Source organism: Enhydra lutris, unplaced genomic scaffold (genome assembly GCF_002288905.1).
Source record: "Enhydra lutris kenyoni isolate GAN:26980312 unplaced genomic scaffold, ASM228890v2 scaffoldscaffold1, whole genome shotgun sequence".
Classification (NCBI taxonomy): Eukaryota; Metazoa; Chordata; class Mammalia; order Carnivora; family Mustelidae; genus Enhydra; species Enhydra lutris.
In genome coordinates this window covers 49,955,150-50,099,328 of record NW_019154085.1, presented here as the reverse complement: position 1 = coordinate 50,099,328, position 144,179 = coordinate 49,955,150, and the positions used below count along the sequence as shown (strand labels likewise).

Genomic DNA, 144,179 nt, shown 5'->3' with positions numbered 1-144,179 from the left:
TAAGTTGGTGTTTGTCCTCTTGTGGTTAAGTTCATGCCTTGCTTTCCAAGCTATTAGGAGTCCTCCAAGGACACCTGTTTTGACCCTTGATCTCACCTGCTTGCAGGTTTTCGTGTCTGGCGTACTGATCCTGGCTCAGTGTTTGACTATGATCCAGCAGAAGACAACATTCAATCACGAAGCTTACACATGATTAATGGTATGTTATAGCATACAACATGAAGGTCACCATTTAATGGGCTAGTGTCAATGACCTCTAGGGAACTAGAGTTATCAGTGTTCTGATTTGTCCTTCAGCATAAAAACACTGCTGACTAGTGGGACGGTATCATTTTCCAGACAAATTTAAGTCAGGGAAAGGACTGTCTTACTGTCTCTGTGTAAATCTTCTTCAGGCCCCATTATTACCATTCTGTTTCTAAAGAAGAAAAAGTAGTACATCTTTCTTTCGAGAAATGGGAAAAAAACAAAAGGGAAGAGAATGAATTTGACCTCTGGCAACCTTCCGAAGACTCATGTCATCAAGGAAGACTGTTAATTCAACAAAATAAGCCATGCCTTTATGTCTTCTTTTCATGTTAAAAATGTAGAGTAGTAAGTAATGCCTGTCCTTAAAGGATTTATACTCTAGTCTGCTGATGGAGAGAAGTCAATCAGTAGTTACACCCTGACATGCAGTTTTAAAAGGTCAGCACACAAATTGTGGGAACTCAGGTAAAAGGCATCTGAATTCATTTGGGGAAGTGAAGGAGGACATTATGGAGAAGTTGAAGGTGGAGTGTGAATGTGAGTTTTTGTGAGCCAGGAAAATGGGCAGGGTGGAGGGAAGGAGTTGTGGTCCAACACAGCCTCTGGGATTTGAACCTGGCTGTACAATTCAGCAGTTATGTGACCTTTGGTAAGGTACTTACACTGTCACGTGGAAATGAGGATGGCAACCATACATAGGGTTTCGAGGGTTTAATTCATGGGAATCTACTGGAAATCATGCCTAGCAATGAACCCACCTGACTCGTGCCAATTTCATGCCTGTCGGCCCCCCTTCCCACCAGCGCAAGCGCAGCGCCGGAGCCGGGAGCATTCCCGGTCGGCCAGTGCACTGAGCATCAGTGGAGGCGAGGACAAGTCTGAGCACTCGGAAGCCGCCGACCAGCGCCTCTCTACCTACAGTGATGGCGGCGGGGTCTTCTTCTCTGCAACCTCCTCAGGTAAAAGTGGGCAGCCTGCCCGCTTGCCCGGTTACCAGCACAGATGCTTTGAGTTAAAAAACTAAAACCAAACAAAACCGGATCATTTTTTCTGATGAGGTAAGACTAGAATTGTGGAGAGGTACATGAAACCAGATGTTTTATTTTCATTAACTTTATTAGAGCCTCCTTTCTTGGAAATCACTCTTTTTAAGTTAGGGGACAAGAAGGCACTGCTCAGCTGTTTGACACAAATTAAGTGATGTCTAATCACCTTTTCTTCTTACAAACTACCTTCCTTCCACCTTTTAGCTTACAAACATGCAAAAACCACGGAGCTCCCACAACAGCGATCATCTTCAGTTGCCACTCAACAGACAACAGTATCCTCCATCCCATCTCACCCATCTACTGCTGGGGTAGGTAACCAATCAAGAGCTTACTCCAGTCATTCTTACCTTCCAAATGTGCAGTAATGATTAATAGTATTCTGGGTGGGGTTTTGTTCTTTCTTTTTCAGCCAAACCTATTTTATGAAATGCTCTTTTAATACATCTCATGTTACCAAAAATACCAGAAACCCTTTGTTACCAAACTCAAACTGACTAAAATGATCATTTTGGGGCTCACTGGTCCTACTACATTAAAGTATCTGCTGCTTGTAATCATTCTTCAAGAATATGTACGTGTGTGCATGTGTCACACATATAAATGTGTCATTACCTTAGATCTCCCTTAGATCTCTCTATATTGAAGAGATAAATCAATCATGCTTACAGTTCACCAGACTACTTTAAAAACTTAGTTTAAAACCCTGGATTCATCCACAATGCCACAAAAACATAATTCTTCAGGGTTGAAGTATAAGTGTTTATATGAAAAAAATATTTGCATGAAGAAAACTCTCTTTACTAAAAGACAAAGATCTCAAGTATTGAGACCCATTATATTTCAGGAACAGAATCTTATAAAATTGTCATCTCTCCTGAAATCATAAATGCAAGGCAACTCTAGTCAAAATCCTAGAAGCATTTTATATATTAATCCTAAAATCTATTTTAAAGAATGATCTAATTTGAAAAAGACAATAGAAAATTATTAACTGGGGGAGCCTGGGTGGCTCAGTCAGTTAAGCATCTGCCTTTGGCTTAGGTCATGATCCCAGTGTCCTGGGATCGAGCCCCATGTCAGGCTCCCTGCTCAGCTAGGAGCCTGCTTCTCCTTCTCCCTCTGCTGCTCTCCCTGCTCATTCTCTCTCTTTCTCAAATAAATAAATAAAATATTTTTATAAAAAAAAGAAAATTATTAACTGGATAAGAGCAAAACATACTATAAAGCTATTATTAGGGGCACCTGGGTGGCTCAGTGGGTTAAAGCCTCTGCCTTCGGCTCAGGTCATGGTCCCAGGTTTCTGGGATCGAGCCCCGCATCAGGCTCTCTGCTCAGCAGGGAGCCTGCTTCTCCCTCTCTCTCTCTGCCTGCCTCTCTGCCTACTTGTGATCTCTGTCTGTCAAATAAATAAATAAAATCTTAAAAAAAAAAGCTATTATTAAATATGGATTTAGCAGGGGAATAGATATGAAAATAGATGAGGTCCAGAAATGGACCCTAAAAGAATTACAAATCAACAGGGGGAAAAAAATCAGACTTGTAAAATACTTGAGAAAACTAGATACTAATTTTATAGTATTGAGGACAGGAAAGGCCTTCCTCAACAGGTTCTAGAACCTAGGAATGTGAAAAGAAATGACTGCATATTTGACCATAAAATTTTACATTTTTTATAACAAAAACATGTCAAACCGGGGGAAAATAGTCACAGCATACATAAAAAGATTTATAGCTAAAGAGCCTAACACTCAAAAATTCATTGGCAAATTATTCTCCTTCTGGTCAAAATAAGAAAGACATGGAAACAAATGAATCTACAACTTACAGCAAAAGAAACAGAACTAGCCAACAAAAAAGATGTCCACCATAACTGCAAACCAGGAATATGAAAATTAAAACAATAAGCATTAGATTATTATGGTAGCAAATTTTTAAAAAAATTAAAATGCACATACCGCTTGACTTACTCCTTTCACCTTTAAAAGTTTTTTCTAAAATACTTGCCTAAAGGCAAACATTAGGGGATTAGTGTAAGAAAAAATGGCTAACAATTAAATGTCTAGAAATATGGAAATGGCTAATTTGTGATCTTACTAAAATACAGAATTCTCTGTAGCAGTAAAAAGTATATCAATCTGGGGCACCTGGGTGGCTCAGTGGGTTGGAGCCTCTGCCTTTGGCTCGGGTCATGATCCCGGGGTCCTGAGATCGAGCCCCACGTCGGGATCTCTGCTCGGCGGGGAGCCTGCTTCTTCTTCTCTCTCTCCCTCTGCCTGCCTCTCTGCCTGCTTGTGATCTCTGTGTGCCAAGTAAATAAATAAAATCTTTAAAAAAAAAAAAAGTATATCAATATTTATACGGAAAAGCCCTGAAGCTATATTAAATGGAAAGAATAGGTTAGAGTATTAATCAGAGTAATCGTTTTATATATGTAGGCGGGAAGGGGAAACCTATCCTCGAATATGACTATATGTGTGTATATTTGGGATGCTAGGAAAAAATATGCAAGTTACATACCAAATTACTAACCAGTACCTGCATCTACGAAGGAAACTTGGGCACTTTCAATTTTTGTTATTTTTGTCTACAAATTGTTAGAATTTTAAAAATTTTACTTTGCAGTTGTAAACACACTTGAGAGCTATGTTCTTACCACATTTTTAATGTATCTATAAAGCTGTTATCATTAAATATGGATTTAGCAGGGGAATAGATATGAAAATAGATGAGGTCCAGAAATGGACCCTAAAAGAATTACAAATCAACAGGGGGACAAAAATCAGAATTTTTTATTTTGATACATTCAAATTACTTTTTACATTCTTGTTCACTGCAGATTCAAGCTTACATACACATCTCTAGAGATCTCCAGAACAGTAGGTCTCTAGACCTTATTCAGATTGCTTAACTGAAACTTTATGCTTAATCATTGGTAATTCCCCATTTTCCCTATCATGTTACAGATTTTTGTGTTTTTTTGGACATGTGGAGGATAGCTTTTAGAAACTTTTACTACTAGTCTGCTCCCAAATTCCCAGGGTGAAAGATACGTGCAGTACTGCTTTCTCAAAAGGGAAGAAAATGCCATATGCAAAATAAACTCATTCTTTTTCCAAACAGTTTTATGAATATATTATTAATATACTATTCCAGTCATATTGAAGTGTACAGGTCCACTGATTTTGTCATTTACAGTTATTCAACCACTACTACAATCTAATTTTTTAACATTTCATCACCCTAACAAAACCCTTGTACTCATCAAGTCACTCTCCTTCCTGAGCATCTCCCTCCCCCACCATCCGATCCAAGGGATCCACTAATGTACTTCTTTCTTCACCTTTGCAAGACATTTCATATAAACGAAATACTTGATGCTCTGAGGTTCATCTAATTCTGTCATACAAAGTAACTCATTGCTTTTTGTTACCAAATACTCCACTGTATGGAATGACCACCCTTTTTCCTTCATCATCAGCTGGCAGGCATTTGGGTTGTTTCCATTTCTTGGCTGCTATAAATGGTAACTGCTGTGAATGTAGATGTACAAGTTATTGTGCAGACCTGTTTTCATTCTTGGGTTTATACATAGGACTGCAATTTGGTAACTCTGTGTTTACCATGGGAAGAACTTGCAAAAAAAATTTTCTTTTTTAAAGATTTTTATTTATTTGACAGACAGAGAGGCAGGCAGGGAGAGAGAGAGGTGGAAGTAGGCTCCCTGCTAAGCAGGGAGCCTGATGTGGGGCTCAATTCCAGGACCCTGGGATGATGACCTGAGCCGAAGGCAGAGGCTTTAACCCACTGAGCCAGCCAGGCACCCCCAAAAATCTCTTTTCAACATGGCTGCACCATTTTATATTCCCATCTGCAGTTTATAAAATTTCTCCACATCCTCCTCAATACCTGCTATTGTTTCTTTTTATCACCATTCTAATGTGTCATGTGGTATTTTATTGTGGTTTTCCCGGAGACTAGTAATGCCAAATATTTTTTTCATGAGCTTATGGGCTATTTGTACATCTCCATTGGAGAATGTAGATCCTTTGCCTCCCACCTCCCCTCCCACTTTTTCCCAGTATTGAATGGTTGGGAGTTCTTTGTATTTTCTGGATGGTAACCCCTTACCAGATGAATGATTTCCAAATACTTACTTTCCTGGTGGTAGCTGCACATTCTCGTTTGTGCAACTTAAATTTGTGGAGTAAGTCATAAGAGATCTTAAAATTAGGCATTCAGGTTGGTTGATGCAAATCTAATACAAAATTTTTTTTTTTTTTACCTTTTTTCATCGTATAAACAGAAAATCTTCCGTGCCATGTACGACTATATGGCTGCTGATGCAGATGAGGTGTCCTTCAGAGATGGAGATGCTATTGTAAATGTCCAAGCGATTGATGAAGGTTGGATGTACGGCACTGTGCAGAGGACGGGCAGGACCGGCATGCTGCCCGCCAACTACGTGGAGGCTATTTAATAAGCATGTCAGAGTGTCTGTCGCACCTGTCTGGGACCTGCACGACCTGCAGTCAGTATTTCAGTTCAGACTCTCCACTATTACCTAAGTCCTCAAGCTGCCTAATGGTTTTTCTGTGTCAGTATGATTAATAGTTGTACCATCCCTTAATCTGTTTCTACATGAACCTCAGTAATTCTCCACTAAAACAAATGTTAATCAGATTTACTACATTATTTTCTGGACGTGGACATAAAACTTAAGAGACAACATTAAACCCATCGGTTCATTTTTAAAATTGCCATTATTAAATTTCCATAGTGTTTTAAAGGAAGTTTAATTATAGAATAGACATTTTAAAAGTTTATGCACTGTTATTGCTGTATCAGCCCAGAGTCTGTCTCCATTATGAAAACGTTTGACTTTTTAAACAAGGATTCTGAACATGTTAAACACATTAAAGAAAAATGGCAGAAATACTCACCTTTTCCTTGTTTACTGAATGCTGATGCTTTTAATTCTAGTCCAGTTCTGAAGTTATAAAGGTGATAGTCAATATAAACAGTGGATAAGCTAGTAATAAAGTCTGTCATTCTGCAATAAACACCACTGATCTAATGACTGTTAACTTATTTTTAATAGTTTTATTATCGACAAATTTCAGTAAAGCAAATCCATTACCTTAGAGTTCACTAAAAAAAATTAAGTACCATTACAAATCCACAAATGTAGGCTTTCTCGGAACTAAAGTGTGTTCAGCAAGCTTCCCTTATGGCTAGCTGCTAACATTTTAGAAACAACTGTGGGATCAGCATGCACAGCTGGATGGATGGCACTGCATTCCCCATTCCTACTATTTCCTACAGAGCTGCCCCCTGCAATATGCCCTTGGCCAGAGCCCATCCAAAGTGGTGTCACAAGCCTGGCAGTGTGCAAGCAGCCCTGACAGGCTCCAGCACTGCTCCACAGTGACTCTTGCCCTCAGGAGAGGGGAAGACAACCACATACGCCGGCCCAGCCACAGCTCCAGCAGTGGACTGGGGGCAGACATCAGGCCTGACTGTAGGCCCCACCCACCAATGAAAGTATCTCAGAGGACAACACAGGAAAAGCAACAGCCAGTTCCATAACTGCTGCATCTCTAGTGAACACCTGGTCTGACTCAAGCCCAAGGTGGCCCCCAGACTGGCCCATTAACACCATGAGGACAAAACCCTGTCCACAAGTGGCAAAGAGAGCCATTGCAGATGACTGGATTGAAGGCAAACATGACTCAACCACAAAGAAGAGTGCACACAACACACGTAGGAGATATCCCTGAAGAGTCAGGTTCTGGTGAACAGAGCATATTGTGCAGGAAGACACCACAGCACCTCTTCTTCTTATGGCCACTACTCGCAAGAGCAGAAGAGTAGCAGACTTTCCTAACACACTGAAATAGAGTTAGATAAAATGAAGAGTCCGAGGATCGTGTCCCAAATGAAAGACCAGGACAAATCACAGCAAGAGACTTAAAAACAACAGAGCTAAGTAAATCATGAAGATACTCAGTAGATGTGAGCAAAGACTTGACCTTGGTGAGGTGCTTAACAAAGAAATAGAAACCGAAAACCAGAGAAACTCAGTGACCGAAATTGAAAACATAATGGAATAAATAGATGAGAGGAAGCAGAACAAATCAGTGCCCTGGAGGAAAGAGTAATGGAAAGCAATCAAGCTGAATAGAAGAGAAGAAAAAATTAAAAAAAAAAAAAAAAAAAGACCAAAGAAATTAGGTTTTAAGCATAGTAACATTCATATTACAGGTATCTCAAAGGAGGAGAAAAAAGGGGACAGGAAATTTATTTCAAGAAATAATGGCTGAAAACTTCCCAGATCTAAGAAAGGGAACAAATTTAAGATCCAGGAGCCACCAGAAAGTTCTCAACAAAACCCAAGGAACTCCATACTAAGAAACACTATAATTAGGGGGCGCCTGGGTGGCTGAGTCGTTAAGCATCTGCCTTCAGCTCAGGTCATGATCCCAGGGTCCTGGGATCGAGCCCCACATCAGGCTCCCTGCTCAGCAGGAAGCCTGCTTCTCCGTCTCCCACTCCCCCTGCTTGTGTTCCCTCTCTCACTGTGTATCCCTCTGTCAAATAAATAAGTAAAATCTTAAAAAAAAAAAAACACTATAATTAGGATGGCAAAAGTACTGATAAAGAGTTTTAAAAACAGCAGAAGAGTTACATACAAGGGAAACCCCAAATGCCTTATCAGTGGATTTTTAAGCTTAAACTATAGGCCAGAGAGGAGTGACATGACAAAGTGCTGAAAAGAAAACAAAGTGCTAAAAGAAAAAAACACCTGTTACCTAAAATCTCTGTCCAGCAAAACTGTCGTTCAGAATGGAAGAAGAAATAGTTCCAGGACAAACAAAAAGTTAAAGGAATTCATGACCACTAAACCAATCCTACAAGAAATGTTAAAGGGGACTCTGGAAAGACAAGTAGTAATAAGAAAAGTAGGAAGCACAAAAGCAGTAAAACTAAGTATCTATAAAAATAAGGAATCCACAAAATAAAAGAATGTAAAGTATGGGGCGCCTGGGTGGCTCAGTGGGTTAAGCCTCTGCCTTCGGCTCAGGTCATGATCCCAGGGTCCTGGGATCGAGCCCCGCATCGGGCTCTCTGCTCAGCAGGGAGCCTGCTTTCCCCTCTGTCTGTCTGCCTGCCTCTCTGCCTGCTTGTGATCTCTCTGTCAAATAAATAAATTCTTTAAAAAAAAAAAAATCATTTAAAAAAAAATGTAAAGTATGACACCATATACTCAAAACATTCAGGGGAGAGAAGACTGGGTTAAAACCTGACCCACTATCAGTTTAATACAGACTACTATATGCTATATGCAAAAGATGTTATATATAAACCTAATGGAATCACAAAATAATATATACACAAAAAAATAAAAAGAAGGATCCCAACTACATCACTACAGAAAGCCAGCAAACCATGACAGAAAATGAGAAGACACAGAGAAGAACAAGAACATCCATAAGACAAGTAGCAAAGTAAGTACATACCTATCAATAATTACTTTGCATGTAAATGGAGTAAATGCTCCAATCAAAAGATAGAAGGTGATGGAAGAGTTAAAAGGTAAGACCTGGGGGCACCTGGGTGGCTCAGTGGGTTAAGCCGCTGCCTTCGGCTCAGGTCATGATCTCAGGGTCCTGGGATCGAGCCCCGCATCGGGCTCTCTGCTCAGCAGGAAGCCTGCTTCCCTTCCTCTCTCTCTGCCTGCCTCTCTGCCTACTTGTGATTTCTCTCTGTCAAATAAGTAAATAAAATCTTTAAAAAAAATAAAAAAATAAAAAAATAAAAAATAAAAGGTAAGACCTGTCTACACAATGCCTACAGAGACTCATTTCAGACCTAAAGACACACACAGATTGCAACTGAAGGGAAGGAAAACCATTTACATGCAAATTAAAGTAAAAAGCGGAGATAGCAACACTTATATCAGACAAAAGAGACTAAAAGATAGTATCAAGAGACAAAGGACACTATATAATTATAAAGGAAAAATCCAACAAGCTCTTGATCTCAGGATTGTGAGTTCGAGCTCTACACTGGGTACAGAGATTACTTAAACTTCAAAAAAAAGATATAATTGTAAATTGGGAAGCATCCAAATACAGAAAGCAGCTAATAACAAACATAAAGGAGGTAACTGATGTAATACAATAGTAGGGGACTTAAAACGCCCCACGCATCAGTGGACAGATCATCCAAACAAAATCAACAAGGAAACAGTGGCTCTGAATGACACAATGGACCAGATGGATCTAACAGATATATTTAGAACTCTCCATCCTAAAACAGCAAAACACACATTCTTTTCAAGTGCACATGGAACATTCCCCGGAATAGATCACACATTAGGCCACAAACCAAGTCTCAACAAATTAAAATTAAAACCATACCATGTGTCTTTCCCTCCACAACACTATGAAACTAGAAAACAACCACTAGAAAAAATCTGGAAAAAACACAAATACATGGAGGTTAAAAACATGCTACTAAACAATGAATGGGTCAACCAGGAAATCAAAGAGAAAACTAAAAAATACATGAAGACAAAATGAAAACATAAGTGTCCAAAATCTTTGGGACACTGCAAAATCTATTGTTAAGAGGGAAGTTTACAGCAATACAGGCTTACCTCAAGGATCAAGAAAAATCCCAAACAACCTAACCTTATTATACCTGAAGGAGCTAAAAAAGGAAGAACAAATAAAACCCAAAACTAGAAAAAAAGAATAAAGATTGGAGCAGAAATAAGCAAAACATTAGTACAGATTATTGAAGCCACGAGCTGGTTCTTTGAAAAGATTCCTCAATAAAAAAAGAGGACTCAAAGAAAATCAGAAATCAAAGAAAACCAACACCACAGAAATATAAAGGATTACAATATTATTAAAAAAATTATATGCCAACAAATTGGACAACCTACAAGATCTGAATCAATTACTAGAAACCTATACCCTCCCAACACTGAATCAGGAAGAAATAGACAACTTGAGAAGACTGATTAACAGCAATGCAATTGAATCAGTAATCTAAAAAAAAATCCCAACAAACAAAAGTCCAGGACCAGATGGCACCACATGTGAACACTACCAAACATTTAAAGAAGGGTTAATACCTAGTCTTCTTGGGGCGCTTAGGTGGCTCAGTCGGTTAAGCATCTGCCTCCAGCTCAGGCCATGAAACCTGTGTTGGGCTCCTCGTTTAGTGGCGAGTCTGCTTCTCCCTTTGCCTCTGCATCCCCTGCCCTATTCGTGGTCTGTCTCAAATAAATAAATAAAAATCTTAAAAAAGAAAAGTCTTCTCAAACTATTGCAAAAAATAAAAGAGGAAAAAAACTTCCAAAGTCATTCTATAAGGATAGCATTATCTACTGGTATCAAAACTGGATAAAGACACTACCAAAAAAAAGAGAACTATAGGCCAGCATCTCATCAACACAGACGCAAAAATCTTCAACAAAATATCAGCAAACTGAATCCAACAATACACTAAAAAAATCATTCACCACAATCAAGTGGGATTTATTCATGGGATAAAAGGGTGGTTCAAAATATTCACAAATCGAGGGAGGAGTCAAGATGGTGGAGAAGTAGCAGGCTGAGACTACTTCAGGTAGCGGGAGATCAGCTAGATAGCTTATCTAAAGATTGCAAACACCTACAAATCCAACAGGAGATTGAAGAGAAGAAGAACAGCAATTTTAGAAACAGAAAATCAACCACTTTCTGAAATGTAGGACTGGCGGAGAAGTGAATCCAAAGCGATGGAAAGATAGACCGCGGGGGGAGGGGCTGGCTGCCGGCAAGCAGCGGAGCAACGGAGCACAAAATCAGGACTTTTAAAAGTCTGTTCTGCTGAGGGACATTGCTCCAGAGGCTAAACCAGGGTGAAGCCCATGCGGGGTCAGCGTGGCCTCAGGTCCCGCAGGGTCACAGAAGGATCGGGGGTGTCTGAGTGTCGCAGAGCTCGCAGGTATTAGAACGGGGAAGCCGGCTACAGAGACAGAGCCGAGGAGTGAGCTCTCAGCTCGGGGTTACCTTGAACCGGTCGCAGGCTCGGTCAGCTCGGAGCGCGGCCGGAGGCCAGGGTGATGGGAGTAATTGGGCGCTGTTCTCTGAGGGCGCACTGAGGAGTGGGACTCCGAGCTCTCGGCTCCTCCAGGCCAGAGACCGGGAGGCCGCCATCTTCCTTCCCGTCCTCCGGAACTCTAGGAAAGCGCTCAGGGAACAAAAGCTCCCGAAAGCAAACCCGAGCGGATTACTCAGCCCGGCCCCGGGTAAGGTCGGTGCAACTCGGCCTGGAGCAAAGACACTTGAGAATCACTACAACAGGCCCCTCCCCCAGAAGATCAACAAGAAACCCAGCCAGGACCAAGTTCACCTACCAAGGAGTGCAGGTTCAATACCAAGGAGAGCAGCGGAATTCCAGAGGAGGAGAAAGCAAAGCACAGAACTCATGGCTTTCTCCCCATGATTCTTTAGTCTTGCAGTTAATTTTTTTTCTTTTTCATTTTTTTTCTTCTTAAGCTAAATTTTTTTAACTTTTACCCATTTCTTTTTAAACGTTTTTAAACTAGTTTATCTAATATATATATTAGAAAAAATATATAATATATATATAATATATATATAATATAATATATAATATTATATATAACATAATATATATTATATATAATATAAAAAAGAAATATATATATATTATATATATATATATATTTTTGTATTTTTTCTTTATTCGTTTTCTTTTTTTAATTGTTTCTTTCTTTTTTTTTTTTTTTTTCTGAACCTCTTTTTATCCCCTTTACCCCCCGCCCCATGACTTGGGATCTCTTCTGATTTGGTTAAAGCATATTTTCCTGGGGTTGTTGCCACCCTTTTAGTATTTTACTTGCTCCTTCATATACTCTTATCTGGACAAAATGACAAGGCGGAAAAATTCACCACAAAAAAAGAACAAGAGGCAGTACCGAAGGCTAGGGACCTAATCAATACAGACATTGGTAATATGTCAGATCTAGAGTTCAGAATGACGATTCTCAAGGTTCTAGCCGGGCTCGAAAAAGGCATGGAAGATATTAGAGAAACCCTCTCAGGAGATATAAAAGCCCTTTCTGGAGAAATAAAAGAACTAAAATCTAACCAAGTTGAAATCAAAAAAGCTATTAATGAGGTGCAATCAAAAATGGAGGCTCTCACTGCTAGGATAAATGAGGCAGAAGAAAGAATTAGCGATATAGAAGACCAAATGACATAGAATAAAGAAGCTGAGCAAAAGAGGGACAAACAGCTACTGGACCACGAGGGGAGAATTCGAGAGATAAGTGACACCATAAGACGAAACAACATTAGAATAATTGGGATTCCAGAAAAAGAAGAAAGAGAGAGGGGAGCAGAAGGTATATTGGAGAGAATTATTGGAGAGAATTTCCCTAATATGGCAAAGGGAACAAGCATCAAAATCCAGAAGGTACAGAGAACCCCCTTCAAAATCAATAAGAATAGGTCCACGCCCCCTCACCTAATAGTAAAATTTACAAGTCTTAGTGACAAAGAGAAAATCCTGAAAGCAGCCCAGGAAAAGAAGTCTGTAACATACAATGGTAAAAATATTAGATTGGCAGCGGACTTATCTACAGATACCTGGCAGGCCAGAAAGAGCTGGCATGATATATTCAGAGCACTAAACGAGAAAAACATGCAGCCAAGAATACTATATCCAGCTAGGCTATCATTGAAAATAGAAGGAGAGATAAAAAACTTCCAGGACAAACAAAAACTGAAAGAATTTGCAAACACCAAACCAGCTCTACAGGAAATATTGAAAGGGGTCCTCTAAGCAAAGAGAGACCCTAAAACTAGTAGATCAGAAAGGAACAGAGACAACACACAGTAATAGTCACCTTACAGGCAATACAATGGCACTAAATTCATATCTCTCAATAGTTACCCTGAATGTTAATGGGCTAAATGCCCCAATCAAAAGACACAGGGTATCAGAATGGATAAAAAAACAAAAACCATCTATATGTTGCCTACAAGAAACTCATTTTAAACCCAAAGATACCTCCAGATTTAAAGTGAGGGGGTGGAAAAGAATTTACCATGCTAATGGACATCAGAAGAAAGCAGGAGTGGCAATCCTTATATCAGATCAATTAGATTTTAAGCCAAAGACTAAAATAAGAGATGAGGAAGGACACTATATCATACTCAAAGGATCTGTCCAACAAGAAGATCTAACAATTTTAAATATCTATGCCCCTAACGTGGGAGCAGCCAACTATATAAACCAATTAATAACAAAATCAAAGAAACACATCAACAATAATACAATAATAGTAGGGGACTTTAACACTCCCCTCACTGAAATGGACAGATCATCCAAGCAAAAGATCAACAAGGAAATAAAGGCCTTAAATGACACACTGGACCAGATGGACATCACAGATATATTCAGAACATTTCATCCCAAAGCAATAGAATACACATTCTTCTCTAGTGCGCATGGAACATTCTCCAGAATAGATCACATCTTCGGTCCTAAATCCGGTCTCAACCGGTATCAAAAGATTGGGATCATTCCCTGCATATTTTCAGACCACAATGCTCTGAAGCTAGAACTGAATCACAAGAGGAAATTTGGAAAGAACCCAAATACATGGAGACTAAACAGCATCCTTCTAAAGAATGAATGGGTCAACCAGGAAATTAAAGAAGAGTTGAAAAAATTCATGGAAACAAATGATAATGAAAACACAACGGTTCAAAATCTGTGGGACAAAACAAAGGCAGTCCTGAGAGGAAAATATATAGTGGTACAAGCCTTTCTCAAGAAACAAGAAAGGTCTCAGGTACACAACCTAACCCTACTCCTAAAGGAGCTGGAGGAAGAACAAGAAAGAAAGCCTAAACCCAGCAGGAGAAGAGAAATCATAAAGATCAGAGCAGAAATCAATGAAATAGAAACCAAAAAAACAATAGAACAAATCAACGAAACTAGGAGCTGGTTCTTTGAAAGAATTAATAAGATTGATAAACCCCTGGCCAGACTTATCAAAAAGAAAAGAGAAAGGACCCAAATAAATAAAATCATGAATGAAAGAGGAGAGATCACAACGAACACCAAAGAAATACAGACAATTATAAGAACATACTATGAGCAACTCTACACCAACAAATTTGACAATCTGGAAGAAATGGATGCATTCCTAGAGACATATAAATTACCACAACTGAACCAGGAAGAAATAGAAAACCTGAACAGACCCATAACCAGTAAGGAGATTGAAAGAGTCATCAAAAATCTCAAAACAAACAAAAGCCCAGGGCCAGATGGCTTCCCAGGGGAATTCTACCAAACATTTAAAGAAGAACTAATTCCTATTCTCCTGAAACTGTTCCAAAAAATAGAAATGGAAGGAAAACTTCCAAACTCATTTTATGAGGCCAGCATCACCTTGATCCCAAAACCAGACAAGGATCCCATCAAAAAAGAGAACTACAGACCAATATCCTTAATGAACACAGATGCGAAAATTCTCACCAAAATACTAGCCAATAGGATTCAACAGTACATTAAAAGGATCATTCACCATGACCAAGTGGGATTTATTCCAGGGCTGCAAGTTTGGTTCAACATCCACAAATCAATCAATGTGATACAACACATTAATAAAATAAAGAACAAGAACCATATGATACTCTCAACAGATGCTGAAAAAGCATTTGACAAAGTACAGCATCCCTTCCCGATCAAAACTCTTCAAAGTGTAGGGATAGAGGGCACATACCTCAACATTATCAAAGCCATCTATGAAAAACCCACTGCAAATATCATTCTCAATGGAGAAAAACTGAAAGCTTTTCTGCTAAGGTCAGGAACACGGCAGGGATGTCCATTATCACCACTGCTATTCAACATAGTACTAGAAGTCCTAGCCTCAGCAATCAGACAACAAAAGGAAATTAAAGGCATCCAAATTGGCAAAGAAGAAGTCAAACTATCACTCTTCGCAGATGATATGATACTATATGTGGAAAACCCAAAAAACTCCACTCCAAAACTGCTAGAACTTGTACAGGAATTCAGTAAAGTGTCAGGATATAAAATCAATGCACAAAAATCAGTTGCATTTCTCTACACCAACAACAAGACAGAAGAAAGAGAAATTAAGGAGTCCATCCCATTTACAATTGCACCCAAAACTATAAGATACCTAGGAATAAACCTAACCAAAGAGACTAAGAATCTATACTCAGAAAACTATAAAGTACTCATGAAAGAAATTGAGGAAGACACAAAGAAATGGAAAAATGTTCCATGCTCCTGGATTGGAAGAATAAATATTGTGAAAATGTCTATGCTACCTAAAGCAATCTACACATTTAATGCAATTCCTATCAAAATACCATCCATTTTTTTTTTCAAAGAAATGGAACAAATAATCCTAAAATTTATATGGAACCAGAAAAGACCTCAAATAGCCAAAGGAATATTGAAAAAGAAAGCCAAAGTTGGTGGCATCACAATTCCGGACTTCAAGCTCTATTACAAAGCTGTCATCATCAAGACAGCATGGTACTGGCACAAAAGCAGACATATAGATCAATGGAAGAGAATAGAGAGCCCAGAAATAGACCCTCAACTCTATGGTCAACTAATCTTCGATAAAGCAGGAAAGAATGTCCAATGGAAAAAAGACAGCCTCTTCAATAAATGGTGTTGGGAAAATTGGACAGCCACATGCAGAAAAATGAAATTGGACCATTTCCTTATACCACACACGAAAATAGACTCAAAATGGATGAAGGACCTCAGTGTGAGAAAGGAATCCATCAAAATCCTTGAGAACACAGGCAGCAACCTCTTCAACCTCAGCCGCAGCAACATCTTCCTAGGAACATCGCCAAAGGCAACAGAAGCAAGGGCAAAAATGAACTATTGGGATTTTATCAAGATCAAAAGCTTTTGCACAGCAAAGGAAACAGTTAACAAAACCAAAAGTCAACTGACAGAATGGGAGAAGATATTTGCAAACGACATATCAGATAAAGGGCTAGTGTCCAAAATCTATAAAGAACTTAGCAAACTCAACACCCAAAGAACAAATAATCCAATCAAGAAATGGGCAGAAGACATGAACAGACAGTTCTGCAAAGAAGACATCCAGATGGCCAACAGAAACATGAAAAAGCGCTCCATATCACTCAGCATCAGGGAAATACAAATCAAAACCACAATGAGATATCACCTCACACCAGTCAGAATGGCTAAAATTAACAAGTCAGGAAATGACAGATGCTGGCGAGGATGCAGAGAAAGGGGAACCCTCCTACACTATTGGTGGGAATGCAAGCTGGTGCAACCACTCTGGAAAACAGCACGGAGGTTCCTCAAAATGTTGAAAATAGAACTACCCTGTGACCCAGCAATTGCACTACTGGGTATTTACCCTAAAGATACAAAGGTAGTGATCCGAAGGGGCACGTGCACCAGAATGTTTATAGCAGCAATGTCTACAATAGCCAAACTATGGAAAGAACCTAGATGTCCATCAACAGACGAATGGATAAAGAAGATGTGGTATATATACACAATGGAATACTATGCAGCCATCAAAAGAAATGAAATCTTGCCATTTGCGACGACATGGATGGAACTAGAGGGTATCATGCTTAGCGAAATAAGTCAATCAGAGAAAGAAAACTATCATATGATCTCCCTGAGATGAGGAAGTGGAGATGCAACATGGGGGGTTAAGGGGGTAGGAGAAGAGTAAATGAAACAAGATGGGATTGGGAGGGAGACAAACCATAAGTGACTCTTAATCTCACAAAACAAACTGAGGGTTGCTGGAGGGAGGGGGTTGGGAGAAGGGGGGGTGGGGTTATGGATATTGGGGAGGGTATGTGCTATGGTGAGTGCTGCGAAGTGTGTAAACCTGGCGATTCACAGACCTGTACCCCTAGGGATAAAAATATATGTTTATAAAAAATTAAAACAAAAACAAAAACCCCAAAATATATAAGGAACTTTACTCAATAGCTTAAAAAAAATCACATTACCCAATTAAAAAAAAATGGGCAAAGGACCTGAATAGAAATCTCTCAAAAGATTTCATACAAATGGCCAATAGAAATATGAAAAGGTGCTCAACATCATGAATCATTAGGGAAATGCAGATCAAAACCACAATGAAGTATTCTCCCTCATATCTGTTAGAATGGCTATTATCAAAAAAACAAAAACAAAAACAAAGAAACAAAAATGTTGGCAAGGATGTCAGAAAAAGGAATCCTTATAAATTGTTTTGGAAATGTAAATTCTTACAGCCATTATGGAAAACAGTATAAAGTTTCTTCACTAATTAAATATAGAACTACTTCATGATCCAGGAATCCTACTTCTGGATATATATCCTAAGGAAATAAAATCAGTATATTGAAGAGACATCTATATGTTCATGTTCATTGCAGCTTTATTCACAATAGCCAAGATGTGGAAATAACTTGTTTCTGTTGAATGGATAAAGATGTGCTATATTGTATGTATACACAATAAAATAGCATTCAGCCATGAGAAAGAAGCAAATTATGTTATTTGAGACAACATGCATGAACCTGAAGGACCTTATGCTAAGTGATATAAGCCAGACAGAGAAAGATAAATTCTGTGTGGTCTTGCTTATATGTGGATCTAAGAAAGAAAGAGGCAAACAAAAACACATCTAACTCTGGGGCGCCTGGGTGGCTCAGTAGGTTGAAGCCTCTGCCTTCGGCTCAGGTCATGGTCTCAGGGTCCTAGGATCGAGCCCCGCGTTGGGCTCCCTGCTCAGCAGGGCGCCTGCTTCCCTCTCTCTCTCTCTGCCTGCCTCTCTGCCTACTTGTGATCTCTCTCTGCATCAAATAAATAAATTAAAAAAAATCTTTTTAAAAAACACAAAAAAACCAAAACCAAAAACAAAAAAAAACCACATCTAAATCAAAGAAGCAGAGAATAGAATCGTGGTTACCAGAAGCTGGGTGGAGGTGCGTATGAGGAAATAATGGTTAAAATGTATAAATTTGAGCTATGTAGGATGAATAAGTCTAGAGATCTTTTTTTTAATAAGTCTAGAGATCTAATGAACAGACATGTTGACAATACTTAATTATATTTAACGTTTGAACTATACTGAGAGAGTAGACACCAAGTGCACTCTTCACACAAAATAATAACAATGTGAGGAAATATGTTAATTAGCTTGACTCTAGTACTAATTTCACAATGTGTATGTATATAAAGTCATTATATTTTACACCTCAAATGTGTATAATTTTTATTAAAAGTTTCTAAATTGAAAAGAAAAAAAATATTCACAAATCAGTCAACATGATATATTACATCAACAAGAGAAAGGATAAAAACCACATGACCATCTCAACAGATGCAGAAAAAGCATCTGACAAAGCAAAACATCTATTCATGATAAAAGCCCTCAACAAACTAAGTTTAGAAGAAGCCTATCTCAACATACTAAAGGCTGTATTTGGAAAACCTACAGCGAACATCATACTCAATGGCGAAAAACAGAGCTTTCCCCCTATGGTTGGGAACAAGACAAAGATGTTAATCTCACCACCTTCAGTTTGTTGAACAGTATCAGAAGTCCAAGCTACAGCAATCAGAGAAGAATTAAAAGGCATCCAAACTGGTAAGGTAGAATGAAAATTTTCACTATTTGTAGATAACATGATTCTATATTTAGAAAACCCTAAAGATGCCATCAAAAAATTACTAGAACTGATAAATGAATTCAGGATACAAAAGGTCACAGGATACAAAATAAATACACAGAAATCCATTGCATTTCTATACATTAATAATGAAGTAATGAAAGAGAAATTAAAGAAACAATCCCATTTACAATTGCACCAAAAATAATAAAACACCTAGGAATAAACTTCAAGGAGGTAAAAGATCTGCTATCTAAAAAGTGTAAAACACTGATGAAAGAAACCGAAGATGACATAAACAAATCTGGAGATATTCCATGCACATGGACTGGAAAAACAAATATTGTTAAAATGTTCTTACCATCCAAAGCAATCTACAGATTTAATGCAATCCTTATCAAAATCCCAATAGCATTTTTCAAAGAGCAGAATAATCTTAAAAATTGAATAGAACCACAGAGGACCCCAAAAAGCCAAAGCAATCTTGAGAAAGGCAAAACTGAGGTTATTACAATCCCCCAAAACAAGGAATAATACTTATCTGTAGTAATCAAAACAGTATGGTACTGGCACAAAACCAGACACATAGACCAATGGAGGACAGAAAGCCCAGAAACAAACCCATGATTATACAGTCAAATTAATCTTTGACAAGAGAGGCAAGACTATGCAAAGAGAAAATGTCTCTTCAACAGATAGTGTTTGGAAAACTAGACAGTTAAATGCAGAGGAATAAAAGTGGACCACTTTGTTACACCATACACAAAAATAAACCCAAAATGGATTAAAGACCTAAATGTGAGACCTGAAACTGTAACAATCCTCGAAGAAGAGTGCACACACAGTATCTCCGACACTGACTGTAGCAACTTTTTTTTTTTTTTGTAGCAGCATTTTTCTAGATATGTCTCCTAAGGCAAGGGAAATAAAAGCAAAATTAAACTATTGGGACTACATCAAAAAAGCTTCTGCACAGCAAAGGAAACACTCAACAAAACTAAAAGAATCTATTCAATAGGAGAAGATATTTGCAAATGACAAATCTTATAAAGGGTTCGTATCCAAAATATATAAATAACTTATATAATTCAACACCCAAAAAATCTGAATTAAAAATGGGCAGAAGACATGAACAGATATTTCTCTAAGACATCCAGATGGCCAACAGACACATGAGAAAATGCTCAACATCACAGATCATCAGGGAAATGCAAATCAAAACTACAGTGAAATGCCACCTCACACCTGTCAGAATGACTAAAATAAATAACACAAGAAACAACAAGCATTGGCAAGGAGGAAAAGAACCCTCACGGACTGCTGGAGGGAATACAAACTGGTGGTGCAGCCACTAGAGAACAGTATGGAGGTTCCTCAAAAAATTAGAAATGGAACTACCCTATGATCCAGTAATCACACTATTTACCCAAATATGAAAACACTAATTTGAAAATATATGTGCACTCCTAGTTAATGTAGCATTATTTACAATAGCTGAACTGTGGAAGCAGCCCAATCATCCTTCAACAGATAAATGGATAAAGATGTGGTATACATATAATGGAATGTTGCTTAGCCATAAAAAAGAATGAAATCTTGCCATTAGCAACACGGATGGATCGACAGGATAGAATGCTAAGTGAAGTAAGAGAAAGACAAATACCATCTGATTTTACTCATATGTAGAATTTAAGAAACAAAACAACGTAACAAAGATAGAAGACAAAAAACCAGACTCTTGAGAACTGATAGTTATCAGAATGGAAGTTGTTGGGGGGAGTTGGGGAGGAATTGGTGAAGTGAAGAGGACTAAGGGTACATTTATCATAGTAAGCATAGTGTAATGTACAGAACTGTTCAATCACTGTATTATACACCTGAAACTAACATTGTATGTTCATTATACTGGAATTAAAAGGAACAAAAGGGGAAAATTCTGCATGTATTTTCAATACGAATTTATTATTTATCTGCTTAATAATGCAATTTGCTTCCTTGTTTGTAATGCATAGTGTTGGGGGAGCCCATGGAAAATGAGGAAGCTTTAAAAATGAGCTGTCACTCTTGCTCCTCCACTCAGGGAAAATATGGCCTGAGGGGAGCTAAGTACAATGAAAAGAAGGTGGCAACTGGTCTCCCCAAATATACATCCTTAATTTAAGTGCTAATTTAAATTTAGAAATAGGTTATAAATTCACCACTGCAAAACTAAAAAATTAAACTTATGATTAAAAAAAAAAAGCTATGGGGGCACCTTGGTGGCTCAGTAGGTTAAGCCCTGCCTTCGGCTTGGGTCATGATCCCAAGGTCCTGGGATCGAGCCCTGCATAGGGCTCTCTGCTCAGCGGGGAGCCTGCTTCTCTCTCTTTCTGCCTGTCTCTCTGCCTACTTGTGATCTTTCTCTGTCAAATAAATAAATAAAATCTTAAAAAAAAATAGCTATAGGATCAAATCCTAATCTCAGGGGTTCTTTCTAATCTGCAGCCGGCAGGCTGACAGCACAAGGCAAAGAGCAAACCATCCTCAAGCTTTTTTTTTTTTTTACATTTTTTAATTTATTTATTTGGCAGACAGAGATTACAAGTAGGCAGAGAGGCAGGCAGAGAGAGAGGAGGAAGCAGGCTCCCCGCTGAGCAGAGAGCCCGATGAGAGGCTCAATCCCAGGACCCTGAGATCATGACCTGAGCCGAAGGCAGAGGCTTTAACCCACTGAGCCACCCAGATGCCCCACCGTCCTCAAGCTTAAGGTGTCTCTCCTCTCTCGAGGAGACTGTGCACACATGTCAATGCTCAGAGACCACATTTGCGTGCCAGGCACCACACTAGATGCTGGGGTTAGAGTGATGAGCCAGAAAACTGCTGTGTCCTTATGAAATTTAATAGTCCCATGAAAAAGGCAGGCCATGCTGAAGCATCTTAATGGTGGGAGAGACAGCCACTCTCCCATCTTCAATCTTCCTTTAAGCTGGGCTAAAAATCCAGGTTAAATGCACCAATACCATTGTGCGCTATGTTTCCAACCTTGGGAACAAAGTTTATGCTGTCTCAGTTATGATACAGGTTTTAAAATTTCCTCTTCACTTTTTTTTTTTTAATATTAATTTATTTGACAGAGAGAGTGAGAGAGCACAAGCAGGGGAAGCAGCAGGCAGAGGCAGAGAGAGAGGGAGAAGCAGGCTCCTCCTGAGCAGGGAGCCTGATGCGGGGCTCGATCCCAGGACCCTGGGATCATGATCTGAGCCGAAGGCAGAGGCTTAACCCACCAAGCCACCCAGGTGCCCTCCTCTTCACTTTTTAAAGCTGCCGAAGTATACTTTGCAGTTGCTGTTACAGATAAACAGACACAATTTTAATCTAATTCTATGGCTTTTAGTTAATAGCTTGAAAATTTTCATAAACAAAAATGGAGAATCCTACTATACCCATCTCCTGTAGCCTCACAAGTTTTCAATTCATGGCTAACACTGGTCTGTCTACTCTACCAGTGCTCTCCTCCCGTTACCTTAAAAGTGAATCCTATTATTCACATCTTAAAACAATCACAACTGACACACCTTAAAACACATTGACAATCCATGTCCAGGGAATTTTCCTGCTCATCCAATTTGCAAGACTTCTGCTTGGACCTCCATTCCGTGAATACAGTGATAACAGGGAAGTCCTTTGTACAAATAATCCACTACCACACACTTAAACGACCTACCGCTGCAAAATCCTCCGTGACTAGCTGTTCGTACCATCTGCAAAAGGTTATAAAAGAGATCAATTTGCAACTGAGTTATATTGGAGTCAGAGTCAGAACTTCAGCCCAGGTCCCTCCATGACTAGTCATGACTAGTGTTCATGGTACTATCCGATGCTACTTTTGGGAAATTCTTATTATTGGTTCTTCAGGTCCCCACAAGCCCTAACCACCATCCCACCACCATCCCACCACCCCGTGCCTCAGAATGTGACACTGCCTAAGTTATTAGTTAAAATGAGGTCATTAGGATGAGCCCAAAGCCAATACAACTAGTATCTATAAAAAGAAGTCTGGGGGCGCCTGGGTGGCTCAGTCATTAAGCGTCTGCCTTCGGCTTGGGTCATGATCTCAGGGTCCTGGGATCAAGCCCCACATCGAGCTCCCTGCTCAGCGGGAAGCCTGCTTCTCCCTCTCCCACCCCCCTGCTTGTGTTCCCTGTCAAATAAATAAAATCTTTACATAAATAAAATAAATAGAAGTCTGGACAAATACAGAGAACACCAGGAGAAGCTGAAAGCAGAGACTGGAGTGAAGCTTCTACATGCCAACAAAGTAAAAAATTGCTAGCAAAGCACCAGAAGCTAGGGGAGAAGCATGGATCTTCCTCACAGCCGTTTTAAAACACCGATCCTGTGAACAACTTGTCTCAGGCTTCCAGCCTCCAGAACTGTGGAACAATAAATTTCTGTTAACACTTGGTTTGTGGCTCTTTGCTGCAGTATTCTTCAACTTCATTAAGTCTATTTCATTTTTATTTTATTTTATTTTTTTTAAAGATTTTTTATTTATTTGACAGAGAGAGACCACAAGTAGACAGAGAGGCAGGCAGAGAGAGAGAGAGAGAGAGGGAAGCAGGCTCCCTGCTGAGCAGAGAGCCCGACGCGGGACTCGATCCCAGGACCCCGAGACCATGACCTGAGCCGAAGGCAGCGGCTCAACCCACTGAGCCACCCAGGCGCCCTCTATTTCATTTTTAATTCGGATGTATGGATCTACAAGCGTGTGGAACCCAGAAACTACGAATACAATAGAACCTCTTCTATAGCTAAAACGGGTGATAAACTAGGAATGGCTCATGTGTCTGTGGAGGGTCATGGTGTTCACTATGTTGGTATGTAGATTATGCTCATCTTACTCAACTCAAAGCCAAACCAAACAAACAAAAACAGTGCCAGAATTGTTTAGTTTTTATAGTTTTATTTAAGATTAAAGTGCATCTCTTTAAAAATGTTTCAATATCCAGTCTCAATTGGCAAGTGGTAACAGTTAACTCTCAATAGATCATGAAAGTTTTACTGTGGATCAGACAGATTCTCCCTCCCTCAACCCAATCACAATGAACCTAAAAATACACTTTTGGTATTGGTCTACCTGCTTAAATCACTGTATAAAGCATTACACACATACTGACCACATCCTTAGTTCTCAAAGGCTAGTGCAATTAACTAATGAACAGGTACTTCTGTGAAATTTCAACTTAAAACATTTGACTTATCAAATATAAACACTTTGAATGTACAACAAAGCTCTCAGAGTTCATCAAGTGGTGGGAACAAAAATATTGCAGGGCTAATAAATGACTGATTTGGCTTCTCTCAGCCTTTTCTAAGTGCATTTAGTCAAGTCTATCCACAGGAGGTAGTGTTAAGACAGATTGAAAGCAACGGATTCCCCACCAACACAGAAAGCAAACTCCGTCAACTCCCAACTGATTTCACAGGTCTGACAGAACCACCCAGTGCTAGATGCCTTTCCCTCACACATCAGTGTCCCTTAACATCCATAGTAAACACGTTACTGTCATTTGAGATTAAATAGGAGAAAAAAAGTGTACCTAAAAAGTACTAGTTTCTCCTAGTATATGTGTATTTGAGCAATACAGTTAAGATATAAATGCAATCATGGGAACACATTTTTGTAGAAGTAAAATCTAAGTAACAGCAATAGAAATTTAGGACTTAAGGAAGCAGGAGCCCCGTCTGCCATCTAGAAGCAAATGACCAACTGGATTTACAGGCCACATATGAACGAACCTACCCTTTGTAACAGGGATCAGCAAACTTTACACAAAGGGATCAAATAAATGTGAATGTTAGGTGTTAACAGGCCATACAGCCTGTCACACGATTCCAATCTGCTACTTCAACAGGAGAGCAGCCAAAGATACTACGTAAACACAGCTGTGTCCCAGTAAAATCTTATTACCTCCACTGGAATTTTAATTTCATCTTTCCATGTGTCACAAAATATTACTTCTGAATTTTTTCAACCTTTTAGAAAATGTAAAAACCATTCCTACCTCAGAGGATGGATAAAAAAACAGGTGGCAGGCTGTAGTTTTTCAACCTGTTCATAACAACATACTAGGTTAAGATTGCCATGCCATATTTCAGTTTCTATACTCAAAATTCATTGTTCTTCATTCCCTAGAAAATTCTCATTCTACAAAAATAAAAATGTATTTAGATACTTGCTAATTATTCAATTAAATATCAAAATAGCTATTACACTATATTTCATTCCATGACTTTATTTTGAAGGTGAACTTTCTAGTTATATGCAATTTATTCATGTAAGAAATAATTCCATTATTGGGAGTTATTTACTTTACTCCTCTTTGGGGGGCAGGATATTAAATAACGTGTTTTTTATTTTTTAAAAAGATTTTATTTTTAAGCAATTTCTACCCCCAACGTGGGGCTTGAACTCAAAATCCCAAAATTAAGAGTTGCATGCTCCACCAGCAACTGAGCCAGACAGGTGACCTGTAAATAACGTGTATTTTAAATAATTATTCAGGGTATTTATCAGTATCAGTTCTGGTACTTATCTACAGTACTTACATACAGGATAACTACCAGCTATTTTCAAAGTATATATGACTGTACCTATACTAAAAAGCTACCTTTTTAATTTTATTCCATGTGCTATCCATTTAAAATACTGCCTTCAATCTTATATTCTCAGGTAAAAGAAGAGATTATCTTTTCTTCTAAGGTATACTTCAGGAGAGTAAGCATTTACAGCTTGGCACTTCATGTTTGGTTTTCACTGTTTTTTGGCTTGGTATATAAAGAAAAAAATGGTTAAGACCACGATATAAAGTTTAACATTCTATTCCAAGAAATGAGTGAACATTCAATTCTGTTAGACTACTATTCTATTAAAAAGCTACAGATTTCAAACCCTAATGACTCAGATTTTAATACTTTCAAAAAGCAACAAACAAAGCCTGGTATATGATAAACATATCATGTTGGCCCATCACAAACCAAAGCCCAGATTTGTTTTATAAATCAAGCACTCAACAAATTTTGATAAATCAATTAAAAATCCCACTACTTAACTTCTGGCTACATTTTCTTAAGTGCTCTGAATGAGTACAATTCTTATGAAAAAAATACTTAAAATACACGAGGGAAATAGAACTGAATGCCAAGAAAAACTCACTTTTAGAAAAATTATTCAACTGTCTTTCAAACACCATTTTAGGATGTAATGGAAAATTTCAACAATGTAACAGCAAAGTAACCAGAAGTCTTTAACTAAAATGACAAGTCATATCTGTCAGGGCTTATTTTGGTACTGCTAACTTTACTGCCAAGTTAATCTTAGTTAGGTAGTCAGTTTTCAATGTTTATTAGTAAAATAGTGAAGCCCCATAACTCAGAAGGCAAGATTTATTTAGAGACTAAATGTATTTCTAAATCTGAAATTTACTTTTATATTTAAAAAAATGAGAACATAATCCACTTACACTACTCATGAGAAAAGGCTCACACTGTCCATTTGTTTAGTTAGGTTCTTTATAACATGAAATACATAACTGTCTGCCTATTTAAAAACATAAATCTTCCTCCCCAAACCATGAATTTTCCTATCTAAAAAAGGCTCCAAATGAGGCAAAATTCTACTTTTAATTCTTAAAAAACTTTTGAACTTTAATTTGAAGCCTTCAAGACCAGTCTGCACCCCCAATCATAAACCTGAAAAAAGCTGTTTAAAAAAAAAAAACAAACACTAAATCTTATCTTTTGTGGCAGTAATTCCTGAGGCTTAAAGCCACTTATGTTATCACCTAACTCACAGCCTGAAGCTTCCTGGCCTAACCACCACAAACGCAACCCACAGACATCAGCATTTGTACGGGTCATGTGGGAGCTTTTAGAGATAAACTAAACTATCAGGCCCTATTCCCAGACCTGCTGAATCAGAATCTGCATTCTTACATACAGACAAGTTTGAGAAGCACTGTGTTGAAAGTCAAAACTTAACTAACACTTGTAAATAATGTCTAAGACCTTCCTGATGGCTTAGGGATTAAATAGATAGGCACTGTGCTAATGAGCGAACAGCTCCCTCTTCCCGACCAAAGTCTTAGCCTAATACTGTCAGTAACTGCTATTTTATGGCCTTCTAGCCTAGCTGCAAATTATCTCCCTGAAAATCAGTAATGAAGAATATGAGATGGAAACTACACCCTTCTTACTGGATTATAAAGTTGGGAAGAATGACATTAAGGTTAAAATGTGAACGCTTTAATAAGCTCACATTTTCTGTTAAATTCCAACAAAGGTTTTTAATGGCACGTATTTTTAATTACTGTCATTCCTTTGTCTTAAAAAAAAAAAAACCTCTAATTGTGCATTTTACCCACACCCCTCCCATTTTCCCCTAATTTTGCTTCTTTCCCTGCCACTTTTATTTTAGGGAAGATATAATCCAATTTCCTTGACATTTTTATGATTCTTAATATATAACAGAATCCCTAACTATTTTCAGGCTATAAAGAATCCACGAGCAATGCCAGAAACTATCACATTCAGATTTAAATCTTATTTTTGACTATATTATCCGATAACATTATCACTAAACCTGATTCATCCTACACCATATGGAATTTGAGCAAAAGCTCCACACCATTCAACAATGGCTTTCAAACTTGTTCAAATGTAACACCTTTGACAATGGGCTCCGTGCAATACTGAAAATTTAAATCCACCACATGAAGTCCATTTTGGAACATGAGAAGTTATACCGTGCTGCTTTCTATAAGCAGCCAGATTCTTTTTATAAATGCCTAAAATAAGAAATCACATTTGAGTGTTATTAATATTTGCTATTTTTTAATTAACCCTTAGAAAATACTGAAAAACTGATTTAATTTTAATAAACAACATACTGAAACTGATCAAGGAGAATTAACAGTTTTTGCTATTTACGAATTATCCAGGTAAAAATTTAAGGCAAGCGTATTAAAAATAAGGTGCCTCAAATATACGCTTAACTGTATCAACAATGAAGATTTAGCAAACTGGTTTCTGCCTTCAAGTAACATTTTTAAACAGATCCTTGTTCAATCACAGTATCTGAAAATACATGCTTGTGCTTGTATCAAATTCAGTGATTTAAGTAAATGTTTATCACTTTTCTCCTATACTGTTCGAAGTTCTCAAGAACTTCCGTTTCACCACCTAGTTTACACAAACCTTAAGATGCAGTCATGAGATAAGCCAATTTTGACTCCATACAAACACATATACATACTCCTTCTTACACCTGTTAACTAAAAATTTATGTGCCTCTTTAGTATAAAATATAATTTGGGAAATGGGAGGCAATATAAACCACAATTATAAGTCTGTCAAAAAGTTTCTATTTTTACTTATTTTGTCAAGCTTACAATCCTCAGTTTTACAGTCCCAGAATTTCCTTTAAACCCAACCTTGGTGTAGGACTATGAAACTTCTACTCCCAAAGTATTTGTAATGATGGATTTATAATTACAAAAAAGACACCAACTTTTCTGGCTGGCAGGTGGTCCCCTTCTGAATATAGGAACTAACTAAGCACAAGAATTAAACTTTCTGTAACTTGCTAAAAGAATGTGTGCCTTTTCAAGCTGGTTAGTTCTGAATAAAGTATGAAACTGTGAAGGTCATTCACTCATTCTAATCAGAACAAAGGAAATATTCTCACTGTAAAGAGACAAAACAAATATGGGAAGTCAGGCACTAATACTAGTCGGTAAAATTTACAAATGTTTTAATTATATACACCTTTTTTTTTTTAAACTAGGCAAACATACATATTTCAAAAGAACAATTTCAATTTCAGATTTCTTCCAAGTTTGCTTTACGTGTAGGTGAAAAGAACAGATAAATCCTAGATATCATTTAGCCCAAGTTGTAACAAAAATAGTCACACTAACTCTCCACTTTAAAAAGAAATGTAATGAAGCTTTCTAGTGGCAGATACCCTCCTTGCAAACAAAAAAAAGGTGGGGGAGGGAGTGGTATGAATAGCGAAGTCTTCATATAATACTTTCTCATTTCTGAAAGTTTAACTCCTTCTGGTTACTTTAGAAAATAAAAACTCGTGTTTTTACTAAGTACAAAACTATCTGTTTCTGTAGATACAGAATCCTACAAACATCCGCAGCAAGCCCACACAGCACTTCCACGGTCCACACTGCTATCTCAGTGTTTAATATATACAAAATAGGTTTCTATTAAACAAAGGTATTCACAAGTAGCTGCAGAAAAATTCATGCCATTAACAAAGGCTGAAATTTATAAATTAAAAACACTGTAATCTATACATAATGTACAAATAGTCGTGCATTTTAAAATAAGTGTGTCTCATACGACTAAATTTTCACAAGCAAATGCTGCTGCATAAATATTTGCTAATGCAAGTGAACGGCATCTTAGTAAGTTCGGCTTATTTTAACCCCAGAAGTTGCAGCTTTTGGTATTTTTCTTGGAAGCTGTCCAAAGTTGACATCTGTGGAAAAAAAGGTTCCAATTCTTTTGCATCTCATTTAAGGTTTTCTACTGAGAACAAATTTCTTAAACCTCAGGCACAACAAATATAAATTAAAAAAAAAAAAAAAATCAAGTACAAACACCGTTATCAGTTCAGGAAAAAATTCAAATAGAAATGTTAAATTTTACTTACTTAAAATAAGGTATTTTTCATGAATGTTTCATCAGAATATGTAGGAGTTTAAGATGTGTGCAATAAACTGCTTTTGTTTCTAGTTTTTGCTTCCACATTTCAGTAAGATATTTAAAATTTTTGAAAAACTATGCATAGCAGCCAAGAAAATACTGTATGAACAAAAATCGTACACAATTAACCTACAAAATTGAACTTACATAAGTCACAGCCCTTCAGGGTTTGAAATGCTATCAACTTTGCAAACTTTCAGTCTGAAACTGTGCTATATTTCAGAACTTATTTTATAATCAACAAATCCAGTGATGTTGGGGGGAAAAAAAGTTCAATTTTCTCTTAAAATACTAAACAGAATTTTCATGGGTTGGTGACCTCCAACGTGACTGCAAATTTTTTATTATAGAGTTTGCCATGCTACCAAGTTTCTCATGCATTTCAAACAGCTGGCTTCCTGAATAATTATGGAGATCTTCTGAATCTAGTTGAAGAGCAAGTGCACTGATCTGTGCCACAAGATTTTTAGGTAATGGAGTTTCCAAAGCAACAGGATCAATTAAATCTGAAAGAAAAAAAGCACAATTAATTTATTCCAGATAAAACTTAAGTTGTACATATTTCCTTTTAAGTTAATAAAAAGTTTAAGTGCCTAAGATTTAAGTTGAGAGCGCAGGCTGAGGTACTGTTCTTCCTCAAGAGAACAAGGCAACAGAAGACTCCACACCATAACTTATTCAGTCCGACTGAAGAAAGAGCCAGTCTACTTCATTTTTATTAACAGCATAACTGAAACACACTATTTAGTTTATATCCTTGAGTAGCGGTTGACAGTTCGAGAAAAACAACTAGACATAGTTGGAATCAGTATCAGCTACTTTTTCATGCACTTGGCCACTGGCACCAAAAAACCCCCCAAAAACCAAAAACCTCGTCAAATTAACAGAGCATGGTCAAATTAAAACTAGAAGCATATATTCAAAGTCAACTGACGCTGTAAATAAAATTGTCCTGCTTTGCTAAAACATACCTGAGGCAAGTCTTTCTTCATCAGAAGGGAGAGATTTAGTTTGTATTCCATTTACTGGTTTTTCAGAAATATCAAAAACTGGAATCTCCTCTAGTCCCCGAGATTTTACCTGGATTACACACAGGCCAGTAAAACAAAAACAAAACGAAAAAACTGAAAGTTGCTTTTAAAAGGACCAACACCACCACCACTGGAAAAGAATCTGACATGTTTCCCAGCCCATCATACGACTATTAGCTTAGCAAATCTTGCTAAGAAACTATGTTGTACTAGTGACACAAAAAAATGGGATTATAAAGTGTTTTTCAGTTTTTTCAAAAAGCTGGTTAAGTATCTCTAATATTTAATGGGCTTCTCAAGAAATAGCCAGGTAGCCAAAAAAATTACACTGTATTTCCCAAGTTTAGCAGCATAAGAAAAGAAAATCCAAGGCAGATTATTCCCAAACTTAAAAAACATATGGACTTTTAAAAAAAGAATACAACTTTTGGGGTGCCTGGGTGGCTCAGTGGGTTAAACCTCTGCCTTCAGCTCAGGTCATGATCTCAGGGTCCTGGAATCAAGCTCTGCATTGGTCTCTCCCTGCTCAGCAGGGAGCCTGCTCCATCCCCCACCCCCACCTACGTGTGATCTCTGTCAAATAAATTAATAAAATCTTTAAATAAATAAATAAAAATAAAAGAACAATACAATTTTGAAAGGTGTCCCTAGGCATACAGATTAGTGACTGAGAAGATACTAGTTTCAGAATGTTATAGTTACCATATTGATGGGTCCATCAATTAGACTCCTGTGTAGACACCCAAGAGAAAGAGTAACACATCCACACAAAAATTTATGAGTGTACATAAGAGCAAAAGGTAAAAACAACCTAAATGTTAAGCAATTGATGGATGACCTATATGTTGTACATTCATGTAAGGGGTATTATTTAGCCATAAAGAGGAATGAAGTACTAATACACATGAACCTTGAAAACATTATGCTCAAAGAAGTCAATCACAAAAGACCACGGCTCATATAATCCCACTTTTATGAAAGGTCCACAGCAGACAATTCTATGAGACTGAAAATTACTAATATAATCTTTGGGTCTCTTAGAAGTTTTTAAGGATTACAAATACTTAATAATTTTTAAATCAAAGACTTTTAAGAAAACAGCAGAAGTCTTCAGTAGTTAGCTAACTCCAGTCTCAGAAATTCTAATGTAAACACTGGTTTTCAAGCTTTAACATAACCTGTTCTCATTTATTCACAATTTTGTGTAGTTTCAGTGAACACATAAAAGTTCTCTGCAGAGGTTTCAGAACAGTGCGACTCCTTCTGAAATAATGAGTTTTCCATCTGTATTTTTATTGAGGGTTAGGGAGTGGAGAATCTTGGCTTCTATCAGAATCTTGAAAAATGTCTATGGGCTAAAATATTTATGTGCAAAAAGTTGGTAAACAAGAAAAATTAGTTACAGTTGTGTTGGACATCAAAAGAGAAATACTGTTAAATACAATTTTGAAAGATTTTTATTAGAATGTTTAGATTTGAACCTCTAGGTTTTAGGAAAAGCAGCCATGGAACCAATCACCAATTTGGTGGAAATGAATGAGACAAGGGGATAGGAGAAGAGAACTCAAAGCATAAAGAGATGCATTACACAAAACCAGACAAAACCAAGAAGCAAACCTCTCTGTGAAATTATAAAGTGATGTTTTAAGTTAATCCTGACTGGGGCGGGGTGGGGGGGGAGGTGGAGGGGGCATAAAATGAGTTTTTAAGCAAGACTACCAACTTCTGTAATTGCTACTGAGGGATCATTTATCTACACATGATTTATAACATCTAAGTTTACCTGCTGCTCATGATAGATTCTAAGAGCCTTTTTTACATTGGACACTTTTGGAGAACGGATAGGAAGAGTTTTTATTTCAGATGCTGTAAGAGTACTCAAATCACCAATCGTTTTTATATTCTTAGCTCTAATGAGCTGTCCCAGTCCTCTTGCCCTGAAGAGATTAAGAAAAAAAGGAAAAATGTCATCAACTACTTTCACATTTGTTCTATTTGTGAGGGCCTATCCAGCTAGATTTCCTGATTTATGCTCAGTCATAACTGAATTTTATACAGGCTCACCTAGCCCACTCTGAGGGCAGGCACATATACCTTTAATTTAAAACAAAATTTGAATTTGATGTGTTTGTTTGGCTTAAGCAATAATGCTGGGAAGAGACAAAGCCCAATTTGTGTCTCAGACTTCACTTACATTATGACTTAATGGCCTCATGACTTTGGTGGAGTAATCTTTGTAAACTTCAACTGGTAAAGTAGAAATAATAATTATACTCCTTATGGGATCTGTGATTAGCATTAAATAAGAGAACATATGCAAAGAGTTCAGCACAGCATCTGACAAATATTACACATACATTTAATTATCTTAGCCATTACTGTATTATGGTAGATGTTTCTCTTATTGCCTTACCTGTCCCATCTTCCCACATTAATTTATATTTCTAAAACAAAATGTGTGAAAGTGCATGTATGGTCAATTCTAAATATAAGAATCTCGATCACTTAAATATTCCTCTTAAACAGCTGGCATCTTTAAGTATAAACCAGCACAAGTAACTACTTACCACATGTTTGAGGTAATCTGAGGTAAAATGATATCAACTGGAGCCACACAGTTCACCAAAGCTGGGTAAACACTTTCTGTTGGACCTGGCATAGATTCTTTAGCCATTTCTGTAATCTTAGAATAAATTTCAAAATCGTTACATAGAGGTCACCTGACTGAACATGAAAATATAAAGTTACATGAAAACTAAAGCACTTCTTACTAAACACTTCTTTGAGCTCTTAAACTTAGGGCTACGTGATCCTGGGGACAGAAATCCTTTGATTGAAGTGGCATTATGCTAGACAGAAGAAAGGAGAGAAAAAAAAAACTCAGAACCCTAGAAAACTATAATATTATAACTCTACTTTCATTACTTAGAGTGCGGTAATTTCCTAAAATTTTGAGAAAATGTAAAATGTAATAAACTATTACCTAACCAATTACTGGATTATCACTGACTCTTCCCACCTCTTCATGTTTGTTTACCATGTTGCAGACAAAACAATGTATCCAAACCAAAGACATCTTGTTCTTTATTAGTTTTAAGATAAACTACACTACGCAATTTGGTACCTGCATTCATGTATGTGTATTTTAAAGCTCACAGCTTACCTTAGATTGTGCAGTAGGTGAAGTTTTAACACTTTTTATTATGGGAGAATTATTTGAAGAATGGGACCTAACAATAGAGCATCGCCTATCAATGTCATCTGCCAATCCTGCTTGGTATATTGGATCTGCAAAGGAGACCCGGCGAACCTGAAAACACAGGCCATGCTTTTATTTACAAAGTTAAAGTTAAAAAACAAAAACAAAAACAAAAAACAAAAACCACACCATAAATTCTCACTATTAAGGTCCCCCAAAATAGAATGTAGGTTTAGAAGCTTAATTTACTTCATTAGAAGCCCAATGTACATAGCTGTATTTCTTCCTAATGGCTGCTTTCACAGGTAATACAGGTCATTCCAATTATTCCAATTATCCATGTTCTAAATGGTCTCTACATAATATACCAACAAAGACTGAAACAGGGACAGTGGCAGAAAAATGAAATTACACGTAGCAGCTGAAACTGTATCATCCAATTATACTAATCTTGTGGGCTTACTGCAGTGACTTAAAAATACAAGGTAAAGAGGCAGAAATAGTACTAACCGACTTCTGGTGTACCTTTCTAACCTCTGTTCTAAACTCTTTAGAGGGTCCCAGAGTCATAGCAACTGGGTGGCAATTTTTCATTTTAGCCTCTTCTAAAGTCTTACGATGCTTTCATTCATTCAGCTATTTGATATAATATGCAATAAATAAATATGCAATAAGGCATAACCACTAACCATGTATATAAATGCCTCCTGGTCTTGACTCCCAAGAGTGGGCAGATTCCGTACATATCTGCTATAGAAAACTATGTCTTACTGTTACCTAAATAAAAATTAAATCTGAGGTACTATCACACAAAACATGATTAGTTAACTTTTTAAAAATCTAAAATATACTGAAGGAAAATAAAATATACTGAAGACATCAATCCCAATGCATTCTATCTTCATACTTTTCAAAGACTTCACTTAAGTTACTTAAAAAAAAAAAAGAGCTTCAATATAAAAGCAAAGCAAAACAAAGCCAAAACCTCAATTCTCAGTGTAAGAATTTTTGGTATATCTTGAGGAAGTCTTCACAATGTGCTTGCCAAAGGCAAGATTAAGTCTACCTTCAATTTCTAATGTATGTCTGTATATATAAACACATGTATTCCACATTAAATGGCAGGTTCAATTTCATAGGTAGAGAATGCTCACATAACCTTTTCAGAACATCTCCTTTACTAAGTAGAGGACAAGCTGAGCTATGTAAGCATATGTAACTTTTACTTTTTTAACTTATTCATTCAACAAATTATGTCCAAGTTATAGGGTCAAGAGCTAAAGCAAATACAAACAAAAGGAGTCAGTTTAGTGAAGATGGGGAAATAAAATAATAAATGAAATCACATCCAGAAACTGATAAAGGCACAGCCTGAGATTTTTTTCATTAGATAAGGTCTGGAAGTAAGAATTTATATGAAAACTTAAATGGGAAACAGACTACATAATGTCCTAGCACAAAGTGAGTGCTAACTAAAGCTACTTTATCAGTTTCTAAATGTCTCCTTACATTATGAGCAAAAAAACCAAAACCTAAAAACCCACAAGAGATCCTCACCAATTCTGCAAAAGGTGAATAATGTATATGGTTGAACATCTTTAGTGTCCTAAAGTAAAGGAATATATACGGCCTTCAGTTTCCTTTTATCAACACTCTTTTTTCTACCTGCCCGTTTCCCTGGTCACTGTGGTTAATTATTCAAAATGAGTGGTCCTATCAGTCTAACATTCTGTCATTCACCAGGAACCACTGTACTGCCAAATACTCAATTAAACATGGGCTAAATAATATTCAGCCTCAAGTCCCCTACCTTGTGAACAGGTGACGATATCTCATCTTCCTGAGGTCTTTTTAGTCCTCTCTTTAAAATGCTGGTTGATGGAGAAGCCAAAGGAGACCAGACACAGCGTGTCTGCATGCCACTAGGACTGCCATTTGCTGATACAAGTAAAGGATCTAGTTCCCTTAATTTTTGAGGAGATGCATTATTGTCTTCTGTTATTAGTTCAGAGATGGCTGTTTCAGATGTCAGAGACTGTGATGTGTCCTCCACTTTCTCTGAAGTATGGTGAGCTTCCTGTAGAATTTCATCATTTCCCACCATTTGATTGTCAACTGATATTGTTTCTTCAGACTTACAAAGTTCATTTTTTGTTTCAGTTTCATTAGAGTCAACTTTTCCTTCTTCAGTGCTCATCCCAAGTGTGGTGAGAACAAAACTGCTGACTTCCATACTTGATGTCTCTGATTCAGCTTGTACAGGCTTGGTAGAGATTCTGGTAGTAGAGTCCTGGCCTTCTGTTTCATTGATTTGGTCAGCTTCAGCGCTCACCTCACCAATCATTGTCTCTTCACAAGTTTCCATTTCAGCATTCACTCCTTCAGATGAGCCTGGACCAGATTCGTGACTTCTTTCATCTAATTCTCCAACTGCTGTTTGTTCAGGTATCTCTACCAGAGCACTCATTTCTGTGGTATTATCATAATGATCAACAACAGAATTAAATTCTTCAGTTACTGCTTCTTCAGCCTTCAGTTTCTCAGCTGCCTCTGCATCAGATTCATCACTTCTGTCACTATTTATCTCCATTACTTCTTCTTCACTAATACCAGTTTCGGTACTCTTTTGTTCAGAAAAGCTAGCTTCAGATTTATCAATTTCTACACCCAATTCAATAGCTTCTATTTCTGGATTGAATTTTGCATTAGCTTTACATGCATCTGTTTCAACATTGACAATGTTCTCTATACTCAGTTCCTTTTCCAAGACAGCCTCTGACTTTTCTTCTTTGGGCTCCAAAGTAGAACATTCCAGTGAATTATTTTTAGAATCACCTAAACATGGGCTAACAGTTTTACATTTTTTATTGGATGGCTCTTGGCTCTCAAGAGGTGTTGCTTCTTCAGAATCCATATCACAAGTTTCTTCTTCAAAATTTACTACTCCAGAAGGAAGAGGGTTTTGTATAGTATTTTCTTTCAACTCACTTTCAGATATAATTAACGAATCATTAACAGCATCATTCTCCTCCTTGAGTCCCAAATGAAAATTCACACAACTATGTTCATCCAAAAGTTTTACCTCAGAGCACAGATTAGCTTTAGAAGTCTCTGATACAGTTACAGGTGTATGCACATCTATCTTTTTTGTTTCAATGACTTTTACATCATAATTTTCTGTACTCTTTAACCCAATGAACGACTTTTCCTGAGGTTGAGATTTTTCCCCACAGCAATCACAACCTTTAGATCTTCTTACCCTCCTACTTCTCTTATGTTGGCATTCAAGTATTTGGAAAGTTTTTTCAGAAAGCAAGGAAATGTCTGATGTCCCTATTTTTGAGGATTCTCCCATGTTGTTATTATCTATAGAATCTCGTTTTTGTAATCTCTTGCTGGCATTTCTAGTCCTTAGGTTTGAATCTGGCACAGAAGGGTCTGAAAAGGAATGTTCTGTACATTTGTTGGTTTTACTTTTTCCCTCATAAGCAGTTGACACATCATCAGAAACCTGTAATACATCTGAAGAAACTGTAGAATCTTTAGGAGTTACAATAGTATTCTCATCTTTTTGTTCACAAATCTGAGATTTTAGGTCTCTCCCCACTTCAGAATTTGCTTTGTAATCAAGTGTCTGGTTTTCAACATTTACACATTCCTGTTTTATCACTTTCTCCTCTTGGTCTTCAGTGTCAACGCTATCACTGCTTTTGCTTTTCCACTTTCCAGATCTCTTCTTTTTAGAACTTTCTTCTTTTGCCTCAGAACTATCAGATTCTGAGTTTTCAATGCTGGAAAGTAAACCCTGGGATGCTCTTCTTGTCTGATAGCGTGTTCGTCCACTTACTGGTTTTTCAGAGGACTTATCTACAATGTCCTGGGCACTGTCTCCCTCAGACTTAATATTCTCAAGGTCTAGCTTTTTTTTACTTTCATCAATTTCAGAAGTAGTGCTAGTTTCCCCAAAAGTCTTCTCGTGTAAATTATTCCCTTTATCAATTAAATTTTCTTGTAGAGTTTGTTCAGAAATCAGTTTTTGCTTAGGTAACACATCATCTTTTACATGCAATGGACTTTTCTGAAGGGTCTTTTCTTCTTCCTTACGTCTGTCTTTTTTTTGATGATTATTTTCTTTCTCTTGGCTCTCAGGGGTAGGCTCTGCTATTTCTGAACGTCGTCTTGAGGATCGTCTAAGCGTTTTCTGATTTGGAGTTATCTGAACAGGACTATCCTCATCTACCATTTGATCTGCTGGTATTATAGCTGGGGGTGTATTTTCTTTGGATTCCAAATTGATTCCTAATGTTTTCTCTTCTACAGCACTGTTTTCTAGTAATACCGCATTTTCTATTGTTGGTTTAAGCATTGTATCCTCATCCTCCATTGTAGATTCAGAGAGATGAGCCTGATTATCTAACACACATTCTGTTTGATTAAGCAAATCAGGTGGGTTATTTTCTAAGACTACTGTGCCATCAATAGATTCCTGAGTATTTTTCTCCAGATCAGATCTCATTAAGAGCTTAGACCTTTTGTTTCCTGTTTGTTCAGCTTTACTTGACCTTCGGCTTGATCTCTTAATTCCATGTGCTATTTTTTCAGCATCAGATTTTGCAAGAGCCATTTCTCTTTTCTTTGCTTTTGGTGGGTTATCTATTTTACCCATGACTTCCTGGTTATTTTTCACTGTAACAGTTGATGACATATTATTTAAGGCAGACGGACTAAAAGGTCTGTTTTCTGAACCATCAAACTTCTCCAAAGTAATAAAGGTTTGCCTCCGACTTGTAGGCTGTGGGAGAATTCCAGAAATGATGGCATTAGAAACTGAGCTAATGTTGACACCAGAAGTATTTTCTGCACTAGATGAATATTCAGTTGTTTTCTTTGATGAAATTAAAGCATTCTTTCTGGAGTCATTATTACTGCTCGGTACTTCTGGACTGGTTTCATCATTAGAACCACGCTCATTATCTGAAAGAGAAGCCTTTTCAAGATGTTCATCCATACCACGGTTTTCTGTGACATCCTGAGGAGTAACAATGTCCCTCTCCGTTTGTTCCTCCTGCATAGAAACGTACACATGTATATAGGTTAGGCAACAAACAAGTCCCAAACTTTTGGAATTCAAAAGGCACATCACTGACTTTCAGTATTTTTTTTTTAAAGATTTTATAAATTTGAGAGAGTGAGTGAAAGAGAGCATGAGAAGGGAGAAGGTCAAAGGGAGAAGCAGACTCCCCATGGAGCTGGGAGCCCAATGTGGGACTCGATCCTGGTACTCCGGGATCATGACCTGAGCCGAAGGCAGTTGCTCAACCAACTGAGCCACCCAGGCGCCCTGATTTTCAGTATTTTGTAAATATTCCAAAGGTGGTGACAGATGCCCATTAATTTGTGTTTCTAATTATAAATACTTAATAAAGCAAAAAACCATTTATTTTAAACACAGATACATTCACATACATCCACAAACACAATAACTACAATTTTGCTAAAGTGTATCAGTTAGAGTTATGAGATTATGCAATATATCTTAAAATTAACACAAGACACTTCATAATGGAATAATGTTCTAAAAACCCCCAAATATACCTTATATATCACCTTGGAATCTTCCGTTGATTTTTCAGTTAAAGGAGGAATTTCCCTGAAATAAAAATGTATAAATTAAAATACTGTTTTTAATTAAAAATTAGAAAGTCAGTTACTTCAACAGCTTCCATACTTACATGGACTCTTCCTGGGTATACTGAGAAAACAAAGTGTCTTGTGAAACATCCAGATTATTATACATGACAGGAATATCATATCTGAAAAAGAGCTTACATAAATAACTTCAAAATGTGATATTCCTATAATTAGAAATTAAACTTAGATTTGTACATCTACTTATCTTTTAAGAACAATGTAAAATTAAGGCTTAGATATTTATTTTCCTCAAAATCATTTTTGATTTTTTCCAACACTACCTCCATTAAGGAGTCAGCTATGAAGGCATAAACATGTAGTATGTTACTAAATAAACATTTTTATTATGAAATGCAGCCATGTACGGCATATCTTTTTGGCCTTAAAATATATATTAAAATATATATATACCTAGTATTTCAGTTCTAAACACAAAGTTACAGTTATACTGCATGAAATCTAAATGTGAGTACAGAACACCCAATTCACGATAAAAGGCTACAAACCTCTTTGTTTTGAGTACTTCTTTCTGATGTTCTGTTAGTATTCTTTCCTTTGCTTCTTTTCCTTCTGGAGGTATAAACACGAAATCAGTAGACTTTTCCTCTTCCAAAGGCATTTCACTCTTTGTTTTTGTAGAAGATGGTTCTAATTTCAACTGCAAATTTATAAAATGCAAATGTACATTTGAGTTTCCAAATTATTTTCCAATACTTCAATCAATCTCTACTCTAGCACTCTATAAACTTAGAGTATAAACTTATAATGACTTAGGAAGTTTGAAGTTCAAACCTATTGGATAAGTTAATAATTAGTACAATTATCCTTGGTTAATAGTACAATGCCCCTCACTTTCTGCTTCTAATCAACATTCGGAAAATAAAAACTATTATGCCTCTTTAAAAAGTAGGCAATTTACCAACAAAGCGTAGACAAATATGTTTTTCAGGCCAACTTACAAAAATCCAGTGCTTTGGCAAGAAGAGAATGTATGAGCAGCTTTCAAGCTGAAGCATAAACCAAGTCAAATTGAGTAAAAGTTGCCAATATAATACACGCTCCATACCAGTAACACTGGTACTGTTATTTTTACAAATTTTCAGTGCAACGGTTTACATTTCTACTTTTTAACTGAAACAAGACTGTGTTGAGAGTCATTCTTCAAAAATGGTATTTTTTCTTTCATTTTTGCCAAGGCCATGGTTTCAAGATTCTAGAATACCCTCATTAGAAGTCACGGGGAGAAAATTACTACGTGAAAATCAGTTAGTTACTGCGTGGAAATCAGTTACTGCCAATTAGTAAGATTAAGGTTAATAGACTTGAGGCCAAAATAGGTATCTTACCTAAGTGTTCTCTTTCTATTCAGTAACAGAAGTTCTAAAATGTTCTTATGCTACCTATACTATATTCATACCTAGATTTCATTCCATCTCAAGGGGGCTACTGCCTGAATTAACTATACTTAATGAATGTTACATATTTTTTCTAAAAGATTTTATTTGTCAGAGAGAAAATAAGAGGGGGAGCAGCAGAGAAACAGACTTCCCACTGAGCAAGAAGCCTAATGTGGGACTTGATCCCAGGACCCTAGGATCATGACCTGAGTTGAAGGCAGACAAGTAACCAACTGAGCCACCCAGGCCCACCTGGATGCTACATATTAAGCACACTTTAGTAAGAATGAATCAATTCACAAAGCTTCTAGACTTCCACGCTATCTTAATAGTCTTTTTAGGTCAAGCTCTATTTTTCCCCTTTAATCCTATCTTCTATTTGGCCTTTAATCACTTTTTTCCCCTATTAGAAGCTGTATTTTCTCCAACATCCATCTACTTTATTATTAAATTACCATTAAATAAAAGTTTGGAAAAACATACTTTGACTGGTGGTTTCTTATTTTCTTTTGCATCCTTTGTTTGTGCCAGAAAAGAATCTCTTTTTCCACTTGATTTTCTTTCCATGCCACTTATCTTCATATTTAACTGTGAATTTTCTGTCTGTTTTATTAAAAATGAAAGTTTTTAAGTGCAAATGTTCTATTTCTCCTTTTCATGCTTTGAAAATTCCAGTATAATAAATACTCATTTCAAGTATAAAAATCTCTTCTCATTATTCACTTATTAAAATCATGTCAAAGAAAACATGTCTAATTTATTAACAGCAAACAGGTTTGGCATCTCTAACTCATACAGTAGCTACTTTGCACCATTTTTATAAATTTTATGAATTCTGAATATTTTGAGAATTTTACAAATTGTAAAAATAAGATACACAAATAAATGCTAAAAGTCAATCAAATTAATGAACTCAAAGATCTCTCCTATTACTGGGAATATTTCTAAGAAACAATAACATTCATAAAACTTTAAATATCAAACAAGGAGGCATGCATGATAGAAAGTATTACCTATCATATCCCTTTTAGACTTTTTCAGGATGAATTACAAGTCTCCACAAATCTAATTATCTGATAAGGAATTTTATTTTGGCCAAAAATGAAAACTGGAGTGCTTAGGTAACTGTTAACTTTTCTCTCATAGGTTCTAAACAATGAACAGCTAAGACTCCATTTGTTGTTGAGTAGGAAAAAAGTTGTGTAATAATGTCTACCTCATGGGTATGTAATACCCATACTTTTACTCCTTGATCAGACAGTGATTATTAGCCAAAGTAATCTTGTTCCAAATGGGTTATATGATAGCAAAGATGTGTTTTTCTGACAGAAGGAATGAGATATGCTGGGAAAGAACTGAGAAAATGAAGGGCAACTCTTGCTTAGACACAGACCAGTAACTATTATTCCTGGTTTACCTAAAGCAACACTTTACCATTTATTTTAATAATTACATCTACAAAGGAAAATACACAAAATGCCATAGTTCAAAAAGGATCATTAATGAACAAGAATCAGAGACTATTTACCTGAGAATCTATGGTGAAATTTACTGCTCTTCTATCAGAAAATTATTTTAGGCCAAAGGGCAAAAAAATATCTAAATAAACAAATGAAACTACATCAAACTAAAAACCTTTTGCACAGTGAAGGAAACCATACACAAAATGAAAAGGCAATCTACCGAATGGGAGAAGATATTCACAATACACCTGGATAAGGTGTTAATATCCAAAATACGTAAAGAACTCATGCAACTTAATATTAAAAAAAAAAAAAAATAATCCCAACTAAAAGATGGGTAGAGGACTTGAACACATTTTTTTTTTTAAGATTTTATTTATTTGACACATGGAGAGAGATCACCAGTAGGCAGAGAGGCAGGCAGAAAGAGAGGGGGAAGCAGGCTCCCCGTGGAGCAGAGAGCCCGATGCGGGACTCAGTCCAGGACCCTGAGATCATGACCTGAGCTGAAGACAGAGGCACAACCCACTGACCCACCCACGCACCCAACTGAACACATCTTTTACTGGAGATATAGAGGGCCAACAGGCACATGAGTATATACGCTCAATGTCACTATCATCATCAATGATATGCAAAGGAAAAAATCACACCATGACGTGGGACTATTATGGAAAAGAAAAAATAAGTGCTAGCAAAGATGTGGAGGAAAAGGAACCCCTATACAACTGCTGGTGGGAATATAAATTGGTGCGACCACTATGAAACACAGTATGGAAGTGCCTCAAAAAATTAAAAACGGGGCGCATGGGTGGCTCAGTTGGTTAAGCGACTGTCTTCAGCTCAGGTCATGATCCCAGGGTCCTGGGATGGAGCCCCGCACTGGGCTCTCTGCTCAATGGGGAGCCTGCTTCCCCCTCTCCCTCTACTGCTCTGCCTGCTAGTGTCTCTCGCTCTGTCAAATAAATAAATAAAAATCTTTAAAAAAAAAAATTTAAGAACAGAACTACCACAGAACCCAGTAGTTTCACTTCTGGGTATTTGTCCAAGGAATTCAACCCCACCAATTTGAAGAGATGTTCACCCTCATGTTCACTGCAGCATTACTTAAAAAAATCAAGACATGGAACAACCAAGTACTCACTGAAAGATAAATGGGTAAGACAAACACACAAAATCGACTATCACTTGACCATAAAAATGAATGAAATCTTGTCATTTGTGACAACATGGATCAACCTAGAGGGTATTATGTTAAGTGAATATCAAAGACAAATACTGTAGGATTTCTCTAACATTTGCAATCTAAAATGTAACATGAACAAACAAAGCAAAACAGACTCAAAGACAGGAAACAAACTGCTGGTTACCAGAAGGGGGAGTGGTTGGGGACATATGAAATTGGTGAAGGAGATTAAAAAGTACAAACTTCCTGTTATAAAAGAAAGAAGTCATGGAATGCTAAGTATAAGAATACAGTGGGTAGGGGCTCCTGGGTGGCTCAGTGGGTTAAGCCTCTGCCTTCGGCTCGGGTCATGATCCCAGGGTCCTGGGATCGAGCCCCCCATCGGGCTCTCTGCTCAGCGGGGAGCCTGCTTCCTCCTCTCTCTTTCTCTCTCTGCCTGCCTCTCTGCCTGCTTGTCATCTCTGCCTGTCAAATAAATAAATAAAATCTTAAAAAAAAAAAAGAATACAGTGGGTAATATTGCCATAACTCTGTAAAACAGATGGCAAACTAGACCTATGAAGGTCATTTCATGATGTATAAAAATATCAAATCACCGATGTACACCTGAAAGAGGATACTCTAGGTCAATTATACTTCAATTTTTTAAGTGTTTAAAGCTAGGAAATGGACTTCATAGAAAAACCCTGATCATGACGCTCTTATGCTCCAGTTTTACGCACTTATCACGTCAAAAAAATTTCTAACATTTTGTCTTTTAAGAAATTACACTGCAATCCAATAAATTAAGTGCTCAAATATTCAAAAGTAAAAAAATCTCAACTTACTGAATCTGAGTATGGACCACTGGATTCCTCCGTAATTTCAACATTTTCCAAACCAGGTAAAAGCAACAGAAATTTCTGTTTGGCTTGTCTTAGTACTGGTCTTTAAAAAAGTACATAAACATACACACCTTGAGTCAAGTAGTACTGGTGAATACTGGTAATATGTTAATAATAACACTTTAATCATAATTTTAGAGTACCAAAATACATCCACCTTAAAGACTGTTTCTCATTCTACATAAACAAAACTGGGACAAATGTAGAGTTTTTAGTTTTTTGCTAACCTCTTCAGTTCCCAAATATTCTTCTTTAAGAAGTTTCCCAATTTTTATCATGTAAGATTCTAAGCAAAAGTAGACTATTACATTAAACTCTTGTGTACACATCACCTATATTTAGTAACCACCAATTTCTTGCTTTTTATATTCTTTTATTAAGGAAAATTTAATACTGCTTTTAATGTTCCTAAAATCACGGTTACTCTCAGGACCAAAGTAAGAGGTCAAGTTATGTTTAATAACTACCATGTTATTCCAAGTAACATTTCAACTGAGTAAATGTTCTGCAATAATTCTTCAAAATAAAAATTCATATTAAAACCAAAATACCAATTTAAGCAATCACAGTAACTATATAAAATAGTTTTGTGCTTAGCATACTTTAACTCTTCAGGGTAAGTCAACGTTGTCACTTTAGCAAATGTGGCATTCCAGAACTGAGCACTTTGTTTTCTAATCTGCTTATTCTTGTGCAAAAATATTATGCATAATAATGGAGAGATCTGTTCAAGAAGTTCGCTGTCATAAGTTCCAGTGTAGCTGAAGTGTAGACAAGCAATTATCTCTCCCAGTAGCTTTTCTAACTAGGAAAAAGGAAAATTTTATTACGATAACATATGGAAATGTCCTTTTAAAACAGGAAAAAATAAAAGCACAAAACATACTGAACAACTCAAAACATGTTATTATTTCAATTTTTTAAATTCAAACTTTTTTTTTAAAAGTTCCCATCTGTTTCCTTAAATATATGATTATAAACTGACAAATTATCAGGTGAATTTACTGTGATTATTAATACAAAACCATGATTTCAAACAATCTTCCATTAACAGAAAAAATTACATTTCCTCATGAACAGAGAGGAATAGTTAACTACACAAGTTTTACCTATAAAATACTAGGAACCAATTACCCTCACGTATAAAGGGCTAAGATAGGAGGTGGGGAGCTGTATGAATTTAAAGCAACATGACTGAATCCTTCTTTAAAAACTATGTGCCCATGTCATGTTATTAAATGTCCATTAAAACTGGAAGTATAATCCTTTTACAAATCAGAACTATGTACCAGGAAGACAATTACCTAAACCCTAACATTTTTTCACCATGAAAATATGTTTTATAGACAACTGTCTATTTTTACCTTGTTGCTCATACAACTATACACTTTAGGAACTTCATCAAGCCTGGGAAGAAAAACACAAGAGTACCACTTATATTTCAGAAAGTAAAACCTAAAAATATGTAATGTAGCCATAAAAATGAGACATGTGTAGTGATATAAAAAGGTGCCCAAGACTTAATTTTAAAAATGTCAAATTATCAAACAACGTGAAACAAACCTATCTTCAAAAAATGAACCCCCGGGGTGGGAGAGCCACAGAAAAACATCTAGAATAGATCTCAAAATACTAATATTAGTCACTTCTTTCTGTACCTCTTTAAAAAAGCATAAATTGGGACGCCTGGGTGGCTCAGTGGGTTAAAGCCTCTGCCTTTGGCTCAGGTCATGATTCCATGGTCCTAGGATCGAGCCCCGCATCAGGCTCTTTGCTCAGCAGGGAGCCTGCTGCCCTCTTTCTCTCTGCCTGCCTCTCTGCCTAATTGTGATCTCTATCTGATAAATAAATAAAATCTAAAAAAAAATAAATTAAAAAAAATTTAAAAGCATAAATTATTTTTACGCTTAAAGACTAAAAGATGCACAAAAAGCTAATGTACTTTTATCAAATTTGTTCCTAAGACTTTCTCCATGTATTTAATTTTTAAAAGACAGACTATTAAGACTGAACCACATAAGCTTGCTAGAAGAAACATCGATGAATCCTTTCAAATTGCTTTTTTAAAAAAGTTATGTTATTTGGGAGTTTTCATGGTTCAAGGCATTGCTTATTTCAATTCATATGGAAAGGATACTGTAAATTTTTACAGGGTAATTCAGAAATTTAAGTATGTATACCTTTTGAACCAACAATCTGACATCTAGGACCTCTTTTTGCAGAAGTAGTGGCAAACGTGGACACTGTTATGTGTACAAATATGTTCAACTATAATACTGTTAAGTTAGGGAAAAGGCTAGAAAAACATTTATGTCTGCTAAGAGGAAACCGGGTACAAAGATTTATGGAACCCTCTGCAGACATCAAAGAGAATGAGATTCTTAGATGAACGGTACAAGATGCATACAATATTTTAAGGGTATATCATATACTTAACCACAAAGTAGCATGTCAAATATGCTTCATATACATCGTAAATTTAACAGGTATGCTTGTTTGTATTATCAAATCTGAAAAGGTATGCACTAAATTGAAAGGGGGGGTTGAACTAGCACACAAAATTTAAAAACTCCCAATTTCTACCTCTTATTTATGTATGATTTGAACTACCTTTTTAACAAATGCAGTTTAATATATTACCCTCTTCACTAAATGGTAACAATTACCATCCATAACAAGAAGCTAACAGGAAAATGACAAAAGTTTGCTACCTACATCTAAAGACATTTAATTCAAAGCTATTACATAGAAATTCTAAATACTTACTTTAAGTTTTCATAAAATAATGCCAGAGGTCTTGTTAAAGTTGCAAATATTTTTCGGATCATAGAAGGCAAAGAAATACGTCCAAGTACATTAGAAAGAATACTGATGATTGAGTTGCCGACAGTGAGAAGAGTATCAGAATGTACTTCCTTGAAGCTCAGAGTGTGGAAAGAATAGATCACTCTCACAGTAAGTTTAAATAAAGAGGCCAATTTCCCTAGAGGTTCCTTCTTCTTTTTGGACCAATCTGAAGGTCTCTGTGGTGCTAAGATAAAATTGAATTTATTAAAAACTCAAGTATTTTGAAAAGTGTTACTCTATGTCTTTATAATTTATATCATTTAAATGAAAAATAATCTATAAAAATGACAGATACTTCTAATATACATGTTTCTGTAGAGTGATACCCACAAATCTTAAAATGATATACCATTAGTGCTAAGTATCACAACATTGTCTTTAAAACTGAAGCAGAGACAAAAACTAGTAGGCAGATCTAGAAGAAATCCAGAAAAATGAGTATTTTCTCTAAGGAGTTGTGAAATGCATTTCAAATGTTTATATTCTGAATTTCAACAACTGATTTGTAAGAAAGTACTAAGTTATAAGACAAGGTCCATGGAGTGCCTGGGTGGTTCAGTCACTTAAGTGTCTGACTCCTGTTTTAACCTCATGTCATGATCTCACTGATGGTGGGATCAAGCCCTGTGACAGGCTTTGCACTCATCAGGGAGTAGGCCTAAAGATTCTCTCCTTCTGCCCCGACCCCCGAACTCACATGCAAGTGCTTGCCGTAAGATAAATAGATCTTTTTTTTTTTTTTTTAAAGATAGGTTCCAAAATTAACTTTAGAAGTCACAAAACTTCCCTTAGAAATTATTGCTCCCCAGGTCATCTATAATAAACTGAACTCTACAAATAACACTCAACAAGTCACAGATCCAAATCCTCAGAAAGAATGCAAAAAAGGCAAGCCTAATGTATCTCAAAAGCACTGTCTGACTTTTCTGTGTACTATTTTTAGATCCTGTCTCTCTTCAGATACCTACCTACAGGGATAAACCCACATTTGTCAAGAAAATCACAGATTTTTAAAAATTACCTTTCCCTCAAAGAATCCTTAATAGATTCAGATTTAAGAGAAAACTCTAAATCAGTGCTTGTTGATGAAAAATATCATGTGGTGAAATAAAAAACAAGTGTTACCAACAAAAGGAAGTCAACCTTCTTCCCTAGGGAATGGCCACCGAAAAATTCCAGGCCAGTATGCTAAGGCTGAGAAGACAGCCATGAATCACGTGACACATATCCCACACCTGTCTACTCAAGAGGATCCAGGAGCAGTGACATCTTAACAATAATGAACAGATCTCGGTTTCTAAATGCCATCCATCCTCAGCAAAGGACCAACGTTCCTTGGAAATATGGTTGGTTCCAGGCTGAAGGATAGAGTACAGGGGTCAAAAAATAATGGAAACACATGAAATGGTCATACAGGCCAACAAAAGCACAAGTATTAATAACAATGAATTATAAACCACTGAATAACAGAAAGCCAGTGATAAAAATAAAATAAGGTAGGGGCACCTGGGTGGCTCAGTCAGTTAAATGGCTGACGCTGGATTTTGGCTCAGGTCATGATCTCAGGATCTTGAAGGTGAGCCTCAAGTCCAGCTCTCTCCTCAGCAGAGAGTCTGCTTGAGATTCTCTCTACCTTTGGCCCTCCCCTACTCACACTGGTGCACTCTCTCTCTAAAATAAACAAACCTTAAAAAAATATATCCAGGACAAACGAAGCTATAGCTTACATCAGGATGTCATTTGCACCTGGAAGTAACTGGTGCCTAGTAGTGCTCAACAGCTATAGAATGATTTTATTTTTTTTAAGGCCCCAAAGTGGGACATGAACGCATGACCCTGAATGTAGAATGATTTACCATGAAAATATGAGATAAATATCAGGGACAGCTTTTAGAATTAATGTAATTAAAGACAAAGGAGATAAACATCTTGATATAATTCAATATAATCAAATGAAACGATGTGAACTACTCTGGTAATCCTCTTGGTGCTTTAGAGAAGAAGTATTAATGGATAATAAATTCATGGGTGAAAGTTTGCTTAGAAAAAGGATATTTACATAGTCTTAAAGAACCTGCCACAAAATATTAATTACTCATAGGTACTTACTTATAATAGAAAACCTGGCAGATACTGTGTTAACCAACTAGTAAGTGTTAACATCACCAGTAATGGGACAAATAAGAACATTCTAACAAACATCAAAGTTTCCTGCCCAGATAATTCCTTGCCTATGATGGAATAAGTAAAATCACTCATATTAGGCAATCTGTAAATAGAATAATACTGATCTTTCCAGGTTATACAAAGGAAGAAAGATATTTGTGTGTGTGACAGAGACAAAGGAGAGAGATCACAAGCATGTGCAAAAACACATGAGCTCATAGCATACCAAGGTTATACAACATAGTTTTATGACAACCACATATGACATAGTTATACAACATCTAAAGCAGGTAAAATGAGGTCAGAAAAGATATTAGGATTTGATCTCAATAGTTTAGACAGTTATGTTTATGCAATAGTGGGTGAACAAAGTAAAAAAGTACTTACATTTAACTTTGGGCTGATACTTAATATTGTATGGTGAGAAGTCGATGCAATCAATCATTACAGTAACTATGTGAATGATCCTATCCAAGAACAACAAATTCTAGGAAAGAACAATTAAGTGTTTTATTAGAAACTTTCAAATACTGGCATAGTTTCCAAAAATAGTAAGAATCAACAAAAAATATGACCTTCACCGCCATATATAACATGTAATGTATATGAATGAAGTATACAGTTATAAATATTTCCTAGTTAACTGCTGTGCACCAAGGACCATAATTTTTGTTTCCTCACATTTAGGGAAGATAATTCAGTCTTAAGATGCCCATAAGACTCAGCATATAAAACTAGTAAATTGAGAATGGAAGAGCAAGGTTCTCAATTAGATTCTTTATCAGATTCTTCATGAAAGATTTTTTTAAACTTTTTTTTTTTTTAAAGATTTTATTTATTTATTTGAGAGACAAAGATCACAGGTAGGCAGAGAGGAAGGCAGAGAGAGAGAGAGAGGAGGAAGCAGGCCCCTTGCTGAGCAGAGAACCAGATGTGGGGCTCAATCCCAGGACGCTGGGATCATGACCTGAGCTGAAAGCAGAGGCTTTAACCCACTGAGCCATCCAGGCGCCCCTCTTCATGAAAATTTTAAGTGTTCATTAAACCCAGGGATAAAACTAAAAATGAAGTTGCTAAGGTCCCTCATATCCTTTTCCTCCTCCTCCTTCTGAAATCCAACTGAAATAAAAAATTCACAGAAGCATCAGATATTTCCTAGAAAAACTTTTCTAAAGGCAGGGAGGGAAGACTAAAAAACAGAACAAAGGAAATTACAGCATCAATTCCAAAACAGTGAGCTTTCCTAGCAAAACTGAGTAACAGGAGACATACTGAGAGTTCTAAGAAAAAAAATTAATTAAAACAAATACTGAAATCAAAGATCTATAAAACAGATGCACTTTCTTCTCCCCTTATTCTCCATTACTAACCACTTTTCCACTTCACTAGACTAATATTCATATGTCTGCCCCCCAAAGATAACCTCCCCAATGAGTATTATGGGCCAGGAGGAGGAAAAGCAGCAGTGCCCTAGTTAACTAACGAAAACTATGTGGAAAGTCAGTCCAGATGACAATCTATATTTTCATGTAGAAAAGCTATCGAAGTTCCAAGTGCTTCCTCCTTGCTCATAACTTCAAAGTAAAGGACGCTTCTAACTACAATTTGCTATCAAGACTGGAAAAACGGCTCTCTTTTCAGTTAGGAAATGCATTCCAGCTACCAATGTCAACCTTGATCAACAAACGTGTACAATCCTATCTTTGGTTGCTGGGGTAAAATGGATATTAATATTAAAAAGGGATATAAATATTAAATTTGAATGGATATTCAAATTTGACAGATGAATATAAGTTTCAATAGTAGTATCTGAACGAAGCTAAGCATTAAAACATAGTCCATGTCTCAGAGCTGGAGAGTATAATGCTAAGCAAAATAAGTCAGTCAGAGAAAGACACACCCCATATAATTTCACTCATGTAGAATTTAAGAAACAAAGCAAACAAACAACAAATAGGGGATAAAAAGAGAAAGAGAAACCAAGATAGAGACTCTTAATCATAGAGAACAAACTGATGGTTAGCAGAGAAGTGGGTGAGTGAATGGGTGAAATGGGTGATGGGGGATTAGGGAGCACACTTGTCATGATAAGCACCAGGTACCATAAGGAATTGTTGAATCACTATATTGTACATGTGAAACTAAAATGACACTGTATGTTAACTAACTGGAATTAAAACAAAAGCTTTAAAAACCATAAAAAAAAAAACCATAGTCCATGTCTTATTCAATATGAAATTAAACATACTTATTAGAACATTCCCGTATTTACTTATATGCTATAAAAAACACAGAAAGGTTAAAACATAAAATAAGTAGAGAAATACATACAAAGAAAATCCTAAATCTATACAATGGAAATACATGTAATAATTACAATAAATGAACTTAGTTAAATATAACATGGATGAACCTTCCAATTGAAACATTGAGCCCAAAAGACACACAATATGATTTTACTATAAAATTTACTATAAAAGGAACACTGCTAAACAAATGTACGTAATATACAAGTATGGGTGTATAGTAAAAATATTTTTAATGAAACAGATTTTCAAAAAGTTAGGACAGTAATTCCCTCTTAGGGAGAGGAGGGCATGGTGATTTAAAATGCATAGGGGACGGGGTACCTGGGTGGCTCAGTGGGTTAAGCCTCTGCCTTCGGCTCAGGTCATGATCTCAGGGTCCTGGGATCGAGTCCCACATCAGGCTCTCTGCTCGGCAGGGAGCCTGTTTCCCCCTCTTTCTCTGACTACCTGTGATCTCTCTCTCTGTCAAATAAATAAATAAAATATTTGAAAATAAAATAAAATAAAATAAAATACATAGGGGAGCAACTATGGTGCTGACAATGCTCCATTAACTGAACTGGATGATGCCTACAGAAATATTTCTGCATGATAATTTGTCAAACTGAAATGTTTCATGCTATTTTCTTTGCAAGTTTCTCAGTGTAAGTTAAAAAAAAAAAGATTACAGGTTCTCAAAAAGATGTGAGCATATTGTATCAATAATATCAAGTTGGTAAAATCCAAAAAAAGGCAGCAAAGAGGAACTAATTACTGTGAATTCATAAAGACACAAAATAAGACAGTGTAGCATTAAAATATGTAATAAACATTTTCAAATACATCAAATTCACAATCAGGGAGACCCTTTATTAAAGCTCTCAGGAACAGGAGATGGGGTAGGATGGTAGACTAGGAAGATCATTTCATCTCCCAAATACACCTAAGATCACACCCACATCAGTACAAATAACCCAGAAATGACACAAAAACTGGCAGAACATATTCTTCATGGCTGAAGGTAGAAAAGTGGCCATACGGCAAACAGAAGGGAGGGTGGAGATGAGCTTGGGGATCAAGCTGGCTCACAAAATACTCCCCAGTAGGGAGAGCCACTGCAAGCACAGAGAAGGAAAGCAGCAGACCCTATCCCAGGCACCAGGAAGATGAATCCCTGTAACATTTGGCTCTGTGTGAGGCTCAACACCTGGAACTTTTTAATAAAATCCGCTGGCTAAGCCAGGACTACCAGCAGAAATTGAGTCCCCCACCTTAAAGGGACAGCAACAAGAATACAAACAGCATACAAACAACCTCATTGAGATACAGCACAGATACAGCAGTCTAAGAGATGCCTGGGGTACAAGGGAAAGACAAAGACATATATAACTAATCCCCAAACAAGTGCTGGAGGAATAGGGATCTTTAAGAGACTCATCCAAGAACAAAAGCTGGCAGGTGCCAATTGCACTCCCCAATGGCCAGGCTAGATACATGGACGTGTACAGGAACTAGATCGGCAAGATACTCTCCACCTCGCCTGCTAACGGCTTGCCTTGCCCCACACAACAACAAATGTATGAAACACCCTGAAGCACCAGGTTCTAGTGAACAGGGGACACTGTTACTGCAGGGCACTACAGGACCTCTTCTTCATATGGCCACTACTTACAAGAGCAGGAGACACAGCTGACGTTACTAACATGCAGAAATAGAGAGAGAGAGAGTTAGATAAAATAAGGAGACAGAGGAATATGTCCCAAATGAAAGAACAGGATAAATCCCAGCAGGAGACCTAATGAAATGGAGATATGTAATATGCCTGACAGAAAATTGAAAGTCAATGGTCATAAAGATGCTCAATGACTTGACAAGAGACTGGAGGACCTCAGTGAGACTCTGAACAGAGAGAAAACGTAAGGGGCACCTGGTGGTTAAGCATCCAACTCTTTATTTAGGCTCAGGTCATGATCTCAAATTCCTGGGACTGAGCCCCAAGTCAAGCACTGTTGAGCTCAGCTCCAAGTCTCCTTGTCCTTCTCCTTCTGCTCCTCCCCGTTTCTCTCAAATTGGTAAATATTTTTTTTAAAAATAGAAAACATAAAAGCCAACCAGAGATGGAAGAACTAACTCAATAACCAAACTAAAAAAAACACTAGATGGAATAAATAAGGCACTAGATAAAGCATAAGACTGGATCAGTGAGTGACTGGAGGAAGAGTCATAGAAAGCAATCATGCTGAACAAAAGAGAAAAAAGTAATAAAAAGCAAAGAGAGACCATGGAAACTCAGTGACACCATCAAGCATAAACATACACCTTATAGTGATCTCAGAAGAAGAGACAGAAAAAGGGGCAGAAAATTTATTTGAAGAAATAGCTGAGGAACAGTTATATTAAGAACATTTTGACCTAAAACAGAACACACGTTCAAGTGTGCATGGAATGTTCTCCAGGATGGACATGTTAAGCTGCAAAAGAACTCTCAACAAATTAAAAAAAAATCAAACTCATACCATGCATCTTTTCCAACCACAACCTTATGAAACTAGCAATCAACCACAAGAAAGAATCTCAAAGAACACAAATACATGAAAGTTATAAAATAACATGACACTGAACAATGAATGGGGGAAACAAGAAATCATGAAGACATATGAAAATGAAAACACAGTGTTCTGGATGCAGCAAAAGTGGTTCTAAGAGGAAAGTTTATAGCAATATGCACCTACTTCAAGAGGTGCAACAACCTAATCTTAAACCTAAAGGAGCAGGAAAAAGAACAAACATGACCCAAAGCCAGAAGAAAGAAGAAAATAATAAAAATTAGAGCAGATATAGAAGAATTAGAGACAAACAAAAAATAGAACTGATCAATATACCAAAGCTGCGTCTCTGAAAAGTACAACAAAACTGATAAACCTTTAGCCAGATTTATGAACCAAAAAAGAGGACTCAAATAAGTAAAACCAGAAATGAAAGAGGATAAACAGGGACACCTGGCTGCCTTAGCCAGAAGAACATGTGACTCTTGATCTTGGGGTTGTGGGTTTTAGTCCTACCTTGAGTGGAGGGATTACTTAAATAAATATCTTTTTTTTCCTTTTTTCTTCCTTTTTTTGTAAGTTCAATTACTTTAGTAAATATAAGGCTCTTACAGTTACTTATTTCTTCGTGATCAAGCTTTAATACTAGGCATTGTTGAAGGAATCTGTCCCTTTCATTGAGATTAACAAAGTTATTGGCATAGAATGGTTCATGAAATTATTCATTATTTTTTTAAAGACTTTTCTTCATTTAAAAAAATTTTTTTTATTAACATATAATGTATTATTAGCGCCAGGGGTACAGGTCTGTGAATCACCAGGTCTTTTTTCATTTAAATCTCATTAACATATAATGTGTTACTGGTTTCAGAGGTAGAGTTCGGTGATTCATCAGTCTTTTTTTTTTTTTTTAAAGATTTTATTTATTTATTTGACAGAGATCACAAGTAGGCAGAGAGGTAGGCAGAGAGAGAGGAGGAAGCAGGCTCCCTGCTGAGCAGAGAGCCCGATGCGGGGCTTGATCCCAGGACCCTGGGATCATGACCTGAGCTGAAGGCAGAGGCTTTAACCCACTGAGCCACCCAGGCGCCCCATCATCAGTCTTATATAATATCCAGTGCTCATTACATGACATGCCCTCCTTAATGTCCAGCAATAAGCAACCACCCCATCCCCACACCCCCTACCCTCCAGCAACCCTGTTTGTTCCCTATGATTATAAGTCTCTCTTTTTTTCTTAAAGACTTTATTTACTGAGAGAGAGAGAGAAAGTGAAAGAGAAAGCATGAGGGGAGAAGGTCAGAGGGAGAGGCAGACTCCCCATGGAGCTGGGAGCCCGATGTGGACTCGATCCCAGAACTCTAGGATCATGACCCGAAGGCAGTCGCTTAACCAACTCGAGCCACCCAGGCGCCCCTGATTATAAGTCTCTTATGGTGTGTCTCCCTCTCTGATTTCGTCTTGTTTTATTTTTTTCCTCTTTCCCTATGAACGTGTTTCGTTTCTTAAATTCCACATACTAGTGAGATCATGTGGTAATTGTCCAACTGACTTACATAAGTCTTTAAAAAAAAAAAAAAGAGAGAGAAGTAACTAACACCACAGAAATGCAATGGATTATAAGAGAATATTATGAATACTACATGCCAAGTAATCAGACAACCTAGAAGATACTGATCAATTCCTAGAAATATAACCTCCCAAAACTGATCAGGAAGAAACAAAATCTGAACAGAATGGTAACTAGCAATGCAATTAAATCAGTAATCAAAAAACTCCCAACAAACCAAGTCCAGGATCAGATGGCCTCACAGATGAATTCTACCGAACATTTAAAGAACAGTTAAGAACTAACTATTCTTCTCAAACTATTGCAAAAAATAGAACCAACCAATGCCAAGCAAAATCTAAAGCATACTTCATAAAACCTGACAGATTCTAAATTTCTTCCAGAAGAGAACAAAGATGAAAACATAATCAAGACAATATTTAAAAGATTAAAACTATGGCTGCACATTCTCCCTAACAGTTATAAAGTCACTCAACAAATTTAACTATGTACCAGATAAAGTCCAGGGATACAAATCAACACAGAATGTCCCTAACCTCATGGAGTGTTGGTTAAGGAATGTAATGAAGTACACAAATGATTCTGATATAAGCCAAAAAGGAAAACAAAGTGTCATGATAGATATTAACAAATGTAATTAAATAAGATCCCCTGGGGAATGAAGCATTAAGCCTTATAGGCAGTTGTAAGCAGTTAAGATTTTTATTCTAAGTACTACCGAAGTTTTTTCAGTGATAAGATCTGATTTGCATTTTTAAAGTCACTCTGAAATTCTATCATATCAAAATGTAACAATTAAAACTGTGCTAATATTTTTGAAAAGCTATAATTATAAATGCATTAAAAAAATCTGAAAAGACAAATTTCTAGCTCTTGATAGATAGCCTCAAGAGCTAAGAGTGATAACCACTATCAAAGGGTAGAAGTTTTCATCTTTCTAGATGAAAAAAAAATGCTTTAATAGAATTCAAGTGTCAAGAATACTGTATTCATGTACATATGTTAATTATTTGTGTAAATACAAAAAGAGATCTATTCTAGAATGATACATACCAACTAAAAGTATTTGCCTCTTAATAAAGGAATGAAATGAGACCTACTTTTTTAGGTCTACAAACTTCCAAAGGATTGCCTTTAAAGATCAAAGAGATAGATATGAGAAAAGTTGGCTCCTCCTGCAATGGCACAGGCAGATATGCAACACACTAATAAAACTGCAGGACTGTTCAGGGTCCTGAAACACAGACCTCAGAGTCACGTAGACCAAAGACATAAAACTGTTTTTGCAATGCTGCTACTTGTTTTATATTATTAGCCACCTATAAACTAGAAGCCTTGTAAATGACAGTTCACAAATGTTATCTCAATTTATTTGAAAAGTATTCTTCAAATACAACCAAGGTCAGTACTGGGATAAACTCACTGAAAAGCCTGAATCTTCTAAACTGGATATTATCTTGGAAGAAAGTTCCTCACAGCACAAATTCTCTTCTGCAGTTGCTACCAAAGCAGCACAGCGGGCAAATGCTCTATATAATTCTGACCAAGTTCTAAGCAAGGTCTTCATGGTAGCCTAAAAATAACAATAAAAAAGAAAATTTAAAAATGTGTATCTACATATCAAAGACCCAACAGAATATATCTTAAAAGCCACTGTAACATTTAAGGTGTCACAGAAGCGATTAGGGTAGAGTAATAAATTTGCCTCCCCCAGAGAATTCTATTTGAAGACTGTAACAATGCCACAATACCAGCAATTATCAAAGGTCAAGAGGAATTTCTGTCTTCCTTCACCATTTTCCCTTACCCTAAGCTGATTAAAATCATAAGGTGATTGCAGGAAAAATTACTGTAGGAATTTATTATAAAGGATGAAAGAGCATTTTTGAAAAAAATGTAAATTCCTTAAGTAAAGAATATGACATTGCCTTACCACTGGAAATTTCTGTACTGAAAAAATATGGTTTATTGGTAAAGTCAATGCACCATATATGGCACTAAAATTATGTTCTAAGGCATCACCTTGATTCACTTCATTGGTCTGAAACAAGAAAAATAATGAAAAAGTTAGACAAATTACCATCTAATTCTAGTCCTATGTAGTACTATCTTATTTGTAGTGAGGTAGATTCAATGTGGAGATGTTCAAGAGGTGGTGAACTCCTAATAACTATGAATATGACCTTAGTTGGCAACAGGGACTTTGCAGATATAATCAAGTTAAAATAAAGGCATACTGGATTAGGGTAGGCCCTAATCCAATAATCAGTGTTCCTAAAAGTAAAGTGGGATTTGATCAGACAAAAAAGAGAGGTAAAACTGACATGAGAAGACCGAGGGAGACATTAGTGATGTGCCTATAACCCTAGGAACAATCAAAATTTCCAGAAACAAAGACAGTTAAGCAGAGGAACAGAACAATTCTCCCTCAGGGCTTCAGCAGAAGCCATGCCTATCAATATTCTGGGATCTAGAGATATAAAAGAATAAATCCGTATGTTTTAAGGTGTCTCGTGGTAATCTATTACAGCAATGCTGAGAAACAAGCTTGTAGTGTGTAAGGCCTACAAAAGAATCCCAGAGAGAACTCAAAATCTTTTACTATACATAGAAGGTAGGATTCAAGCAAAACAAAAAAAGACCTCTGCTATCCTTCAAACAGCAAGGAATTATTTAGGAATGTAAACTTTTTTCTTTCAGAGGACCATTTAAATGATGTGCTGAACTTAGTAGTGAAAACAATGGTGACCACACTATCCATAATAAATTCTCCGGAGTCTTCATTTCATGTGAGAATTATAGCAAAATATTTCCAGAAAATACTTTCATTTAAAGACTGCTAAAGCAACGGATCAACTATTAATAGTGACAAAAGTTGAGCTCCACACCTTGCCAATAATGTCATATCAGTAAGTATTTAAATGTAAGGGTTATTAGTCAATTCAACAGATTACTGGTTTGGGACTACTCTATGGCTTTGAGGTATTCACCAACTGATTTACCCATGGAATCTGAAGAACATACAGTCTAGTCAAGATAACCATTATTATTCCTCATAGTACAAAGACTGAAAAAACTCAAAATATAAATATGAAAAGTTGTATTATAACATATTGGGAGTCTTCTGGTTTTATGATCACTATTGGAAAAAAGGAAGCTGATTCGTCTCCATTAAATTACATTTTCTCGATTATGCAGAAATGCAATGAAATCAACTAATATAAAAAAGAAATTAATCCCACAGAAAAAAAATTTAACATTTTCTATTCAAGTTCAAACTTCTATTTATTTTCCCATGTGCTCTAATAAGAAAAAAAGGAAAATGTTCCTTAAGCTTTAGGGGAAACATGTAGCACTTATGTCATACCTGATTTATCAATTCAGTTAATGGGGTAACTATAATACTCCACATTCTCCAGAGATGCTCCTTGTTTTGCAACAGCTTTGTGTTTTGATTAATAACATTTAAAACAGAGTCACTGAAAGCTAGTGGTGAAGTTGGACCGGAAAGGACACAGCCAACAAGTGTTTCCAGATTGAGAAAAAACCTGAAGAAGAAAAAAATGGAGCCGTGCATTATCCAGCATTTTCTGCCAAAATATGTTATGCTATTAGAAAATTCTAAAAATAACTGACAAGAAATGATAAAAGTCTCACTTTGGTTTTTTAATTTAAAAAATGATATAGCATGTAACTCAAAAAGAATCTCATTCATCTGGGGCACCCGGATGGCTCAGTTGGTTAAAGCATCTGCCTTTGGCTTGAGTCATGATCCCAGGTCCTGGAATCTAGCTCCACACTGGGCTCCCTGCTCAGCAGGGGCAAGTCTGCTCCTCCCTCTCCTTCCCCCTGCTTGTGCTTTCTGTCTGTCTCTCTCTAAATAATACATAAATAAAATCTTTTAAAAAACCCTCATTAATCAAATAACTTTTCCAATATAAACAAAAGACTAGTTTAAATTACCTCTCATCTTCTACACCATATTCCAAGAGATTATTGTTAAAAATTAACTGAATTAAGAACAAAGCAGGAGTTCCCTGAAGAAAGATGGGAGACTACAGTCAATCTTCTTGTTACAAAAAGTATAATCTTGTTACATCAGTGTTCTACAATCAGTTATGTAAAATGATCCTTTTATGCTAAAGAAATTTAACTTTTGATATTACTTAGAATATGACACAATGGTAGCAAATACACTTCTATAAACTGCACACAAAAATTACTAACTAGTATATTTTACAAACAGTTATTCCATCTGCATGAGCAACTGAGGAATGGTATATTACAGATATAAAAAGAACACTAAAACTTGCTGGACCAATAAATACCAACATCCTGTAAATATTACATTTATTTTACTATAATTAAGGAACCGTTACTATGCTTCCAAATTTTTTAATAGTAAATTTTACTATTTAAAAATAGTACCACTATTACTATGTATAAACAAATAGAAAACTTTCCTGCTAGAACTTTTTGTGTGATTCAGAAAAATAGTTCCATTAATAGTGTCACATTTAATTCCTTTTTTTCTCTTTAACATAATCAGCATTTCCAAAATTTTACAATCTACGTTTCACTATGTTAAGGGAAAAAAAAAAAAGCTCATGGAACTTTATCTTTTCGCTAATTTTAATCATAGCATTACATTTAAGATACTTGCATTAAGAATATCCATATTAGCAACCTGATATGCTGGTGAACCTAATACTTTCTGGGGCAGTCCTTTAATTGTAATTTCCATGAGGACCTAAGAAAAATAAAAAGTTTTGTTGTGTATTAGCCGTAAAAATACTTTACTTAGTCAAAATCTAGTACTGTTAGCTACATTTTTAATTTAACAATTTATCGTTAAGTAATGCTCATTCATTAATGATTCTCTGTTCAAGAAGTTCAAACACAACAATATTTATATATTAATGTGAATTTATTTACATTAGTTTTAAAACTACAAATGCAGAAACATAAAAAAATAAAATGACAAAGTCCTTTATCTCCAGGGAAAACCACGTCTATCAGTTTGTGGAGTTCATTTTTCTAGAACTTCGAAATTTCCATGTATTTAAGTACACAGAGAAACAAAACTTCCTGGACTAGCTGTCATACATATATCCTTTTATAGCATTAATGACATACTGTGAGATACTCTGGAACTGCCCTTCATCTAACTCTGTAGGAGTTTTCACATTAATATATGGAGACATTCTTAACTGCTGTATGAATGCACACAGTCTATTCAAACATTCTTCTATTAATAGCCCTTGAGGTTATTTTTTTAATACTGCAAAAAAGATACTCTGCAATGAACTATGTACTCACTAGTTTAAAAGGAAAGTATATTTCAAAGGACAACTAACTAGAAGCTGGGTTTAAAGACACATCTTTCAAATATTAGAGGCTATCAAACTGCCATTCAATATCATACTGGTATTAATTTGAACTACATAATAAGTGACATGGTATGATGCGAAAGGTTATGTTAGTTAAAATATGCTTCCTTTCATACTCTCATCTGAATCAGACACTAATGATAATACTAAACAGCATTTGCAGACACATTTATTTTGTTCCTGACCCATCGTGCACTGCACATATAAACCTAATTATATAAAACTACTACTATACTTCCTTTACAAAAGGTAGGAGAGTAGAAAAACTGACAAGTTCACTCAGCTAATAAACAACTGGGTGGGGAAATTCAATCTAGTCTGCTCCAGAGCCCTTGCTTTAACCACTATGATCTACTGCCACCGTAGATAGCCCAGTACATAGACTCAGAAGGAATTTAAGTAGGGTACAGTTTACTCCATCTGCAGTTATCTTGGGAGACTCACTATTATAAAAAGTATATCCATTTGTTTTTTTCATTCTCCACTACATAGGATAAAAAAGGTCTTTAATGCCAAAGTCATTAACTTGGTTAAACAGAGTTCATTTAAGTTGCAAATTCTTAGATATTTTCTTAAATGTACAAAATAACTATTAGTGGAGCTCAGCAATCTTATACAATTAGTATTCTGAGCTCCCTCGGTTCTCGTTTCATATCCTTTACCCCATTTTCTCTGTATGGCTCATTCTTCTGACAGGAAGATTTTTGTATTGCCGGTATACTCATTTACTTTATTGAGGTTTCAAATGACTCCAAATTGATGGACTAACACTTATTACAGGGCAAAATTGCTGATAAAACACTTAATAAAAAATTTTAAAATCTGATCTGGGGGCACCCAGGTGGCTCAGTCAGTTAAGCATCTTGACTCTTGGTTTCAGCTCAGGTCATGATCTCAAGCCCTGCGTGGGGATCCATACTTAGCGTTGAGTCTGCTAGAGATTCTTTCCCCCTCCTTCTCCCTCCCACCCTGTTTCTCCCTTGGCTTATGCTGAGTGCATGCTCTTTCTCTGTCTCTAAAATAAGTAATAAAATTTTAAAAGAAAAAGAAACCTGGTCTGTTTAAACATCTCCAACAAAAAAATTCAATTTGGTTATGATTTTTTAATTTCACCACGTAATCATTATCCTTACCAGTGTTTTTGACACAGGAAATACTTCTGACTTCACTATGCTTTCTAAAGATTTTAGTAACAGGGTCAAAACTTCAGAACCTGGTCTCTCTTTTTTGTTACCTATCAAAAAAACAAAAGGAAGAAAGTAGTTCTAAATATTCAAGTATTTTAAGGATGAAAATATAAAATTTTTAGGGATAAAAATATACTTAGCTAAGAAACATTCATTTTCCAAATATATATCAAACAGCTTTATTTGAAAGTCTGAAAGCTATACACTTCAAAAACTGACCTGAAAATAAATTTTATGTACAAAAGCCAAACAAAAATTGAGTGCTAGAAAAATCATTTGATCAGTTATAGCAGTTACCTGATTCAATAACTGACTTCATCAAGCTGATCAGCTCCTTCCAAATAGCATTGACAACTGCATCTGCCAAACAAAACAAAACAAACTTTAGAATGCAATGGATAGGACTATAAAGGCTTATCCTTGTATCCTTACACTAAATAAGATGAGCAATACTTAAGAGTATAATTCTCAAAATATTCAACCCCGTAATCAGTTTATGAAACACTATCACAACAAAGACATATTTTTTCAAACTATATTAACATTGGGCCCTGTAACTTACTTAAGGGTAACTTTTTTTTTTTTTTTTTTTTGCTGTCTGCATTTTCTTTACTTGAATACCTTTTGCTTCTGAGACAAGAGGAAAAAAACAAAGATTCGAAAGGACACCTGAAAGCCCCTAGAAAAAAATTTCCCAGCCAGTTAAACAGCAAACTATTTCACTTTCCAAATTTCCATCTAAATATGTGATAGGTTATCAAACACAGGAGTTTAAGTATAGATGCTGGAGCCGTTGAGCCCAGGTTTGAATCACAGCTCCACCACTAACTGACTATGCACAAGTTACTAACTTCTCTGTACAACACAGTTTCTTCATATGAAAAATGGACTAATAGAGAAGGTTAATATGAGAACTAAATGATTTAAATATAAAGTTCTTCGAGCACAATCTGGTCAAAAGAGGGCACTATATAAATACTTGCTATTTTATTTTTTCTTTTTAAGTATAGGTTTAAATAAAAATTTTCTCTTATTTACCAGAAGCATCTTTTCCAACTGCAACAAAGCTATCATGAACAGCAGTGATGAGAGTATTTGCGTGTTTAGAAAAAAAAGAAGAGCTGCTAATTAACGCATGTTCGAGTGGCTCTAAAAAAGAAAAAGGACAATTATGCCAAACCCAAGCTTTATGAAATAAACATCTCAATAAAAAATCTTAGGTGGTCTGACATGTGTTTTCTATTAAAGAGATTTATATTTATTTCATACATAATTATTTCATACAAAATTACCCAAAATTTTGGCTTTCTTCTCACCCTAATGCACTCTTGCTCTGAACTGTTTTAAAAAAATTAAATACCTAAGCTCAGTATGAGTTTGTTCTGCTTTGCAAAACTCAACACTTCTGGACCCAACAAAAAATGAAGCAGCATTTCAAGTCCCAAAAGCTGAATAGAGGGGATTGTGGCCATTCCACCAAAATTTGAACTTAAGTTCATCCGGGGAGTTACAGGAGTTCCGTATGGGGAAGCACCTAAAAAAACAAAACAAAACAGAACAAAACAAAACAGAAACCGGTAAGTTATATTAACTCAAATACTCAAGTGAACATATTTTATTAACTTCATTTCAATGAAATGTATCTTTAAAAGTAAACAGTTTTTGTCAAGCAAAAGTTGAATTTTTGCTTAAAGCCCACAAAAGAGTTCCTAATTATCTTATTAGGTTAAAATCAAGATTAGTGTCGGGGTGCCTGGTGGCTCAGTGGGTTGAGCCTCCGCCTTCGGCTCGGGTCATGATCCCAGAGTCCTGGGATCGAGCCCTGCATGGGCTCTCTGCTCGGCGGGGAGCTTGCTTCCCCCTCTCTCTCTGCCTGCCTCTCTGCCTACTTGTGAGCTCTCTCTCTGTCAAATAAATGCATAAATAAAATCTTAAAAAAAAAAAAAAACAAGATTAGTGTCACACACCATTTAAATGAAGATAATTATCACGCATTAATCCATACTTTGAAATAATATGCAGGCATCCCTGACAAATATAAAAATCTGACTAGAACAGGTAACATAAAATTTAAAAACCCAGCAAATAATTTTCTTCCAAAGGTATATAAACTAAGCCACTTTTTTATAAAAGATTTTATTTGAGGGGAGGGGAAGAGAGAGAGAATCTCAAATTAATGCTGGGCAGAGATCCTGAGATCATGACCAGAGAGGAAATCAAGAATAGACATTTAAATGACAGAGCCACCCAGGCACCCCCAAGCCAGTTTTTTTTTTTAAACATCCGTTAAAATCTGTTTGTTCTTTTAAATAAAAGCCCTAAGATTCTGGTTCTAAAACAAATGAAAGAGTCGTCTGTAATACATCTCATATGTATAGTGGAAAAATACCCTTCTTTTCCCAACTACAACAATGCAATTACAACAGTAACACAGGGAAAACAATCAGTATAGAATGAACTTTGTGATTAGGGAGCCAAAATTATGAAGTGCTTCATTTTATGTGAACTGAGCAAAGGCTTCATTCAAGCCCTCTTTAAAAACAGGAAAACAAAAACCCAAGTATGTCAACGTCTTACCTTTGTGTATAGGAGTTATAGGATTTAAACCTGGAGAAGCAGCTACACGAGATGAAGTGCCTTGAGGTGAAGCATTAGAATCGATGCTTATCGTACTTTGAATCAGAGGCACGCACACCTATTGGGGTTAAAAACAAAAAAAGGGAAACAATCTCTAAACTACCTAATTATCATATTTTTAAAAAGTCTTGCATGATGTAGTTATATTTAAGTACTCTAAGTTCTTTTGATATGTTGAATCCTACTGGCTGTTTGGATGCACTGGGTAAAAACTAAAACTGGAAAAGTAAAAATTTTTATTACAACTTTATTTGCCCTACAAATGTGTACTATCTATAAATTTCAGTTCTAAATTCCAGATGGGAAATTACACACATAAACAATGCCCAAATTTTAAGACTGTCGGTACAGACTCATTTTAACTTTTTAAAAATGTACCCCCCCCCAGAAAAAAAAAAAGAAAAAAAAAAAGAACTTAGGGAAACTCAAGCTCATTTCTAAGATCATTCCAGTACCAATCCAATCTATACCAATGAATGTGTGGCACAACTGGGTAAGATTAGCCTACTTAGGACCTCATAATGGTAGAATCTATAATAAATATGTTCCCATTACATACTACCATTAATGCCCAATTCCAATTAATTTATGCTGTTAAGCCTAAAAGAAGGCCTTAATACATTAAATAATTAAGAATTTAAAACTTGCTAAAAATTCAAGTATATTTTATTATAAAACACAATTTCCAATAATATACTCACTGCTGCGCAATTATGTATATAGACCAAAAGATAAGGACTACAGATTTAAAAAGATATACCCCAAATCCCAGATAAACAATAAAGAAATGCAAAAGACAGAAATTAAAATTATCAGAGCTATCCTTTTTTATTCACTGTATAAAAATACAGTGAATGAATGGGATTAACTGCAAAATCAAGGAGGTATATATAGATATGTCTAAATGCCAGCAAGGATATCAAAATCTAAAAAAATTGCTAATATTTATATGAAAATTTTCATGTATTAATATGAAAAATTCATAATACTGAAAAGCTATGCTGGGATTAAATTATTTGTTACCACTATGTAGCTTAGAAATAAGAGAGATAAAAAATAAGAACTGATCCGGCTTTTTATCAACCTAGTGTCAAATTTTATTTCTATTTCAGTAATGTTGATTTTACACTCAATTACATTCTAAATCCTATGAAATTTCTTTTTAAAAAAATCTCTCAAAATGCCTTTTGAGTAAGAATAGGTATTTGAGTGGTTGCTGGTTGAGAAAGCTTTAGAGGCTCCATTTCACACAACTAGAGAATATCTTTTGAGGAAAATAAACTCAAGTTCTATATTAGGAAAATAAGACCTTTCAGATAGTGTGCTCTGCTAACACAACAAATGGAACACTGAAAGATTAGATCATTAAGAATCTAAGAATGCATTAAAACACACCAAGCATTATTCTCAACACTTTCATTACCTGTTCAAAATTAGCAGGAAGATGAGGTCCAAGTCTCATCAGCAGATACCACCAGACTTCTAGCTTTGTTAGTGCTAGAGTTTCTGTTCTCACGTGGATGGAACTCAAAGGCTGCATTAACAACTTCAGTCTTTTTGCACTGCATAGTATTTCTTAAAAGAAAATAAGCACATAGGTAAAAACATAAAAGCTGAAGACTAAATTTTAAGAATAAGTATATAAGTCCCTTTATCACTCCAAGAGAAAAGATTTAAAAATAATTTTTTAAAATCAGCTGTTCTTGTTATACCTCAACTTTTTAATGTGACAAAGACTTCAATACAACGAGACTACATGTAATAAGGTCAAAAAAGAAAGAAAGAAAAAGAAAGAGGAAGCCATGTTTATTAGATACTGTGTGTGCCAGGGACGACTTTCCTACAGAGGGACATTTGGCAATGTCTACAAAATCTCAGGTCTAACAACCTGAGAGCCAGAGGTACAGAGGAGGCTGTTGGTACCTAGTGGGTTGCACCTAAGGATACTGCGAAACTTCCTTCAATACAGAGCAATCCTCCACAACAAACTGTCCGGCCTAATATTGAGTTTAACTAGGAATACATAAAATAAGATGCCCTGTGCTCAAGTAACAAAAAGACTTAAAGGATTTTGAAACGTCCGTCAAGCTATGTATTTGGTGGTATGGCATTAATGTTTCTGACAGCTACTGTGCCATTTATCTTTCACAATTAACATTTCTATAAAGAAAATAAAGTCAAATCACTGTGGGAACAAATTCTCTAATCTTTTTTCAACTCCTACTCTATGAGAGGAGCTCCGCAATAATATCCCCATAGCAAAAGTTGCCAACTGCCATTCTTTTTTAGATACAAGATCCTCTTTCACTCAGGGCAATGACAGATATCCAATTTTTTATTTATCTAATCTCCCATTTAGCCATTTTACCCAATGAGATTTAGGGGGAAGGGTATGTGGAATTTTCGGAAGGCTCTAGAGATAGACGGCTCATCTGAAAACAAGTTCATTTTTGCTCTTCTGCCTTTTATCCTTCCTGTAACTGCAAGTAAGCATACTGATGATTACAGAAACAACAAGCATCTGATTCCTTAAGATTTCCTGGATCCATAATACTAGGGATGGACTCTTTTAGCTCTGAACTTATTTCAAATCAGATAGTATTTTATTTATCTTCTTTAAGTCATGACTACTTTATGCTTTAGTCCAGGTTTAGTCCAGAACATCGACTTGCATTACCAGTTCATAAACAACAAAAGGTAACATTTACAATTAAAATTTGTGCCTGGCAATGCACTTTCATCAATACTTTCAATGAAATCATAGTTAATGAAAATAATCACCTTACAAAACACACTAAAAAGGGTACAAGAGGATTATTAATTGTCTTTGGCAGAGAAAAAATACTTGATGCAATCAGTATTAGCAGATCTTCTAAACATACAGTATTGAGGGATGCCTGGGTGGCTCAATGGGTTAAAGCCTCTGCCTTCGGCTCGGGTCATGATCCCAGGGTCCTGGGATTGAGCCCCGCATGGGGCTCCCTGCTCAGCAAAAAGCCTGCCTCCCCCACCCCTGCCTGCCTCTGCCTACTTGTGATCTCTGTCAAATAAATTTAAAAAAATCTTCAAAAAACAAAAACAGTACTGATTATATCTAAGATTAACTACCCAATTAAATAGCCATTCCTACTGACCTACTTTTGGGCCATATACTCCTCCTCATATATACAGCTGACCTTTGAACATGGGTTTGAATTGCATGTGTCCATTTATACAGACTTTTTTTATATAGTACAATACTATAAATGTATTTTCTCTTCCTTATGATTTTCCTAACATTTCTCTAGCTTACCTTATTGTAGAACTAGAGTACATAGTACATATAACATACAAATTTTGGGTTATTCGACTGGTTATGTTATTGGTTTCTGGTCAACAGTGGGCTGTTAGTGAAATTTGGGGGGAGTGAAAAGTTACACGCAGTGGGATGTTGGCATCCCTAACCCTCCCATTGTTCAAGGGTCAACTATATATCAAACACCTCCACTAGACAATAGGAAGATAAAGTTACAATAAATCAAAAGGAATCATTTGTATATATTAATAGTAAAAACCCACTTTAGGCACTATTCTAAAGGACCTGTGAGAAAAAAGTTTACCAGTCATGTTTCACAGCTATCACGATTGTTTCCTATCATCTACTCGCTATGTGACCTTTGATAAATTACTTAATCTCTCTAAAATAGTGATAATACTTAGTATTTCAGATCTATTGTGATGATTACAATAGAGGTACTCAAAAGTGCTCAACTAAGTGCTGAAATATACTAAAAAACCACAAATGGTATCTGTCACTTTGCTCAATTTTTGAAATAGTTTAAAACAAATTTTCTATCAGTGATTTTCAGTAATGCCTAGGCTTTCTAATTCTATTTTTAGCTATAAGTTTATTCCCTTAAAATAAAATAAAAAATATTCAATAGGTTAAGTTTCAATACAAAGTCCAAAAAATCAGAATGGCTTTGTTCTTTTCATCTTGAGAAAAATCCACAGAAAAATAAAAATTTTAATGTATTATTTACTTACCTGGATTCAAAGCAAAATTATCTATTAAACTCTTCCAAGCAATAAAAGCTATTTTTTTAATCATGGGAGCTCCACTACGAAAACCTAGTTCTTCCAGCTGTAAGAGAGAATTAATGAAACTCCCACTTCGATGCAACGTCTAAAAAGGAAAAATCATAACAAAGTTATTTACCTGCCTAAAACAACATATAGGCACTATTATTTTTCATTTATCTAATTTATTCAGTGTTAGCTATGTAAAGTCTTAAAAATTTAAATTTTAGAATGTACTGGATTCTTTCTGCACATTCAAAACTCAAGATCACAAAATATAATGCTCCATGAATTAAATAATGCACAAAACAGAACATTTCTAAAACATTAGAGAAAATTAGGAAGATAAGTCCCAAATTTTACCACAGTACCAAAAAGATGGTATCCATATGAAAAATTAGTATTTAAGAAAAAAGGGAAAAACGGACAAATGACAAGTAAACAATGCATCACAAGGAAACATTAAAAAAATGAAACATTAGCAACTGTAGCTATAAATCACATACACACCGAACAGCATATAAACATTAATATAAAATAACTTGCTTAGAAAATCAAGGACTCCATAAGAAAGCTACTAGAGCTAATAAATTCAGCAAGCAACTGTGGAGGATACAAGATCAACACACAAAAATCAGCTGTGCTTCTACACAACAGCAACTAACAATCTGAAAAGGAAATTAAATAATAAGCAATTCAATTTACAATAGCACCTAAAAGAATTAAATACTTAGGAATAAATCTAATTGAGGTGAAAGGCTTGTACACTAAAAGCTACAAAATACTGCTGAAAACATTTAAAAAGACCTGAATAAATAGAAAACCATTCCACATTCAAGTATAGAAAGTTATTTTTTTTTAAGATTTTATTTATTTATTTGACACAGAGAGAGAGATCACAAGTAGGCAGAGAGGCAGGCAGGGAAAGAGGGGGAAGCAGGCTCCCCGCTGAACAGAGAGCCCGATGCGGGGCTTGATCCCAGAACCCTGAGATCATGCCCGAGCTGAAGGCAGAGGCTTAACCCACTGAGCTGTGCAGGCGCCCCAGTACAGAAAGTTTTAACCATTAAAATGTCAATACGACACAGAGCAATCTACAGATTCAACACAATCTCTGTCGAAAGTACAGCAGCCACGGGGCGCCTGGGTGGCTCAGTCCTTGGGGGGGCGGGGGATGTTCCTGCCTTCAGCTCAGGTCATGATCCCAGAATCCTGGGATCGAACCCCCTCATTGGGCTTTCTGCTCAGTAAGAAGCCACCTTCTCCCTCTCCCCTTGCTTGTGTTCTCACTCTTGCTGTGTCTCTGTCAAACAGATAGATAAAATCTTACAAAAAAAAAAAAAAAAAAAGGTACAGCAGCCTTTTCACAAAAAAAGAATAGCCAATCTTCAAATTCATTATGGAATTGCAAAGAGCCCCAAAACAGCCAAATCAGTTCAGAAATAGATTTGGAGAACTCACACCTCTTGCCTTCCAAACTTACTTCAAAAACTGAAGTAATTAAAACATATGGTAATGGCATAAGGATAAACATACAGACCAATGAAATAGAAAACCTTAAAATAAACCTTCACATATGCTGTCAATTGGTTTTTTTCTTTCTTTCTTTATCTGGGGGTGGGGGAGATCGGGGAGTCTCAAGCAGACTCTGCACTGAATGTAGAACCCCATGTTGGGCTCCATCTCATGACCCCGAGATCATGACCCAAGACAAAATCAAGAGTTGGACACTTAACCAACTATGCCACCCAAGCACCCCTGCTGTCAACTGATTTTCTTTTAAGATTTTATATATTCATGGGGCGCCTGGGTGGCTCAGTGGGTTAAAGCCTCTGCCTTTGGCTCAGGTCATGATCCCAGGGTCCTGGGATGGAGCCCTGCATCAGGCTCTCTGCTCTGCAGGGAGCCTGTTTCCCTTCCTCTCTCTGCCTTCCTCTCTGTCTTCCTGTAATCTCTGTCTGTCAAATAAATAAATAAATAATCTCAAAAAAAAAAAAAAGATTTTATATATTCATGAGACAGAGCAGAGGCAGAGAGAGCAGGCTCCCTGTGGAGCAGGGAACCCAGGAAAGAACTTGATCCCAGGAACCTAGGATCATGACTTGAGCCAAAAGCAAACCTTAACCTACTGAGACACCCGGGTACCCCTTATTTTTCAACAAGGATGCCGAGACCATTCATTATATAGAGACCGTTCTTTTCAACAAATGATGCTGCCAAACTGAATACCCACATGCAAAAGAATGAAAACTGGACCCTTGCCTTACACCATATAAAAAAATGAACTCAAAGATTAAAAACTTATGAGAACTAGAACTCTAAAAATCCTACAACAACACAGAGGGGAAAAAAGAATCATGACACTGGATTTAACAACAACTTCATGGCTGTGACACCAAAAGCACAGGCAATGAAAGAAAAAATCTAATTTATACTGGACTTCATCAAAAACTTTTGTGCACCAAAGGATATTATCAAGTGAAAAGACAACATTACAGAATGGGAAAAAATATCTGAAAAACACGTATCTGATAAGGGATTAATAATCCAGAAAAAGAGGGTGCTTGGGTGGCTCAGTGGGTTAAAGCCTCTGCCTTCGGCTCAGGTCATGGTCTCAGGGTCCTGGGATGGAGCCCCGCATCCGGCTCTCTGCTCAGCAGGGAGCCTGCTTCCCACCCCCTGCCTGCCTCTCTATTTGTGATCTGTTAAAAAGATAAATAAAATCTTTAAAATAAAAAAAAAAATCCAGAAAAAGAACTACAACTCAACAACAAAAACAAACCACCCAATTAAAAAGTGGGCAAAAGGGGCGCCTGGGTGGCTCAGTTAAGCATCTGCCTTCAGCTCAGGTCATGATCCCAGGGTCCTGAGATGAGCCCATCTCTCTGATCAGCAGAGAGCCTGCTTCTCTCCTGCTGCTGCTCCAGCTGCTTGTGTGTACGTGTGTGTGCTCTCACTCTCTGTCAAATAAATAATAAAATCTTAAAAAAATTAAAATAAATTTTTTAAAAAAGTGAGCAAAGGCTTTCCTGCACTGGGTTCTGGGTAGTCAGCTATTAGGTCTCAGAGACCAAAATCCTTAGGACTTGAGACTAGGTGGCTGGTCTGAAGTCACCATGCCACAAAACAACTTAACTGAGTAACTGCTATGGGTATCACTTGGAAGAGCATGAGAAGAAGAGAAAGAAAAGTCAAGAGGCTCATGAACGTTCAAAGGCAGCAGATGAAGGCTAAGCAGCACTATCCTGAGAAAAAACCAAAATACGGGACGCCTGGGTGGCTCAGTTGGTTAAGCAGCTGCCTTCGGCTCAGGTCATGATCCCAGCATCCTGGGATCGAGTCCCACATCGGGCTCCTTGCTCATCAGGGAGCCTGCTTCTCCCTCTGCCTCTGCCTGCCATTCTGTCTGCCTGCACTTGCTCTCTCTCCCTCTCTCTCTGACAAATAAATAAAATCTTTAAAAAAAAAAAAAAGAAAAAAAAGAAAAAACCAAAATACTATTAAGGTGCATGAAAAGGGAACCACCAAACCAAAGAATGATGAAAGATTCCACAGGGAACAGTACCTGCCTATCTATAGGGCACAGAGAGGCAGTCCTGAGCTAACATGCTTTCAAATATAGTTAAAGGCAAATAGAGAAAGCAGGAAAATAGGAAGACTCTCTGCTCAAGGTTCATACCAGGGAGAAACAAATACTAAGTTATTCGAATAGGAAAGAGAAACAAGAGAACATGAAAAAGGTTGTTTACTGTTACTAAAGTCTGCTCCACCAAAAATGGCTTTATATGAAAACCACCTAAATATGGAAGATCAGGACAATGGATTTATGTTTCAAGAAGGCCCACATAATACATCTTCGACTGAAAGTCACCTTTTACCTCTCAATATATGGTGAACAGAAAAACCCCTCATCCCCACTACATACAACCTTGGTTATTACTACCAAGGGTAATGTAAATGACATAGCTGTGGGCAAGCTGGGTCTTATGACACAAAGAGGTAACGTTATTTGGGAGAACTACATCCAGGTTACTAACAATCCTGAAAATGATGGATCATAAATGCCATCTTACTTGCTTGATAGCAGCTACATACAAGTAACTCCTTACAATCATTACTGATGGCACACCAATCAGGAAAACCAACACTACTGTGACTATTTCTGAATTATTACCCAACAGCCTTTAAGTCCGCAATCAAAAGAACTATTTATCATATTGTCAAAAACATTAAAACGCCCCAGTTTTACAAAACAGAACAAAATGGTCTGGAATGGCTAACATATCAAAAACCAAAAAACAGGGGAGCCTAGGTGGCTCGGTCATTAAGCGTCTGCCTTTGGCTCAGGTCCTGATCCCAGGGTCCTGGGATCAAGCCCCGCATCAGGCTCCCTGCTAGGTGGAAGTCTGCTTCTCCCTCTCCCACTCCCCCTGCTCATGTGCCCCCTCTTGCTGTGTCTTTCTCTGTCAAATAAATAAAATCTTTTTAAAAACAAAACCAAAAACAAGTTCAGCAGGGAAAAACTAGAAGCGCCCGAGTGGGTCGGTTGGTTAAGCATCCGGCTCTTGACTTCAGCTCAGGTCATGACCTCAGGATCCTATGTCAGGCTCCTCACTCAGCAGGCATTCTGCTAGAGACTCTCTTTCCCTCTCCCTCTGCCCCTTCCCCTCAAGCACTCTCTAAAATAAATAGGTAAATCCTTAAAGGAAAAGAAAAACTAGAAAGAACCCTAGTGTATTACTGGTAGGAATGTAAAACAGTGCACCCACTGTGGAAAACAATTTGGAGGAGTCTCTAAAAGTCAAGCACAGAACTACCATTATGATCCAGCAATTCCATTCTTCTTACACATATATCCGAAAGAATTAAAAGCAGAGAATCCAACAGATGTTTGTACATCAATGTTTACAGCAACATTATTCACAACAGCCGAAATGTAAAAACAAGCCATGTGTCTAACAACAAGTGAATAAACAAAAGTAAGTTACAGAGCGAAATATTATCCAGCCATAGGAATCAAATTTAGTTAAGTGCTTGCTACAACATGATTAAGACTTGAAAAAACCGTCCAGCATAATAAGCCATACACAGAAGGACAAACAGTGCATTTACGTGGGATGCCTAGAATTAGCAAATCCAGGGACAGCAGGTAAAACAGCAGTTACCAGGGGCTGGGGGTGGGGGAGCAGGAGGAGTTATTGTATATGTATAAAGTTGTTGGGAGAAGATGAAAAAGTTTCGGGTATAGATAGTGATGGTATTTATACAACTTGTATATGTATTTAATGGCACTGAACTGTACACTTACGAAAGTTAGGAGAAATATTATTTACCACAATAAAAAAAACACATCTCTTCCCCTCAAAAACAAACAAACAAATAAAACCCCAAAACCTGGCTTAAAGACAGAACATATAGTCAATCCTAACAATCTGCCAAAATTCTATAAAGTCCACAGCAAACACTGTGTTAGCAAGTACTGAGCCACTGCTTGCTCCTAAGAAACATGTAGGGTTAGGTTCCTACAAAAACCTGTTCTGTCAAACAAACTCAACTTTGCTTCCTATTTATCTCCGTTTAAAGACACCATATGGATTAGTGATTCTCTAACACTGAACTCATATGCAACAGCACTGTTATTCATGCCTCACAGAGCTTATGTAATATATGTAATATCTCCCTAGGGCCCATCAGTCTTCCGATGCTTTGGAACCACAGACAATACTTTGGCACTAAGCATAGGGGTCATTTAAAACTAAATTCACTAAAAAAAAAAAAGCACAAAATGGGGGAAATGTGTCATTAAGTGGATTTATGAAAAGGACTTTTTTTCTTTTAATACTTTTATTAATTTGAGAGAGCATGCGAGAGAGAATCCGCACGTGCAAAAGCAGGGGAAGGGGCAGAGTGAAACAGGTTCCTGGTTTAAGCAGGAAGCCCTTTATGGGGCTCACTCCCAGGACCCTGGGATTATGACCTGAGCCGAAGGCAGATGCTTAACCAACTGAGCCACCCAGACGTCCTGAAAAGGAGATCTGTTTAAAAAAGAACACTGAGGGGTGCCTGGGTGGCTCAGTCGGTTAAACGACTGCCTTTGGTTCAGGTCACGATCCCAGCCAGAGTCCTGGGATTGGGTCCCACGCTGGGCTCCCTGTTCAGCAGGGGAGTCTGCTTCTCCCTTTCCCTCTGCCCCTGCTCATGCACCTGCTCTCCTGCTGCACGTCCCCCTGTCCCCCAGCAAGAACAATGAGTTCAAATAAAAAGGCAGGGCATTATCTTGCTCTACCTCAGCTGAGAATCTGCATACTGGGTGACTCAAATTTATGCCACTCTTTAGATTTACAATTGACTGAAAAGCAGCGGAAGTACTTATTGTGGGCTGGCAAACAAATTTTAGTGAACAGCTGAATCTACATATATGGTATGCACAAATAATGTAAAGTTAAGAATGAAAGGGTTTCACAGGTATAAACTGTGAACTATTAACTGTAGACTTACCTTCCCAAGAAGTCTGACAAACAAAGGCCACAATTTTAACACATATGTCTCATTCTTACTCATAAACAACTTTTGGAGTTCTGAAAGTAATTTCTGCAAACAAAAGCAAAAATATTTACCAAAAACACTCTTGAGAAAACAAAATATGCAGTATCAGACTGTCTTAGTTGAAGTAACTTTTCCCAATGTTTTATTAGAAAAACTTTCATGTATATAGTACAGCTGAAAGTTTTACAGTGAAAGTCCAAATGTAAGTATCATTAATATCTTACTATGCCTGTCTTATCACAAATGTGGCCATTATTCCATCCGTCAATTCAGCTTAATTTTTTTCTTCCAATATACTTTTCCCCGAAAACTTCAGCATGTGTATCATTAGAGTTCAAATGATAATGTTTTAGTTCTTCACTCTTAAAAATACATTAATAGGGGGCACCTGGGTGGCTCAGTGGGTTAAGTCTCTGCCTTCAGCTCAGGTCATGATCTCAGGGTCCTGGGATCGGGCCCCACATCGGGCTCTCTGCTTGGCGGGGAGCCTGCTTCCTCCTCTCTCTCTGCCTGCCTCTCTCCCTACTTGTGATTTCTCTGTCAAATAAATAAATAAAATCTTTAAAAAAAATTAATAACTTCATGGCTAACAGCTGAGAACATTTTCAAATTTATAAAGAATTTTACATATGCTCTTTTTTTTTAAGATTTTATTTATTTATTTGACAGACAGAGATCACAAGTAGGCAGAGAAGGCAGGCAGAGAGAGAGGAGGAAGCGGGCTCCCTGCTGAGCAGAGAGCCCGATGCGGGGCTCAATCCCACGACCCTGGGATCATGACCTGAGCTGAAGGCAAAGGCTTTAACCCACTGAGACACCCAGGCGCCCCTTTACATATGCTCTTAAAAAATTAATAAACTTAACAAAAAAAACCTTGCAAAGACATTGGGGCTACTTTATTGGGCTCCAAACATTCCCATGAGGCCTCCTGAATTTTAAAAAAATAAACAAAATCCCAGGTTTTAAAATCTGGAAGGCTCCCTCACCTCACCTAGATTACTAAAGTTATCTCTGAACTAGCCTCCCTTCTTCTACTCAACTCCTCTAGAAGTCTATTCTCAACACAGGCATAGTGATCCCTTTAAAGCCCAAGTCAGTACACATAAACACTCCTAGACTCAAAACCTTCAAACAGGTTTTCAATATAAGCCAGAGGAAAACAAATGATTGCAATACTGCCAACTTCCTCTGTGATTGGGCCCTCTATTTCTCCTCTCCTAATCCTCGCATCCTCATTCACTCTGAAATACTGCACATGCCAGCGTTCACTGAACACCAACAAACACAAAACCATCAGAGCAGGGCCTTTTGCTCTCATGGTTCCTCCTGCCTGGAATAAGTTTACTCCCTATCACCCAAGTTGCTAATTCCTGTACCATTTCAAATTACTGTTTAAATACCCTACTCCTGGGGTGCCTGGGTGGCTCAGTGTGTTAAAGCCTCTGCCTTTGGCTCAGGTCATGATCTCAGGGTCCTGGGATCGAGCCCCATATCAGCCTCTCTGCTCAGCAGGGACCCTGCTTCCCCCTCTCTCTCTTGACTACTCTTGACTTCTCTGCCTACTTGTGATCTGCCTGTCAAATAAATAAATAAAATATTTTTTTAAATAAATAAATAAATAAATATCCTATTCTTTTTCCTTCCGTGACCATATCCTTCCTCTCCAATGGCACTCTCCACCTAGTCTCTCCATAATGTTCTTCACTGAATATGTTATATTCTCTATTGCCTCTCAGACCGACTAGACAAGAAGCTCCACAAGCTCCCTTTGTTCACTGCTACATTCAGTGTATAAAACACTGGCATGTAAGTGCTCAATAAATATTTGTTATAAGAACAATGGTAGAAAAGACTAAAACCTGAGGCAAGTAATAACTTTAGGAAAATGTACACATTACATGCACTTATGTGCTTTAAATTTATACCTATTGATATTACCTTAAAATAACCCAGATAGCACTGAAATCAGTTAATGTTGTTCTTTTTCCAGAAATGTAATCCCTTTCTGTCACTAAGGGCAATGGGGATGAAATAAAATGCCTAGATCCTACAAACACTAAATAAAACAGCTCCCTTCCTTAAAGTAGTACTATTGCCTACACTAACTTAAGCAATTACGTTCTATTAAAAGTAGAACTTCCTAGATCACAATGCAATTATACCACTATGATTCCTGTGCTTGGGCCAGAAACTTACAATGCAGTATCCAAAAAATCCTTACACAAAACGATACTTACAGTAGTCATAAGCTGCTCTGTAATAGATGCTATTTCTTGTTGTTTCTGAAGCAACAATGGCATTCCCATCTCTAGAGCAGTTGCTCCCCGCAAATGTACCTTTTGAGCTGAATGAACCACTAAAGGTATAACCAGTTTTGCCCACCTAACTGACTCTTCTCCCATTTGAACTGGGGCTTGTTCAATTAGCCTGTAATAAAGAAATCAATGAAATTAGCTTGACCTCACCTTTTATGTCTAAACTACCAGGAAAATAAGCAGCATACAGAAACATGCCTAATACTGTCCATCTATTTTAGAATATATACATATATGCATACACGCAGATATAACTTTTATTTACTGATTTGTAAGTTTCCATATTATTTTTATAAATTTTTAAAATAAGAATACACCATTTTGTCTTCAAGTTAATATTTAAAGTATTGATCTTTTAAAAAGACAAGTAAATTCAACATTCTTTTAGAAGACAGCCAGTGAGGGCCACCTGGGTGGCTCAGTCAGTTAAGAATCTGCCTTCACCTCAGGTCATGATCCCAGGGTCCTGGGATCCAGCCCTGTATCACATAGGGCTCCCTGATCAGTGGGGAGCCTGCTTCTCCCTCTACCCCTCCCTCCCCTGCTCCTGCTCGCTTTCTAATAAATAAAATCTTAAAAAGGAAAAAAAAAAAAAAAAAAAAAAAAGAAGAAGAAGAAAAAGAAAATAGCCAGAGAATTATGATATAGTGTAAGCATCATTCAGGACATCAGAATGCTAAGTAAAACAAATAGTTCAATTACAGAAAACTTTATAAGAATGAAAAACTAGGGGCGCCTGGGTGGCTCAGCTGGTTAAGCGACTGCCTTCAGGTCATGATCCTGGAGTCCCGTATCGGGTTCCCTGCTTAGCAGGGAGTCTGCTTCTCCCTCCAACACGCTCCCTTCTCATGCTCTCTCTCTCTCTCTCTCTCACTCTCTCTCAAGTAAGTAAATAAGATCTTTAAAAAAAAAAAAACTAGTAAGATAAACCACACAACACAGTCTGTGTGCCATTAGCATGTCCCTGAAAGAACAGGGATGCACAAGAAGGTAAAGCATTTTCCTGTTCTCCCATCTGCTGCTAGTTGCTGTTAATGCCTTCTTATATCCCCTAACCCTAACCCTACCTGGGAGCCTATTGTTATTATTATTATTATTACTTTTTAAACTCTTGCAAAAGCTTTAATGGAATTGACTTTAAAAATCAGAATCAAAAGAATAAATGAAACAAGATGGGATGAGAAGGGAGACAAACCATAAGTGACTCTTAATCTCACAAAACAAACTGAGGGTTGCTAGGGGGAGGGGGGTCGGGAGACGGGGGTGGGGTTATGGACACTGGGGAGGGTATGTGCTATGGTGAGTGCTGTGAAGTGTGTAAAGCTGGCGATTCACAGACCTGTACCCCTGGGGATAAAAATACATTATATGCTTATTATAAATTTTTAAAAAATTAAATAACTAAAAAAAAAAAAAAAAATCAGAATCAAGGGGCACCTGGGTGGCTCAGTGGGTTAAGCCTCTGCCTTTGGCTCAGGTCATGATCCCAGGGTCCTAGGACCAACCCCATATCGGGCTCTCTGCTCAACAGAGAGCCTGCTTCCCCCCCTCTCTCTCTGCCTGCCTCTCTGCCTACTTGTGATCCCTGTCAAATAAATAAATAAAATCTTAAAAAAAAAAAAAAAAATCATTTTTGCAGCAGCAACATAACCAAGATTTTTACCTATGCTCTATACCCAACATGGGGCTTAGACTCATGACCCCAAGATCAAGAGCAGCATGCTCTACCAAGTAAACCAGCCAGGAACCCCAACCAAGACTTCATTTTTAAGACTCAGTAAAAATAAAGATAATAAATAAAGAAACCTAGTAACTTAAACATATCTACTTCCTTCTTTTTCCTGTTACCTTTTATCCTTGAGACTTTTAAAAGACGTTTTGTTCTTTTAACTTCTAACTCATATTCTAGTCCCCAAAGTCCACTCCTTGAAGTAAAGTCTAAATTTAATGAAATTATTCTTCCAAAACAGCAAATTCATACCTTATGATGACATTTAATGCTTCATAATCAACAACTGCAGAATGCATCTCTCCTTTATTAAATACTATTTCTAATGAATCAATTATACTGGATACCTAAAAGACAGAACCAAATAAATACAAATAAGCCTCAATTTTTTAAGTGGCATGTAGTTAAGAAAATGTATACAAAAACCATACTCACTACTTTGCCAATGACTTCAGCAGGAAATGTCTGCTTGGATATCACCCAAAGTGCCCTAGTACGTACATTTTTGTCTGGGCTTTTAACACTATCATTCAATTTTAAAAGCAGTTCTTGAGTATCTGTCTCTGAAAAACAAGCAGCCTTAATTATATGGAACAGTTTGTATCCTTTAAAATCTCAAATACAGAAACAAAAAAATATATATATATTCCTATCAAAAAATTAAATGCGTATTCAGAGGATCAGTGAACCAATGCTAGTATCAAATTTCTCCAAAACACAAAACTTAGGTTAGATGGGAAAGTATATTCCGAGAAAACAAACAGTATAGTCAATTTGTGCAACTGAAAAAATTTCATAGGTATCATTAGTTTTAAACATATAAAACAATTTTTGGCAAGATGTTACGAATCCTACACCTCTGTTCTAAAATGAACTTCTATTTTAGATTAGGAACATCTGTATGTATAAAAAAGGGCATAAACTTTACCATCAGAAAAGAAGATAGTAATAACTTTCAGGCATCCTTATTCCCCGTCCCGGATTTCCCCCTTTCGAAAGATCACCTCCTAGGTTTCCATTAAAATGGCAAATTACAGAGTGGTAATTAAGATTACTTGAAAAATTAGCTGCTTTTGGATCCAAATTATCTCAATACCACTATGTAAAAGAACTTTTCAATTCAGCATGTTCCTTAGGGTATATGCTTGTTTTATACAATAAAACACTATCTAAATTATTACCTTTCAAAGCATATATACTTTATAAAGGAGAAGGTTCAGTTTTTTATAATTACAATCACTTTAAAATAGGTTTATATTCTTTAGAGCAAATCTGGTGATATCAAAGTTAAAGCTATGTCTAGAAAAAAAGAGATCTTCTAAAAGATAACCAAAACACTAGTTCTTTCTCAAAAGTAAATCCTAAATTACTAAAGTTATGAAACTAATAGAGAAGTAACAGTACTTTTAACATATCAAACCATATTTATAAACTCTAAAAATATTTTTTCTGTGTCATAGTGGATGCTGGATACTCCCAGACCAAGTACCAAAATATAAACTCTAAAAATATTACGTTACAATAAATTTAACTACCTGATAATCCTGAGGTAATTTTGGGATTATATAAGCAAAACCCCAAGGCCTGTAGAGCAGCACTACAGAGGTCTGAATTCTGACTGGAAATGTGCATCTACAAAAACAAAAAGTACATTTGTTATAAACAATTAAAATTATAAATTCTCAGAGAAATAGACCAGAAAATAAAAATATTTTAATCCAATCAATCAACAAATGTTTGAGAATAAATAAAAAAGGAATAAAACCAGGAAGCCATTTATATAGCTTGGCAAAGAAAGGAAGAGCACTAGAAAGAGATCACATAAAAAAGAATGTTTCTCTTAAAAGAACATCTCCACACAGCTGAAAGCAATAAAAGAGCCAACAAATGGAAAATGCTGAAGACACCTCCACAAAGGTAAGCAAAAGACTCAAAAACAAAAGCAGGCATCCTAGCTTTGGAGTGGAGTGACACCTCCCAGACAGAGAGGGGTTGGAATGGAACATTTACGGATGATCTGAAGTGATAGGAGCTTTAAACATTAACTTAAAAGAAATCCCTACTTTGTAGATTGGAAAATTTGAATATCAATCTGGAATTTAAAGCCCAACCCATATTACATACGCATAGGCTATGAAACCCCAACTCTGTCAAAGGTAGTCTTACTATATTCCCCAACCCTACGTTTATTTGTAACTGTGTCTTTCTTGGTACCATTTCCTATTTTAAAGTGATTTATCTTCAAATCCCCCCCACTGCTCTGAATCAGATATCCAAGGAATCCTCAGGTATTTGCTGCTCCTGAGCAGGAAAAATAGGTATGTGAATAGACACTTCCCTGGGGCACCCCTTTTATAATTAAATTAAAAAAAAAAAACAAAAAAAAAACCCAACACCAACAACAAACCAAACACTGGAGCACAAGACATATTATTATTATTATTATTATTATTTTTTATTTGACAGACAAGAGATCACAAGTAGGCAGAGAGGCAGGTGAAAGCAGGCTCCCTGCTGAGCAGACAGCCCAATGCGGGGCTTGATCCCAGGACGCTGAGATCATGACCTGAGCCACCCAGGCGCCCCGCCTAAGACATATTAAAACAATGAATTCAGACAACCACAGAAAGAGCATTACTAAGACTGAGAGCTACTACTGTATCTCCTGGAGAATAGCTAACTGTGATCAACATTTTTTTTATTAAATATATATTCCTGAAGTATTCCCTAACAGTGTTGTCTTCAAGAATATTGTGGGTGGGGCACGCGGGTGGCTCAATCCTTTAAGTGATTCTAGCTTTCAGCTCAGGGTCCTGGGATCTGAGTCCCAGTTCTCTCTCCCGTGCCCTCTTAAGCACTCTCTCAAATATATCAATCCTTGGGAAAAAATGCTGTGGGTACTGGGGGTACTCAGTTAAGCGTCTGACTCAGGTCATGATCTCAAGAATCATGGTCAGGGAGTCTGGTTGAGATTCTATCCCTCTCCTTCTCCCCCACTCTGTCTCTCAAATGATAAATAAAATCTTAAAACAACTATATAGAAACATGTTATATTTCACCTAACCTGGCTCCTATTCTAAAGGAATTCAATTATCCTTGTAGTGCTTAATAATTCACCTAGAAAGCTTCTGTTGACTTTCCTATCATTAACCGCCCACATACTTTCAAATAATTATTCAACAGGCATTTAAGTTACAAACTCTATTAAACAGTGCAAGCAACTGAGTTCCTGATCCTACATGTTCTTGAACACCAAATTTATGAAGATGCATGTTTTCATCACATCCAATATATTGCTGAGACGTGGAACACAATAATGAAAAAAAACCAGGATATTACAATTAATACTGTCAAATAATACTATCAATAAGTCCTGAACTACTACACAAAAACTAAGTTCCTGCTTACATAAACAAAAAGCACTACTGACTATAATAGGAATACTCATGGATAGGCAGTACCTTAACTGCCTCAACATTTAACTGGAAATCATGCTAAAATGTACAATAAATGACAGAATATTCCTTTTTAAAAACACAAAACATGGTCCTAAAAATAAGAACTCTGGAGATGTAGTTCAACCTCTTCATTCTAATAGCAAGGAATTCAGAAACAAAGTGTTAAGGACAGTCACAAAGCCTCTGTGTACTGAGGATAAGAAGAGAAGTCCGCAGTCTGATGTTACTAGTAACACCTCCCTACAAATAAGCAAAGAAGATAATCATAATAACAGTTTTTTAACCAGATAAGAGTGGCAAAAACTGATGGTGAGTGAAGGAGTTTAAAAAAAAAAAAATACTGCCAAAAAATAGACCAAAGACAAAATTATAGAATCATTTACTTTCAAATACATTCCCAGAAAAAAACAAAAAACATGAAATAATTGCTGTTAACTGGTTTTAAATTAGAAGTACAGGTTTTGGAAGAGCGCAGGACTCTTGATCTCAGGGCGGTAAGTTGGAGCTCCACAATGAATGTAGAGATTACTTAAGAAAATAAAATCTTAAAAAAAATAAAAGCATAGGTTTTGTATTAACCTGGCGATGGGCAACATTACACAAGTTAAACCAATTTCTTCTACAAAGTGGGGATTCAAGAGTACCCTCACAGGCACACAGAGGATTAAGAGAGTACAGGTAAGGTAATTAAGAAAGTACTTGATACATATTAAACACTAACACAATACTGTAATGATCCTGCTTGTATTCCGTTTCAAAGTTTTTATGAGTCAGCTGGTAAAATTTTTTTTCCCCTCAACAAAAAAACCATTCAATAAACAGATACATACTTTTAAAACTCTGAATAGCTGAGGAAGTTTTTTCTCAATTTCCATAATGACTTCTTTTCCATCTTCTCCAGTCATTCGACTTAAAAGTAGAAAGAACACAAACTTATGCAAATGACACACAAAAGAAACTATAATTACCCCCTAAAGTACCCCTTTTTATCCTCTTTCTGAAGTTTGTTAGAACTCTACCAAGCTGAGGAGCCCAGTGCTTAAAATACTTAATACCTGTAAATACATCATGCAATACACGGCCTGAATTTAATGCAAGAAGAACCCTTAAGAGTAACTTTTGCTCCACAGTGCACACATTTGGACCATATCAGCATGTAAAGAGGGAACACGAAAACCCAGTGCGAATTACAAATTCACTAAAAATTTATTAAATCTTTATAGTTTTGTACCAACTGCTACCCTTTCCTAGCTTTTCCAAATAAGTAGATAACTCAGCAAAATGTGATTTGCAGATTAAAAAATACTGTGAGGCATTTAGTTAAAAATGAAACCCGGGTTACTGCTCTCTATTAAGTAAACGATTCTGAGTTAACACACTATCCCAATACCTGGGCGGCTTACACTGAAAAGCATCCCGCCAGCATCCCCACTTCCAACCAAACTTTAAAAAAAAAAAAAAAGTCCTTCACCAGCCAGACACACGTGCGGGCTTCCTCATTCCATACCCACGCTCTGAGCTCTGCAGCAACACCGGGAACGTCACTTAGCACGCACCACCTCCCCCCACCTTGCCCGCGACCCCGGCGTCCTCACAGCTGCCAGACCCCTAGAATACACAAACTCGCTTCTGCGTGCCCCACGGCAACTATCTTCTCCCCAAAACCCACCAGAGCGCTCACCCCCAACCCCGGCGGGCCATACCTGGTCAGGGTCAGGTAAGCGTCGGTTTGCTCTCCATGGGGGGCGGAAGGGTCTTCCAAAGTCTCCAACAGCGGCGCCAGGGGGCTCTCAGCCGGGGCCGTCATGTCGGCCACCCTAAGGCACGGACCGGAAGAGAAGAAAACCCAATGACCGACGGAAAGAGCCCCGCGGCGGCCGGGTCCGAGCCCCTGCCCCAAACCCGCGCGCCCGTCCCCGGCCTCACAACCCCATCGCGTCCACATGCCCGGCCCCTGGCCCCCAAATCCAAGACCCTAACCTCCTCCTGCGCCTTGCAACACGCAGCGGGGCCCACGCTGCGCTCCGGCCCAGGCCCACTCCCGCCACCACTTTCCCGGGCAGCTTTCAACAGTGGGAGGAGACCCGCCGGGGGCGGGAGAAGCCCGGGGAGCGAGGCAACCAGCCGCGAGGGGGCGGAAGGTGCGCTAAACTGAGAGTTGCCAGGGCCCAGCACCGTGGCCCCGATACTTACCCCACGTACGAAGATCAGGGTTGCGTCCTCTCCGCGGCTACCCCGCGGCACTCCGACCGAGCGAGAACTCGACTTTCCCGGCTCGGGCTGTTTACTCTCGCGTGCGGCCCGCTCCCTCCCAGACCAAGATGGCGGCGGGGGCGGGCCCACGAGCGCGCGGGAGTAGGGCAGTCCTGGCGGGAGAGCCTCGAGCCAATCCAACAGGCAGAGGCGCGCCGAAGTCATCGATAGCCTCCCAGCGCATTTGGCGGCTTCGCCTAGCCCATCAGGGGCGTCTTATAGGTGGGGGTGTTTTGACCGAAATTTAACCCGCGAAGGACTTGAAATTCAAAATGTGAATGACTCGTCAAAGTTCACCAGACTAAATTTAGTGGTCTTCAGACTCTTTTCGAATCCAAGCCCTGTGCTTCTTGAAATACTAGCAACAAGTTATTTAGCAAGAGATGACCGCACTGTAATGTTTGAGACTGGGAGCTGCATCTAGATGGGTGTAGATTCCAGCCCTAGCTCTGGGTGACTTCAGCAAATTAACCAACCTTTTTAGGCCTCGATTTCCTCCTTGGGAAAATAGGGATGATAATGGTAACTGCTTAAGGTGAAAGTGAAGTGAGAAAAGGTAGCAGAAGCCTTTGGTTTTCACATTTTAAGTGTACATAACAATGGCCTGGGGGTATTCATGATTAAACTATAGATTTCTGGGCCCTGCCCTTAGACATTGTGATTCAGTAGATTTAAGTAGCTCCCAGAGATCTGCATTCTTTTATTTAGGCCCCAGGTATTGAAGGGTGGGACTTGGCCAGGACTTCAGTCAGTGGAGAAAGAACTGTAAGCTCTTGATGAACAACTTTTTTTTTTTTTTTTTAAAGATTTTATTTATTAGAGAAAGAGAGCACAAGCAGGTGGAGGGGCAGAGGGAGAGAGAGAAGCCGACTCCCCACTGAGCAGGGAACTCCCCCTCCCACTTGGGGCTAGATCCTGGGACTCCAGGATCGTGAGCTGAGCCAAAGGCAGATGCTTAACCAACTGAGCCACCCAGGTGCCCTTTGATGAAGAATTAATATGCTGCTCCCCTTTTCCGAAGCCTCTGAGCCCTGTCCATATCACACAGGATTGTATCAACTTGAAACCAGGAATCTAAGGCTTTGGCAGAAAGTGGTTTTTCCACTTTGTCCTCACAGGTTTCGGATCCCCCACCTCTCAAGCTTCCACTTAAGGAGTATAACTATCAGCTTCAGAGGTCAGGGCCGCATTTACCCTTCTTTGCCCTGAGCCAAGTGTCTGCCAGACTAAGAACTCAGCACAATACATGTTTTTTAAAAAAAAAAAAAAAAAAAAAAAAAAAAAGGAAGAGAAGAAAGGAGACGTAAAGATCTTGTGAAACAAACTATGGACGTTAAAGAGTTTAAAAAAAGAGTGAAGAGTTGGATCTGGGTGAAGTGAAGGTAAAGAAAGGTTTTCAGTGCAGCCTGATAGAGAGTTCTATAAATGTCAGTAGGGAAAGTGCTCATTTTGTGGGCTTTGCAAAGACAACATGGATATTTAAGAAAGTAAAGAAGTTTTGAGACGATAAATGGACAAGTTTGCAACATTAAGATCTCAGTATAGTAGAGATGTTGTATTGGAAAGTGAGAGAAGATCTTGAAACCATATTTTTTTTTATAGTGGCTATGAGATGAGATTAGTAAAAAGGACACTGAGTTTGCCTTAAGACGGTACCTCTGCCCCTCTTTCTGCGCCTTCCGGCGCTATATTCTTCCAACACTTATCACTATCTGATATTTCATTATATATCTATTTTTTTATTGTCTGTCTCTCCCCATGGGAATGTAAATTCTTTAAGAATAGGGACTTTGTTTTATTCATGTTTTCCCTTGTATTTCATTTACAAAGAAGAGGTGGGGGGGTCATGTTGCTTGTACCTCTTTCAAATGCATAGTCCTGTGATCTTCCTAAAATGTTTCATTGTAGTATTTTATAATTGCCACTCCCGGGACTGAAATCCTTCAGTGGTTCCCATCAATCATGGGATGAATTTCAAAATTTTTGATATAACATGTAGGCCTATGATGATTGGGCGCCTGCTAATCCTTCGTCTCCAGCCTTATCCCCATTTCAGTCAAATTTTGAAGAGTGGACCAGGATCTCTACTAACTCTTTGGTCTTGGAAGATCTCTGTTCTTGCGTTTAGAGCATTAATTGCCTTTTTCAAGTATGGTAAGTAAGAGTAGATTAAAGTAACAGCTTTTCATTAAATCCTTCCTCTCTCTACTCTTTCCACAAGGAAAATTAAATGCTTCTACCTCCTTGCTGACATAGATCTTTATTTGGAAACCTGTTAAAATAAATATCTCATTAATTATTGTTGTTTAGTGTTTTTTTTAAGATTTTATTTTTAAGTAATCTCTACACCCAGTGTGGACCTCAGACTCACAACCCTGAGATCAAGTATCCAATGCTCTACCAACTGAGCCAGCCAGATGCCCTGTTATCGTTTACTTACAAATGTCTGAGTGACAGGGTTGAGAGTTACTCTGAGGAGAATTAGTTCTCGCCTAATCTCAATCAGTGCCCCTCCCTCTTTTTTGGTATTTTCTCATCTAATGAGATTACAGAGTCAAGACAAATCCTCTTCCTCACCCAGACCTCTCTCCACACCCTTCCAGGAGATTGCTGTCCCCAAGCTTCTCTTTTAAGGACATTCTGGAACTACTACCTTAGATCTTCTTTAGCTAGGCAATAAATTCAAGACAAATCCTCTTCCCTACCCAGCCCCCTCTCTCCACACCCTTACAAAGAGATTGCTATCCCCAAACTACTCTTTTGTAGAAATTCTGAAGCTATTACCATAGATCTTCTTTTATTAGGCAATAAATTCACAGTACCCACCATTCAATAAGTACATTTTGTTGCTTTTTTTCATAAGTATATTTTGAATTAATTTTTTATGCATTAATTCATCCATCTTCATCTAATCATTCAACCAATACACAATTTCTGTCTTCTTTGCCTCTTCAAATCCTATGTATCTTTTTCTCCTCAGAACATCATGAAAAGCCTTGCACCTTCAATCCAGGATAGCTTCTAACTTCCCCATTTCTGTCTTTAACCACATCATTATTCAGCAAATATCAAGCCTATAATCTTGGGTGTCACAATGACTCTTTTCTCCTATGTGCCCCCAGTAGTCCTAATGATTCCTTCTATTTAATAAGTGTTAGACCTGTCCACCTAATACCTACCTACGATCCCAATTTATGGCCTGAACATAATCATTTCAAGATTATAAAATCGCTTTTTAACTTCTTTTTATTGAGTGCTAGATATCACATATTCATTATCTCATTTATTCCTCACAGTGGTTCTAAGATGAAGAAGTACTTTTCCTGGATTTACAAATTCAGCCCCGAGTCAGGCTCTCTGCTCAGTAGGGATCCTGCTCCCCTCTCTCTCTCTCTCTGCCTGTCTCTCTGCCTACTTGTGATCTCTGTCAAATAAAAAAAATCTTAAAAAAAAAAAAGAGTAAAATAGAGAATTTTAATTTAGTCATATGTAACTCCATAGCTAACATATTTAAGCTACATATATTCATGAACATTTAACAAGCTCTATCCTGCATAAAGCACTGGTGTAGTATGGTTTTCGTAACAGATTTATTCTTGAACATGGTAAAAATAATTCAATATAAAGAATCCTATGGAAGCGCACTAATTACATGACTGCAGTAGTAATTCATTTAGCAAAGTATCCATCTGTAATCCAAATTACTGGTGTTAATGCAGTACCCCAGCTCTGGAACCAAACAGATGAGGATTCAGATACGGGCTCTGCCCCTGTGTGACCTGAGATCTTCCAGAAAAATGTTTAACTCGGGACACCTGGGTTATTTATTTATTTATTTATTTGTGAGAAAGAGAGCACAAGCAGGTGGAGAGGGGCAGAGGAAGAGGGAGAAGCAGACTCTCTGCTGAGCAGGGATTCCACATGGGGCTCCATCCCATCCCAGGACCCTGAGATCATGACCTGAGCTGAGGGCAGACCTAACCCACTGAGCCATCCAGGTGCCCTCCATAATCTGCATTTTTTTTAAAGATTTTATTTTATTTATTTGACAAGGAGAGAGAGATCACAAGTAGGCAGAGCAGCAGGCAGAGAGAGAAAGGAAAGCAGGCTCCCTGCTGAGCAGAGAACCCAATGCGGGGCTGGATCCCAGGACCCTAAGGCCACGACCTGAGCCGAAGGCAGAGGCTTTAACCCACTGAGCCACCCAGGCGCCCCCATAATCTGCATTTTAATAGGCACACTAACTGTGTCTTTTTAGCACCAAATTGGAGATTCCTACTGTGTACAAGCCACAAATTTTCCTTAACTTTTATAGAACAGCTCTTAACTATTAATTTTATTTGTAATTGGAAAATAAACATCTATTTTTAAAAGAACACACCTAAAAAATGAATAAGTAAAAATAAAATAAAATAAAGGAACCCAGCTATGTATAGCTGGAATCCTTTGTCTATATCTCAAAACATATTCATGCAGAGAAAACAAAAGTCTTTCATAAGCTCAAAAACTACAAAAATAATTGAAACTGACAGCCTTGAGGAGCCAAAAGAGAAAGTGACTCATTGTTAGGCTTCAGGCCTTTCTAGAGAAAGAACATAATCACAAATTTAGAAAATTAACCCAGTTTGAATTCATCACCAGAGCTGCTCATGGCAGGATTAAATGCTCTGTTTTTCTTGATCACTGGGTTATGGAAGTTTTTCTTAAACTGTCTGTTCTATTAAATTAATGTAACTGGAAATTTTAAATCCCCTAAATGTAGTATGTATAAAACAGAATTTTGACCTAAATTTGTAAGCTTGGTTGTCTGCTTTCCTATGATACTTGTGGAAATACAAATCAGTGCAATCTCTAGGAAGGACAATTTGCAGAATTTATCAAAATTTCAAATTCTCAAAGTTTTTATTGCTGAAATCCCATTTTTAGATGATTATCCTACAAGTGCGCTCATTCATGTGCAAAGTAAACTATGATGACTTTTGTTCATTGCAGAGTTGTTTGTAAAAAAAAAAAAAAAAAGGCAAAACCAGAAATGACCAAAGGACATGCTAAATAGATTATGGTACATCTAGACTGTAAAATACTATATACTATATAGCTATGTACTAATATATAGTGATGTCCAAAATGTATTTAATGGAGAAAAGTTCCACTGAAAAGAGCCAGACATTCTTTGAGAAATAGCTAATTCTAGGGCTGGACATGAAAAAATTATAAGAGCCTGTAACATCTTTTGGTATCAGAAAATAAACAAATGCTTAAAAAATCACATGAACATGTGAACACAGCTCCGCAAACAGCTTGAAGTGTTCCCCTGGCTGAGTCTGGAATAATAGATTATAAACAATGAAATGAAAAAGAATCTATGAGCCCCTAGTGATACTAAACAATATAAATAAATAAAAGTAAGGGAGGGAATGACAGAGTTAGGAAATCAGCATTTTGCAATCATGAGAGTAACAACTGATTCAGGCAATAATCATCAGTAAGTGCTAAAACCATTGAGCAAAAGTCTGATTGGGAACATAGCCTCGAAGTATCTCCCCTTAAGATACTTATCACACAGGGGTGCCTGGGTGCTCAGTCGCAGGTAAGCTTCCCACTCTTGGTTTTGGATCAGGCCAAAACTCAGATCATGTCATGATCTCATGGTGGTGAGATCCAGCCCTGCATCAGGCTGTGCTGAGTTGAGCATGGAGCCTGCTCCATGCTCTCCTCTCCCCCTGCTCCTCCCCTGCTCATGCACATGTGTGCTTTCTCTCTCAATAAATAAATAAATAGATAATAGATAAATAAAGAATTAAAATTTTTACAGAAAGGTACGCCTGGGTGGCTCAGTGGGTTAAAGCCTCTGCCTTCAGCTCAGGTCATGATCCCGGCATCCTGGGATCGAGCCCCGCGTCTGGCTCTCTGCTCCGCGGGGAGCCTGCTTCCTCCCCTCTCTCTCTGTGCCTGCCTCTCTGCCTACTTGTGATCTCTCTCTCTCTGTCAAATAAATAAAATCTTTAAAGAAGAAAAAAAAATGTTAAAAACAAAACAAAACAAAAAAAATTTTTTACAAAAAGATATACAGGGACGCCTGGGTGGCTCAGTGGGCTAAAGCCTCTGCCTTCGGCTCAGGTCATGATCCCAGGGTTCTGGGATAGAGCCCCGCATTGGGCTCTCTGCTTGGCATGGAGCCTACTTCCCTTCCTCTCTCTTTGTCTGCCTCTTTGCCTATTTGTGATCTCTGTCTGTCAAGTAAATAAATAAAATCTTTTAAAAAATTAAAAAAAAAAGAGAGATACCAAATAAAAGACAAATGGTAACTTACAATGGAGACACCCACAAAAACCGTCAAAACTGGTACAAACTGATATGGTATGCCTGCCAAAAATTCATAACTTGAATCTATTCATGAGGAAAGAATCAGAAAAACCATAATGAAGAATATTCTATAAAAACCAAACCAAACCAAACAACAAAAGTCAAACAAAAAACTGCCCTATAGTCTTCAAATGACAAATGACAGTGTCATAAGAAACAAAGGAAAGCAGAGGGACTATTTAGAAAGATCCAAGAGACATGACAATTATGCAATACATAGGGGCCCACCGGTGGCTCAGTCAGTTAAACAGCTGACTCTTGATTTCTGCTCAGGTCACGATCTCAGGGTCCTGGGATCCAGCCCCACATCAGGCTCTGCTCAGTGGAGAGGCTGCTTGAGGATTCTCTCTCTCCCTCTACCCCTCCCCCTGCTTGCACACTTTCTCTCAAATCTTTAAAAAAAATAAAATGCAATATGTAATTGTGGATCAATACATTTTGGAAACAATACATTTTGCTCTAAAAGAGTATTAAAATTTGAACAAAGACTACATTTTCTGTATTTGATAATTGTACTATGGTTATGTAAGAAAATCAGAATAAGAAGTTCTAACAAATTTAGGAAAAAGACTGTTGGTTCTGTAACCATAGATCCAAGTTGCAACCAGAATCAGTTTTAAACACATTCAGTGGATAAACACAGATCATCTTGGTGAACCTGCTTTTGCAAGCTGACCAATCATCATCAATTGGGAAAGTCAGCTGAGCAGGGCTGGATTCACTCCAAAAAAGATGATTTAGAGACCAACCAATTAACAGTGGTCACTAGCGTAATCAAGCTTTAAGTGTAGTGCCAACTGATCTATGCCTCTGAAAGCACACCCATCTTGAATCCCATGCTTCCCAAAGACCCAGCAATTGGCTTTGCTCAGACTTTGCCTGACCAATATTCATCCTTTTATTTCAGAAATTGAGTGGTAGTCTCATTATCCATCGGTAATTCTGGAGTTCCCATAGGTCATTTTGATAATTCTTTGTTGGCAGCATTTCAGGTAATATTTGGGGCCAATAGTTAACTGGGCCCCTTGTGCCCAAACTGTCAGTCAGGTCAGCTTTGAGATGAGTCAGTCTCAATAACCATTTGAGCTCTTTTTTCATTGAATTTTTGTTATTGCATTTATTCTTCTAGTTTTTGTAACCAAGAAGTTCTTTGCATAAGATCATTAGGTTTAGGGTGCCTGGGTGGCTCAGTGGGTTAAGCCTCTGCCTTTAGCTCAGGTCATGATCTCAGGGTCCTGGGATCGAGCCCTGCATCGGGTTCTCTGTTCAGCAGGGAGCCTGCTTCCCCCTCTCTCTCTCTGCCTGCCTCTGTGCCTACTTGTGATCTCTGGCTGTCAAATAAATAAATAAATTCTTTAAAAAAAAAAAGATCATCAGGCTTAGGTCTTTGTTCTGAGTAATTAGACCTTTCGGATTGGAATAACACCATTTGGTAATTACACCAAGGTGTTTAATGAGGTTATGAGACCTTTTGGCTTCTAAATCTACCATTTGAAAATGTTTGCTGTAAAACTGCTTATTCTCCTGCTACATGCTTTGGTTTTTGTTTTGCTTTGTTTTAATATATTTTTAAAGATTTTATGTTTAAGTAATCTCTATACCCAATATCAAAAGTCGCTTGCTCTACTGGCTACGCCAGTCAGGCACCCCTGTTTTGCTTTTCAGAAGTTTAAAAATATGTATTTTTAAAGTTCATTTAAAAACAATAGTAAAGCCATTGTATGTTAACATAAAAAGTATATGTAAAAATAAATAACAAGATTTTATGAAAAAAAATAGGAGCATAGCATTGTTTTACCTTTTTGTAGGACTAAATAGAAAATAGTTGAGTTCTCGTAAAGGCTTCTGCCTTTAATTTATTGTGTTCTTGGGATGCCTGGGTGGCTCAGTTGGTTAAGCCGCCGCCTTCGGCTCAGGTCATGATCCCGGGGTCCTGGGATGGAGTCCCGCATCGGGCTCCTTGCTCAGTGGAGAGCCTGCTTCTCTCTCTGCCTCTGCCTGCCGCTCTGCCTGCTTGTGTTCTCCCACGCTCACTCTCTCTCTCTCTCTCTCTCTCTGACAAATAAATAAATAAATAAAATCTTAAAAAAAATTTATTGTGTTCTTTTTTGAAGACAGGAAGAAAACGCATCCTGGCACAAGCATGTAGTTGGAAGAGGGAGCACTATTGTAATAGCTTTTACAGACAATTATGGATATTCTTCTCTGCTAAAACACTAGAACTTGACAAGCAATAGTTTCTTAAAGATTAATTGCTTTTTATTGCTAGATATTCCATTGAATGGATAGACCACATTTATAAATGGATATACCACACTTATAAATTGCTTATCCATTTATAAGTTGATGGAAATTTGAAGTTAAATTAAAATCCTGATCTAGGGGCACCTGGGTGGCTCAGTCGGTTAAGTGTCTGCCTTTAAGGTCATGATCCTCCAGTCCCTGGGATCCAGCCCTGCATTGGGCTCCCTGCTCACTGGGGAGCCTGCTTCTTCTCCCTCTGCCTCTGTTCCTTCTGGCACTTGAGCTTTCTCTCTCTCTCTCAAATAAATAAATAAAATCTTAAGAAAATCTTTTTGAACATATACGGTAAATTCTGAATGCCTCAAGGAGAAATAAACTTCATTTTCTTTGGTTTAATAGAACCACTGACATAGTCGAAATATTGAATAATCCAATGTCTTGGCTATATTGAGACATTATCAAAATATTCTTGGGGCACCTCAGTGACACAGTTGGTTAAGCATTAAAATTGGTTTTGGCTTAGATCATGAGCTCGTGGTTGTGAGACCGAGCCCCACATTGGGGCTGAGTGCACTTGGGATTCTCTCTCTCCCTCTCCCTCTCCCTCTGCCCACCCCCTCAAATAAACACATCTTTTTTAAAAAAGAAGAAGAATATTCTTTGATCTCTGTGATACAAGATTGTGTAGAAAATAGTCAGCATAGCAGACCTAAAGTGCTATGCTTGGAAAGGCCTGTTTGCGAGGTTGGCTCATGGCCGGCATCAGGGAACTTAGGTTTGGGGAGGGTTCCCATTGTTTACTGATGAGACTGGCTCACTGAAATTTTGTACAAAGAATATGTGTTTTGCTGAGTACTTGCTTTTCCTTTTGGGAGTCTGGAATTTGGGTACATGCAAGGGGTGTGCCTACACGACTAGCTCCCTGTAGAACCTGGGGCACTGAATCTTTAATGAGCTTCCACATTTGGCACCATTGCACACGTGTTGTCACAACTCATCACGAGGAGGATTAAGCATGTTCTGTGTAGCTTTACTGGGAGAGGACCCCTGGAAGCTTGCATCTGGTTTCTCCCAGACCATGTCCAGAAGCTTTTTCTCTTTACTGATTTTGCTCTGTATCATCTATACCCTTTCAGCCACGAGTACTACTACTGTACACGGAGTCCTGCGAGTCTTCCTAGTGAATCATTGTCCCAGGCAGTGGTCTTGGGGGATCTTTAATCCAAACACCTACAAATGCAGTAAGTAAGATCTACTTTTCGAGAAAAATATACTGCAACTTTTACACACAACCAGAATACAGTGCATCTTGGTGTGAAAACTCACATACTATATGTGATTTAGAAAACTAACCCTCCAAATAGCTATGGTTCCAGAATTCCTATGGATGAAAAGACTCCACAGACTGGACTGGGCATTTTAACTTGGAGCAGAGCACATAAGCATACGGATTGATTTTTTTCCCCCCGGAATTACATAAATCTTTCTTCTTTTTTTGATAACTTTTTTTTTTTTAAGATTTTGTTTATTTAATTTGACAGAGAGAGACACAGCCAGAGAGGGAACACAAGCAGGGGAAGTGGGAGAGGGAGAAGGAGGCCTCCAACTGAGCAGGGAGCCCGATGAGGGCCTTAATCCCAGAACCGTGGGATCATAACGTGAGCCGAAGGCAGATGCTTAATGACTGAGCCTCCCAGGCGCCCCTAAATCTTTCTTTTTGTACAAACATGAATATGTTAAACCATGCTCTAGGGACTTTAACTCATTAAAAAAAAATTACCTACAAGACCTATCCCTTAAGGAAGCAGCAAAATAGAGGGTGGGTAGATGGGGGGAAAAAAAGAAAAAAATAAATAAATCTCCTTGCCTTAGAGCAATTACAGGCTTCAACAAATAAGTCAAAATACCCTCAGATCTCATACTAGCCTTTATGTCTATGTTGCTACACACGATAAATCACTGTGGCTAGCAGACACCACTCAGTATTTTTTTATACATATAATATGTATATTATATATATATTAAATATAAATAAAAATAAGTATTTAACGTATTAAACAATTATGAATTATCATTATTTTCTCTCTCTTATATAAGCAAATACTGGTGTAACAATTCGGTAAACCTACCCCATAAAGGAGAATCCCATTCTTGTGTTTCTGTAATTAAAGAAGCTTTCCATAATCAGAACATAACTTTTTGTTGTTTGGGGCTTTTTTTGTTGTTGTTTTTAACACCAGATTTATCACTTTTTTTTTTTTTAAGATTTTACTCATTCATTTGACAGAGAGAGAGATCACAAGTAGGCAGAGAGGCAGGCAGAGGGAGAGAGCGGGGAAGCAGTCTCCCCGCTGAGCAGAGAGCCGGACACGGGACTCCATCCCAGGACCCTGGGATCATGACCCGAGCAGGAGGCAGAGGCCTTAACCCACTGAGCCACCCAGGTGTCCCAGATTTATCACTTTTTTAAAACAAGAGATTTTTCCCCAAAGTGAAGAATACAAAACAAATCCAGTGTCCATGCATTTCCACTGCAGTCTTTTTTTTTTTTTTTAAGATTTTATTTATTTATTTGAGAGAGAAAGAGAGATAACAAGTAGGCAAAGAGGCAGACAGAGGGGAGGGGGGAAGCAGGCTCCCACCAAGCAGAGAGCCCGATGCGGGGCTGGATCCCAGGACCCTGAGATCATGACCCAAGCCGAAGGCAGAGGCTTAACCCACTGAGCCACCCAGGCGCCCCTCCACTACAGTCTTGACACCTCCTTCACTCTCGGAGCAAGCTGGCTCCCTGGGAATCCGATGGTGGTATATGGGGTAAGAGTTCCTCTGGGCTGGGTTTCTCACTGTGCCTCCTCTGAGTTTTAGGGATGGATTCTGCAAGCTTTTTCATTGTGAGTGCGGTCCTTGTCACCTTCTCCCGTTGCCATGGAGACATGGCCAAAGTGGACTTAAGATGGCATGCTGGGTGTTCAATTGGTTAAGCATCAGCCTTCGGCTCAGGACGTGATCCCGGGGTCTTGGGATGGAGCCCCCTGTCAGGCTCCTTGCTTAGCGGGGAGCCTGCTTCTTTCTCTTCTTCAGCCTGCAACTCCCCTTGCTTGGGCTCTTTCTCTCTCTCTGTGGGTCAGATAAATAAAAAAATCTTAAACAAAACCAAAATGAACATAAAAAGCAGGTTGGGGATCCACTCTTCATCTGTCTCTGAGGATGACTGGTCACTGGTCAGCCTGACGGTGGCAGGGGTGGAGCAATGGTTGTGAATCTGCTCTGCCGCCTTGGGGTCAAGGTGCAGCTCCGGCAGTCGGAAGTAAACTGGATTTTCCAGGGGCTGTTGTCTTGTAGTCTGCATGGGTCAGGTGGTGGGAAGGCATTGTCTGAGGCTCAGGTCTGCTCCGGTCCAGCCTGGTGAACAGAGCTTTGGACACTGTACTACCAAAAACCAACTCAGCATTGTTTGTTGACAGATTTTTGTGTTTGTTTGTTTAAATCTCTTTTTTAAAGATTTTATTGATTCATTTGAGAGAGAAACAGAGAGAGCACAAGCAGGGGTAGAGGCAGAGGGAAAAATGACTCCCTGCTGAGCTGGGAGCCCAACGTGGGACTCATCCCAGGAGCTGGAGATCATGACCTGAGCAGAAGGCAGAGGCTTTAACCCACTGAGCCACCCAGGTGCCCCTGATTGGTTTTTCAAATGCATAAATCTCAACGAATGAGAACTGGGCAAATAAAGAAACAGGGAAACATGGCCAAATCAAAGGAACAACAAGAAAAACAAGAGAATAGTCAAAACAATCTTGAAAAATAAGCATAATTTTGCAAGACTTTTTGATTTTATTTTATTTTTTTAAATATTTTAAAATTTTATTATTTAAAATTTTTAAATTATTTTATTTATTTGACACAGAGAGAGAGAGAGAGAGAGAGAGAGAGCTCACACACAAGCAGGGTCAGGGAGAGAGGGAGAGGGAGAAGCAGGCTTCCCGTGAAGCAGAGAGTCCAATGCAGAGCTTGATCCCAGGATCCTGGGATCACGACCTGAGCCAAAGGCAGACGCTTAACTGACTAAGCCACGCAGGCTCCCCTAATTTCATTTAGAAGTATCTATCTCTATACCCACCATGGTACTCAAACTTATAACCCTAAGATCAAGAGTCACTCACTCTACCGACTGAGCCAGTCAAGCACCCCAAGACTTTCTGATTTTAAAATTTATTGTAAAGCTATAGTAATCAGTGGGATGCCTGGGTGGCTCAGTTGGTTAAGCACCAGCCTTTGGCTCAGGTCATGATTCCAGGGTGCTAGGATCAAGTCCCAAATTGGGCTCCTTGCTCAGTGGGGAGACTGCTTCTCCCTCTGCCTGCCAATCCCCCTGTTTGTGCTCTCTCTGTCAAATAAATAAATTTTTAAAAAGATTTTTTAAAAAGCGACAGTAATCAAGAGAATGTGTTACTGGTATAAAGACAGAGCTGTAGATCAGTGGGGCAGAATACAGTCCAGAAATAGAACCACACATGTATGGTAAACTGAATTTCCACAAAACTGAATCTCCACAAAGATGCCTCCACATGAGATGACCTTCTATGGTCACCTAAATCTCCACAAAGATGCAACTCAGTGGGGGAAAGGATTTTCTTTTTTCTTTTGTACTCTATATTTATTTATTTAGAAATATAGTTGACGCACAATGTTACATTAGTTTCAGGTGTACAACATAGTGATTCCACAAGACTATACATTATGCTCTGCTTACCACAAGTGTAGCTACCATCTCTCACCATGTAACTCTAACACCGTTGACTACATTCCTTATCTTATATCTTTTATCCCTATTACGTAATCATTCTGTAACTGAACGCTTGTATCTTCTAGTCCCCTTCATGCATTTTGCCTATTTTCCCACTGCCTTTCCCTCTGGCAACCAATGGTTTATTCCCTGAAGTTTTAGGTATGATATCATGATAACTTTAAAAAAAATTTTAATTCCAGTGTAGTTTACATATAGTGTTGTATTAGTTTCAGGTGTATGATATAGTGATTCAATAATTCTATACGTTGCTCACCATCATAAGGGTACTCTTATTCCCCTTCATCTATTTCACCCATCCCTGCACCCCCTTCCCCATAACCATCATTTTGTTTCTATAGTTCAGAGTCTGTTAGGTTTCTCTATTTTTTTGCTTTGTTTCTTTTGTTTCTTAAATTCCACATATGAGTGAAATTGCATGGTATCTGTCTTTCTCTGACTGATTTCACTTAACATTACATTCTCCATGTTGTTGCAAATGGCAAGATATCATTCTTTTTTATGGCTGAGTAATAGTCACATACATCTGTAGATGTAGGTATTGATATAGATATATACCACTTCTTTATCCATTCATCTATGGATGGACTCTTGGGCTGCTTCCGTTATTTGATTATTATAAATAATGCTGCAATAAACATAGAGGTGCCTATATCATTTTGAATTCGTGTTTTTGTATTCTTTGGGTAAATATCCAGTGGAATTACTGGATCAGATGGTAATTCTATTTTTAACTTTTTGGGGAAACTTCATGCTCTTTTCCACAGTGGCTGCACAAGTTTGTGTTCCTACCAATACTACAGGAGGGTTCTTTTTTCTCCATATCATGGCCAATGCTTGTTGTTTCTTATATTTTTGACGTTAGCCATTCTGACAGGTGTGAGGCGGTATTTCATTGTGGTATTGATTTACATTTCCCTTATGATTACTGATGTAGAGCATAAATTCATGTGTCTATTGGCCATCTATATGTCTTTGGAGAATGTCTGTTCATGTCTTCTGCCAATTTTTAAATTGGATTATTTGGGGGTTTTTTGGTATTACATTTTGTAAGTTCTTTATATATTTTGGACTCAAACCCTTTATCAGATATGTCGTTTGGAAGTATCTTCTCCCATTTAGTAGGTTTTCTCAGTTTTGGTTATTGCTCCCTTTGCTGTCAGAGCTTTTTATTTTAATGTAGTACCAGTAGCTTTTTTTTTTTTTAAGATTTTATTTATTTATTTGTCAGAGAGAGTGAGCACAGGCAGACAGAGTGGCAGGCAGAGGCAGAGGGAGAAGCAGGCTCCCCGCTGAGCAAGGAGCCAGATGTGGGACTCGATCCCGGGACGCTGGGATCATGACCCGAGCAGAAGGCAGCCACTTAACCAACTGAGCCACCCAGGCTTTCCCGAGTAGCTTATTTTTACTTCAGTTTTTCTCGTCTCAGGAGACATATTTATAAAAATGTTGCTATCATCAGTATCAGAGAAATTACTGCCTATGCTCTTCTAGGATATTTATGGTTTCAGATATCACATTTAGGTCCTTAATCCATTTTGACTATATTTATGTATCGTGTAGGAAAGTGGCCCAGTTTCATTTTTTTGCATCTAGCTCTCCAGTTTTCCAACACCATTGTTAAAGGGACCAGCTTTTTTCTATTGCATATTCTTCCCTCCTTTGTTGAAGCTTAGTTGACCATATAATTGTATGTTTATTTCTGGGCTCTTTATTCTACTCTATTGATTTATGTGTCTATTATTGTGCTGGTATCATACTGTTTGATTACTATAGCTTTGTAGTCTTAAAATCTGGAATTCTGATACCACCAGTTTTGTTCTTCTTTTTCAAGATTGCTTTGGCTATTCAGGGTCTTTTGTGATTCCATACAAATTTTAGGGTTATTTGTTCTAGTTCTGTGAAAAATGCTGTTGGTATTTTGATAGTAATTGGATTAAATGTCAACTGCTTTAGGTCATACGGACATTTTAACAATATTTGTTCTCCCTTTCCCCTGCCCCTCCCCACAGTTCCTGTTCTCTCACTCTCTTTTTCTCTCTCTAATAGATAAATAAAATATTTTTTAAAAACCCCAATATTTATTCCTCCAATCCATGTGCATGGAATATTTTTCCACTTGTTTGTATCATCTTCAATTTCTTTCATCAACATTTTATAGTTTTTAGAGTACGGGTCTTTCACCTCCTTGGTGAAGTTTATTCCTAAGTATTTTATTATTTTTGGTGCAATTGTAGATAGATTGTTTCCTTAATTTCACTTTCTGCTAATTCATTATTAGTGTATGGAAATGCAGTGTGTTTCTGTATATCAATTTTGTATCCTGTGACCTTACTGAATTTATTTATCAGTTCTAGTAGTTTTCTGATGAAGTCTTCAGGGGTTTCTATATATAGTATCATGTCATCTGCAAATAGTGAAAGGTTTACTACTTCCTTACCCATTTGGATGCCTTTTATTTCTTTTTCTTCTCTGATTGCTATGGCCCAGACTTCTAGTACTATGTTGAATAAAAATGGTGAGAGTGGACATCCTTGTCTTATTCCTGAGAGTGGGGGAAAGCTCTGAAGTTTCCCTACTGAGTACAGTGTATGCTGTGGGTTTTTCAGATATGGCCTTTATTATGTTGAGGTATGTTTCCTTTAAACCTAATGTGTTGAGGTGTTGTGGTTGTTGTTGTTGTTTTTTAAGATTTATTTACTTACTTTAGCAGGGGGCAGGTAAGAGGGACAGAAGGCAGAAGGAGAGGAAAAGAGAGAATCTTATAAGAGACTCCCCACTGGGTGAGAAGCCCAATGCAGGGCTCAATCCTATGACACTGAGATCATGACATGAGCTGAAATCAAGAGTCCATGCTTTTAACTGACTGAGCCCCCCAGGCACCCCTGTTGAGGGTTTTTATCATGAATGGATGTTGTACTTTGTCAAATGCTTTTTCTATATCTATTGAAATGATATATGGGTTTTTTTTAATTTTTTTTTTATTTATTTGACAGAGAGAGAGAGATCACAAGTGGGCAGAGAGGCACGCAGAGAGAGAGAGGGGAAGCAGGCTCCCTGCTGAGCAGAGAGCCCGATGTGGGCCTCGATCCCAGGACCCTGAGACCATGACCCGAGCCGAAGGCAGAGGCTCAACCCACTGAGCCACCCAGGTGCCTAATATATGGTTTTTATTCTTTCTCTTGTTGAAGTGATGTATCGTGTTGATTGGTTTGCAAATATAGAACCATCCTTGCATCCCAGGAATAAATCTCATTTGATCATGGTGAATGATTATTTAAATGTATTGTTGGATTCAGTTTGCTAGTATTTTCTTGAGGATTTTTGCATCTATGTTCATGATAGAAATCAGCGTGTAGTTCTCTCTTTTTGTGGTGTCTTTATCTGGTTTTGGAATCAGAAAATATTAGCCTCATAGAATAAATTTGGAAGCTTTACCTTCCTCTTCTATGTTTTTGGAATAGTTTGAGAAGAATAGATATTAACGCCCCCTTTAAATATTTGGTAGAATTTACCTGTAAATCTATCTGGCTCTGGACTTTTGTTGTTGAGAATTTTTAAATTGCTGATTCAACTTCGTTGCCAATAATGAGTCTGTCCAAATTTTCTATTTCTTTCTGATTCAGTTTTGGGAGGTTATATGTATTTAGGAGTTGATTCATTTCTTCTAGGTTGTCCACTTGGTTGGCATATAATTTGTCATAACATACTTTTACAATCCATTGCACTTCTGTGGTGTTGGTTGTTATTTCTCCTGTCTCATATCTGATTTTGATGCGGGTCTCGATCCCAGGACCCTGGGATCATGACCTGAGCTGAAGGCAGAGGCTTTAACCCACTGAGCCACCCAGACGCCCCTGTTTTGTTTTTTAAGTACACTTTGTACTGGGCATGGAGACTGATGTGGGGCTTGAACTCACAACCCTGAGATTAAGACCTGAGCTGAAATCAAGAGTTAGACACTTAACCAACTGAACCATCCAGGTGCCCCTATAGTCTTTGTTTTAGAGTCTATTTTGCCTGATATAAATATTGCTACCCCAGCATTGTTTTCAATTCCATTCACATGATAAATGATTTTTCATCCTTTCACTTTTTTTAAATTAATTATTTTTATTAACATATAATATATTATTTGCCCCAGGAGTACAGGTCTGTCAATCGTAAAGCTTACACATTTCACAGCACTCACCATACCCCATACCCTCCCAACCTTTCACTTTTAATCTACATTTGTCTTTAGGTCTGAAATTAGTCTCTTGTAGGCAGCATATAGATGGGTCTTGTTTTTTGTTTGTTTTTTTAAAAGATTTTATTTATTTATTTGACACAGAGAGACAGCCAAAGAGGGAACACAAGCAAGCAGAGTGGGAGAGGGAGAAGCCGGCCTCCATCCGAGCAGGGAGCCTGATGCAGGGCTCGATCCCCAGGACCCTGGGATCATGACCTGAGTTGAAGGCAGATGCTTAACAACTGAGCCACCCAGGTGCCCCAATGGGTTTTGTTTTTTCAATCTATTCTGTCAACCTGGGTCTTTTCATTGGATCTTTTAGTCCATTTAACATTCAGAGTAATTATTGATAAGTATGTACCTATATAATGTTGTTGCTTGTTTTATGATTATTTTTGTAGTTCTCTGTATTTTTTTTTTCCTTCTCTTGCTCTCTCTTGGTTTACTGGCTTCTTCTCATATACTTGGATTTCTTTATATTTTTGCATGTCTATTACTAGTTTTTGATTGCCATTAGTTCTATATATATATATAACATTTTATGAATATAGCATATAACAATTTAATCCATATTAAGTTGATGATTGCTCAAGTCTAAACTGTCTTTACTGCTTTCCTTGCCACGTTTTAGGTATATGGTGTCATACTTTATATCCTTTTAATTTGTGAATCCCTTAACACATTTTTATAGATATACATAATTTAACTGTTTCTGTGTTTCCCACTATTCTCACTCCTACTTTTGATCTTTCCTTTGCACTCAAAGAGTCCCCTTTAAAATTTCTCATAGGACTGGTTTATTGGTCATGAATTCTTTTGCTTTTGTTCATCTGGGAAACTCTTTATCTCTCCTTCTGTTGTGAATGGTAGCCTTGCTGGATAGAGTGTTCTTGGCTGCAGGTGTTTTTCTTTCAGCACTTTGAATATGTCGTGCCACACAGTCCTGTCCCGCAAAGTTTCTGCTGAAAAGTCAGCTAAAAGCCTTAGGCAGTTTCCTTTCTATGCAACTGTTTTCTTTCTCTTGGTGCTGTTAAAATTCTCTCCTTATCACTAGTTTTTTGCCATTTAAAAAAAAGATTTATTTATTTATTTATTTTATAGAGAGTGAGAGAGCACACGTAGGCGGAGCCACAGAGGGAGAGGGAGAAGTGGTCTCTCCCTGAGCAGAGAGCCCAATGTGGGACTTGTTCCCAGGATCCTGAGATCATGACCTGACCCAAAGGCAGACACTTACTCAACTGAGCCATCCAGGCACCCCAACTTTTTGCAATTTTAATTACTGTGTGTCTTATTGTGGACGTCCTTGGGTCGATTTTGTTGAGGGAACTTTATGCCTTCTGTATCTGGACTTCTGTTTTCTTCCCCAAGTTTGGGAAGTTTTCAGCTATTATTTCTTCAAATAAATTTTCTGTACACCTTTTTCTCTTTTCTCCTTCTGGGATCCCATAATGTGAATGTTACTATGCTGATATGGTCACTAAGTTTCCTTAGTCTATTTTCATTTATCATTATTATTTTTCCCTTCTGTTCAGCTTGATTGCTTTCTGTTACTCTGTCCTCCAGGTGACCTACGTCTTCTGCTCTTGAAAGTACTGGACTTATGAAAAAGAGGTCCTGTAATGCCTGGCAGTGCAGTGTCCCCTGGTCAGACAATATTTCAGGGGTGTCTCCTATGTGCATTGTCAAGACACCCCTGCTAAAGTAGCTGAGCTGCTTTTGCTTTCAGTCCAGTCATCTGCAGTGGCTCTTATTGCCTATTGTGGGCAGGAGTTGGTCCCTGTGTTGTTAGTGGGCTAGTCTGGGGCTGCTTTGGGCTAAAGTTGCGTCAGACTCGGCCTTTGCCAGAGTTGCAGTAGCACTGAACTGCAGGTAAATGTGAGCATGGGGTGTGTGGTGTCAGTACCATAGGCTGCAGTGGAAGAGAAACTGCAGTTGCCAGGGACGTGGGTAGGCCAGGTTGGAGGGGATGGATCCATAGGAGAACGTGGAGGGTAGGGCTCACTGTTAGCAAGTTAGGTAGGAGTATTGGTACCAGGCTGGTTCCAGCAGGTGTCCATGTGCTTATGCGAGAGTGGAGGAGGCAGGAAAAGTGAATGGCACCTGCCAGCTCTTTTGTTTCTAAAGAAGTCTCCCAACGATCCCTGCCTATCCAGCAGAGAGTCTGAGATTAGTAAATACACCTCCTTCCTATATACCCCATGCATTTTTTGAAGTGCTGCTTTTATGCTGTGCCTCTGCAGGCTGTTGTTGTGTTCTCTCCTTAAGGGCAAGGACTCAGTCCCTCTCCCCATCCTGGCTCTCTCATGAGCCCAGTGATTTTTCAAGTTCCAGCTATTAAGCCCTGCTGATTTGTAAGAACTTGTGAAATTCAGCCCCTTTGGCTTTCAAAGCCAAATGTTTTGGGGATTCACATTCCCCATGTGGGCTTCCTGATGTTAGAGACTGTCCCCCACCCCCACTCTGTGCCCGTGGCTCCCTTTCTCCCACAGACAGTCCCACAGGTTCATTTAGCTCCCCACCCCATCTCTGCCCTTCCTATCCTCTTCCATATGGCTTCTTCTCTATGTAGCTGTAGAGAGTCTATTCTACTACTCTTCAGCTTGTTTTCTGGGTTATTTACACTGGTGTGTTATCTAGTCATATCCATGGAATGAGGTGAGCTTAGGGTCTTCCTACTCTGCCATCTTCCCGAGAAGTCCCCATGATAACTTTTGAAGATTGAAAATGTGCCTGTATTCAGTTTGTTGCTTCTCAGCTTCAAATACTGCCTTTATTGACTGAAAATTCAGATTGGTCCTTTAAAATGTAACTTTTATGCACAGCTGCAGATTGCTAAGCTTTGCCAGTAGAGAGTACTTGGAGAGATGGGAGAAAGGAGCTTTCCATCTAGTTGAGGCGTGGTTGCCCAGCAAGTTCCTGTGTTGCACAATGTTTCTTTAGCATCCAGCTCCTACAGTGCTGCAGGGTAAGCAGCAGCAGCTTTCCCTGGTAACTATATAGGATGATTTTTCAGTGAAGGGTCTTCCATAAGCCATCTCTCTCTCTCTTTTTAAAACATATAATATATTGTTGGTTTCAAGGGTACAGGTCTGTGATTCATCAGTCTTACACAATACACAGTGCTCGCCATAGCATATACTGTTCACAATGTTGATCACCCAACCACCCCATTCCTCCCACCCCCCTCCACTCCAGCAATCCTCAGTTTGTTTCCTAAGATTAAGAATCTCTCATGGTTTGTCTCCCTCTCTGGTTTTGTCTTGTTTCATTTTTTCCTCTCTTCCCCCATGATCCTCTGCCTTGTTTCTCAAATTCCACATATCAGTGAGATCATATAATAATCGTCTTTCTCTGATTGACTTATTTCTCTTAGCTAATTACTCTCTAGTTCCATCCACATCATTGCAAATGACAAAATTTCATTTTTTTTAAAAGATTTTATTTATTTATTTGTCAGAGAGATAGAGAGAGTACAGACAGGCAGAGTGGCAGGCAGAGGCAGAGGGAGAAGCAGTCTCCCTGTGGAGCAAGGAGCCGGATGTGGAACTTGATCCAGGACGCTGGGATCATGACCTGAGCTGAAGGCAGCCGCTTAACCAACTGAACCACCCAGGCATCTCAAGATTTCTTTTTTTGATGGCCGCATAGTATTCCATTGTGTGTGTGTGTGTGTGTGTGTGTGTGTGTGTGTGTGTGTTTGTGTACACACACACACACACACACACCACATCTTCTTTATCCATTCATCTGTTGATGGACATCTAGGCTCTTTCCATAGTTCAGCTATTGTGGACATTGCTTTTATAAACATCAGGGTGCATGTGCCCTGTTGGATCACTACACTTGTATCTTTGGGGTAAACACCCAGTAGGGCAATTGTTGGGTCATAGGGTAGCTCTATTTTCAACTTTTTGAGGAACCTCCATACTGTTTTCCAGAGTGGCTGCACCAGCTTGCATTCCCACCAACAGTGTAGGAAGGTTCCCCTTTCTCCGCATCCTCGCCAACATCTGTCATTTCCTGACTTGTTAATTTTAGCCATTCTGACTGGTGTGAGGTGGTATCTCATTGTGGTTTTGATTTGTATTTCCCTGAAGCCAAGTGATGTTGAGGACTGTTTCATGTGTCTGTTGGCCATTTGGGTGTCTTCTTTGCAGAAATGTCTGTTTATGTCTTCTGCCCATTTCTGATTAGATTATTTGTTGATTGGGTATTGAGTTTGGTAAGTTCTTTATAGCTTTTGGATACTAGCCCTTTATCTGATGTGTCATTTGCAAAGATCTTCTCCCATTCTGTTGGTTGTCTTTTGGTTTTGTTGATTGTTTTCTTTGTTGTGCAAAAGCTTTTGATCTTGATGAAGTCCCAGTAATTCATCTTTGCCCTTATTTCCCTTGCCTTTGGCAATGTATCTAGGAAGAAGCTGCTGCAGCTGAGGTTGAAGAGGTTGCTGCCTGTGTTCTTCTCAAGAATTTTGGTGGATTCCTGTCTCCCATTCGGGTCTTTCATCCATTTTGAGTCATTTTTTGAGTGTGGTGTAAGGAAATGGTCCAGTTTCATTCTTCTGCATGTGACTGTCCAATATTTCCACCACCATTTGTTGAAGAGACACCATGCCTCTTTCTGAACAGGCTTCCTGGGCAGGGTGCTTTCTAGTAAGTCTCTAGCAGAATGACTTTTCTTATACTCAGGAACCACAGGAGTCATTCTCTCCAGAAAGGTCTGCTTTTCTCTGGGACTTTTCCTCAGGTTCTCTGTCTCAGCCATAGGAATTTTGGCAATTCTATTTATCTGCTTATATGTCCTTGTATATTTACTTTCCAGTAGTCAGTCCCTATTGCTCCACTCCCCTGTAATAGTTAATAATTTTTGTATTATAGTTTCCTTGTTTAAATTCCCTTCTGGTTTCTGTCTCCTGATTGGACCTAATTGATACAAATATAAAACATATATTCTCTATCTCTTAATTCTTAGCATATGGTACAAATATATATGATAGCCCCCACCTTAATGATCTCCACTTGGCTTTATGACTTTTTAAGCTAATTATATTTTATATATCATATTTAATTCTATTTTTAAAAGATTTTATTTATTTATTAGGAGAGAGAGCGTGTGCAAGCAGGGGGAACAGCAGGCAGAGGGAGAAGCAGGCTCCCCACTGAGCAAGGGGCGTGATGTGTGACTCAATCCCAGGCCCCAGGATCATGACCTGAGCCAAAGACAGATATCTAAATGACTGAGCCATGCAGGCATCCCTATCATATTGCATTCTAAATAAAAGGCTAATGCCAATTCATTCCTTCATTTAATTAAGGACCTTCTATGTCTCAGTTTCCATTGCAAGGGCCTATAGATACAATAGCAGATAAAAAAAAAAAAATCCAGCAAAAATCACTGTTCTCATAGAGCTTGCATTCTAATGGGGAACCAAAGCTAGGTAAATGATTAAAATATGTAGCATGTTAAATAGTGGTAAGTTCTAAGGATAGAAATAAAGTGGGAAAGGGGATATGGAATTTTAGGGAGGAGTTAGTTGAAATAAAAGGCCCAGGAAGACTTTATTGAAATTGTGACTTTTGAATAAAGATCTGAAGGCATGATTGAGTAGGCCAAGTGGCTATCTGGGAAGAGTGTTCCAGGCAGAGGAAACAACATGGATAAAGTCCCTAAGTAAAGAGTATGCTAGTGTGTCAAAGTGTAGTAAGGACACCAGTGTGACTGGGCCACAAATAATGGTGTTGGAGGGAGTGAGGGAAGAAATAGGAGATAAGCTGAGAGAAGTTAGAATACAGGGTGAGATGATGATGGGTCTTCTAGATCATAGGATTGAATTTGGCTTTTCAACATTGTCATAAATATACTGTTATTTTAAGAGTTCTTGTTTGTGCTTGCAAAATATTGATTACAAAAGTACTTGGTATTTTAGAATAGAAAAACAAAAAGAACCCTTTAAGATTGTTTTGTAAGTGATCCCCGTTCACTGCAACAAGGGTAGAATTTCAGAAAACAATGTGAAAAGTAGTTTTTGCACTATGTTTTACATGTAATTTTAATTTAAATGAACATCTTGATTCAATTAAATCTAATACTGTGTAACTTTTTCTTTGGCATCATGAGAATCACTGTGAGGTTACTGAGCCTTAGGCAGTAATAGTCCTATTTATAATTGTTTGGCTGTCAACTAAGTGTTCAAAAAAATTTTGTTGTTGTTGTTGTATTTTATAAATACTGTTAAGAATGTGGTTCTTCCAGTGGTGGCCCTAGAGCCAGGGAGTTTGCTTTTATACATTTAGGGTCTACAGAATGTGATCTCTTCTAGTGGTTTTCTTCACTGGGTGTTTGTTCAAGAGTAAATTAAATGGCTGTGAATATACGTTTTAGAAATTTTTTTACTATTTTTTAAAAGATTTTATTTATTTATTTGAGAGAGAAAAAACAAGAAACAGGGCACAGGCAGAGGGAGAGGGGCACAGAGAAGTAGAAGTAGACTCCCCGCTGAGCAGGGAGCCTGATGTGGGGCTAGATCTCAGGACCCTGGGATAATGACCTGAGCGGGAGGAAGATCCTTAACCAACTGAGCTACCCAGGTGCCCCTGTTTTAGAAATTTTAAAAGCAACATAAAACATGAAAATAACCTGCCTTCTCACTAAGAGCCAGGAAAAAAAAAATTGAGAGAGACAAGTTGTAAAGTACATTTCTAAAAAAATTCCTTTTCAAAAAATGTTTTTTCCAAAACTTGAACTTGAATGTCATATTAAATAAAATGCTGAATATAGGGCACCTGGATGACTCAGTGAGTTAAGTGCCTGCCTTCAGCTTAGGTCATGATCCATGAGTCCTGGGATCAAGCCACAGCATCAGGCTCCCTGCTCAGTGGGGAGTCTGCTTCTCCCTCTCTCTCTGCCTCCTCCCCCATGCTCATGCTCTGTCTCTCTCTCTTTCAATTAAATAAATAAAATCTTTTTAAAAAAATACTGAATATATAGATATATGAACATCAGTACATTTGTTTTATTTTCAGAGAATGATATTGATAAAAAGATCACATTAAATTGAAAGTAAGCATTATTTTTTAAAAAAGGAACCTCCCAAAGCCACACATAAACATCACAAAGAAAAAAAAATTGAGAAATATTTATTTAATATTAATAATTATACCTGAGCATTTATTAAATTAAAAACATTCAGATAAAGTAAATTACTAAAACATAAGGAATACTAAATCAGACATGCAAAAGAATGCTAAATTGAATAAAGAAAATCAAGTTTAAAAAAATGGTTTACAAAGTCATTTAGGAATTTACTCAAAAAAAAAAAGTTATCTATACATATTGTAATTCTTCCCATCCAGTTATTTTTGTAGAACTCAGAATATAACCATAATGTATCTTAAACCTCAGAAGGAAGGTTTGTAAATGATTCAGTTGAATCTCCAGAAGTCATTATAACCTGTCTTTGACCCTGTGTATCCTCCTTTCACTATTTTATTGAGATACAGGAGAATCTAGGTCAGTGGTAATAGATGGCATTTAATATCATTCTAAATATTTCACACATCTGGGGCACCTAGGTGGTTCAGTTGTTGACTGTCTGCCTTCAGCTCAGGTCATGATCCCGGGGTCCTAGGATTGAGTCCCACATTGGGCTCCCTGCTCAGTGGGGAGCCTGCTTCTCCCTCTCCCACTCCCCCTGCTTGTGTTCTCTCCTGCTGTCTCTCTCTCTCAAATAAATAAATAAAATCTTAAAAAAAAATTTCACACATCTGAATATTATTTTCAGGAAAATCTTAGAAAATTTACATTAATCATCATCATCAATAGTAATAATACCTTATATATTAGAATGCATTATACTTTTCAAATTTACTTACATTTTCAATTTCCTGTTGAAATTCCATTCATTGAGATTTCCAAAGGAAACAAACAAAAAACAAAAAAATAATAAATTCTGCACTTGATCTTAGCCAAAAGGCCGAGAAGCGATAAAAAATAATAAATTCTAAAAAAAAAACAAAAACAAAAAACACCAACAACAAAGCCTATGGAGATGAGGAAAAGAGAGGAAAGAAAGAAAGAGAAAAGAGAGAAAAAATTTTGATGAACAAGGAAGTAAAAAGGTATTAGGTGTAGGCAGGAAAACATATAAACATAAACATTATACTAACCTTAAATAGGATTCAACTAATTTAATTTCTCTAGAAAAATAGCTATCTTCTGCCTACTGCTTCTTCTTGTTTATGCTTTGTCACCTTGAATTATACTTTAATTCCTCAAAGTCTAAGCATGAAAACTGATTGAGAAAATCACGTGAAAACGTGAAACTGATTAAGAGGTATATTAACTTTCTAAGATGCTTAAGGCAACACAAATTTACTATTTTATAATTCTGTAGTTCCAAAGTCCAACATAGGTATTTTGGGGTGAAAATCAAGCTGTCACCAGGGATGTATTCATTCTGGAAACTCTAGGGAAGAATTTCTATTTGCCTTTAACAGCTTCCAGAGTCCACTCACACACCTTGGTTCATGGCTCCTTTCTTTCATCTTTAAAACAAGTATTGCATCTCTCTGACCCAACTTCTCTTGTCACATCTCTTTCTCTGATTCTTTTTTTTTTTTTTAAAGATTTTATTTATTCGTCAGAGAGAGAGAGCGCACATACAAGCAGGCAGAGGCCGAGAGAGAAGCAGGCTCCCCGCCGAGCAAGGAGCCCAATGTGGGACCTGATCCCAGAATCCTGGGATCATGACCTGAGCCGAAGACAGCGGCTTAACCAGCTGAGCCACCCAGGCATCCCTGATTCTCTTTTTCTTATGTCTCCCTAATCCACTTTTAAAGAATCCTTATGATTACATTGGGCTAACCTGGACACTAGGCTAATCTCCCGTTTGAAGGAGCCATTAACTTAATCCTGTGGGCAAAGTCCCCTTTGCCACATAAAGTATCATATTCATAGGTTCTGGAGATTGGGATGTAAAATCCTGGGAAAGGGGGTGCTAGTCTGCTTACCACAAAAGCTTATATTTAAAGTCCCATTCTCTGACCACTACCTCCTGTCTCTCTGCTGCATCCCCCTCATCCTCTGATTCTACAATCCTTATGGGATCTTCACTTCATTGAGTCTACACTTCTTCACTGTCTCCCATTTCCTCAAACTCCCCTCTTCCCTTCTTATCAAAATAAATTCCATGGGTTATCATCACAGTCCCTCCTTTATGCAATCCCCTACTCCCTTGCCCATCTATCGTCCTACTTACTTGGTGAAAACCCAGCTCTGATGGCTCCAGGTCTCCCCCAATCTGTCTTTGTCTTTGTGTAGCTGAACATGACTGGAGGAAAACATAGCCTCGCTGACCAGCAAGTCAAGTCCATATCACAAATTTGACATGAGCTCTTGAGTCTGCCTGATACCCACATGGGATTTTTCTGGTCCATTCTCTTTCCCACTTTCCTAGAAGACCCTCTCATGCCTTCTCCTGTCTTCTCAAACCTCATACATTTACTTCTTCATCCTCACTCTTTTTTTTTTTTTCTTTTAAAGATTTTATTTATTTATTTGAGAGCGAAAGAGAGAGAGAGAAAGCACGAGTGGTGGGGCAGAAGGAGGGGAACAAGCAGACTCCCTGTTGAGCAGGGAGCCTGACACAGGGCTCAATCCCAGGACCCTGGGATCATGATCTGAGCTGAAAGCAGATGCTTAACGTGTGAACCACCCAAGTGCCCCTCTCCATACTCATTCTTGGCTCATGACTTAACTGTTTACTGAGAAATTCAAGACAAGCAGAAGAGAGCCCTGCAGATTCCCACATATCTCTCTGCAGGTAAGCTTCTGTCCTCACACTGTACCTTCTTCCTAATGGATCTTTGAAGTTAATCCAGGACATCATGATCTTGCATGTAGAAATCAATCTTTATTTCTAATAACTCTTAATTGAAGTCTAGTCATTTTCTTCAACTGTGAATGTAGGTAGTAAACCACAGTAGCAGGGCCTATGCTTTTGTCATGAGACAGTTTTTGTATTTACTTCAGAATATTGTACACATATGTATCACTATTTTAAAATTATGGTAGTTATGGGGCACCTAGGTGGCCAGTCGTTAAGCATCTGCCTTCCACTCAGGTCATGATCCCAGGGTCCTGGGATCAAGCCCTGTGTTGGGCTCCCTGCTCAGCAGGAAGCCTGCTTCTCCCTCTTCCTCTGCTCCTGCTTGTGTTCCCTCTCTTGCTGTCTCTCTCTCTGTCAAATAAATAAATAAAATCTTTTAAAAATAAAAGAAAAGATAATTATGGTGTTTATTAAGTACACTACTAGATATTATTTATAGCATTAATGTAGAAACACATGCATTAAAATATCACAGATTTTATTTTATTTGATTTTTTTAAAGATTTTATTTATTTATTTGACAGACAGAGATCACAAGTAGGCAGAGAGGCTGGCAGAGAAACAGGATGAAGCAGGCTCCCTGCTGAGCAGAGAGCCCGATTCCAGGCTCCATCCCAGGACCCTGGGATCATGACCTGAGCTGAAGGCAGAGGCTTTAACCCACTGAGCCACCCAGGCACCCACAGATTTGATTTGAAAGATGATTTTATAATGGTGTTTCAAAATAATTGATTTTCTTTGTACTCCTTTGTATTTTATGAATTTGAAAACAATACTGAGGGGATGCCTGGCTGGCTCAGTTGGTAGAGCATGCGACTCTTGATCTCAGGGTTATGTGCTCAAGCCTCACATTGGGAATGCAGCACACATAAAATTAAAAAAAATTAAAAATTAAATTAAATTAAATATAAAATAAATAAAACATAACATGAGAAGTAGTCATAGGTTTCAACTGTTAAAGGATACATGGCATAAGAGGGACTATGGGAAGGACCACCCATGCTGCTATCTAAAGCCAGTCCCTCCATTTGTGCACTAGAACCACTGTCCTTTGACCCAAGATGACAGACGTCCTCCTTTTACCCCTCTAGATCTATGCTCTGACTTCCTGCTTTGGACCACAGAGCTGATCTCTGTGAACAGCACTAGCCAGGTTTCCTCATATTCTGATTTCTCTTTGGGTTCAGGTAGTAGGAAGCACCAGCAGGACATTAAAGTATAGGAGGAGGGAGAAACTGGGGTATTTACCTGTGATCCCTTCCCAGAGACTTGGGTTGGCAGAACCGTATTCCAGCTTCTGTTGGGCAACCCTTTTCTATCAAGGAAGTTCACATTCTGGATTCATATATAACTGCCCTGATTTTTCTCTTCCAGGGTATCCTCCTTCTGTGATGAGCATTTAATGATTCACCATTCTTTGAGGGCTTTCTATAAAGTCAGCTCACATCTCTGTGATAATCTCTTCAGTTTCCCTCTTTTGACTGTGTCATCTCCTTCCTGCCAGGACCCTGACTACTGTCCAGAAAATGGCCCCAGCATCTCTCATTTCTCTAAGTTCATTCCCATCAAGAAAGTCTTCTTTCAACCCAGTTTTCCTGATGGCTCCATTTCCTTGATTGCCAGACTCACTGTCTCCCGTGATCTCCTCTACTTCACTCTACAGGAACACTCTGGTGGGCCTTAGCCTCCACCCCCCAAAGACTGCTCCTTAAGGTCACCAACAATCTTCCTGTTGCTGAAGCCAGTGGTTTTTCTTAGCACTCATCTTTGTAGATCTGCTGGCAGCATTTAACAGTTGATCACTTTCTCCTCCTTGATAGGTTTTCCATTAGGCTTCTAGGACCCCAAGGGATATTCCTTCTAATTTATCCTTTGCTCCTTCTCAGTCTTCTCTGCTAATCTTCCTCTTCCAGGTCTCAGTTCTTAGCCTTTTTTTTTTTTTTAATCTATACTCATTCCATTAGCAATTTTATTTATTTATTTATTTATTTATTTATTTATTTATTTGACAGACAGATCACAAGTAGGCAGAGAGGCAGGCAGAGAGAGAGAGAGAGAGAGAGAGGGAAGCAGGCTCCCCACCGAGCAGAGAGCCCGATTCGGGGCTTGATCCCAGCACTCTGGTATCATGACTTGAGCGGAAGGCAGAGGCTCCAACCCACTGAGCCACCCAGGTGCCCCTCCATTAGTAATTTAATAAGGAAGTCTCTATTTCTAACACATAGTGTACTAATTTATCATGTTTTATTATTGTTTCTCTCCTTGCCCCAGAACATAAACTCCCCAAGCCTGGGGATTTTTGTTCATTTGGTTCTTGAGTGTTTTCTAAGTGTCCAGAACAGTGCCAGGCACAAACATTTTTTTAAAAATTTAATTGGATAGTAACCATTACCCCTCATTTAAAAGGTAGCAACTATGACTTCTTCCTTCTATGAAAGCAAAGCCATAAAACAATAAGGAAAAAAAAGTTAATGAATAAACATATTAAGTTGTCATGGGACTATTCATTCTAAATGTAAATACAGGGGACTGAAGCAAGATCAGTAGGTATGACTGTAAATAAAATTTAGCTTTTAATAAAAATCATAAAAATCAAACTTCACATGAAATTGTAACATATATATGACAGACATGAAATTATATATCTGATATATACTGACTTCTTATAAGTCAATAAAAGATTATGTAATTAAAAAATGGGTGAAAGACATGAAAAAATAATTCACAAAAGAAATAAAACTGATCAAAAATATATAAACCGACCATCAATCTCACTAGAAATTCAAACCATAATGAGATGTTGCTTTTGCCCATAAAAGAGAAAATTTTATTTATTAAAAGCTGTACATTTACTTTATTATTATTATTTTTTAAAGATTTTATTTATTTATTTGACAGACAGAGATCACACGTAGGCAGAGAAGCAGGCAGAGAGAGAGGGGGAAGCAGGCATCCTGCTGAGCAGAGAGCCCGATTCAGGGCTTGATCCCAGGACCCTGAGATCATGACCTGAGCCAAAGGCAGAGGCTTTAACCCACTGAGCCACCCAGGCGCCCCTATTTTATTATTTTTTAAAGTAAACTCCGCCCCTCCCCCCCAACGTGGTGCTTGAACTCATGACGCCAAGATGAAGAGTTGCGTGTTCTTCTGACTGTGCCAGCCAGGGGCCCTAAGAAAATTCTATTTTAATTAATATCTGAGCCAGTAATTCTACTTCAAGGACCCTATCCCAAATAATTAGAGAGCTGTACAAATATGTATGTTCAAGGACATTTATTGCAGCAATATTTTTGAAAGCAACTTTAAATTCCCACAGTAGAGACAGGCTTAAATAAAGTATGGAAGAATTATACCATGGAATATTTTACAGCTGTTCAAAATTATGTTTTTGCAGAATACTTAATGATCCAGAAAATGCTTAAGCCATAAAATTCAAAGTTAAAAAAACTCAGATATAAAACTGTACATGGAGCCGGATTCCAAAATTTCAAGTACAAATACATATAGATACATATATACATATACCACAAATTGAAAAATAACTAAAAGAAAAATATATAAATGTTAATGTTTGTTATTTTTATGCAGTGGGATTATGAGAGATTTTATTTTCTCATTTAAAGTTTTCTATATTTTCCAATTTTCCCAAAATTATCAGGGATTGCTTTTCACATTTAGAAAATAAATAAATGCTATTAATAATAATATAAAAGTAAGATCAGAGGGGTTCCAAAAGATACAAATGTAAACAGTGAGTGTCCTTTTTTGTTGTTTTATAAATGGCTAAATCTTCCAGCTAAGAAGTTTTTATTTCCGGTAGAAGTAGTACTTGTGTTTCTTCCTTGACTGGATTTGGATAGCGGATCCACTGCAACGTACTTGATTTGGAAACCTCCCGCAGTCACTGAAGCATCACTGAGAAACTTCAAGGTCATGACATTTCCTGGGGAGGAGGAGGAGTGCAAAAGAACAAAGATGTTACTCTGCTTTGATTTGGCTGGCAGTCCAGAGACTCATCATTCTTAGAGGAGAATATAAAAATTCATGAACCAGGGACACGTGGGTGGGCCAGTCGGTTAAGCGACTGCCTTCGGCTCAGGTCATGATCCTGGGTCCTGGGATGGAGCCCCGCATGGAGCTCCCTGCTTGGCAGGGATCCTGCTTCTCCCTCTCTCCCTCCCCTGCTTGTGTTCCCTCTCTGGCTGTATCTCTCTCTGTCAAATAAATAAATAAAATCTTAAAAAATAAAAAATCTCCAGTGAAATGTTGAATAGTACAAGAAAAGAAAATCAGAAACAATCATCTTTAGGATGTTAAATATTCGTACATGATAAATTATGGTACATCCATATAGGGACCTAGTAGGCAGTCGTTAAAACGAATTTGAGGGGCGCCTGGGTGGCTCAGTGGGTTGAGCCTCTGCCTTTGGCTCGGGTCATGGTCTCGGGGTCCTGGGATTGGGCCCGCATAGGGCTCTCTGCTCAGCAGGAAGCCTGCTTCCTCCTTTCTTTCTGCCTGCCTCTCTGCCTACTTGTTATCTCTCTCTCTCTCTCTCTCTCTCTCTCTGTCAAATAAATAAATGAAATCTTTTTTTTTTAAAGATTTTATTTATTTATTTGACAGACAGAGATCACAAGTAGGCAGAGAGGCAGGCAGAGAAAGAGGTGGAGGCAGGCTCCCTGCTGAGCAGAGAGCCCAATGCGGGGCTCGACCCCAGAACCTTGGGATCATGACCTGAGCTGAAGGCAGAGGCTTAACCCACTGAGCCACCCAGGCGCCCCTAAATAAATGAAATCTTAAAAAAAAAAAAACGAATTTAAATGATCTACATACTGTATGCTGACTTGGAAATATGTCCATGATATCTGTGTATACCATGTTTATAAAATACAGGGAAACACCTGGAAGGATAATCACTACACAATCATCCAGTGCCTTTCTTGGGTGGGCAGAGATGGGGTGGTTATATTCTTACTTTATATACCATTTATTAAAGTGGTATAGTTTCTGGGTAGTTTTTAGTTCATTCATTTTCTGGTCTTGTTTTTTAATACAAATATCCTGGGGTGAGTAAGCACATATTTAAGACGAAAACTAGACCAAAATGTTAACAGCATTAAACTTGACTGGTAAGATTATACTTCAAATGTATTTTAAATCTTTTTCTATTTCTTGATATCAATTTCCTCCTCTTACTTTTTTGCTAAATCTTTGGCTGTTTGTTTAATTGTGTTCTCTTCTGTGTGTTGATTTGTTTCTCTTTGAATAATAAACGGTGTGGGTTTTTTTTTCTTGCAGTAGTGTTAAAAAAACAACACTGTTTTGATTATGCTAGCAGTTAAGTTTTTTCTGTTTTAGACAAAACAAGAAAAAAATGTGAAGTTTCAGGCTTTGATTCTCTGTTTCTTTCTTTCTTTTTTTAAAAATTGGATTCTTATCCCCCAACTAACTCCTACGGATGGCTCCTATCTACTTTTAACTTTCTGTTAACGTAAAATACGTTCTCAAGAAGAGAATGAGATAAACAGTTTAATGGGCTGCCCTTACCAGGGAGATTATAACAGAGAATGAATGAATAATTTTTAAGCATTAATCATTCAAGGATTGAATAAGAAGTTTTATTTCTTTTAATATTGATGCATAAATGAGAATTTAATGAGAATTTCGTGCCTTCAGGCTAGGGTGTGGGAGTAATTTAGCTAGTAGTATCTGAGCTTAAGGACTACTTAGAAATTACAATTCTGTGTTATTTTGTTGTTTTTAGTTGCAGAAACACTGTGATAACTTTATGACTTGGAGGAAAAAAAGAGCAAGTCAGAATGCCAACTACTAGTGCTAAGGATGGAAATAAAAAGAAAACAACAAAAACACCTAAGAAAGTGAAGGTTCTTAGCCAGAAAATAGCAGTATGGGGCAATGGCAGTGGCATTTCTTCTGGATATAAATATATATGACTACAAGCTCATTGCTTGAGGTACATTGCATGGGACAAAATCACAAAAGTAATTGGTAGGAGTTAAAAAGATTTGGAACACTTTGCCAACCATAGCTAGCCTTTTGAGATTTACTATGCATAATTAGCATATTAAAAGCTCTCTGACATCTTCCAATAAAGAGACCTGTTTAACATAGTTTAAACCCATGTTTCCCCAGTTCCCTTGGCCTTAATGTTCTTTTCTCATGCAACACCTATTAAAAATGTTTCATAGAGCTGCTCTTCACAACACTGTGGGGAATGCTGTCCAAAGATAAAAATGCAGTTAAGTGTGATGTAACATTTTTTCAGTGACCGAAGATATTTTTAACAACTTTAATACTTTTGAAAATACCTCTCAATCCTTTATTGATAAAAAACTTTGGTCTTTTATTTCCACATTTTATGGATGTCATAACCCATAGCAAAATTCAGGGATTTACAGACTCAAGACCATCTCAGACTGCATTCCTTCACCTTATGAGTCTACGCATTTTTGGTGTAAGGGGTTGGCGTTAAGTCCTAAGTATAAACACTACATTTTGCAAACTGGTAAGCTACATCTGACCCAATGGTTCTCTTGACTTTAAAAAGTTAATAGTAATGACTACTGGGTTCTTCACTTTCAGTGACAATATGGAAAAACAAATCATAGTCCTACGTCTCAATTTAGAGCCATTACCTGTGCTAACGATGTCTTCTGGAAGTTCATCTCCACAGTATCTGAAAGGAAATTTAAAAAAAAAAGAAGTCACACAGAAGAATATTACACGGCTATTAAGTGGCTCTGACCTGTAATTAAAGTTCTTTATTTTTCCTAAGTAATGTCTCGTTTTCCTATTATTTAAAACTTTTTATTTTTTTTAACTTGAATTTGTAAGGGAGAAGAAGGATTAAAACAAAGTTTGTTGTTTCAAATAACCTGAGAATATAAACGAGATTCTTAAAAAAGGACATATAGCATTTCTACTGTGTGTACTTGCAAAATTATTTGTGTAGTAGACAATTTTAATCTCTCTGGAAAAATTTTAAATTTGATTCTGATTGATCCTATGAAGTTTCTTCATGGTTAAAGAGGAATATGTGTATGGCTGATAGTATTACTAATTTGAATTCTAGAGTAGACTGATTTGAATGTGGAAAATTATGTTGGACCTTACAAGAGGGACTGGTTTTTATCTGAATTGACTTGAAAGGAGCTTCTTTGTACATTACATTAAAGGGAAGAATTTATCATAAAAATCCGATAAGTGACAAATTAGTCTATGGAAAACCTTTTAAAAAAAACAGTATATGATTTTATCTAGGGCTGTAATTGATTTGTGAAACTAGGTTTAGAATGAAAATATCATCTTGACTTTCAAGGTAGGATGTCCGTTCTTTCAACAAATGTTTTGCTCTTAATTTCTCCAACCCTGCTTCATCTATAGCAGTAGTCTGTCAGCTAAAAAGCAGAATAAAACAAAACCAAACCAATTTCCCTCCAAAAGTTGTTACTCGTGTATGCAAGAAATGTGTTTCTTTTTCTTGGTGTTTAAGTTACACATTTCAAAGTCACAACAAACTACTGAGTCTGTCATTTTTAATTATTTTAATAATTTTAATCATTACCATTTTCTTTTATTAAATTACTGTCATGGATAATGGAAAATTGATAACTGATAGTCTGTTGATACTGGATAGTCTCAGATACACGTTATTAAGTGGGGGGCTAAATAAATAAAACACATAATTATATACGCTTTGATTTGTAATATTTTGTGAGACATTCAAAGGTTAAACTATATTGAAGATTCAGAATGACAACACAGAATGTTTTGTCCCAGGATGTTGAAAACCCAAGGGAGAAATATTGAGGAAAGGAGCACTTGTTTTTTATGTCAAAGAAAGCTATTTCAAAGAAGATTTCCACTGCACGTTTAGGTAAATTTTGTGAGAGAAGGGGCTATACTTTGCTTAATTCTTTACTTCCTTTTTTTTTTTTTAAGATTTTATTTATTTATTTGACAGAGAGAGATCATAAGTAGGCAGAGAGGCAGGCAGAGAGAGAGGGGGAAGCAGGCTCCCTGCTGAGCAGAGAGCCTGATGTGGGGCTTGATCTCGGACCCCGGGATCATGACCTGAGCCGAAAACAGAGGCTTTAACCCACTGAGCCATCCAGGCACTCCTATACTTTGCTTAATTCTTATATTCATAATGCTTAGCACAATACTTTGTACACAGAAGGAAGATAATAATTAAGAATTTATAATTATTTTTAGGAGGTTGATAGAAATTAGAATACTTAAAACCCTCCAACAAATTTCTCAATTCACATGTGTCCTCTTCTTCCCATTGTTAATGAAATACTGAGGTCTTTTTATTTTTTTTTATTTGTTTGAAAAGTTTTATTTATTTAAGTAATTTCTATACCCCACATGGGGCTTGAACTTACGACCCCAAGATCAAGAGTCACACACTCTTCTGACTGAGCCAACCAGGCACCCTGAAGTCTTTTTTTTATTATTATTTTTTTAAAGATTTTATTTATTTATTTGACACAGAGAGATCACAAGTAGGCAGAGAGGCAGGCAGAGAGAGAGAGGAGGAAGCAGGCTCCCTGCTGAGCAGAGAGCCCGATGCGGGGCTCGATCCCAGGATCCTCAGATCATGACCCAAGCCACAGGCAGAGGCTTTAACCCACTGAGCCACCCAGGCGCCCCCAGCCCTCAAGTCTTTTTAAATAGACTATTTAATTCTTACAACTTAATAGTAATCAAAAGGCAGCTGTCACTATTTTAATTATAAGAACATGTAGCAGGTGACTGGCTTCACATACTAAGAAAAGTCTTTGGGTTTGCCTGGGTGGCTCAGTGGGTTAAGCCTCTGCCTTTAGCTCAGGTCATGATCTCAGGGTCCTCAGATGGAGTCCCACATTGGGCTCTCTGCTAGGCAGGGAGCCTGCTTCCTCCTCTCTCTCTCTCTCTCTCTCTCTACTTGTGATCTCTCTCTGTCAAATAAATAAAATCTTTAAAGAAAAAAAAAAAGAAAAAGAAAAATCTTTGTTAAAAAAGGATATGGTGTTGCCAGGGAGTAAAAATACTAGAGAATCAATAACTGTGGGGAACACTGAAGAAAATTAAAGAAACATCAAACAAGATATTGAAGGTATTTTTAACTCTTTATATGGGGAAACACGTACCTTCCCACAAAACCATGGACATCATCGTAACTGTCATATATTTCAACATAGTCAGCCAAGCAAGCTGGGTCATCTTCAAGGTCAAAGTCCAAAAAGCTCAGGTGAATACGCTGACCATACTTGAGTCTAATGTGCCAGTAACAGATCTGGTTATCATCGTACTCATTTGGGAAGCCTGGAGATTTAAAAATTCGCTTTGGATCTGTAAAGACACCACCACACTCCTTTGCTAAAATGGATAAAACAAACAAACAAACAAAAGAAACAAAAAAGGAAAGAAACCATTAGAAAAAATATTATCCGTATTTTAAAATGATATGCACTTCCTAGTGCCTATTTATTACTTTTAATAAAATATTAAATATATATACTTACAGCTAAAGAATAAATGAATATTTTCATTATTCATTGGTAAATTCTTTCAAATGAATATACACTGAATTTGTATGAAATGAAAAGAAAAATGACAAGAAAAAATAGCAATTTAATTAATTGTGCTCTTGTACTTTTTTTGTATTTTATCTTTTCAGCTTAGAATGCACAAGCCTCAGGGCACCTGGCTGGCTCGGGGAGCGTGCAACTCTTGATCTTGGGGTTGTGGGTTCAAGCCCCATATTGGCTGTAGAGATTACTTAAAAATAAAATTTTTTTTTTTTTTAAAGAATGTACAAGTCTCAGATGTATATGTTCATGTATTTTGATGAATATGTATACGCTGTTACCAACAGCCCAATCAAGATGGCTGCGATTTTGTCCTGTGGTATCAACACTGTGTTTTCAGGGACTTTTTAGAATAATGAGTCCAGGGGCGCCTGGGTGGCTCAGTGCTTAAGGCCTCTGCTTTCGGCTCAGGTCGTGATCCCAGGGTCCTGGGATTGAGCCCTGCATCGGGCTCTCTGCTCAGTGGGGAGCCTGCTTCCTCCTCTCTCTCTGCCTGCTTCTCTGCCTACTTGTGATCTCTGTCTGTCAAATAAATAAATAAAATCTTAAAAAAAAAAAAAAAAGAATAATGAGTCCAATAAATTCTGTTTGGAAAATCATTATAGAATTTCAGAGTCACAAGAGACCTTGAAGGTCACTCTAATCCAGTTAAAAGGAATAATTTATTATCATTTTATACTCCTTTCACTGGCTTTAAACTAACACCTTAATCCTAATATTTGAGGATTTGACAAAGATATTCACGTTTGTTTTTTCAAGTCATTTATTATTTTACAGATTTCTGCCATGCCTTATAACCTGGAATGAGAACAATCAAACAACCTCTGCCAGAACCCATGATTTTACTGGGTGACCTGGAACGAAAGGTATGGAAAACCTCTGGTTAATTTTGATTTCGGATCAAATAAGCATCTACCATCTGGAAACTCAAAAATAATGTGAATGGTGGTGGTGGTGACTGTGGGTAGCATTCCAAGACATTTTTCATTGTATCAATCAGAGGCTTTTTCCAAGAATATTATCCTTTGGAAAAGATCCTTTAAAAAAAAAAAGTGTTAGAATTCTTAATATCATAGAAGGTAAGGAAGCTTATCTCCCCCAGGGCCAAACAGGATCTTAGGGAAAGTGACAAAAGAAGGTCAAGGAATCTAGTCTGATCTCTGTACCAGTCAATACTTCATTTTCTTCCCTGGTAAAGTAAATATAACCATGCCTCTCCTATTACCTACTTCACAACATTATTCTAAGGATAGTAACATGGAAGATAACTTCAGGGTGTTATGTAAAATGTAAGCTGTTCTTATTGTCTTATTCAATATTACGTGACAGTTTGTATGTGTACATAACATGTGCAATGCCAGTTTTTGGAGTGATTTGCTCTGTCCTATGCCATCCTATCTTTGTTGTCTATACCATTAGATTAGGAAACAGTTCAAATATTGAACAATTTGATTGTCTATTTAGCCATTCAGCTCTATATTTTATTGAGCAATGGATAGTCATTGGTTTATTTTTATGATACCATTATGATTTCTTCATTACAATTATTTTTCATTGAACTGTTCCTCCGCCAGTACTAGTTCAGGTGGTCCCCAGTCCCCTTCAGGTTCACCACATCCTAAAAAATCAGCATGTCACTGAATCCAAAAGTAAGCTGAGAACAGAGTAAGAAGAAGTCTCCCAAGATTCTGTACAAGTATTCCCAGAGTAAAAAGGATTCTGCCTTGATGAGAGACAAAAGCAATTTATAAAAATTTTTAAGTTAAGGTGGCATCCTTATAAAAAGGCAAGGAAATACTGTAAGAACTCTCTATTAGCACTTCTTTATCTCCCCTAGAGATAAATTTCCCCTATGGAAATGATTGAATAGATGCTCAGAGATCCTAAACCTTATCAAGCAAAGGAAGAATCAGAGAACATACTTGGAAATAGAAGTGTCTCTTTAGAGTCAAAAGAAAGTTGCTTGTGTAAATATACTGATGAAAAAGGAAGAGAGGAAGAGGGAGGAAAGAAGATATACAAACTATTAACAATAACTAAATATAGAATTAAATATAACATAAGGTTTAAGTATGTGAAAATGATTTGAAAATTATAGCCCTATATAAATGCACTACACATATTTATTCATATTTTTGTCTTAAGTGGGAATACATGATGGCTCTAGGCAAAATTCTTTTCTATGTAGAATACACATTATTTTGAGATAAAGCTTAGTTACAAACATGAGAAACTATTCTCCAATGATTAATATCATTGAATAATAAATTCTATAGTAACATGCTAGAACTTCACTATAACTCACTGTATCTTCACTATAGGGACTTTCTTATAAGGCAGATTGAAACAGAACACCTGAGGATGCTTGTGATCATAAACATTAGGCAGACTTGGAACATATTATAATTCTTCGTAGTATCATGCTGGGGGAAATCCATCCAAAAAAGAACAATCTATTTTTTCTCTAAAAACATGAACAAAAAATAGCTCTTTATAGTAGTTATGTTGAATTAATTTTCTCTTTAAAGTTTTCCTAGCTACAATCAACCATGGGAAAATACGAATAAAAATATACTATATAAAAATAACTAACTAGAATATCCAGCATGTAATTGTGAAAACAAACCATAGAGTGAGAGTTGCTCAGTTTGGAAGTTTAAGAATTTATGCACAAGAATATCAGGGGAAGAGTTTCTTTTGTCTCTTTCTTCCCCCATTCTATCAAAGGGGAAATTTTGAACAGTTAACATTTGGTAGTATCACTTTGTTGTTTTAGCTAATTAACTGTGACAAGTTTATAACCCACTTTTTTTTTTTTTTTTTTTTTTTTGCCTTTGTGGTCGGGAATAGAAAAAGATGTGGCATAGAAAAGATCTGAATCTGAGACCCTGCCTGCCTGCTGACTATTGGATGTTTGATTTTGGTAAGTTATTAAGCTCTTCAACTTTCAATGTCCTGATTTCTAAAATGGGTATAACAAGAGCTTCTTGCAGAGTCATCATGAATATGGACAGCGTGGAAGAGGAGCAGCAGGCAGGGTCTGGCCCAGCGTAACGGTTCCGTGAATGGTTGTTGTTATTAAGAATTATCATCACCAAGTTGATTTATCTCTGGGAGAAGGAGCCATTTATATTTAGTAACCTCTTAGTAACATGTAACTGTTTTGGCAAAGTATAAAATTATTATTTGTAACAAACCTTGTGGGTTGTAGCAATAGGCATCCCATCTTTCACTCCTATTAAGACGGACTCCGTAATCAATAATCCCAGTTTTTCCAAATCCACAGTTGGCCCCTGGTTTCACAATGGGGTATCCCACTCTGCCCTTGGCCATCCACCCAGCAGCACAGACATGGAATCCTGCAAGAGAAGGAAAGGATTATGGGCTAACTGGTAAACCCCCTCAGCTGAGTGAAGGTCATCTTAACAAAAGTAGCCCCTTCTCAACTGCCCAAAGCCTGGTAAGTACAAGGAGAGAAACTATTTTCTTTTCTCTTCTTTTCATTTTTTTGAAAAATGCTATTCTTAAAAAATAAAGTTTGAGTACATATAAAATGTAACATCCGATTTTTACTAGAAAATGCCGTCCTACTTGAAAAAAAAAGAGGAAGTTGGACTGGAAATCATAATACCATGAATATGAAAAATCCAAGTTCACAGCTGGCTTCTTTTCACAAATGACCTATTGAGTGCCATGAAATAATTTCTGAAATTACCATTGATCCTGGAAAACAATTTTTTTTCAAATGATAATTTAAGTAGTTTCTATTTCAGGATCAATTAAAATTTGCTAATATTTTAAGAAATTTGAATAGGGATAAACATATTCATAAATTTTGAACAAAGCCTCAGCCCTGTGTTCCTTGCCCAGCTTCAGAGCCTGTCTAAGTATTTGACATTGCCGTCCAAGAGCGGTTTTACTGAAGGTCCAGGACAGCCAGTAATGGCCCTGGTCTTTGTACCCATGGTTCCACGTACTGCGTCATGCACAGCTCTGTGGGTCTAGACTGAGCAATGTGCTGGGCAGACTTTAGGGATTTTTAGAGAACAGTTTTATTTTTATCCTGAGTAATATTTAATAGTAACATAAGCTTTGCTATTGTCTTTTTTTTTTTTTTTTTAATCAACAAAGGGGTTTCTTCAATGGAGAAGAGAGTTCTGAATGGGGGTGGCTTTTGGATTCTCCTGTAAAACCACCATGAGAGATGGTCGTGGTGCTTTTTTTTTTTTTTTTAAGAAGGCACTAGCACGGGTGCCTGGGTGGCTCAGTGGTTAAAGCCTCTGCCTTCAGCTCAGGTCATGATCTCAGGGTCCTGGGATCGAGACCTGCATCGGGCTGTTTGCTCAGCAGGGAGCCTGCTTCCTCCTCTCTCTGCCTGCCTCTCTGCCTACTTGTGATCTCTGTCTGTCAAATAAATAAAATCTTAAAAAAAAAAAAAAAAAAAGAAGGCACTAGCACTAGTCAATCACTTTGTTTGCACCAGGTCTCCTGACATGACCTCAGTTTCTTTTTCCTACCATCTTACAAGCTGCTTATCTTCCTTTTGATCCTAAAGTACAAATGCATTCTCCCACTTAACTTAAAGAAATTGAGAAACAGGGGTACCTGGGTGGCACCGTTGGTTAAGTGTCTGACTCTTGGTTTCAGTTGGGGTTGTGATCTCAGGGTTATGAGATGGTGACCTGCCTGGGTCTCTGTGCTCAGAGTGGAGCCTTCTTGGAATACTCTCTCTCCCTCTCTCTCCCTCTCCTTCTTCTGCCCTTCCCTCACCTCCCCTGCACAGGGGCACTCGAGCATGTGCACATTCTCTCTCTCTCTCAAATAAATAAATAAATCTTTAAAAAAACATATTTTGAAAAAAAAAAAGCCACTAAATTCAGTATTTCTTCTACAAAGAAAATTTCTTTATAAAACTCAACATAATAACATTTAACAGCTGAGGAAACCCATACTCAGAAGTTAAGAAAAGATAGAACAGTATGAAAAATGAATAGAAGTGGCATTAAAATTAATGAGGAATTGAAATGATGTTGAGACAGCAATGTCTTTGTTTTTTTACTTCTATTATAGTAGCTCACAGTGGGTTGTGACCCCAAATAAGTTGCTAGCACTAAGACCTTTCCACTGGCTCTAGGCAGAGAAGATGGAGAAGCCAGAGAGTAGACATATCATAGGGGCTTAGAGAAGCATTGGAAGGACTGAGAGAGAAATCTTATGAAGGGGATATAGAAAAGGTGGAGGGTTTTTTTTTTTCCCCCAAAGGTGAAAAAGAAGAAAAATCATCGTCAAATTAGTTACCAATTTTTCTGGCTGCCTCTACTTGCTTGTAGGTGGCGAGTCGGCCGCCTTCATATTCGCACACTGCCTTGGCTTCTGCGTAGGTGAGCTTGTACTTGCCAGCGCGCGCTTCTCTGTGGTACACACCTGCTGCTTGTTCTGTGAATTCACACAATGTTGTAAGTATGCTGTGATCCATTCTTGTGGAACAAGGGAAATTTTGTGGCGTCATCTAGAAGATTGCATCAGCTATTGTTCCTGCCAAAGAGTTTCCCGGGTCAGTGACCTAGGGTGGCTAAGTTTTCATTGTTAGAAAGCTTTGAAAAAAAATATGAATGAGGGGAATTTTAGGGGACATAGGAGAAACTTGAGGCTAAATTATGTGTCCTGAACTGATGGCCTGAAAGAAACCTGTAAGGCAACTATGTAACCTGTAAGGATAGTATTTCCACACTATCAAAAAGTGACAAAGTTTTGACTTTTTTTGGCTTTCTTTTAAATCAAGTAAAAACTTGGAAAGATAAACAATGGGGGGAGGGAATGAAAGTAAAGGCAAAAGAAACCAATGAAAATTGATCCATTATGTAGGCTCACAATGATGGAGAAAAATAATCCAAAATATCCATTTGAGGGAAATGACTAATGCAGTGTGATTGAGAATTTAGTAAACAAATCAAAAACTGAGGAAAGGTTTAAAGAATCCAAAGAAAATAAAGACTGCGTTAAGGGGGGGGGAGATTCAAACACAGCAGAGAAAAAATTGGGTACACCAAACTACCAGCATGTTGTTCCCAGCATATTTTAGGGAGTAAGTCATAAGCGAATTGTCTTCCAGTAGATCACTGTTTAAATTGTTTTGAGTTTGGAGTGCATTTTGCCATAGAAACAATGTGACAATTTTTCTAGGACAATAATCATAACATTAGCTCTCATTGTTCTGTGTAGACCTTCAGATTATGGTCAAGTCTTTGTACCCTAACCTGTACAATCAGCTACCATTAAGATCATTTCCAATGAGACCACATATTCCTTGGCATTCAGCAAGGCGTGAATCCAGTAGTAGTGCTCCCTCTCCTCCCCAGGCTAAAGCTGACACCCCCACAGTTGAATAGGAGATGCTGCTTGTCACCTGCCCTGTTTCTCTGGACTGCAAGGGATCTGTTCTTATACGTTATATGGTAACATCCCATCACTTAAGCGCTGAAGACCTTAGTCAATCTGATGCTCATAGGTCAGGGAACACAAGGAACATCAACGTTATCTTCCTGTTTGAAAGTCGCCTACTGCCCAAGTGTCCTTCATATTGGTAAAACCTCATTAACTAAAGTTCCGCTGGTTTCCAATTTGGTTATTTTGAGAACATACCATGAGGTTTGCTAAGTGCTGTGGGTCAAGTCCACTTCTCAGGGCAACTCGGACACTAGTGGGCAATGGAAGTACTTTTATTTTGCAGTATAAGAGTACTAAGGCTTTTAGTAGAGAAGGGAGACATGTTGAATTTACTTATGGATCATATTAGAGATTACCAAAAATGTTTAAAATTGTACCTATTCCCTGACAATACAGACTACAAGATCTTTATTAGTAGGAATTATTTTAATGTGTGCAAATGTTTCTCAAACTAAGATTTCCTTGTCTTTCACTCCCTAATCAAAATATGACATTCATAGGGAAAAAATTAATTAACAGAGCAGTTTTTGAAAAATAATTTTAAGTTTTCCTCCCAGTAATTTTTCTTAAATTTTTGGTAACTAGAACTCGTCTAGTAATGAGATGGTTGGTAACTTAAATGATAGAAAAGTCTATGCTATCATTTTAAATTCATTAAATAATGTTAATATTCTACATTTTTCCTGAAAGAGTGACAAACTTCCTATTATTTTGCCTTATGAGTGGTTGAGAACTCTGGTACCTATTTGACAGTTTTAAGCACACATTTATTTGAAAGCATTGATCAATTCAGAATTTTAAATTACGAAGATGGTCCTTTGTACCTAATTTAAAAAGTTTTACCTTTCAGAAGGAATAATAATTTATTCATTTTTAGAGTCCCTAGTCATTCATTAAAACTGAGTATTTAACCACTACTTTTTTTTCTGTTAGCATGGGACAACAGTAGCATGTTGGCTCCAGTCTCTCCTCCTGGTTCTTCACTGGATGAGTTGTGTAACCTTGTACAAATTACTGCCTACACCTCAGTGTCTTCTTCTATCAGACGGGAATAATGTTGGCTATTCTGGGAATAAATAAATCATTAAAACCCACAAGCGTAACTTCTGGATCCTAGTAGGAGCTCATGATAGTGTCACTTGTCCTTCTTTTTTAGATTCAATACAATGGCTGAAAACAATCGCTTATCTGTGCAGTTTTGATTTTTATCATCTATGTAAATTAGTTGATGTGTCTTATCTTTATATTACAAAAATTACTATTTGAGGAATAGTAATTACTATTGGGGTCTGGAACTGGACCTGGAAGATACCAGAGTTAAAAATGAAACTTAGAGGTCCCATACTTTGACCTTCTCATTTTACTACTAGTGGAACTGAGACCAAGTTTGAAGCGCCTTGTTCGTGATAGCTGCTAACAGATTCCTGCCTTCCTATCCGGCTCTCTTCCTTCTCTAAATAGTTTTTAATACCATATTGACCTAACCAACTGTAAACAATTTGTGTTAGGCTGACTGGTCAATAATTTGTCCCAGATTGAAGCAATGTGCAATTACCCCGAGCCTCAGATTTGCAGCATACTATTAACATTTGGGTGTGCTTCTCTCTACCTCTAGGACAGAACTTCTATTGTCTATGTTCACATTTTTGTAATATACAGCATCACTTAAAAAAAAAAAACAACAGCAACAGTGCCAAATGGCTTGATCATTAAAGAGTTTCACAGCGTTTCAAGGTTTATGTATATGGATTTGACTCTTACTAGCTTTATGGCAGTTTTTTCCATTTCTAACAAAAGTGTGTATATTTTCTAAGGTTGCTGATGTGCAAGGAAAATAAACAAAGAGCCTTGTTCACTCCTCAAGAAAGTTCCAGACGCAGTTGTGGCCAAATGGATTGCCCTGTTCTGCATGAAACTAGTTCACTGGCTCAAGCTGAAAAAAGAGGGGGCAAGGCTGTGCATTGCAAATCGAGCTTTTTAATGAAATCCGCATGGCTGCAGTTATTACCAGAGAGAAACACGCTGAAAGGGAAAATATTCCACAACCATGTGCTGCTTACCAAGCATTAGAAAAAGATCTAGGTTAATTTTGCTTTCTCTGTATTTCTTTATTTCATACAAGAATTTGTCAGTTTTCTTCTTGAGTAATTAAACATTTTTTCACTATCAAACACAGTCATGAACATAAAGCAATATTAATTTGTGTCACGAGAAAACATTGTTTAGAGTACTATACAGGGTATTTTGGGTTTTCCTTATTTGGTCTTTTTTGGTCTATTGTTTATATTCAGGTTAAGCATATGTCATTCTTTACATTTAACAAAAGAAAACAGCAAAAGAAACTTTCCTGTTCTAACAAAAGGGGTAGAGAAGTATTTATATGGATAGCTCTCAAACAAAAGGAGTCAAAGTGGTGAGACTCCACTCAGAAATACAAAGTTTTTTCATTTGTTTTGTATTATAAGCTGGCTTTGCATCAAACTGGTCAAAAGATGTTTGGAAAAAGCAAGATATACATTACAGGTCAGAGTACACAGGCAAATGATTATAAAATCATTGTATATTCCAACTTACCTTTTACATTTCTGTTAAAGTTACCTGCTACAAAATCTGAATGCAAACACATCGAAATAGAAATAAAATACGGTGTTTTTATTTTGCTAAACCTTCCCTACCAAATACCATCGCATCTGCTTTGAAAATATATTTTCTCATATGGAATATAAATATTAACTTCCATTTTCTACTGAATAGTTCGCTTTATAAAAAAACTATTCTTTTTAATTTTAGAAGGCAAGAACAGTTTTTTTTTTAAAGGCACATGCATTCCAATAGCTGTTTTTCCTCAACATTTTCTTTGAAAACATCAGCCTTAAAACAGAACAAAAAACTTTCCTGCTTCAATTCACTTCTCCATCAATTCAAAGAAGTAACGTCCCCAAGAAGCAACTCATGAGTGAAGTTTCTTACCAAGCCATATGGAGTTATGAAAAATTCCGTTCTTGTATCCCCATCCATGAACCTCTTCCCACAGCAGGACAAATAAGTAAGTTAAGATGATCATATCTCAGCTGTAGAGACGTAATAGCCTGTTAGGGCTGCTCAGGGTAAGTTCTCAGAGCAGAGGCTGAAATGTGATGAAACATCTGGTTTCCACATCTTTTAAATGGTTTTTTTGGACTGTGAGGTCAGCAAGTATTCTCCAATGGCATTTTTCACTGTAGAGTTACACAATTAACTCAGTGTCTGAAGCAAATTCTCTGACTCATTTGCATTGGCAACCCAAACTAAGGATATAGAACCATCATCTACATTTTAAAATTCATCTACTCGGAAAGTGGTTTATTAATTCTGTCTGTCACAGACATTTCTCTATTAGGAAGTTTGTGTAACTTGGTGTACATTCAGCAATGATTAAAACAAAAATAAAAAACTTCAGTAGGGGTTTTAAGAGAAATCCTGTGTGTCTTATTTGCAGGAAATCAATTATGGAGCGTGGGGTTTAGGCTTAAACACTAATCTTGAACTTGATGCTGGTAATGTTACTGTAATTTTCCCCAAACATTGCCAAGCTTGTATAGAAAATTTAAAACAAAGGCGTGCGTAGTTTGGTGAACTCTAAACTGTATCCGGTGATGTAGGATATCTTTGCCTTCTGTCTGTGTTTGGCCTGGGGTTGGATCTGTTGCAGTCCTTGGTTTATTGTGGTCAGCAGGTAAATACATCAGCTTCCAGAAAAGGAGCTCCATTTCAGAGCTTTAGGACATTCCAGCAGCTTTGGGGCACCACAAATTCTTGAAGTTAGAGGAGAAAGATGGACGGGTAGCTAGTCAGAGTTGATAAGAATATGGCCCTAGGTTTCTCCAAACCACTCTAACTTTGAAGATGATCAAAACTAAAGGTAATCATTATTAGTAGTGAAGTCACCATGCCTTAAAATAGCCCAGGCTTTCCACTCCTTTTGTGTAGGGTCCCTGGGTCTTAGTGATAGCCCCCCTGCTCTGATGCCAGTGGCATTTCCTGTTGATTGACAGCCATCTTGGGCAACTTTTGCCTCTCTTTCTTAGATGCCATTCTTTGCTCTTTAGTTTTTCTACTCTCGCTGCCAAATTGCTTTCTATTTGCTCTCATATTCATTTCTCTCATGCTTTCTCAGTCCCTCCAGTGATACTGGAATCCTTTGAAAATGCCAGCTTTCTGGACTCACCCCGTCTGAAGTTAGCCTAGAATCCCCAAGGCATCTTGACACTGGACACTGAAGGCTTGTTCTCATCTCTCCTGGAAAGAGCAATTGTGGGGATGTAGTCTGAGGGTACAAAATTCCCTGGATGCTCATTGAGGTATGCATGAAATTATTAGGGTTCGAAATCTCTATTTTGGCCCCACAACAACAGAGAAATAAGGGAATTGTATCCCAGCTCACTGACAGGGTTAGAGAGCATTAGTTTTGTGCAAAAGAGGACATAGTCTAGATCACGTGGGTGTGACTGTGTAGAACACAGACGTGGTCAGAGAGAAACAGGGTGAATAGATAGTTGGAAGGAGCAAACCATGATATTGCCCTGGAAAGTAGAATTATATGAGTATTTTAAGTTTGTGGTTTAGGAAGTAAATATAACCGAACTTGAGCAAGGCTGCTGCAAAACCATCATGGCTTCCCCATTCTTTGCCTGGTCACATTTCTCTGGTTGTGCCTTCTGCATTTCTTTGAAGTACCTAATTTCCTCTGACTCTCATTTATCAAAAATTACTCTCAGGAAAGTGTTGGAAATTAATCTTTACTTAGGTCAGATAACTAATAACAGATAACCATCTTTGTTTATTTGCATTTTGATGAAGCTCCAAGTCTAGGAAGGTAAAAAAAAGGTATGAATATTCACTTTGTTTTAACATGAACATTTAATGATTGCTTTGATGGATTAACCCACTCCAGGTAGAGGACTTCTTTTCCTCTCTCCCAACTCCCAAATGTGCAAATACTTCCCCTTATCTCTATACAGTGTTTGGAAACCCTGTCCTCCCTTTCATCAAGCAAATAGAAAACAGTGCCTAATAGATGTGGTCTCTTGTTTTGAGGGGGGTGTTCATTTCTATTGTGGAAGAAAAGAGGAGGATGAGTCTTTTATATGGAAAAGATGCAAGGCGTATGGGTGGGAATCAAGAGGAAGATAAGAGGGAGAAGAGTAGCAAAAGGAATGGTCTAGGAACTTACCTTGGAAGTTGACTAAGATAAGTAGGTACCCCCTGCCCAACTCCGAGTGCACACTATCCAGGATGTGTCTGGGGAGCAGAGAGAAGATACACTTCAGAAGCTCCTTTCAAGGGCTCAGGAGACTACCAGTCACAGGCTCTACCTTCTGAGATGAATGCTGTGCCAGACCTGCCTGCCCCCAATCTCTTGATCTGCCCATCCCAGTGTGTGCTGTGGTTCCTTTTGCACCTGTCAGTTACTAGCAGAAAACTCAGCAGCACTTTCTTTTTCTTTTTCTTTTCTTTTTTTTTTTTTTTTTCAGAAGTGTCTCCTCTTTCACAGTGTTCCAGTACCTATACATCTAAGCAACTACTAGATACCTAAAAACATGATGGAGAGGGGCGCCTGGGTGGCTCAGTGGGTTAAACCTCTGCCTCCGGCTCAGGTCATGATCTCAGGGTCCTGCGATCGAGCCCCGCATCGGGCTCTCTGCTCGGCCGGGAGCCTGCTTCCTCCTCTCTCTCTGCCTGCCTCTCTGCCTACTTGTGATCTCTCTCTCTCTGTCAAATAAATAAATAAAATCTTAAAAAAAAAAAAAAAAAACATGATGGAGAGAACTCCAGATCTGATTTGAGCCAAGACTGTGCTGAACAAACTTGAGATCTTCTAAGCCCACACAGTGGTGTAGTGATGTCACTATTATACAAACTTAAAAAAATAAGACCTTAAAGTAGAATTTCAGATATCTGTCAGAGGATGAGAGGAGCATATTAAATTTTTTTGGATAAGCGTAGTCTCAGCTGATAGGAAGAAGGTATGGAGAAATGTCAGGTGGATGTGGACTGGGGGAGAAAAGGAAAAGAGGGAAGAGAAATTCCAAGAGATCACATACATATCTGATTTTACTTTAAAAAGACTGGATTTGATTAGCAAGACATCGTAGGAAAATGTGATTCTTTGGCCATAGTGTGAAAACGAAAACATTAATTATATCATTTTAGGGGTGCCCGAGTGGCTCAGTTGGTTAAACATCTGTCTTCGGCTCAGGTCATGATCTCAGGGTCCTGGGATCGAGCCCCACGTTGGGTTCTCTGCTCAGTGGGGAGCCTGCTTCTCCCTCGCCCTCTTCCTCGGTGCCCTCCCTCTCTCTCTCAGATACATAAATGAAATCTTTTTAAAAATTATATCATTTTATTGATTATGTTTTGTAATCTTGGAAAGAGAAAGAAAAAGCAGAGAGAGAGAAAAGGGTGGAGCTCAGTGAGTTACAAAATATGTTAGTGGAGGACATCTTTAAGAACACTTCCAGTAAGGCTGTGAAATTACCTTACAGGAATGCCTTACCCACCCTAAGATCTCCCTATGGTCTAGCATGGGAATAAGGGCAATAATGGGGACTAAGGTCATTCCCCTTAGCCTCATTTAAAAGAATTGGAGAGAAACTCTGATGCATGGCATAGAACAAGGTTAAAGAAATAAAATATGGGGGTGCCTGGATGTCTCATTTGGCTAAGCAACTGACTCTTGATTTTGGTTCAAGGTTATGAGATCAAGCCCCGTGTTAGGCCCGTGCTGGGTGTGGAGGCTGCTTAAGATTTTCTCTCTTCCTCTCCCTCTGCCCTTCCCTCCCTGACTCACACACATACTCTCTCTCTCTCTTTCTCAAAAAAAAAAAAAAAAGAAAAGAAAAGAAATAAAATGTGTGGCATTCCACTCATTCATTCAGTAAATATTTAAGAATCTTTTTTTTTTTCAAGACGTTATTTATTTATTTGACAGAGATCACAAGCAGGCAGAGAAGCAGGCAGAGAGGAGGAAGCAGGCTCCCTGCTGTGCAGAGAGCCCAATGCGGGGCTCGATCCCAGGACCCTGGGATCATGACCTGAGCTGAAGGCAGAGGCTTTAACCCACTGAGCCACCCAGACGCCCCAATATTTAAGAATCTTTAAGTGAAAGGCTACCGACTTTTACAGAGCCAGTGAGCAGGATAGGGCCTATGTAGAACAAAGAGAAATATATGAAAAAGTGAAAGAGTTCATTATTTTGCATCAAAAAGCTTTTAGAATGTAAATATGACACTGAAAGAGACCTGACATTGGATTTCCCTTAGGTGTATGGTGTGATAGTCATTAGTAATGCCCACTAAGTATTTCTGGCTCTCCACCTTCTGGCAGCGTGTACTGTATGGCTTTCTGGGGTTTGGTGAGGTCATGCAATTGTTTCTGGGCCAAAACGATGTGAACAGAAATTATATATGTTATCTCAGAGCCAAACATTTAATTGCTGCTCCAGAACTCTTTCCCTCCGCATGTGAGATGGTCGCTGCTTCGTCACCTGGATCACTGATCGGTTCCTGATGTTAAGTAGCATGAACAAAACATAAACCTTTATTATGTTAAGTCATTGAGATTTTGGGGTTGTTCATTACTGTCAGCATAACTTGATCTTTCCTGAATTATAGGATGAAGTGAGCATATATGAGTATTAAAGCTAAAGATGATTTAAGAAGGTTGAAAGTCTAAGGACATTCGGATGCAAAGATTAAGACAAGGAGGAGAAAGAGGAAGAGGAGGAGAGAAGAACAAGAAGAGGGAAGTAGGGGCGCCTGGGTGGCTCAGTAGGTTAAAGCATCTGCCTTTAGTTCAGGTCATGATCCCAGGGTCCTGGGATCGAGCCCCACATCGGGCTCTTTGCTCAGCGGGGAGCCTGCTTCCTCTTCTCTCTCTGCCTACTGTGATCTCTGTCTGTCAAATAAATAAATAAAATCTTTTAAAAAAAAGAGGGAAGTAATAGTTAATATATTTAATATCCTTCTCCACCATCCCAGCTCCTTACAAAACACAGTTCCCCAAATCTGCCTGTGATCTGCCTTCCAAGGTTATTTACCAGGACTCCCTCTATGCATTTGTTCCCTATACCTCTGATAAGTCTTGGAAATGCTGCCTCCTTCTCCTTACCTCATTGTCTCCTTTGGCTCTTAGTAAGACAGTCACAGAATTCAGTGTTGTAAACTTAGAGATCACCTGGTTTGAATTTTACCCATGTTGTGAATCCTTGCTATGCTGCCCTTCTGGTGTTGACCGAAATCTTTGTTGACCTGAAAGTTGAACTTTGACTCATTTTTGTTATTGAGGTGCAAAGAATAAGTCTTAGCTACATCTGCTTTCAGGAAGAATGACCATCATCTATAAAGCTGGAACAAAGAAAGAAGCACATATATTTGGAAACAAGTTTGAAATTTGCTCACCTAAAAATGTGCTTTTTAGATATATATATATTTTTTTAATTTTTTAAAAATTTTATTTATTTATTTGACAGAGATCACAAGTAGGCAGAGAGATAGGCAGAGAGAGAGGGGGAAGCAGGATCCCCACTGAGCAGAGAGCCCGATGCAGGGCTCAAGACCAGGACCCTGGGATCATGACCTGAGCCGAAGGCAGAGGCTTAACCCACTGAGCCACCCAGGTGCCCCTAGATATATATTTTTAAATAAGTTCAGAAATATTAAGTTCAGGGATGCCTGGGTGGCTCAGTCGATTAAGCATCTGACTTCAACTTAGGGATCAATAATGGGATCAAAGTTAAAGCCAAACCATACTTCATAAGTTCATGCTGAGGTTACCTGGGGTACGTGGTTGCTTTTGGGTGACTCTCCAGGGCACTTGCTATGTACACAATCAATCTTGACTTTAACCTCCACATAAGAATTAAATTTTTCACAGATGTTCACAGAGGTCGTTATTTATTTATGTTAAGCACTATGCTATATACTAGGTGGAGATATAAAGATTAATAAAACATGATCTCAAAGAGTTCATAATTTCCTGTTGGAAGGTTTTCAAATGGGCTTGAGTCTTCACCTGGAAGTTTTTGAAAGGGATTGAGTTGAATGTACACCACCCCTGTTGTCTTTCCACATCCTCTGACACAGTGTTGGGAGGATCCCCCAGGAAGATGAGTGGTCTTAGTATCTTTGGTATTGGTCACACTGGCAAGAGTATCTGCTGCCCGCTGTCACCAAGACTGGTGGCTCTGCTCATTAAGTATTGGGTATAACTAGTCAGGTGAGTGCATCCTTCTTCAAAAAGGGACTCTATATCATCAGGGACAAATTCACTTTTTTTTAAAAAAGATTTTATTTTTATTTATTTGACAGAGAAAGACACAGCAAGAGAGGGAATGCAAGCTGGGAGAGTGGGAGAGTGAAAAGTTGGAGCTGAGCAAGGAGCCCGATGTGGGGCTCAATCCCAGGACCCTGGGATCATGACCTGAGCTGAAGGCAGACGCTTAACCACTGAGCCACCCAGGCGCCCCTGACAAACCCAATTCTGAAGGAGGAAATAATTTCCTCCTTCTCTGCCCTTATGGTCTGCTCAGTTGCTATGGGCAAGGTCTCCGTGTCTCCTTCCACTCATCATCCTTTATTTTAATTCAACAGGTGGGGCTAAAGGAGGGAGAGAGGAATCAAGCAGATGTCCCCAGTGTTCTTTTGCCACAGTTAGTAAGCACCACTGGTGAGAGAGAGAAGTCCATGTCTTCCTCCTTGATTCCTCTCTTTCTCTCACCAATCCAGTCCACTTCCATGTGGCAGAGACTGTTGGATGATTACCAAACCAGGTTCCCTGTCTTCCTGGGCACAATCATAGACTACATTTCTCTGCCCCCTGACAGTTAGAGGGCTTGCAGGATGGGCTAAGTTCTAGTTAAAAGAGTGTGGGTTAATTTGATGTATTCTGGTTTCAGACCAAACCCATAGAAATCTCCAGCAAGTAGTCACTCGTTGGCATCTAATGGCTAAATGAGGACTTTGGTGGCCCCAGATGGCAGTATAGTTGGAAGGTAAAAGGAACCTCATTCTCTATGTGACAAGATAGAATTACTCCAGTCAGGAATACCAAACAAAATTCTACTGTGGTAAGCCACAGAGATTGGGATTTACTTGTTATCCTAATATAATATCATCATATTGTATTAGATGTGCCTCCTTCAATCTGTAATGCTTCCACCCTATTCCATGACCTCATAGTCTCTTGCATGGACTATTACAAAAACTCCTTCCACTCTTGCTCCCTTACCCGTCATTCTCTGCATCGTAGCCCGAGTGATCATAAAAAGCATACATCAGAACTTGTAATTCCCCTGCTTACAAGCCTGTTTCCTGTGGCACTGAAAATAACATCAGTCTCCTGTTTTTGGTTTCTAACCCCACCCTGCTCTGGTTCTCATCCACATCTGCAACCTCCCCCACCCTGCTGGGACTTGAACATGCCAAGCTCATTCCCACGGTGGGGATTTTGCAGTTACTCTTTCCTTTTTCTGGAATGACCTTTCCCTTCATCTTCTTCCTTGTACTAAATCTCGATTTAATTACTACCCTCTTAGTGAGGATTTTGTTGTTCAATCCTGCCAGTTTTTTGGGGTAGGATCCTATTTTTTAAAGGTCAAGTTTTTTGAGATATAATTCACACATGGCGAGTCACCCTTTATCACATATGGTGAGTCACCCTTTATAATGAATTCATTCTATAAATTCTAAGAAATGCGTACAACCGTGTAACTACCACAATCAAGATATAGAGCATTTTCATGACCCAAAAAAGTGCCCTCCATACTATCCTATTTTAAGTCTCTGCATTAAATTTATTGCAATCTAACATTCTTTCTTGTTTGTGTATTAATTTATAATTTCACTCAATTTGTTTTGTTATTTGTCGTTTTCTACTAGAATATAGGCCCACACAAGCAGGGACCTTACCTCCCAGTTTACCTCCAGATCCACAGTGCCAGGAGTCGCACCTGGTATGTTATGAACGAATATGAGGAAAGAAATATGAATAAGGAAGGAAAGACCTCTTTGAGTCATTATATTTTCACACATCCCATGAGATGTGGTAATACCATCCCTTTAAAAGTACTCATGAGGACAAACCATAAGAGACTCTTTTTTTTCCTTGTATATACTTCTTTTTTTTTTTTAATTTTTTTAATTCCATAAGAGACTCTTAATCTCACAAAACAAATTGAGGGTTGCCGGGGGGGGGGGGGGGGGGTGGGGGGGGGGGGGGGGGGGTTTGGACACTGGGGAAGGTATGTGCTATGGTGAGTGCTGTGAAGTGTGTAAACCTGGTGATTCACAGACCTGTACCCCTGGGGCTAATAATACATTATATGTTAATTAAAAAATTAAAAATTAAAAAAAAAGTACACATGAGGACCACAGGAGATGTGGACTACAGTAGCCCCTAGCATCATGCTGGCAGTTAGTGCTCAGTACGTAGATTTCCTGCTGCATTTGAAGTCAGTTCATCAGTCTTCCTTGGCCTACTTGACACTTTCAATAGGACTGGTCTTCTTTTTTTTACTTTTGTTATTTTCTTCTGTGGTGCCATCCTTCACTGGTCCAAGGCTTCTCTCTCACTTGTGTCAACTCTTCAGGTCAGAGGGGTCACTGACTTCCCTTAGCAGCTTCCATACTAACAGGGGAAGAGAATCTTCCAAGTTTCTTTTTGTTCTGGTCTCTGATTGGTGTTTCTTTCACAAGACCTGTCCTATATACAGAGCAAAATAAGAGATTGTCCTTTGTCCCCTGTCTATCCAGTGACTCAATAAACCAAGTGGCTCCCCTTGCTATGAGGTTCTGAGGTTCTTCAAAGGATATATTTCCCTCTCTAAGACCCCTTCAGTGCTTCACCTTGGCCCAGACCTCAAGGGAGTCAGCCCCCTACGTGTCCTGTCATCCTTTTCTGAAGGACCACTGGCCACAATGATGTTCATTTAGCTTTAGGTTGTAGTTGTCAGATTTCTTATGACATTCAAGTGAAAACACTTTGACACTATTCTCTAGATCACTTCTCAAAGGGACTTTTATCTGCATACGCTGGAGACCTTTGTTTTAATTCTTCTTAGCCAATTAATGTTGGGGACAGAGTCCAGAGCACAGACTTTTTGCTATAAATAAAGCAGAGAGATCTTAGAAAATGTACAGCATCTTACCATGATGCTCACTCTAGCATTGTGTATAAGAAGACAAATTGGAAGCAATCGTGATGTCAATAGAGAAAGGAATGATTAGTTTGGCCATATCATGGAATACTGGAAAGCACTGTGAAGGATGAGAAGGAAGAATTCCAAGATTCATGAAGGACATTTTTTTAAAAAATCAGTGCTATTTGAGTATTTACACGACAATGTAGTTTTTGAGTAATTAAAACTAAACCAATCTAGAAATTAAAAAAAAAAAATTTATTGGATCTGTTATCTAATGTGAAATCTAGCAGAAAGCCCAGGGAGCCTCTTTCTAACACCCTTATATAGAGGGTACATTCTCAATGTAGAAACATAGGCCCAGGGACATTAAACTCTTTTGACTTGTCAAGGTCATATTTATCAGAATCTGGACTAAGACCCAAGTCTGTTGATTCTTGCTCACACATCATTAATATAGTCAATGTATTATCTTCTGGGGAGGGGAATTTTTTTTTTTTTTCTGAAAGCCTATATACCTATCTAATACCCTGTCACCGCACAGCTAATGCTCTGCGATATTGATGGCCATAGGATCTAGGGTAGGCTGGCGCATATATCATGCTTGAAAAGGAAGATAATATTGCATATAATAAGATGAGGCATGGTAGCTAGTCACAATAAATGCACTACCAATCTGATTCTTTAAAGGAAGAATTATCTTTAGACGGTATTTGGATGAGAGAATGTTGGTAGGGTCGAAATGTTCCAAGCAAAGAGAAGCATATACATGGAAGTTCAGAAACTGAAACAACTGATTCCTTTGGAGAACAGCAAGTTCTTTACTATAGCTGGGGAAGGAAGTCTAGTAGGATGGGGAAGTGGTCAAGAAGAGATTTGGAATGTTATTCTGGAAGCTAGAGGATAATTCTTAAGGGCCAAGAAACCATCTATATCATTTCTTAATTACCTCAATCTCCAAGACTCTTCAGGATTCCCCTTGTTTGTAAACTTCTGTCACTCCTTAGATAAGTTAAGTGCATTTATTTGAGAGATTTAAGAACTACAGTCTGTTTTAAAGAAAGAGACTTTTTAATTCAATGGCAAAATGTGTATGTGTGTGTGTGTGTGTGTGTGTGTGTGTGTGTATTATCATATATTAGGTATATCTGCCATCAGGTGTTATTGGGAGAATAAACAATTAAAATAAATACACACAAGCACACAAACATATACATAGTTTTGAAATAATTGTTTATCCATGCTTCAATAGCATGTGGGTATCCAATGCATATCATTAGATTTAAATTCTCCCCCATAGAAACAGATTATAGCCCTTAAATTTCTTCTATGTAGAAATTCCACAGCTGCAAAAAGAAAAAATACAGGAAGAATATATTCATAGAAGGACTAAAACCAGGAAAAATGCCATCATCAAAGAGAATTTTTGAAAAATTCCAAGGAGAAACAGATGTGGTTAGCTGAGTAGAGAAAAATGCATAAGCAGGAAAGTATTTCAATTAAAGGTGGGATTAGTTCCAGGATTGCTCTGAATGCATAGCAATGGCTGTAACAAATAGAAAGGATCCCTCCAGCAATCATTAGTGTGATTGGGGAAGCATCCAGAATTCTCAACCAAGTCAGCCCTGTCCTGGCAAAAGGAAGACAGCAGAACTGTTCCCACCTAGATAGAGCAATGAGAGTGGGCACTTGGCCAAAGGAAGGGCAATTCCCTGGGTGGTTTTTACTCTCAGAAGGGGAACCGGTATTTACAGAAGATAAGCTACTGTGATATCTCAATATGCATCAGTTTCTACCCCTTCCCACTAATAGCTGGTGCAGACTTGTTGAACAGAAGCAGAATTCTCAGACAAAAATGAGATCTCAGAGACAGAGATGAGCTGAAAACCAAAGATCACCAACCATTAAGGTAAAAATCACAACCATGAAATAGAAGCACCAAACTCAACTAACAAAACCAACATCTGAGAAAACCAAATTTATAAAGTGGATTATAATCTTCAAACAAGAACAGAATCTTTTTTTTAAAGATATTATTTATTTATTTGATAGAGAGATCACAATTAGGCAGAGAGGCAGGCAGAGAGAAAGGGGGAAGCAGACTCCCCGCCAAACAGAAAGACCGATGTGGGGCTTGATCCCAGGACCCTGAGATCATGACCTGAGCTGAAGGCAGAGCCTTAACCCACTGAGCCACCCAGGCGCCCACAAGAACAGAATCTTACAGAAGAGAACCAGTGAATGATGATGGCAATGATCACTGAAATAAAACTTGGTCGATGAGCTGAATAGCAGAATGGACACAAGTGAGGATTACTCAGACTCATTCAATGGCTGGAAGGTTGAAAAGAGAAATTATCTCAGTGCCTAATGTAAAAGGACAGAAATATGAAAAGTATGAGAAATGTTGAAGCATGATTTATAGCCCTAATGTTTTCATACTTCCTTAGGTAGATCCTAAAACAATGAGGTTGAATATATTCTCATGTGTTTATTAATCACGTGTATTTCTAGTTCTGGAACTTCTTTGTTTCTGCTAGGCTGAACCACTAGAGCTGGTCAAGTTTTAACCATTGACAAGAAGAGACTAAGACTTGGCTGAGGTTACCTTCGCACAAGGTCAAGGACACAACATTTCAGGCATGCTTCTTTCCAGTGCTCCTCGTCGTTATGGAAGCGTGTCGAAGGTTTATTAATCTGGGCTACCTCCAAGAATGTGGCATTCCTCAGGTCAGGATATCCCAGTTTGTAGGCCTTTTATCCCTTTTTTGTTTTGGGAGGAAGAAAT

General features: G+C 37.8%; 4 protein-coding genes and 1 pseudogene across 5 annotated transcripts in view; 2 read left to right on the top strand and 3 right to left on the bottom strand.

The window, feature by feature from the left end:
- Positions 1 to 5,775, top strand: part of LOC111149725 (nebulin) — a 201,455-nt gene extending 195,680 nt beyond the window's left edge. Inside the window, exons 137-140 of the mRNA XM_022507000.1 lie at positions 107 to 199; positions 1,053 to 1,208; positions 1,500 to 1,606; positions 5,602 to 5,775. Of these exons, the coding sequence (XP_022362708.1) occupies positions 107 to 199; positions 1,053 to 1,208; positions 1,500 to 1,606; positions 5,602 to 5,775 (530 nt within the window). The remainder of the gene's footprint in view (positions 1 to 106; positions 200 to 1,052; positions 1,209 to 1,499; positions 1,607 to 5,601) is intronic.
- A 19,768-nt stretch (positions 5,776 to 25,543) lies between these two features.
- LOC111151280 (replication timing regulatory factor 1) lies at positions 25,544 to 85,649 on the bottom strand. 2 transcript variants are annotated; one of them, XM_022509199.1, is made up of 36 exons: positions 85,583 to 85,649; positions 85,093 to 85,206; positions 84,220 to 84,298; positions 81,467 to 81,563; positions 80,367 to 80,494; positions 80,184 to 80,278; positions 78,125 to 78,314; positions 75,840 to 75,932; positions 69,309 to 69,447; positions 66,706 to 66,857; positions 65,223 to 65,340; positions 64,006 to 64,179; positions 63,684 to 63,794; positions 62,943 to 63,005; positions 62,592 to 62,692; positions 60,732 to 60,818; positions 60,032 to 60,105; positions 59,436 to 59,616; positions 58,002 to 58,109; positions 57,492 to 57,641; positions 50,052 to 50,151; positions 47,418 to 47,682; positions 46,016 to 46,058; positions 45,254 to 45,456; positions 44,595 to 44,694; positions 41,602 to 41,721; positions 40,228 to 40,379; positions 39,763 to 39,843; positions 39,626 to 39,680; positions 35,841 to 39,095; positions 33,995 to 34,141; positions 33,603 to 33,680; positions 33,399 to 33,514; positions 32,615 to 32,768; positions 30,772 to 30,880; positions 25,544 to 30,306 (listed from the first exon to the last, which is right to left on the bottom strand). In XM_022509199.1, the coding sequence occupies exons 2-36, from the start codon at positions 85,194 to 85,196 to the stop codon at positions 30,092 to 30,094; spliced, it is 7,437 nt and encodes a 2,478-aa protein (XP_022364907.1). In that variant the 5' UTR covers positions 85,197 to 85,206; positions 85,583 to 85,649; the 3' UTR covers positions 25,544 to 30,091. The 2 variants fall into 2 exon arrangements, with proteins under 2 accessions (XP_022364907.1, XP_022365000.1); XM_022509292.1 differs by lacking the exon at positions 33,603 to 33,680.
- Positions 72,458 to 73,422, top strand: LOC111142550 (annotated as a pseudogene).
- An 11,367-nt stretch (positions 85,650 to 97,016) lies between the features above and the next one.
- LOC111140490 (protein phosphatase 1 regulatory subunit 1A-like) lies at positions 97,017 to 105,971 on the bottom strand. The gene is given in 4 exon segments (XM_022492753.1): positions 97,017 to 97,206; positions 97,423 to 97,558; positions 97,561 to 97,595; positions 105,964 to 105,971. Coding segments are annotated over 4 exon segments (369 nt in total).
- A 10,642-nt stretch (positions 105,972 to 116,613) lies between these two features.
- On the bottom strand, positions 116,614 to 132,371 carry LOC111144968 (TNF alpha induced protein 6). Its single transcript, XM_022499605.1, has 6 exons — positions 132,187 to 132,371; positions 128,068 to 128,205; positions 125,967 to 126,128; positions 122,329 to 122,557; positions 119,830 to 119,870; positions 116,614 to 117,116 (listed from the first exon to the last, which is right to left on the bottom strand). Exons 1-6 carry the CDS (start codon positions 132,278 to 132,280, stop codon positions 116,947 to 116,949), a joined length of 834 nt encoding a protein of 277 aa, XP_022355313.1. The 5' UTR covers positions 132,281 to 132,371; the 3' UTR covers positions 116,614 to 116,946.
- Between the last annotated feature and the right edge of the window lie 11,808 nt (positions 132,372 to 144,179).

Coding starts and splice junctions, on each gene's coding strand:
- LOC111144968 (XM_022499605.1), bottom strand. CDS start 132,280: ATGATCATCTTAACTTACTTATTTGTCCTGCTGTGGGAAGAGGTTCAT. Junction 128,206..132,186: donor TCATAACTCCATATGGCTTG/GTAAGAAACTTC, acceptor GTGAATTCACAG/AACAAGCAGCAGGTGTGTAC. Junction 126,129..128,067: donor AGAGGCAGCCAGAAAAATTG/GTAACTAATTTG, acceptor CTTCTCTTGCAG/GATTCCATGTCTGTGCTGCT.
- LOC111151280 (XM_022509199.1), bottom strand. CDS start 85,196: ATGACGGCCCCGGCTGAGAGCCCCCTGGCGCCGCTGTTGGAGACTTTG. Junction 63,795..64,005: donor CAAACTCATACTGAGCTTAG/GTATTTAATTTT, acceptor TTTCTTTTTTAG/AGCCACTCGAACATGCGTTA. Junction 45,457..46,015: donor ATAGTTGTATGAGCAACAAG/GTAAAAATAGAC, acceptor CCTTTTTCCTAG/TTAGAAAAGCTACTGGGAGA.